Source organism: Schistocerca cancellata, chromosome 5 (assembly GCF_023864275.1).
Source record: "Schistocerca cancellata isolate TAMUIC-IGC-003103 chromosome 5, iqSchCanc2.1, whole genome shotgun sequence".
In the NCBI taxonomy this organism is placed as follows: Eukaryota; Metazoa; Arthropoda; class Insecta; order Orthoptera; family Acrididae; genus Schistocerca; species Schistocerca cancellata.
In genome coordinates, this window is record NC_064630.1 from 472,990,675 (window position 1) to 473,134,853 (window position 144,179).

The following is a 144,179-nucleotide window of genomic DNA, read 5'->3' on the forward strand; positions in this document are numbered from 1 at the left end:
TTTTTTACAATATACAAGGTCATTCAGCTGCCTCTACCGCTAGGGTTTATGCAACCTGCAATATTGTTATTTTCTCTTGTTCGCTACGTGGACTACTAACCTCTAGGAAAACCAAAAGGACTTTTTTGTGGGAAATGTAATGTACACTACTAGCCCTTAAAATTGTTACACCACGAAGATGACGTGCTACAGACGTGAAACTTAACCGACAGGAAGAAGATGCTGTGATATGCAAATGATCACCTTTTCAGAGCATTAACACAAGGTTGGCGCCGGTGGCGACACCTACAACATACTGTCGTGAGGAAAGTTTCCAACCGATTTCACATACACAAACAGCAGTTGACCGGCGTTGCCTAGTGAAACGTTATTGTGATGCCTCGTGTAAGGAGGAGAAATGCGTACCATAACGTTTCCGACTTTGATAAAGGTCGGATTGTAGCCTATGGCGATTGTGGTTTATCGTATCGCGACATTGCTGCTCGCGTTGATCGAGATCCAATTACTGTTAGCAGAATATGGAATCGGTGGATTCAGGAGGGTAATACGGAACGCCGTGCTGGATCCGAACAGCCTCATATCACTAGCAGTCGAGACGACAGGCATCTTATCCGCATGGCTGTAACGGATCGAGCAGTCACGTCTCGATTCCTGAGTCAACAGATGGAGACGTTAGCAAGACAACAACCATCTGCACGAACAGTACGACGACGTTTGCAGCAGCATGCACTATCAGCTCGGAGACCATGGTTGCGGTTACCCTTGACGCTGCATCACAGACAGGAGCGCCTGCGATGGTGTACTCAACGACGAACCTGGGTGCACGAATGGCAAAACGTGATAGTATGGGGTGCCATTGGTTACAAGTCTCGGTCACCTCTTGTTCGCATTGACGGCACTTTGAACAGTGTACGATACATTTCAGATGTGTTACGACCCGTGACTCTACCCTTCATTCGATCCCTGCGAAACCCTACATTTCAGCAGGATAATGCACGACCGCATGTTGCAGGTCCTGTACGGGCCTTTCTGGATACAGAAAATGTTCGACTGCTGCCCAGGCGAGCACATTCTCCAGATCTCTCACCAATTGAAAACGTCTGGTCAATGGCGGCCGAACAATTGGCTCGTCACAATACGCCAGTCACTACTCTTGATGAACTGTGGTGTCGTGTTGAAGCTGCACGGGCAGCTGTACCTGTACACGCCATCCAAGCTCTGTTTGACTGAATGCCCAGTCTTATCAAGGGCGTTATTACAGCCAGAGGTGGTTGTTCTGGGTACTGATTTCTCAGGATCTATGCACCCAAATTGGTTGAAAATGTAATCACATGTCCGTTCTAGTATAATATATTTGTCCAATGAATACCCGTTTATCATCTGTATTTCTTCTTCGTGTAGCAATTTTAATGGCCAGTGGTGTATTTAAATTTTTTAGAGGAATGCGTTTTCACTAGAGGCCTTACTATCCGAACTGTTCAAGAAAAATGTGCAAGAGTGACCTTCAAATGTGTTTTTCTTGAATAACTTGAAAACTGTGGCCTCCAGCGAAAACGTATCCCAGTACAAAATTTAACTAGTCTCTGCAGAATTACCATATCATCGGAAAACCTCAACGTTTTTATTTCTTCTCCCTGGATATTAATTCCTACTCCAAATTTTTCTTTGGTTTACTGTACTCCTTGTTCAATGTATACATTGAATGACATAGGAGATAGGCTACAATCTTGTCTCATTCCCTTCTCAACCAATGCTTCCCTTTCATGCCCCTCGACTCTTATAGCCCCCACCTGGTTTCTGTACAAATTGTAAACAGCCTTTCGCTGCCTGTATTTTACGTCTACCATCTTGAAAGAGAGTACTCCAGTAAACAATGTCAAAAGCTTCCTCTAAGTCTACAATTGTTATAAACGTAGGTTTGCCTTCCCTTAACTTGGCTTCTAAGATAAGTCTTAGGATCAGTACTGTCTCGCGCGATCCAACATTTCGATGGAGTCCAAACTGATCTTCCCCGAGGGTGGCTTCTACCAGTTTTACCATTGGTCTGTAAATAATCCTTGTCAGTAGTTTGTAATCGTGACTTATTGAACTGATGGTTCGGATGGTTAGGTAACTTTCATACCAGACGACAACTGTTTTCTTTGGAAGTGGGATTATGTTTGTGTGTAAATCAATTTTTTTTCCTCTAATTGATTACCAATTATTGAGCAGTTCCTTATTCTTATACCTCACATAAAAACAAAATTTTCAGTAGTCAAAAAAATTTTTAGAACTATAAATACAATGTTAAAATTGTAAAGGAAAATCTTACACATATTCATTGTAATATTAATTTAACGAAGATCTTAATTATAACAGTACACAATGTTTTTAGTATTTACTACAGGTGTAATAAAAAATAAATTCTTGCGTGAACTGACTATCGAGGATTTAACGTTAAGGTAACTGTAGCAGAAACATAAAGATCTGAAAGCTATATTTATTCCACAGTACACACTAGCGCCTACTCAACTTCAGGTGCTTCAATATTATCAGGACCATCAGCCCAGCAACCACAGAAGCAATGGAGCACTTGCTCGCGAAAGGCAAAGATCCCAAGTTCGAGTCTCGGTCCGGCATACAGTTTTAAGCTGCCAGGAAGTTTCATATCAGCGCACACTCCGCTGTAGACTGAAAATTTCATTCTAGAAACATCCCCCAGGCTGTGACTAGGCCATGTCTCCGCAATATCCTTTCTTCCAGGAGTGCTAGTTCTGCAAGGTTCGCAGGAGAGCTTCTGTGAAGTTTGGAAGGCAGGAGACGAGGTACTGGTGGAATTAAAGCTGTGAGGACGGGGCGTAAATCGTGCTTGGGTAGCTCAGTTGGTAGAGCACTTGCCTGCGAAAGGCAAAGGTCCCGAGTTCGAGTCTCGGTCCGACACACGGTTTTAATCTGCCAGTATTTCACTCAAGACATTGTTTTTTACGTGCTTGTTACTACTTTTGTACCCAAAAATGGTTTAAATGGCTCTGAGCACTATGGGACTTAATTTATGAGGTCATCAGTCCCCTAGAACTTAGAACTACTTAAACCTAACTAACCTAAAGACATGACACACATCCATGGCCGAGGCAGGATTCGAACCTGGGACCATAGCGGTCGCGCGGTTTCAGACTGTAGCGCCTAGAACCGCTCGGCCACCCCGACCGGCTTTTGTTTCCACGCCCATACAATTAGGGGTGGTAGAAGTATTTTACACCCACAGTAACTGCATGCTGGTACTAAGCTACGTGAGTACACACACACACACACACACACACACACACACACACACACACACACACACATTCCTCAATAAATAATCATAATTAAACAGCCATGCAGTGGACAGGAATTTTTATCGTATGTAGACACGATTGAAGACCTGTTGAGTGATGAAGTAACTTAGTGCTTCTATCTGGTATGACAGTTAATCAAGGGATGCTGCCGGTGAAATAGAGAGGACCCGAGGCCGCCTTGCGACACGACACGCATGCTGTCTAAGTTACGAGGCTGGTAACGTCCTGACATCAGAAGCGGACCAACACTGAGCAGAATGAGATAACCGGAGAAGCATGAACACGCACATTGTCTTGTTTGAATACCACGTTTTCCTGACATTGTGGGGCGATATGTTATAATAACTTGATTTAAGGGAAAGCTACAGTTGATAGGATACATCCTGTGGCATCAAAGAGTCATCTGTTTTGTAAGGAAGGAAGTGTGAGAGGTCAGAGTTGTTTAGGGAGATTAAGGCTCGACCATATGTGGTAAGCAATAATAGCTGTCGTAGTATAAAGGATAGGCGGATGCATACAATCAGGATGCTTTACACACTTACCCCGATCTTTATTGAACGCCGGAAGATCACTCTCATTAAATGGCTTCCTATACAGTGATGCCCCCAACTGTGACACAGTATGCCAGTCTTTGGCACACCTGTCTTTTGACAGACACTGCACTCGCAGACGAGAGCAGAAGAGACAATCTCTTCTCGTCATGAATCACAATTTACTTCCATCTATCAATCCAGTTTTCCCTATCGCTGTATTTCGAGATGGGTTGCATCATGATAAATAATAGAAAGATGGAATCACAAGGTGTATCGATGTTCACAGCCTAAGTTTCACCAAGGTTCTTAATAGTCCCAGCTAGTTCTCTGGGCACAAAATTGTTCCGATGTTTTGTAACTGGTGAGGAGTTATTCACGCAGAAAAGTGTGCCTCAGCTGACAGAAATTGGGATTCAAGTGCGACTTTTCTAAATGTCTATGAACTACCAGCAAATAGTGCCTTGAGATTTAAGTTCTAGGATTTCTTCGAGAGAAAAGATCTGAACAATGCGTTTCACATAACGGACCAGGAAATCAAGACCACTGACTTGCTTTATCATTGGAGACTAAATATATTGAAAACAATAGCAAGAAAGCCGTAAAAGTATTCACGATTATCAAGTGCGGGAAAACCAGATTGCAGATTTCCTGGAAGTCAATATGAAACTTACATCTCTACAGCAGAAAATACGGGCTATCACGGATTAACGTATGCACTCTAAGACAAAAAAAGCGACGCACCAAGAAAAATTTATCCGAATGGGACGGTAGATGAGATGCACATGTACAGACAAGCACTCGATTACAACTTCAGAAAAATTGGACGATTGTTCAAGAAAAAGAGCTTCACAAACTCAGCAAATCAGTAACGTGTTAGTCCACCTTCGCCGCTTGTTGTTAGATGTCCTCCTAGGGGATATCGTGCCAAATTCTGTCCGGTTGGAGCGCATGGTCGTCAAAATTGCGGAGCTGGTTGGAGGGCGCTGTCCTTATTGCAGCTGGGGAGAAAATCCGGCGACCTTGCTGGCCAAAGTAGGGTTTGACAAGGAAGACAAACAGAAGAAACCCGCACCGTGAGCGGCCGGGCAGTTTCTTCCTGAAACGTAAGTCCAGGATGGCTTACCATTAAGGGCAACAAAACGGGGCGCAGAACATCGATGACGTATCGTCGTGCTGTAGTGGTGCGGCATATCACAACTAAAGAGCCTCTGGTATGTGATGAAATGGCACCTCAGACAGTCACTCCTGCTTGTCGAGCAGTATGGCAGGCGACCAGTTGGTATCCAACGACCATCCGTGGCGTCTGAGGACACATCTTCGCTGGTCACGGGGGCTCGATTCGAAGCGGAACTCATCACAAGACAATTCCACTCCAGTCAGTGAGATTCCAGGCCGAAGACGTGACTGGAGATGCGCTTGACAACCTGACTGTCACCCGCCATAAGTTCCGACAACCAGTAGTGATGGTCTCGGGGTACCACTTCTTCTCAAAGCACGACTACTGTCGTTGTCCCCCGCTGCACGCTTACAACATAGCAATACGTCGACGATATTCTACACCCCATTTTGTTGCACTCCATGAAAAGCTTTCCCGGGTTTACATTTCAGCAAGATAATGCACGCCTGCACACGACGGGAGTTTCTGCTGCTTGTCTTCATGCCTGCAAAACTCTGACTTGGTCAGCTATGGTGCCAGCTCTCTCCCCAATTGAGAACTTTTGGAGCGTTGCGAGCAGGGCCATCCAAATAGCTCGGGATTTTGACAATCTGACGCGGAAATTGGACAGAATTTGGCACGATATCCCTCAGGGGGACATTCAACAACTTTATCACCCAAAGCCAAGCCAATAACTGCCTGCATAAGGGTTAAAGGTGGACCAACACGTTACTGACTTGCTCAATTTGTGAAGCTCTTTCCCTTGAATAAATATCCGCCCCCGGTAGCTGAATCGTCAGCTTGACGAATTGTCAATCCTTTGGGCCCGGGTTTGATTCCCGACTGGGTCGGGGAATTTTCTCCGCCCAGGGACTGCGTGTTGTGCTGCCCTCATCATTATCCTACCATCCTCATCGACTGCAGCTCGCCGAAGTGGCGTCAAATTGGAAGACCGGCACCCGGCGAACGGTCTGCCCGACGGAGGCCCTACCCATACGAATATATAAATAAAATCTTGAATAAATCATACAACTTTTCTGAAATTGTAATCGTTTGTTTGTGTGTATGTGCACATCACATCTACTGATTTCCGTCCCATTCAAATACTTCCTTCACGATGTGCCCTTTTTTTTGGCTTAGAGTGTGTATTTCGTTTCTGTCTTTGATACAGTGGCTGTTTTATTTATTTATTATACACTGTCCCCCTTTAATGAACTATTCTCCATTTAGGTTGCATGTGCATGTCAAAACGGTGGTCTGGAGCTGGACTCTGATCTTGATTCGTGTCTTTCGCGTGCTCCCGCTACAAATGACGCCATCCGAGTGAAATTTTGAACCCAGATGCGTACCCTATAGGAAATAATTGTAACATACTGAGCACAATAAAGCGATACCCTGGCCTCCAATTTGATTGAAATATATTCGGTTTCTGAGGAGAAGTTTTCGGATGAAAGGATGAATGACTCAGCTTAGATATTTCTGTTGCTCGATGTATAAGTTCGTAAGCCAAGTACTTATTTCGTGAGTCCAACTAGAGTCGAATATTGTAGATAGTAATATTAAAAACTAGCGTTGTTCGTATCAGCATTCTAATTGGTACCACCGCTTAAATGTTGTTCCTCGTAGTTAAGTCTGTGGGACAAGCTATGGTAAGCTGGTATAAGTACGGCTATGTGCATGGTTATTTGATCCTCTTAAGTCTAAATAAACGTTGTAGAGATTTTGAGTCCTAAAACTTGATTCCTCATTCTCTAAACATCGGAAGAGAACAATGCTTTTGTTTACCAAAACGATAAATGACACAAGCAAGAATAAAACATACAAAAGTGGAGAGAGGTAAGTGGTAAGAGCAGAAAAAAATCCTACGGGTGCCTACCGATTTGTTATTATCATGCTGAGGGAAAGCACGACCTTTGCACATCTTCGCCTCTACGCGAGTTTTACGAGTCACATTTCGTTGCAGTGTCACAATGTACTATGTACGAGTATCTGGCAAGAGATACAGTAATACTGAAAAGACAGAACGAACAGCAGATGTACAAGTAAGGAAGAAGACAGTGGAGAGAAACACTATGAGAAGCAAGGTGTTCTACGGATGAGAAGGACTGAGGCTGCTGTGAAAGCTTCTCGGAGAGGCAGCCAAATCGTGGAAACATTTAATAGCGGTCCCCACTCAACTGCCGAGGAAAGCAAAGCCAAGCGATTCCACGATCCGAAAGCGGCAGCTGGACATGCGAGGGTCAAAGTCCCTGCCGGTATGTGCTGCGTCTCTCAAGTATTCCACTCTGCTTCTCCTGCCTCCTGTTTTAGGTTGACTGGAGTCAGAAGGTAGACTTACGTTCCCGAAACCTGAGACTGCATTAGGGAGTCCTTCACAGACCGCGTTGGCATTCCCTGTAATACTACACGCGACATCCAGAAAATAACGCTTACATAAGTTTGGTGGCTTTATTGAGTGATCACTGATCACAATGAGTAATTTTATCTCGATGGAGGATGTTAATACGTACATACTATGCCCTCGTAGTCGATAATCAGTTGGACTGACGACATAATTCTGTACACTGGGTGACCAAATGTCAAGTATTTTTGATTGAATTTTGAATTCAGATTCGTCCAAGGACTCTCGCATTAATTTTTCCATGGAACATTTTTTTAATTGTATCTTTTTTGTGTGTGGGAGCTAAACTTACATCAAAAGTGCGTTTGCGATTTTTTTATCGGGAATATAAGTATAATATGCCCGTCGCTATCATCTTTTTGATGAATCAAATTTTCTGACTAGAGATTCAGATAAAGTTGTTAACTTCAGTCATGAAATCTAGTAGTATTGTTAAGCCCACATGTTTGAAATTTGATCGAATTGTTTTTAAGTCTTTGTGTTTCAAGGTTAATATTTGTTTTCGATTTACGTATTTGGGCACTAGCTTTCACAAACATCCACAAGTTAAGAAGAAATGGCAAATTGCGGTCTCCTTCGAAGCAAGTTGATGAAAATGGTGGCCTGCCACGTCTTTAATGAAGAATCTATTACTTTTAAACATCAGTCCATTGCATCTTGTTCAGAGCTCCACCACTGAAAAATTTCTAAAACGTAAATTGTTACCACGATCATCAACTTTGTGTTTGGTAGTGAGATCGGTAACACTCCTAAAGGTTCTGAAATCTGTCAATTTTTCAGGCTGGAATGCTGGAACAATGAAATGTGAGGTTATGATGGAGCGTTCCTTCAGGATCAACCAGTTTAGTCATTGAGAGTGCCTACGGCAATGAAAATCTGTGCTTTAAGCCTTTATGGAAGTGAATATCAAAATAATCGGAGAGATAGCTCTTCACAGAGTAAGACTCCGACACTGATAAAGCTCATTCACCATAATATCAAGAGATATCAGTAGCATGCATACACATTTCAATATCCAGATCGACCACAATGTGCTTTACGTCCTTATGGTTCTCAGCACCTCAGCTGGTTTTAGTCCAGATTCTGTCAATTTAGGGCTCTCCTTGACAAACCAGTTAAGCGTTTTTCTCTCCATAGTTCCTTCTAGGAGCTTGATGTACAAGGTGTAAGTAGGCTTTTTAGGTTTTTATGTTGGTAACGCCACGTTGCACTCTGTATGAAAATCACTGACTGTGCTGTGTGCAGTCTGTGGCTGGTTGGACTCATTGTTGGAATATTCGCTTGTGTAGTGTTGGGCAGTTGGATGTGAACAGCGCGTAGCGTTGCGCAGTTGGAGGTGAGCCGCCAGCAGTGGTGGATGTGGGGACAGAGATGCCAGAGTTTTGAGAGCGGACGATATGGACGTGTGTCCGTCACAAAGACGAAATTTGTAAGACTGGATATCATGAACTGATATATATATATATATATATATATATATATATATATATATATATATATATTTGAACACTGTTAAGGTAAATACATTGTTTGTTCTCTATCAAAATCTTTCATTTGCTAACTATGCCTATCAGTAGTTAGTGACTTCAGTAGTTAGAATCTTTTATTTAGCTGGCAGTATTGGCGCTCACTGTACTGCAGTAGTTCGAGTAACGAAGATTTTTGTGAGGTGAGTGATTCATGAAAGGTATAGGTTATTGTTAGTCAGGGCCATTCTTGTGTATGGATTATTGAAAGCCACATTGCGTTGCGCTAAAAGTATTGTGTATCAGTTTACTTATGATCACAATAAGTAAAGAGAGAAATATCTGAGTATGTTCAGTTTCACTCAGCTGTCTCTGTATCAAATAACGTAGAAGTTTACCAACACAGTAATTTATAATTTTTCTAATGGGACGTTACAAAGGTGTCTCATATTCTTTCATTCTTTATCCTGCCGATTTTCGTCTTACCCAGGATCCCACCCAGCAAGGGTATCTCTGCTGTCTGTATTCTGCTCAGATCTTTCCTTGTCTAAATCCAACATTCTGATCCACAGCTCAAAATTGGCAGATAATATGACTTGCACATCGTCATATTTGCTTTGGCAATAGCTCCCAATTTCTAATTATGTCCGACACACAGTAATAAAATTTCTAACAGTTTTCTGTTTTCTCCGAAATTTTATCCTTAATGTTTCCTTTCTAGACTAATTTACTTCCTAGATTCTTGATAGAATCTCTTTTTTTAATAATTTTTTTCCATTGCAACTTACATCCTTCTGGAGATTTTCATTATTTCAGTTTTTGTCAAGCTTATTTCCATTTTTCATTCTTCAATTAACAGCTGCCTGGTATTCAGTTGTTCCTCCAATTTCTGCTCGTTTTCTCCTAAATAATCACATCGTCAGCTTATCCTATGATTTTCATATAATCTACAGTCGACCTTCGGCGAACGTTCCTTATGATGTTGTCCATGACTCGATTATAGCATTATTCAGGCATTTTTTTTACATGTTCCAGATTCTCAGCTGGATTCCTTTTTACGTTTCAAGTCTGTTGAGACCTTGCCATATCTCATCCTTTCTAACTATGTCATAAGACATTTTTGTATATAAGAATGCACGAGTGTTTCGGAAGCTGTACGAATTACTGGACGTTCGAGGAGTGCTCTGGTGAGTGTCTTCAACACTTGGTGAAACCAAGATGAAACCACGTCTGAACGTGGATGTCGGACGTCATACGCTGGGCAGACTGGTAAAACAGCACAGGCTACGAACTGTGGCGGAACTAACATCAAACTTTAGTGTTTGGTGGAGTCTGAACACACAGTGCACCGAACACTCCTAACGATGGGCCTCCACAGTCGACGACCCATGCATGTACCAAAGTTAACACCACGACATCGGCAACCACGTCTGAAATGGAAACGTGAGCGCAGGCACAGGGCTTTGGCGCAGTAGCTGAGCATTGCACGGTCTGATGAATCCCGATACCTCCTTCACCATGACAGTGGGAGGAGGCGAATTCTTCGTCTTCCAAGGGAACAGCTCCTTGACACCTGCACTGAGGGACGGAAGAAGGTGATGATGGCTGCATCATGCTGTGGGAAAAATTCACGTGGGCGCCCATAGATCCAGTGGAGCTCGTGCAACGCACCATGATGGCCAAGGAGTATCGTACACTGGTTACAGACCACGTGCACTTCTTCATGTTGATCACGTTTCCCGACAATAGTAGCATTTTTCAGCAAGATAATGCACGATGTTATAAGGCCCAGAGTGTGACTAAGTGATTCGAGGAACACAGTGGCGAGTTTCAATTGATGGCTGCCCCCTCCCCCCCCCCCCCCCAACTTGCCAGATCTGAACACGATCGAACACATCGGGGATGTGATTGAACGTGGCATCAGAGGTCATCGCCTCACCATCCCCGGAACTTATGGGAATTAAGTGAGTTGTGTGTGCAGATGTGGTGTCAACTCCCTCCAGCGTCCTACCAAGGCCTCATTGCTTCCATGCAACGATGCATCACCGCTGTTATACTTGCGAAACTTGGACATATTGGGTAGGTGGTCATTATGTTCTGGCTGATCAGTATATAGTTGATCTTCCAGTTCGATATCCTCGCCGTTCTTCTCTTGTGGTTTTATCTTAGTCTTGGTTTTCCGTATCTTTTCATAAGTCTTCATGCAGTGGTACAGTAGTGCTGATTCTCTCTATTTCTCACAGAAGGCCTTGTTTCCCTTCTTAAAGACAACAATTGTCTATGTCTAGTCATCAGGCATCTTTCCTTGTGTCCATACTATCCTCTATGCAGCCAATGAATGTAATGATGCACGTAATTATAGCCACATATCGCTCACGTCAATCTCTTGTAGAATTTGAGAGGTTCCATACCCTCCTTTGCATGTCACCTCTCATTATCAACAATTATGTTAACGTTTTTAGTCATTTCACGGTGGTAACAGGCCGAATAAGGTCATTATAATGAGAGTATTTGTACTGAGAACTCATATACTTTTCACTTGAATCCCATGCATGTTGAGTTACTTCCCTGGGTGGCCTGTGCGAGGCGAACACCGGTTGGGGGCTGCACGTCTGCGAATGCTCAGACGGTCGTACGTCAGTGGGCTTAAGCGCCTGGTGGAACGACTGACGTCGGTCGATCTTCGCCTATTGTATGCAGGCGAAACGATCTGCGAAACGCAGTTTATGTTACGGTATATAAATAATTTTTACTTATGGACCGTCTGACAGCAACTGAATAAAACACAATTTTAGTGCCATACGCGTTTCGCCTTTATTTTCTGCAAGGCATCATCAGTGGCCTGGAATATGTACATATGTTAGCTACTTTATTTACATTTTTGTCATTGTGCCTATAGGTTATAAACAGTTCTGGTGGTTGGTATTTCCTATTAAGTAGAAGTATGTAATGTGTTGAACTGTACTTACAGGTTGCGTGGACAATTTCCTACATATTACGCTCCTGTTGCATTTTTGGTGTTGTTCTTCTTCTTATGACGCCAATTTGCGGTTTTTTTCCCCATTCCACAACATAATGCACTGAACGCTTGTTTTAAAGCAATGTTTTGGTTTCTGTTACCGACTGTCAAATGTTTTTGCCAAAGATCGAATGTTATTGCTAAACTTATGAGTGTAACTATTGAAGTATCTGTGGCCTGTTCGTGTATGCATTTGTGTGTGCGTTTGTGTATGTGTGTGTGTGTGTGCGTGTGTGTGTGTGTGTGTGTGTGTGTGTGTGTGTGTGTGTGTGTGTGTGTGAGTGTTTTTGGTGTCATATATATTTTTTTGTGCTGTGTGTATGTGTATTTTGGTGGGTTTTTTTCTGTGTGTGTGTGTGTGTGTGTGTGTGTGTGTGTGTGTGTGTGTGTGTCCAGATGATGTGGGTAAGAGTTTTCTTTTTTTTGTTTTTGTTTTGTTTTATGTTATCATTTCCTTTACTAAGTGTAGTAGGGAGCCTGTGCTGATGTGTGCTTGTTCAGTTACCAAATGTTTGTTTTCTGCTATGGCTTTCTGGATGTGGAAGTTTTCTTGCTTTGTATAATACACTCCTGGAAATGGAAAAAAGAACACATTGACACCGGTGTGTCAGACCCACCATACTTGCTCCGGACACTGTGAGAGGGCTGTACAAGCAATGATCACACGCACGGCACAGCGGACACACCAGGAACCGCGGTGTTGGCCGTCGAATGGCGCTAGCTGCGCAGCATTTGTGCACCGCCGCCGTCAGTGTCAGCCAGTTTGCCGTGGCATACGGAGCTCCATCGCAGTCTTTAACACTGGTAGCATGCCGCGACAGCGTGGACGGGAACCGTATGTGCAGTTGACGGACTTTGAGCGAGGGCATATAGTGGGCATGCGGGAGGCCGGGTGGACGTACCGCCGAATTGCTCAACACGTGGGGCGTGAGGTCTCCACAGTACATCGATGTTGTCGCCAGTGGTCGGCGGAAGGTGCACGTGCCCGTCGACCTGGGACCGGACCGCAGCGACGCACGGATGCACGCCAAGACCGTAGGATCCTACGCAGTGCCGTAGGGGACCGCACCGCCACTTCCCAGCAAATTAGGGACACTGTTGCTCCTGGGGTATCGGCGAGGACCATTCGCAACCGTCTCCATGAAGCTGGGCTACGGTCCCACACACCGTTAGGCCGTCTTCCGCTCACGCCCCAACATCGTGCAGCCCGCCTCCAGTGGTGTCGCGACAGGCGTGAATGGAGGGACGAATGGAGACGTGTCGTCTTCAGCGATGAGAGTCGCTTCTGCCTTGGTGCCAATGATGGTCGTATGCGTGTTTGGCGCCGTGCAGGTGAGCGCCACAATCAGGACTGCATACGACCGAGGCACACAGGGCCAACACCCGGCATCATGGTGTGGGGAGCGATCTCCTACACTGGCCGTACACCACTGGTGATCGTCGAGGGGACACTGAATAGTGCACGGTACATCCAAACCGTCATCGAACCCATCGTTCTACCATTCCTAGACCGGCAAGGGAACTTGCTGTTCCGACAGGACAATGCACGTCCGCATGTATCCCGTGCCACCCAACGTGCTCTAGAAGGTGTAAGTCAACTACCCTGGCCAGCAAGATCTCCGGATCTGTCCCCCATTGAGCATGTTTGGGACTGGATGAAGCGTCGTCTCACGCGGTCTGCACGTCCAGCACGAACGCTGGTCCAACTGAGGCGCCAGGTGGAAATGGCATGGCAAGCCATTCCACAGGACTACATCCAGCATCTCTACGATCGTCTCCATGGGAGAATAGCAGCCTGCGTTGCTGCGAAAGGTGGATATACACTGTACTAGTGCCGACATTGTGCATGCTCTGTTGCCTGTGTCTATGTGCCTGTGGTTCTGTCAGTGTGATCATGTGATATATCTGACCCCAGGAATGTGTCAATAAAGTTTCCCCTTCCTGGGACAATGAATTCACGGTGTTCTTATTTCAATTTCCAGGAGTGTATGTTTGTCATGGTTGCTTATTCTCATTATTTTCATTTCTCGTTCCATGTTTGTAGGATGATGGTTGTAGTGTTTTAAATGCTCTGCAAATGTGGAATGGTTCTTTTCATACTTCCAACATCTGATATGTTCTTTGTATCTTGTTTGAAAATTCCTGCATGTCATGCCTATGTATACTGCATCACAACTCCGACATTCAAGTTTATATATTCCTGATTGTTGGAATTTGTCTCTCTTGGTAGCTGGCTGGCTTAGGTGTGATTGAAGGGTTTGCCCAGGCTTATATGCTGTTTTGAAGCCCTGTCTCTTTAGGATGTTAGCAACTCTATGTGTTAGTTTATGTGTGTAGGTCATGGTGTACCATCTGGTTCTTTTCTGTGTGGTGTTGTCATTGTGTGTGTTTGTTGAGTGTGTTTGTAAGTTTTCAGCTTGTGAGTTCTTTTGTATTGTGGAGCTGTTGTGTTTGTTTTTTATTTGTGTTTTATTTTTTGATTGAGCTTGTGTACCACATGTGTGTCATACCCGTTGTTCCTAGCTATTTGTATGATTGTACTCATTTCTTGTTCATAGTTTCTCTTGCTGAGTGGGATTCTGTTTAATCTATGTAACATGTGTCTTAGTGTTGCAAGTTTCTGGCTGTGGGAGTGGTTGGATGTGGAATGTATTATTGTGTCTGTGGCTGTTGGTTTTCGAAAGATGTTAAATGTATGTTTACCATTTTCTTTTTTAATTGTAATGTCAAGAAAATTTATTTGTTTTTCTTTTTCTTTTTCCATAAGTAAAAATAAGTAAATAAGTAAAATAAAATAAGTAAATAAGTAAAAATTATTAATATACCGTAATATTACACGCAACTGAGGAAGACAGGACTATAAAAGTTGACGCAGTTTATGTGTTTACCGTTCCGGTGCTTCTGGAACGAAGACTGCTGGCGACGACTGACTGTGTTGTCCTCATGATTCTAAGAATACTTGTGGACTGTACCCTCCTGGGCGTGACTGTCTGGCGGCGGATGGCCGGTGGTCTAGGCATGTTGTTTTCGTAGCTGGTCAAACGGCAAGATCAGTGTCCTCAGCTGAATAGCAGAGGCATGATTGGTCAACTTAAACTGAGGCTAGTTGACGTCATAAAGCCCTACTCAAAATTGGAGGGAACGCTCGCTATTGGCGCGAATAATGTTCTGTGACAGTGGGGGGAGGGGGAATTTTGGAATCAGCACTGAATGCTGATTCGCGGTTTTCGAGAATAGTAGGGAGTTGAGCAACGCTGGCTTCGCTCTTGCGTTGCACGGGTGCAGGGCATTCTAGATCTAATCTTCGTCAGAGTCGGACGGTCTGGCGACTTAGTCGCACTTTTTCGGCAGAACTTAGAATTCTCGGACAGCCTTCGAGCAGAAGTCTGCGCCTACATCATCAGAACGCTGACTACCCACGACGTATTGCAGATTTCAGGACTGGTACAGTTTTTGCGGCTTAAGCATTGTAGGACGTATCATTTTGATACTGAATCACTCAGCAGCACGCGAGCTCGCTTTGCTACAAGTCCACTTTGCTTGTTTCTCCATGTGACCCCATTTGAGGTCCCACTGATAATCGCAATGCTGCATTACAGTCGGGGGAGTAATATTTGATTCATTAGGACCTCCAGTCATTATCGTCAATCTATTGCAACACAGAGAGTAGGAGCCCCTTGTTCTCGAGCCATCTTTTATTCTCATAATTGTTTAGTACACCTATCCTTTAACCTACAGTTTGTGTCGATAATCATGTGCTTTTACGTTCTGATGTATAATAAATTTCATTGTAATATTTAAGCCGCATATCATTTCATAGATATATGCAGAATCCCATTTCCTGCTGTATATTACGATAAAGTTCTCTTTTTCTTTTCTCTGAGTATATTACGATTTTCATTAAATTATAGTGAATGTTCATTCCTTATTTTACCAACTAGCAGGGTGAACCATAATTTCCTTTCGTTACGTTGTGCGCATAATTAATTAGGTAATAGTTAAGGAGTGCATGTCTCCTTCTCTTACAAAATTTGTCACAATTAAAGAGGTAAAAACTATTCTCCACCCTGGCACTTCGCAAATTATGAAACATGTTCTGGTGCTCACTCATTATTTTGTTCCTGGAGTACGAAAATATTCTCTACAAAAACCCATCATGGATTCCGTACATAGAAATTTTGCGAAACATAGTTCGCTCTGTTTCAAAATGTTCAAATGTGTGTGAATTCCTAATGGGCGAAACTGCTGAGGTCATCGGTCCCTAGACATACACACTACTTAAACTAATTTACGCTAAGGACAATACACACACCTAGGCCCGAGGGAGGACTCGAAACTCCGGCGGAAGAGTGCCCTGTTTATCCATGAAATAAAGAGCAACGTAGTCAAACGAATCCAGCTAGATACTGCGTTCCTTGAATTCCTGACGGCATTCGAGACAGTTTCACGCTGTTGTACAGTGGACAAAGTAGGACCTTCCAGAATGAGATTTTCACTCTGCAGCGGAGTGTGCACTGATATGCCTGCAAGGTTCGCAGGAGAGCTTCTGTAAGGTTTGGAAGGTAGGAGACGATATACTGGCAGAAGTAAAGCTGTGAGTACCGGGCGTGAGTCGTGCTTCGGTAGCTCAGATGGTAGAGCACTTGCCCGCGAAAGGCAAAGGTCCCTAGTTCGAGACACTGGACTCGCATTCGGGAGGACGACGGTTCAATCCCGCGTCCGGCCATCCTGATTTGGGTTTTCCGTGATTTCCCTAAATCGCTCCAGGCAAATGCCGGGATGGTTCCTTTCAAACGGCACGGCCGACTTCCTTCCCCGTCCTTCCCTAATCCGATGAGACCGATGACCTCGCTGTCTGGTCTCCTTCCCCAAAACAACCAACCATCCAACCAATCCCTAGTTCGAGTCTCGGTCGGGCACACAGTTTTAATCTGTCAGGATGTTTCAAAGTAGGACCTTGTCAACTATGGTGCCAAATTTGTGACTGGATTCAGGATTTTCTAAGAGTGGGCATTTATTACATTATTCATAACGGAATGAAATCGGCAGATGTCGAAAACTGATATTCTGAGAGCTGTGGCTGTTGCACTATAATGTTTATACTTTAAAAAGCAACCAACTACAAACATGGATTAAAAAATTTTATTTGAATCAAATCACGACTGGTGTCGGATTTCTAAGAAATCCAGCTTCACATGGTTGTTACAAGTTTCCCTGTTTTCTTGCTAGAGCCTTGTTTTGTAATACGTTAGTCTTGTGAAGCTGGCCCACCATTTGTAAATGTTTATCGTGTGTGCTGCAACTGAACATAGAACGGTGTGCTTCAAACCGTTTTGCAGTGAACTGAACATGCTGCATGTCCATAAAATTGTGTCAGTTTTAAAGTTCGTAAGACAAGCACAGCGCGTTTTCACTACACAGAAATATACAGTGATAACCTAAAACATTATGCCCACAGGAACATGGCCCCTGATAGCTGAGTGGCAAGCGTGACGGAATGTCATACCTAACGGCTCGGGTTCGATCCCCGGCTGGTCGGAGATTTTCTCCGTTCATAGACTAGGTGTTGTGTTGTCCTAATCATCATCATTTCATCCACATCGACACGCAAGTCGCCGAAGTGGCGTCAACTCGAAAGAGGGGACGGTCTACCCAACGGAAGGCCATAGTCACAGGGCATTTCCATTACCGGAACATCGGATGCCACTCGGCGGCGTTTCGGGCACGTGACGTGGTAACAAAAGTATGCAAACGGAGCAGATACGGACGGGAGGATCACCCTATTGAAGGTACGGGCTGAAAATTGGGGTATCTCGAAAACGACGAAACTGCTCGAATGCTCACTTGCTACAGTTGTGCGCGTCTGCGGAAAGAGGCATAAGGACAGAGACTATCATTAGGCGCTAAAGCGATGGACGTCCACGACTCTGCACAGAACACGGAGTTAGGCGGCTTGTCGGCTCTCTAAAGCCGAAAGACCACAATGCTGACGCATGCACAAGTGTTTCGGAACACACAGTTCAACGTGCGTTGTTGAACATGGTGCTCGGCAGCAGACCACCCCTACGTGTTCACATATTGGCCCAAAGATATAGTATATGACGTGATATATTACGATTACAGTGGTCACGGGACCATCGGGATTAGACCGTCTATTTATGTAAACGTGCCGGCTCTTCGAGTGAATCACATTTTTGCAACATTAAGTCATTGACCGTCTCCACAAACACCGTCATCAGGGTGAACGGCGGCTTATCTTGCAGCGCGTCACGGACTGGCAGGTGGGAGCAATATTATGCTATGGGAGACATTCTCCTGCGCTTGCATGGGACCTGCGATAGTGATCTAAAACACAATGAAAGCTGTGAACCACCGCATCCCTTCGTGCTGGATGTCTTCCACGACGGCCATATCATCTTTTAGCAGTATAATTGTCCGTGTCTCGGACCTAGAGTCGTGGTACAGTGGTTTGAGGAGCATTCTAGCGAACTCATGTTGATGTCTCGGCTACCAAATTCCTCTGATGCCCATCTGGGTAGCTATCGGGCGCCATCACTGCATACGCGTATCGGCGGTCCGTTATTTATTTATTTATTTATTCAACCTGATCAGATTAGGTCCATCAGACCCTCTCTTTACATCGGACCAGTGTTCCACACGTGCAGTATTTCACACAACAGAGTTACATCATGACCATAGTTTAAATGAGAAAATTAGCTTACTCTAGTGACAATATGAATAAAGAGTAGTGACTAAGACCTAATAAAGTAAATGCGGCAGTATTTTTACAACAGGTGCTATACGTACAGATTATCATAAAAGCAATAATAATAACAGTAAAAAATCAAATAATAATGATAAACATGACTAAGACCTAATAAAGTAAATGCTGGCAGTATTTTTACAACAGGGGCTATACACACAGATTATGATAAAAGCAATAATAATAACAGTAATAAAAATTAAATAATAATGACAAACATAAGAAAGATTGGCAATAGTAATGAAGGTTTGTGCAGATGTACATTAATATCTTGGTGTGTAAAGTAGATGTTTACTAGTATAGCGAGTTTTGGGGAAGGAAGATTTAAGGAGGGGGAAAGAGGGAAGTAATGAGGTGAAGTGCATTCATGTACAGAGGAAGGAATTACTGTTGCTTAAGTAGATACGTCATTAACTGTTTTTTGAAGCCGGACATGTTTTCAAGTTCTCTAACATAACGGGGGAGGTTATTCCAGAGTCGGGTTCCCGTTACTGTAAATGACTTGGAGAAGGTGACTGAGCGATGCACTGGAACGGAGAGGATTTTATTATAATGGTAACGTGTGTTTCTGTCATGTTGTTCCGACATGAGCGTTAGTGAGGAGGAGAGATATGAGGGACAGTGTACATTTATAAGGCAGTAGATGAGACAGAGTGTATGGAAATCTCTGCGTTTGTCTGCACGCAGCCAGGACAATTTTGCATATGCTGGTGAAATGTGATCAAAAAGTCGAACGTCACAGATATATCGGACGCAGGCATTCATGACCAGTTCTAGACGTCTGGAATTTTCATGAGAGAGGCCTTGTAGGATAATATCGCTGTAGCCAATGATTGGGAGTATAAGTGTTTTTACTAATTTTTTTTGCACACTGTAGTTACGTGCTCTGTCCAATTTAGATTTACGCGAATTACATGACCTGTCCGTAAACACCTAATGCCACAGACCTCCACAGACCTACCAACAAACTGTCATATCCCTGACACGCCGAACTAAAGATGTATTTCGTTCCAAAGACGGAAAAATACGCTACTAAACAGACGGTCATAATGTTTTGGCTTATCAGTGTACAGCACTGCAGCAAACCAATAATGAATACAAAAGGACACCCATCCAAGAAAGCAATGAAACCTGTAACTATCATCTGAAGATAGATTTTTAAGAAATCCGAAACGCTTCGTGGTCTGACTTAAATAAAACTTTTTCTAACCACACTTGTGACAGGTTGCTGCTCAAACTGTCAGTCTTACATGTAGAGGTATATTTGGGAGTACTCCAACGGTCATTAACGCTTACAGTATACATAAACGATCGAGTGAAGTGGAAATCAACTTGGTCCCCACTGCCCACTAGTGGGCGTTACAAGTTTCACTGTGGGCAGTTGGCCGTAAAAGTCTTGAAAACAGTTTCATTTGGTTTTCATAAAGTTCTGACAAAATGTATTTAGTAAGTAATTATTATTATATGCTTAAGTTCGTTGTAGTTCTGATTTCTAAATTTAATAAAGGGAAGCTACTTCCCTGCTTTATAAGGAACTACTACAGTGGAATCAGTGGGCGGTTAGACAGTTTTAGTAAAGAGGTACAGAAGTGGGTGGAATGTAAAAAAGGTTGACTACCCCTCATCGAGTGGACGACGTCTGAAGTTTGATTAGGCTTCTGCAGACGATGCTGTTGTCTGTGGGAAGGCTGCAAGACCAGGAAATTGTAACCAAATGCAGAAGATCTACAGAGACTCGATGACTGGTATACGGACTGGCACTTCACCCTGAACGTAAACAGATGTTGTTGCACTTAAGTAGGCGAAAAACCACCACTGTTCAATCAAGCTCTTGGTGACAGATCAATTCAGACAGTAACCACCATAAAATAACTAGCAGAAAGCATTCTGAGCGAGCGAAAGCTGAATGACGACACAAAACAAACTGTAGGAAAAGCTGATTCCAAGCTAAGATAAGTTGAAAGAATCTTAAGGAAATGTAATTCATTCATAAAGAAAGTGGTTTATTAAAGTCTTTTTCGATCGATTGTCGAGTATTGTTCATCAATCTGGAATCCTTACAAACTAGGATTGAATGAAGAGGTATAGAAGACGCAACGAAGAGAGGCAAGTTTCTTCACGTGATCGATTAGTATGCATTAGAGCGTTACGGAGATGCTCAACAAATTCCTGTGGCAGTCGCGTCTAGAGAAATGTTATGTACCACGGAGGAGCTTAGTGGCGAAATTAAGAGAGTGTTTCGTCTCTAATGACTTCGATGACGTCGGAACGTTCAACCCAATCTTCCTTTCTTCTTTCCTTCCGAGAGTGTACGTTCGGAGAGGAGTTGGGCAACATATTATTTAATCCCAAACATTTATCACGAATGATCACGAAGGAAAAAAAATCAGAGAAATTATAGCTCATGCGGAGGTTTATCGACAGTCATTACGCCACACACGATTCGCAAATGGCACAAAAAATGGAAAAAATTATGATTGTACCAGACAGCCTCCGCCAAACACCGGAAAGTGGCTTGCGGAGTGTAGATGTAAATGTAGCTCTTTAAAATCTGTTAGGAGGGTACTACACTTAAGGAATATTCGGTCTCCTGCCTGTGGCGTTGAAAAAGTAGTGATAGGAATCTCATGGCTGCCTGGAGGACTATATAATCCTCCACTACACCTAGCCTTATGCTGCTTTCTGCGTAAACCTGGTTCGGCTTCTTTGATGCTACACACGTATTCTTTCGTAGGATTTTGCGCTTAGGCAAGAAGCAGAGTGATCTGTATTTCTCGTTTAATAGTTTCGATGTGTTTTCTACTTGTTAGAAAACTCTGTTGCCACGTGCGCTATTAGCAACTATTAGTTTCAATCTGGTTGGCTGCTAGCTACTAAGACCACAACGAGAAAGCTGGAATCATGGTATCTTTCCACGTGATTCTGCGTGCTGTTACCAGAGCCAGTGCAGCACGTAGCCAATGGTATCCCTGACGTTTCAGATGAATCATCTGTATCCGCGTCACTGATCTGTATTTCGTTGGCACAATTTGCCGAGATAGGTATTTGATCATTAGGGGTACACCATGTAGAAATGTAATTGTCACTGTCTGAAACCTCTGCCATATCGTGTTATCAGTCCTGCGTTGGGTGGTTTAACCTGTTATTTGTACTACAGTCTCGCTCCAATTCATGACAGCATTTGAATCGTGGTAATATTTTGTCAGTATCTGACCTGATATTTCTATATTTTTCGCCGATGAACACCTTGATAGGCATGTCATCTGCAACATGTCTGAGACTTCGACAATTACTGATGCTATATGCACGATCGTTAATGTGTGCTGTGGCACCGATATTAACTCTTAAAACATCGATAGTTTTTTCATTCTAAATCAAACACCCATTTCCTTTGTATTCGGAGTCCTTACCGAAATACAGCAGCAGGGCTCTACTATTTATCCAATGGATTCTGTTACGTTTGAATATGCGTCGTGTGGATGACGGGCATTATTGATTCACTGATCGTGCAGTATATGTATTATTTATTTATTTACACGAATTGGCCAACTAAGTACCGCGTTACAAATTTTATTTCATGTTCACTTTTTTCTTTCTCTTCTCTTCTGCCTGCTGCCATTTTTTCCAGAAGTCCAGCTGTTAGTTTCCTGTCATCGGTTTTGGAGCCTCCTGAAAAACCTCGAATTCAGTTATTGCCTTTCTGTATTTGTCCCTATTCATTACGTCCATTTCTGTAAGTCCAAGTTCACCGAGGTTTTTTTTTATTCCTTGCAACCAAAAGTTGGGTGTTTTCCTCTGTTGAATTATATTGAAGATTTTCTTCGTTAATTTGCCATCGTCCATTCTCACCAGATGACCAAAGAACATCAGCCTTCTCTGTCTCATTTCCGTTGTGACTGGTTTAATAACTTGGTAGGTCTTTTCATTGCTCATCTTTACCCATTTTTCACCATTTTTTTGTGTCCACCAAGAATCTTCCTCAGAATTACTCTTTCCTTCTACTCGAGCTCACCGATTAGTCCTTTGTTCTTGAGGGAGAGTGTTTATGCTGCATAATGAACTTCTGATCTCGTCGTTGTATTGTAGTGTAATAACTTTGCATTTCAAGATAGGCAGTTTTTGTTGTACAGCTTATGTGTTAAAATGTGTGCCCTCCTAAGTTTAGCCACTCGACGTTTGACAGCTTCTTTTTCTATGCCAGTATCCGTTATTGTTTCTCCCAAATATTTAAAGTGTTTTACCCTTTCGATACATCCAATAACTGTGTGCAATTCTTTGATTTCCTTATATTTGTTAGACATGAATTTAGTTTTTTCTTGTGATATCTGTAAACCAGATTTAGCTGCATGCTTTGCTAAGATTTCTGTTGGTTTAATGGCATCTGCTATATTTGTGGATAGGAGAGCAATAACATCTGCAAAAGCTAGCGCATGTATCGTAAGGCCTTTTTGCCTGATCCTCTAAAAGAAATTCCCTTTACTTTTTGTTGTTTGCATTCCTCCAATGTCTACGTCATAACCTTTTCCAAAGTGATGTTGAACAGAATTGGGGAGAGTCCACCCCCTTATCTTAAACCCGTTTGGATTTTAAAAGGTTCGGAAATCTTGCCTTGAAATTTGACTTTGGACTTGGTATCTGTCAGTATTTGCTTTACTATCTCTTTAGTTTTTCTGCCGACTCCAAATTCCTCAAGAGTTCTAATGATGCTTTCTCTGTCTATGGAGTCATACGCTTTTCTAAAATCAATTAAAGCCGTAACATGTGGTTGACTAGCACGTGTCCTAATTACGTTTTTAGGGTTAATAATTTGCTCCAAACAGCTCCTCCCTTTTCTAAATCCACCTTGGAATTCTCCTATATGTTCATTGAGAACTGGTTCAATCTTATTTAGTAATATCGTGATATCTTGGAAATGATCTTGTATCGAACGAGTACAAGGGAAATACTCCTGTAATTGTATATATATACTTCACAAAAAGGGTCACAGATCAGATGTGAATATATATATATATATATATATATATATATATATATATATATATATATATATATATATATATAGGGTGGTCCATTGATAGTGACCGGGCCAAATATCTCACGAAATAAGCACCAAACGAAAAAACCACAAAGCACGGAACTCGTCTAGCTTGAAGGGGGAAACCAGATGGCGCTATGGTTGGCCCGCTAGATAGCGCTGCCATAGATCAAACGGATATCAACTGCGTTTTTTTAAAAAAGGAACCCCCATTTTTTATTACATATTTGTGTATTACGTAAATAAATATGAATGTTTTAGTAGGACCACTTTCTTTGCTTTGTGATAGTTGGCGCTGTAATAGTCACAAACATATAAGTACGTGGTATCACGTAACATTCCGCCAGTGCGGACGGTATTTGCTTCGTGATACATTACCCGTGTTAAAAGAGCCGTTTACCATTTGCGGATAAGGTCGATATCGTGTTGTGATCAAAATGCCCAACGGGCGTGTGCTATGTATGATGCTCGGTATCCTGGGCGACATCATCCAAGGTGGATTGGTCGTCGAAGCACCGTACCATGGGCCGCACGTTCACCGGATCTGATGTCTCCGGATTTCTTTCTGTGGGGAGAGTTGAAGGATATTTGCTATCGTGGTCCACCGTCCGACAACACGCGTCAGCGCGTTGTCAATGCATGTGCGAACATTTTCTTTCTGTGGGGAGAGTTGAAGGATATTTGCTATCGTGGTCCACCGTCCGACAACACGCGTCAGCGCGTTGTCAATGCATGTGCGAACATTACGGAAGCTAACTACTCTCTGTTGAGAGGAATGTCGTTACACGTATTGCCAAATGCAATGAGGTTGACGGACATCGTTTTGAGCATTTATTGCATTAATGTGGTATTTACAGGTAATCACGCTGTAACAGCATCCGTTCTCAGAAATGATAAGTTCACAAAGGTACATGTATCACATTGGAACAACCAAAATAAAATGTTCAGATGTACCTACGTTCTGTATTTTAATTTAAAAATACCTACCTGTTACCAACAGTTAGTCTAAAATTGTGGGCCATATGTTTGTGACTATCACAGCGCCATCTGTCACAAAGCAAAAAAGGTGGTCCAACTAAAACATTTATATTTCTTTACGTATACACGAATATGTAATAGAAAATGGGGGTTCATATTTAAAATAAAAAAAAAAACACAGTTGATATCCGTTTGACCTATGGTAGCGCCATCTAGCGGGCCAACCATAGCGCCATCTGGTTTCCCCCTTCAAGCTAGACACGTTTCGTTCTTTGTAGTTTTTTCGTTTGACGCTTATTTCCTGAGATATTTGGCCCGGTCACGATCAATGGACCACCCTGCATATATACTGATTGTTACAGAAATGAAATGAAGGCAGAGAAGAACAAATGGTGCTGCCACGACACAGCATACCCCATCCTTATCGAGCACTCGCATTCGGGAGGACGACGGTTCAATCTCGCGTCCGGCCATCCTGATTTAGGTTTTCCGTGATTTCCCTAAATCACTCCAGGCAAATGCCGGGATGGTTCCTCTGAAAGGGCACGGCCGACTTCCTTCCCAATCCTTCCCTAATCCGATGAGACCGATGACCACGCTGTCTGGTCTCCTTCCCCAAAACCAACCAACCTTATCGAGCACTTTAGCGACCTTACCAGACGGACATTCTGCCGCCAACAGTTTCATATGTTGTTCTCTGTGAGAGAAAGTGTCAGCCAGCACCTCCCCTGCGTTGCAAGTCAAATTCTGACGATGAAAGTTTCTTCCACCTTCACAATGCAAGTACGTTACTCTCGACGTCAACAGTTATCACTTATGGAGACGCTCGACCCGTCTGATGTGGCGATAGAAGTTAGTAAACACAAAGCCGAAGTTTTAAATTTAGCGTTTAAGAAATCGTTCACGAAGGAGGATCGTACAAACAGGCCATCACGTATGGAGAAGATAGCAGTAGGCTTCCCTGACCCAGAGAAGCAGATGAACGAGATTCAACAACTAAGTCACCAGATCCGAGTGGAACCCCAGATCGGTTTCAGAAAGAGTATTCCATGACTTTGGTCTCTTAATTAGTTTGCGAATCTCTTGCCCAGCGCAAAGTCCCAAGCGATTGGTAAAAATCGCAAGTGACTCTTATGTATAAGGAGGGTAAAAGAACGGACCCACAAAATTACAGACCAGTATTCTTAACATCGGTTTGCTGCAGATTTCCTCAACGTATTCTCAGATGGAACGTAATAAATTTCCTTGAGAGGGAAATGCTGTTGTCCACAAATAAGCAGCGATTTACAAAGCACCGTTAGTGCGAAATTCAGCTTGCCTTTTCGTCCTGCGAAGCATGGATGGAGGACAACAGGCTGATTCCATATTCTTAGATTACCGAAAATCGTTTGATGTGGTGCCCTACGGCAGACTGTTAACAAAGGTACGAGCATACGGAATAGGTTCCCAGATATGTGAGTGGTTGGGTGACTCCTTACATAATAGGACACATTACATTGTCGTCGACGACGGTCGTTCGTAAGACGCAACGGTATCCTCATGAGCGCCCCAGGGAACTGGGGTAGAATAGTTCTTATTCTCTGTATGCATAAATATCTGGTGGAGAGGGTGAGCAGGAATTTGTGGCAGTTTACTGTAATAGAGGTCAAGATGGTTTGGACAAAATTTCTAGTAGGTGTGATGAATGGAAGCTAGCTTTAAATGTAGAAAAATGTATATTAATTCGGACGAGCAGGAAGAACAATCTCTTTATGTGCGGATACAGCATTACCTCTTTTTCGCATGAAGTGTTGAGTGATTTCAACAGATTCCATATTTCTGTATGTCTGGAAGGCTTTTGACATTGTACCACACAAGCGGCTTGTAGTGAAATTGCATGCTTATGGAATATCGTCTCAGTTATGTGACTGGATATGCGATTTCCTGTCAGAGAGGTCACTGTTCGTAATAATTGAAAGAAAGTCATCGAATCAAACGGATGTGATTTCTGGCGTTCCCTAGCGTAGTGTTATAGGCCCTTTGCTGTTCCTTACCTATATAAACGATTTGGGAGACAATCTGAGCAGCCGTCTTAGGTTGCTTGCAGATGACGCTGTCGTTTATTTACTAACAAAGGCATCAGAAGAAGAAAAAAATTTGAACAACGACTTAAAAATGATGTCTGAATGATGCGAAAAATGGCAGTTGGCCCTAAATAACGAACTGTGTGAGGTCATCTACGTGAGTGCTAAAAGGAATTCGTTAAACTTCGGTTACACGATAAATCAGTCAAATCTAAAGGCCGTAAATTCAACTAAATACCTAGGAATTACAATTACGAACAACTTACATTGGAAGGAACACATAGAAAATGTTACGGTGAAGGCTAACCGAAGACTAGTTTTTATTGGCAGAACACTTAAAAATGTAACAGATCTACTAAGGAGACTGCCTACACTCCGCTTGTCCGTCCTCTTTTACAATACTGCTGCGCGGTGTGGGATCCTTATCAGATAGGACTGACGGAGTACATGGAAAAAGTTCAAAGAAGGGCAGCACGTTTTGTATTATCGCGAAATATGGGAGAGAGTGTAACTGAGAAGATAACAGGATTTGGGCTCGACATCATTAAAAGGAAAGCGTTTTAAGTTGCTACGGAATAATCTCGCGAAAGTCGAATCACCAACTTTTTCCTCCAAATGCGAAAATATTTTATTGACTCCGACCTACGTAGGAAGAAACGATCACCATGATAAAATACGGGAAATCAGAGCTCGTACGGAAAGATATAGGTGTTCGTCCTATCAGCGCGCTATACGAGATTGGAATAATAGAGAATTATGAAGGTGGTTCCATGAACCCTCTGCCAGGCACTTAAATATGATTTGCAGAGTATCCATGTAGATGTAGTAGTGTGATGCTTAATGCACGCCCATTAAATATCCGGGTTAACCTTGCAAAAGCGATACTAAATGGAACGAGCGTACATTGGCTGTAGTAGGGATGGCGAGTGGTCAACTTGCGTTTATTGGGAGAATTTTAGTGAAGTGTTGCTCATCTGTAGAGGAGACCGCATATGGAACACTAGTACGACCCATTCTCGACCAACGCTCAGTTGTTTGGGTTCCCAGCCACGTCGGAACAATTCAAAAGCGGGCTAATACATTTGTTACCGGTAGGTTCGATCAAGGCGTAAGTATTACGGATATGCTTCCGGAACTGAAATGGGAATCCCTGGAGATAAAGCGACATTTTTTTTCCGAGGAACACTGTTAAGAAAATCCAGAGAATTGGCGTTTGAGGCTGACTGCAGAAACATTCTACTGCCGCCAAAGTACATTTCGAGTAAGAGAAATTGTGGCTCATGCGGAGGCATGTAGATAGTCGTTCTTCCTTCGCTCTGTGATTGAAACAGGAAAGGAAATTTCGAACAGTCCACGGGTATACTGCCGGTTCATAGTCTCCAACGGGCACAATATTTTGGCGATCAGACATGTCGCCATCGTCAGGTGCGCTGACGAACTGAGCTCCTGAGGGCGGCCGGCCGATTTAAATCCCCCCCGCCGGGCTGCTCTCTTCGCCGTCCGCACCCGCGCGCCTGCGGTCACGAAGACGTGAGCGACGGAATCTGTCGTAGCGTCGATGTGCTTGCTACGTCCGCCCTGGTCGCCAGTTCGTACTTATTGCTGAGAGTCTTCTTAATTACATTCAATGCCGGGTCCCAAGCCTTGCTGAGATCGTAGCAGCAATCTCGGTTCATAAGATCTTCCCTGGTCCGAATTTCGCCGAAATATTGTGCCTGTTGGACACTGTGAACGGGCAGTATACCCGTGGACTGTTAGAGCAACAAATACGCCGGGAGAAACTGATGAATCACAGGAAAGGAAATGATTCGTATAGTACAACGTACACTCCTCCAGGCGCCGTATAGTGAGGATTTAGATGCAGGCCATGTTACTGAAATGCACGAAGTTTTTTTTGGCTTTCACTGTCAGCGGATACGCCAGGAAACTGGAGACAGCGTAACCAGTCAGGGGAAACAGTGCACCGGCGGCTCGTTTCACGGTGGTTGGACGAACACTGCGCCCGTTCCGCCACTCTCGGCCGACCTTGGCCGCTGACAGATGTTTCGCTGCACTCGGCGGCGGAGAAAGCCGGCGCGCCGCTTTTCTGAGGCGATCCGGCGCGTCCTGAGGTTTGCCGCGCCGCTTGGTCGCCACCGGCCGTGGAGCAACGGCCCACGCTGCGCTCGTCCACTTTCGCTGTCGAAGCGGCGTAAAGCATGGAGCTCAGAATTCCGCTGCGACACGAGATCTGGGTCGCACCCGGGACTGTAACACAGCGTAGAGTTTGATCGAAAGTTTGACCGGGGCGAAAAATAAGACTCCGATAATTACGGCACAGCTTACGTCGATCGTGGTAGGCCTTAACTACTGCTGCGCGGTACCAGAGGAAAACGCAACTAGCTCTTTATACTCACGAAGTAATAAGCGCTATCGACAGGGGATATGAAATTGATTCCATATTTTTAGATTTGCAGAAGGCTTTCGACACCGTTCCTCACAAGCGTCTTCTAACCAAACTGCGTGCCTACGGAGTAACGCCGCAGTTGTGCGCCTGAATTCGTGATTTCCTGTCAGAAACGTCACAGTTCGTAGCAATAGAGGGAACGACATCGAGTAAAACAGAAGTAATATCCGGCGTTCCCCGAAGAAGTTTTATAGGTCCTCTATTGTTCCTGATCTATATTAACGACGCCGTCTTAGATTGTTTGCAGATGATGCTGCCATTTACCGTCTTGTAAAGTCATCAGATCATCAATACGACTTGCAGAATGATTTAGATAAGATATCCGTATGGTGCGATAAGTGACAATTGACCCTGAGTACGGAAAAGTGTGAAGTTATTCACATGAGTGCTAAAAGAAATCAGCTAAATTTCGATTACGCGGTAAGTCACACAAATCTCACGGCTGTAAATTCAACTAAATACTTACGGATTACAATTACAAATAACCTAAATTGGAACGATCACGTACATGATATTGTGGGTAGAGCAAACCAAAGACTGCGATTCATTGGCAGAACACTTAGAAGGTGCAACAGGTCTACTAAAGAGACTGCTTACACCACACTTGTCCGCCCTACTCTGGAATACTGCTATACGGTGTGGGATCCGCATCAGGTGGGACTGACGGATGACATCGAAAAAGTACAAAGAAGGGCAGCTCATTTTGTATTAACGCGAAATGGGGAGATAGTGTCACAGACATGATACGTGAATTGGAGAGGCAATTATTAAAACAAAGGTGTTTTTCGTTGTGACATTCTTCTCATGAAATTTCAATCACAAGTTTTCTCCTCCGATTGCGAAAACATTCTGTTGGCACCCACCTACATAGGGAGAAATGATTATCACGATAAAATAAGAGAAATCGGGGCTCGCACAGAAAAATTTAAGCGCTCGTTTTTCCCGCGTGCCGTTCGAGAGTGGAACGGTAGAGAGACAGCTTGAAGGTGGTTCATTGAACCCTCTGCCAGGCACTTTATTGTGAATAGCAGAGTAATCACGTAGATGTAGATGTAGATTGTCATCTTTTCGAACTCTCAGTCTGCTCCTTAAATATTTTCAAATGGTTCAAATGGCTCTAAGCGCTATGGGACTTAACATCTGAGGTCATCAGTCCCCTAGAGTAGAACTACTTCAACCTAAGTAACCTAAGGACATTTACACAATCCATGCCCGAAGCGGGATTCGAACCTGCGACCGTAGCAGCCGCGTGGTTCCGGACTGTAGGGCCTAGAACCACTCGGCCACAGCGGCCGGCACTTGAGAAGTAAGCGATAATCTCAGGTGTAGAAGAATGTAAGCACGTTCCATCGGAGGATCTGTTACCGATTTACAGGAAATTTATTTGCGCTGAGTGGGACAAAGACTGGCAGTCTGTCCAGACAACTCAAGGAAAATACGATATTGCAGCGCCTGTGTTGTTAAGAACAACGGTGCTATGTTCCTTCGGACATGCCTGTGTATCCGAAGCAACAGGCACTCCGGCGAAATGTATTTGCAGTTCCACCAACGAACAACCGTGAGCTGTATAAGGGAATGACGACATCGAAAATCTGTGCCGGACTATGCCTCGAAAGCAGATTTCCCGTTTTATCCGGGTGCCTTAACCGCTTTGGCTATCCGTGCACGTCTCACCGCCAGACCCACATTTCTATACCTTGTCGTTCCTACGTCACAACCTGTAGTAATTCCCCATACAGGGGAAGATATTTTAAATGAAAGTCGTTGCCTGTTATCGGCGAATAAATCCATGGTGCCCAAAGAAACATTGCATCGTTCTCCTTGATATACCAGACACTGCAACATTATTATTATTATTATTATTATTATTATTATGTAGTATTCTGCGTAGTGGCAGGTCCATGTCTTCATACGGAGAATTTCTGATTTCACTGTTCCCTGTCTTCAGCTTCTTGCTTCAGTCAGTTGTATCTCCTTCCATCTTTCATGTCGTCCAGATGTTGCAACACTGTACTTTCAATTAAAATGTCCTCCACTGCACGGGAATTATATAATGAGTGTATAAGTGCAAGTCGCGACGCAGAAAGGACGAGTTATGGAATTTTGGGTCCGGCCGTGTTTAGTGCTCGAATAGCCGAAGCCGTTAAGGCGACCACTTGCGTAAAGTGAAAAATCATGGTTACAGTCCCAATCTGCCACAAATTATCATTGCTGTCATTCCTTTGTACAGCTGATGGTTGTTCGTATTCACAACTGTGAATACATTTCATGTAAAAGAAAATACTAGGAGCAAATAACTCTAGAGCTAACAATGAGGCTCTGGTACCGTGGTAGCACGTGCTAACGGAAATTCGCAATTACCATAGCGGGGCCGAAGTTTAACCACATTTGCTAAGAAATTTATGAGCAAGAAATACCAGTTGTCAAAGTCTGTGCCTACCATAGACTTTGCAGTGTGCAAAAACTTTACTCCTTTCTAACGAAAGCCAAAAGAGATGAACTAAATAACTTTGCGTGGTTTCAAATCAAATGGCTCAGAGCACTAGGGGACTTAACTTCTGAGGTCATCAGTCCCCTAGAACTTAGAACTACTTAAACCCATCTAACCTAAGGACATCACACACATCCATGCTCGAGGCAGGATTCGAACCTGCGACTGCAGCTGTCGCTCGGCTCCAGACTGTAGCGCCTAGAACCACTCGGCCACTCCGGCCGGCGCGTGATTTCAGCACGTTATTTCAAGTCGCTTTTGTCCTTGATTTATGTCATCAACATTAGTGTTTGTTTTTGTCTGTTTGCTACGCCAGTTGTATGTCATTATTATTTAGTTACGTAAATGGTTGTATGGGGAATACTCAAAGGTCGATAAAGAATAAGAAAAGGCTTTTTGGAATTAAACAATCGGTTTTCTTCCGAATTTTGGTAGCCAAACGAAGAGCAGGAAAAAGACAAATGGAATACAAAATGACCAGTATGAGATCCAGTTCAGCCACAAAAATGCTTGAAAGTCATCAGGATGATTAAAAAAGGTTAATTACTGGTCTGAGGGAATATTGAGCCATTTGACGAACAGCTACTGACGTTACATTGGTGTGATATGCAACAGTAAAAAAGCTTTTTGAAATCAAGTACTTAATTTAGGGCATTTCGACAACAGAAGACGCTAGGGAGGCAAATGAGGTTTCGAGCAGTTAATCTCTTCAAGGTGTACCTATTTTGCTTAAAACGAAGTTTCGCTGGTGTGTTATTTGATTATTAAGATGCCCTTTTCGAATCAAGTATTACATTTATGACATTTCTAGAATAGCAGCCGCTCGGAAGGTAAATAAGATGTCAAAAAATTTTCTCTTTTCAAGGTCAAACTGTTTTGACCGTAAAAAGTTACACGGATGTAATGTTTAAATATCAAACGGGTTCGCTTCAAATCAGGTAGTAAATTCAGGACAGTTCGAGAACAGAAGACGCCAGGAAAGCAAATGAGGTGTAAGCACTAATACAAACAGAAATTTTGAATGAAAACTCTGTCAAAGTTTTCGTGAAATTATTTGTGTTAAAGTAGTAAATAAAATAGGTTTGAGAAATATTTATGCGTCTTTGGATGATGCTTGAAATTGTATTGGTCTACAGCAAACAGGGTACGTCGAATGTTTCTCAAATCCAGTTTAATTTCCTACTTTTACACAAATCATCTTACGAAACTTTTGACCGATAATTTTTTCAATTTTTGTTAATGCTATCCCGAAGACAATGGCTGGAAGATAGCTATCATGTCTCAGTTATACGGATTGTCTAAATAATGAAAAATCAAATGAAAATAAGTTTACAAACAGTCCAAAATTTCGCAATGAACGCACGGCAAGCATAAAATAAGTAAGCCCGTAGCACACATCACGTATGTAATGCCGCCTCGTTCCTTGAAAACCCCTCAGTTCCGGGAGGAAGGCCCCACAAGTTGCTTCAGGTATTTACTTTATTTTGTCTGGTGGATGATCTTTAAGGCCCGCTGTCTAGATAGTTTCCATTAGTTACACAAGTAACTATCATAATTACAATACTGAAATCATATACAGTAGTTTAATAATTTTTTTTATAAATGCGGGGCCACAATCATAATTTATTTCTTTAAAGTCAGCACCGCCATTAGACTGTTGTTTATTTACACTGTTACATTTACACTTACACTTACACTGTAAATAAACAACAGTCTAATGGCGGTACTGAGTTTAAAGAAATAAGCAGTAGTCCAATTTAATTACAGTTTCTGCATACAATGTTGTTTGATAGTACAAAAATAATTAAAATAATTGAAAGAATGACAGTTCTGTCTGTGTTTTGTGCAGGCTATTACTACGTGATCTCAAAGAGAGGAACCCTACAGAAAAGCTGAACATACTTAAGTAAACGTGTAAGAGGAAAGAAAGAATCCACACATGTTATAAAACTGAATGTATGTACGCTCTAAGACAAAGAAAAGAACGACGCACACCGAAGTAATTATCCGAACGGGGCGGAAATCGGTGGATGTGATGTACATGTACAGGCGAACAAATGATTACAACTTCAAAAAATAAATAAAGAAGTAAATGATTTATTCAAGAGAAAGAGATTCACAAGTTAATAACGGGTTGATCTACCTCTGTCCCTTATGTAACCAGTTATTCGACTTGGCATTGGTAGAGATGATGACTACCCTCCTGACGGATATTGTGCCAAATTATGTCCAATTGGCGAGTTCAATAGTTCATCAAAATCCCGACTGGTTGGAGGGCCATAATGCTACAAGTGCCATAATGCTGCAAGAGAGATACCACGGCCTTCCTGCACAAGATATGTTTTGCATGAAGACAAGAAGCAGAAACTCTCGCCACGGGCGGGCTGACATCATCTTGCTGATATGCTAGCCCAGGATGCCTTGCCATGAAGAGAAAGAAGGCAGCGAAGAATGTCGTCGACTACCCGCCGGGCTGTAAGAGGGCCGTGATTGACAACCAAAGGGGTCCTACTATGAAGTGAAATGGCCCTCCAGCCCATCACTCCTGGTTGTCGGGCCGTATGGCCGGCGACAGTCAGGTTGGTATCCCACAGCTGTCCGGAGCGCCTCCGCTCAAGTCTCGGGTCTCAGTTCGAAGCGGGACGCATCGCTGAAGATAACTGTGACCCAAGCAGTGGGTTTCCAGGCCTAATGTGTCCGACGCAACTGCGAGAGACCTTGCTGGTGTAAAAATGTCAATGGTAGTCGGTGTAAGTGGCACTTTGAGCTCAATATTTCTTTGAGGAGCCGTCTATTAATGGCACTTCTGGTAACTGAAGCACCAGTTCCACATCGGATGGATGACGATGATGATGAATCTGGGGCTCTGAGAGCCTACGGTTCGCCGATTATTCCAACCGACTTCTCTGAGCTCACCTGCACGTTCTCTCTCGAACGCTGACATATGAGTGTATTGTTTACGCGCCTGTCTATGATGCATAGTGTCCGACTGAGTACATTGAACGAAATTCGAGATGACTTTACGCGTTGGTATCGACATATCTCCTTTTTACTAACCTTGCTAGCTGAACGGTGAAATTGTGCTGCAGCGTCACACATTATCCATTGGCCACCAAAGTTTATAGTTTTACATTCTCTGTCGACACCTGTATGAACATCAATTAGTCACCAATTTGTGTAATTCATTGATAGCGCGTCGTTGCTTTTTGTTTTTCTTAGACGTATGGTAGACAGAGGTATTGGGGAGGACTGATGGCGGCCTATGTAGCCGAGCGGCTCTAGGCGCTTCAGTCCGGAACCACGCGGCTGCTCACTCGCAGGTTCGAGTCCTGCCTCGGGCATGGATGTGTGTGATGTCCTTAGGTTAGTTAGGTTTAAGTAGTTCTAAGTCTAGGGGACTGAAGACCTCAGATGTTAAGTCCCATGGTGTTTAGAGCCATTTGAACCATTTTTGAGGACTGATGGACAGAGAGGTAGGGGAATAGAAAATGGACAGACAGAGCGGCGGGACAAGATAGACACTAAGTGGTGGGTGGACGAGGAAGAGGTGGAGGAAGAGGAGGAGGAGGACAGAGAAAGGGGAAAGGGAGAAGACAGAGAGCAGGCCGGAGGAGACGGAGAGAGGGAGGAAGGAGGATATGGTGTATAGAACTGGAAGAAATACACACCCAGGCAAGACCGAGTACTCAATTAATGGAAAATAGGAAGAGATATAGAAAAGTCCACATCGCAAAAGTCGGGGTTTGTGGCTACGAAATAAACTTGATGTCTACACCGTATAAGCTGGCTTGGTTGCGGAGTATCTTTGCGAGCGACTGCTTTGCGGAGTCAGGCGCGGGACACGGAGCTGCTATTTTGTGTTGAGGGTAGCTCTGCAAGGGAAAGGCATTATTATGGAAGTCCAAGTGTCTGCAAGTACTGTTATTGTGAAATAATGATATATGGAAGAGGATTCAGTGAAAAGTGCGTAAAGAAATAATTAAGTATGAGCAGTGCTACCGGTAACGTATTTGGGTATCCGCCGTTTACATGTCGTACCTTTCGGCCTCCCAGAATGAAACTAATGTGAATCAGTGCTGCTTACAAATTAAGGATAATTGCAGAATGCGGTGCCACACAACGTGGCACTACACAAAACTGGTGCTAATAATATAGGCACATAGGGAACACACACGACACAGATCAGTAAGTCCATGTTATTGGTGATAAGTTGAGAAAACCGTCCCGAAACACATTTGCTACAAAACGCCGCTGTTTCCTGCGCATGTACCCCGACATCAGTACGGGATACGATCACCATGCACAAGTACACAGGCCGCACAACGGGTTGACACTCTGGATCAGGTAGTCGAGCAGCTGCTGGGATATACCCTCCCATTCTTGCACCAGTGCCTGTCGGAGTTCCTCACGTGTCCTAGAGGTTTGAAGACGCGCAACGATACGGCGACCGAGAGCATTCCAGACGTGCTTGATGGGGTTTAGATCTGGAGAAGATGCAGGCCACTCCATTCGCCTCATGTCTTCTGTTTCAAGGTAATCCTCTACGATGGCAGCTCGGTGGGGCCGTGCGTTATCATCCATCAGGAGGAAGGTGGGACCCACTGCACCCCTGAAAAGGCGGACATACTGGTGAAAATGACGTCCCGATATACCTGACCTATTACAGTTCCTCTGTCAAAGACATGCAGGGGTGTGCGTGCACCAATCATAATCCCACCCCACACCATCAAATCACGACCTCCATACAGGCCTCTTTCAAGGACATTAAGGGGTTGGTATCTGGTTCCTGGTTCACGCCAGATGCAAACCCGGCGAGAATCACTGTTCAGACTAAACCTGGACTCCTCCCTGAACATAACCTGGAACCACTGTTCCAATGACCATGTACTGTGTTTTTGACACCCGGCTTTACGGGCTCTCCCGTGACCAGCGGTCATTGGAATGCACCTTGCAGGTCTCAGGGCGAATGAACCATGTCTGTTCAGTCGTCTGCAGGCTGTGTGTCTGGAGACAACTGCTCCAGTGGCTGCGGTACGGTCCCGTGCAAGGCTACCTGCTGTACTCCATGGCCGTCTGCGGGCACTGATGATGAGATATCGGTCTTCTTGTGGTGTTGTGCACTGTGGACGTCCCGTGCTGTAGCGCCTGGACACGTTTCCTGTCTGCTGGAATCGTTGCCATGATATTGAGATCACACTTTGTAGCACACGGGGAGCCCGTGCTACGAGCTGCTGTGTTTGACCAGCCTCCAGTCGCCCTAGTATTCTATCCCTCATAACGTCATCAATATGTGTTCTTTGAGCCATTTTCAACACACAGTCACCATTAACACGTCTGGAAACTTCTGCACAGTACTCTGACATGCACGAACACACCTCTGCGTATGTAGACTGTTGCCAGCGCCACCGTGCGACGACCGCAGATCAAATGCACCGCATGGTCATGCCCCGAGGTGATTTAAACCCGCAAACCGCCCACCAGAGCGTTGTTTCACCATGTATCAGCATTATCCTTAATTTATGAGCATGAGTGTTGTTTACTACAAAGGAGAGCAATCAAGTGCAAGTGCAAGTGCAAGCGCCAGTGCCTTGTAGCGAGCTTAAGGACGTGCGTTGAGCCATCGCGTATTCGTATCATCAACAATCAGCCGCGTCGAGATGGTTACGAGCACGCTTGTAAAAGTGAGTATTGTGAACTGTAAACTAACATTTACGAACAGTGTTATCACAAGTATCAAGAAGAACTGCTACCAGATATCTGTGTGTATGCGACGAGCGCAAGAACTTTTTTCGTTCAACCATTCAGCTTCTTAATCATCAACAATCGCAACGTCCAAGGGCTTCTCCGCGGTCATTTCTGGCGCGGTTCTCTTGCTACCTGCGACGGTCGTTCGCTGTAGCACGGGAACCCAGGATCCTTTTATCTTGAGGCTTTCTTCTTTCTTGTAGAAGCTTGTCTCGGGTTTGTTAATCTCTATAACCTCTCTGAGCAAGTCTGCAGCCGCAAGCTCGCCCCCATCCACCACCAGCAATGAGGGATGAAGCTTTGATAATGCCAGCCACTCCTGCTGGCGAAACGTCAGAATAATCATCAAACGAACTTCGGTCGAAGCACCCGAGACGATAGCCAACATTAATGGTGATATTTTTATATAATACTGTCAAAAAATATTACTCGACTCTGATCCCAAAACAGCGTTTTCTTTGGTTATCAGGTACCAGCTAAAATGCAAGTGTGCATTTCGAACCCTATTCACGTATTCGAATAACGTGTAAAAAAGTTAATCAGCTTGAAAACATGATAGATGCATTCAGATGAAACAAGGAAAAAATTAATTGGGAACTGGACGCTCAATAAACGGAGTAAATCATGATAAACTGATTGTAATTGACATTGTGTGAATAAATAACAACGGTAACATTCGTTGTGGAGATAATACCAAAGCACGTCACTGGTCGCAGGGCGAACTAAAGCTCGAGAGTTAGATTAAATCGAGATTGTGATAACTTATATATTTTTAGTGACTCTGTTTGCATGTGACTTACACTCTAATACCTAACGACTATTTTTATCATTAAAATCCACAATATATAAAATAGCTTAAATAATTCATAGTGATAGTACCGACACAAGCTGCTAGATCGTGTGGCGATCGAAATTCCGAGACTTCTCGAACTGGGACGTCAGTTTGTCTTAAAGTTAGAGTGATACGTAAGAACAGCACAAGTAAACATGTACTCGTCACAAACGACTCAGTCCGCAAGAACAGTATCAGTCATAAATAGAACTTGAGGCATTGTCTGTATTTTTTTCTACAAGAAATAAATATTTCAGCCGGATTATCGGTTCAAGAAACTATACGATCGCAGAGGCACGCCAGAAAGCATAGGGAATACTCGATACGCCTGGAAAACTTAAAGAAACACAGGACAGAGGCTTGTTTGACTCAGGGAAGAGCATCACGGAAATGATGAAAACTTTGAACTGGTACACGCTTGAAGACAGACGACAAGTATCCAGCGGACACCTACTTAAAGGATTTCTAGAACCAATACTAAGTTGGAAATCTGGGAATACAGCCCCTGTGTACCATTCCTGCACGAGAAATTAGACTAGACAAGATTAAACTAATTACAGTGGCACAAAGAAGTTTAAGTAGTCATTCTTCCCGCGCTCCGTACACGGATGAAAAGGGAATTAACCATAACATATGTTACAACGAGAAGTAGTCTGTGGCATATACGTCACAACCGTTTGCAGAGTTTAGAAGTAGTAGTAGGTGTTGTTGTTGCTGTTGTCTTCAATTCAAAGACTGGTTTGATGCATCTCTCCATGCTACTTTATGCTTTGGAAGCTTTTTCATCTCCGAATAACTACTACAACCTACATTCTTCTGAATCTGCTTACTGTATTCACCTCTCGTTCTCCTCCTACTATCTTTACACCCCGCACTTCCCTCCAGTACTAAACTGGTGACCAAGGATACGTCCTACCAACCGATCCCTTCTTCCAGTCAGGTTGCGTCACAAATTTTTTTCCTCCCCAATTCTGTTCAGTACCTCCTCACTAGTTACGTGATCTACCTATCAAACCTTCAGCATTCTTCTACAGCATCACATTTCAAAATCGTCTATTCTCTTCTTGTCTAAATTGTTTATCGTCCGTATTTCACTTTCGTATATGGCTACCCTCCAACAAATACTTTCAGAAAAGACTTCCTGACACTTAAATCTTTACTCGATGTTAACATATAAAGATAGGTATAAAGAACGTATTAAGAGAACAGAAAGCAGCACTTCAACATTTAGCAAGCACCTCAGAGACACTAATCACGAAGTAAAAGAAGTCAATCAAGATTTAAAAATTCCACACATAGTACCAAAAAGTAAGAAAATGGATATACTGGAAGAAATTGTAATATACATTGAAGTAATAAGAGCCCCCACAAGTTACTGAATGACCAACTAGAACGAGAAAATAAAAAAAAAAGTTAGGTAACTGCAGATCAATGCTGGCAGAAGTCTAATTCATCATTTTTATTCTAGACTACTCATAATGCATCTACTACAGTAGTTACCTCATACTAGAAGAGGATTATGGTTACTTCTGCATACTTGTGTAAATGATATTGCAGTATAGGTATCTATTGGATAGCGTTATGAACAATGTGTGCATTGATTTTCTCCTTCACACCTCCCCCTCCCCTTTTGTCTTCACCTACCTAATCAGACTATCCCACATTATGTACTCTCCCACTTCATCATTACCCTGCCACCCCTTATCTACTTTACTTAAAAAGTGAAGATTCTTCATTGTACTTTATTGTTCTTTTAATAATGGAACAACTGGTGTTTCGTTGTAGTTTACTATACCTGCAATGGAAAACTGTCCTGTACTTCTTATGTTTTTAATGTTCAGTAAAGTTACTACAGTGTATAGGTGACACTGGAAACAATATGAACATTGGCTGCCCCCCCCCCTGCTACGACCCCCCCCCCCAACTTCACCTACTTAATCTGACTACCCCATCTTTCTCCCTCTCATATCAGTAACTTGCTACCCCCTGTCCATTTAATACCTCTGATTCATTTCTCTAAAACCTAATGTGCACCATTTCCTGATTCTCTATGCACAAGCCCCCTCCCCACCCGTACCCCGCTTTTTTCCCCATTTTGTGCGATTGTACACAAGGTCTTTTATAACAATGATTGATGCTGTTATGTAAAGGGTTTATATTCCAACGATGCCTGTTCCCATTTATTTTACATAACTGATCAGTTTTAGACATAGTTATAATTGATAACAATGTGTAACTGCTTATTTTGTAATTCACCATGTATCAAATATATCACTCTCGCAGGATTGTACTTTTATGTATCTTTAATTACGATGGTGTAAGTCGCGATTGTACATGCAGTTTGGTAAGTTGGCTCTTCACGTCGTATTGTGTTAACACTGGCATCCTCTGCCCACTTCAAAGATAATGTAACTAGCTTGTATAATAAAGAGTCACACTACCCATTCCCATGACACCACAGACCACATGGTGCAAACTGGGATGCCTCTACGATGATCTTTGACGATCGTTTCACTTACGTTTATGTCAGTAGCTGCTTAGATACAGTGTAACAAAGTTTAAAACCTGTGATTTGCCCATCTATTTTTCCACAGCCACATCAACTGAGTCATGCTAATTGCCAGTAAATTAGCATACTACACAAATGTTCTCGCATTTATTCAGACAAAATTGGTTTATATAACCGAAGATACATGTTTTGATGGTAACTTGGGTTCTACTCAAGTCTAATGATTTATAATACGTAAGTAATCATGCAGCCGATACATTGATTTAAGTGTTTGCTCTGCTGTTTTTCTGCTGTTGTGTCTGATACTTGTACTTTCATTGTGCTAAAATCTGTTGGAGTTGGAACACTTGTTCATGGCCTAAGGTTAAAATCTAGATTGTGAAAGAGAACTTGTGCAATCAAATGGCGGTGATAGCTTTCAGAAAGTTTTGTATGATTGTGGCTCCATACAAATGTAAAATTATCAGTGAATAATTTCACGGCGATTTTGGCATATATGACGTCTATTCTGTTTTTGATAATATTTGTATTGTACTATGGTACTGTGGAGAACATGTGTAACTTTGTTAGTTATTTTTCAGGCTTATTTGTTGAATAATAACACGAAATCATTTCAAATTTTTCCTTAATTATTTCATTCTAAATTCATTTACAAAATTTTACGTTTTTCATGCTCATTGTCCACGTTCTCACTTATAGTTGTCTGTGTTCGTAGTTAATGCGGGCACAGTCCACTGAATATGTTCTGCCTTCAGCGGAGCTGATATCACGATAAACTGCCATTGGCAGTCAAAGTTTTTCTTTCTGTGCATGTTCACAAAGCTAACACATGGTACAGTCGCATTGTAGAGAACATCGAAACACGTTTTACGATCCTAAATATGTTGAGAGTCGCTTTCATCATTCACGCATCTCATAAATAGGTGTTAGGCCACACAAAGTGCAGTGTACATCTGCAAACCCGCGTGTTTTCTCCATAACTGGAAACACAATTTGTTTTTCAGATTGTGTTGGAGCGATTGGAACGTCTTGATCATAAGTTTGCATCACTTAAATGTGTAATATAGACCCCTTTGTATTTTGCGTTGTGTTCAATCATGGCGCAAAATTTTGTACAACAAGGTGGATATTTTCAGGGCGTTAATACCGAGGGCATACCAGTTGTGTTCTCAGGGTAAGGTCAAACAGGTGGTAAGCGGCTTTCAGTGTACAACCGGCTTCCGGGTCCTGGTCTCGCTTTGCACCAAAAGTGCGCGACCCAATGAGTTTCTCGAGTTGTCCACATCGCCCAACACATTGTCACCAGCATACGAGGGGCATTCAATAGGTAATTCACCTCATATTTTTCTAAAAGCAGTGTGGCCTTACTCAGGATTCCAATACATATATTATTCCTCGCTATTTTGGCTACAAAACCCTACTTTCCAACATAATCTTACTTCAGTGCGACAGCCTTACGCCACCTTAATGAGGCCTGCTGTATGTCCGCCCGGTACCGCTTTACTGTTCGACGTCGGAGCCATTGTCTTGCTGCACCAGTGACCTCCTCGTCATCCACATAAGTCCGTCCTTCATTGGACCAGACAGATAGAAGTCGAAAGGTACAAGATACAGGCTGTAGGGTGTTCCTCTGTGGTGCGCAGACTTGTGTGAGGCTTGCGTTGTCACGGAGAAGGACAAGTTCGTCTCTATTTTTGTCGCAACGAACACGCTGAAGTCATTTCTTCAGTTTCCTAACAGCAGCACAGTACCCTCCCACACTGATCTCAGCACTATGTAGTAGCATATCAAACAGGATAACGCCTTGAGAATCGGAGAAGACAGTCGCCCGACTTTATCGGCTGAAAGTGCTGCTTTAAACTTTTTCTGTGGAAGAGGAGTGATGTAGCGCCACTCCATGGATTGCCATTGTGTTTCCGGTTCGAAGTGATGAACCCTTGTTTTATCGCCTGTGACGATTTTCGACAAAAAAGTGCCACGATCAACCTCGTAACGCCCAAGTAATTCCGTACAGACGATTCTTCGATGCTCTTTACGGTCTTATGTCAGGCGGTGAAGAACCCAGCGGGCACACACTCCAACTGGTGGACGAGACCAACAGAAATGTCCAGTGGAGCAACGAGGTGTTTGATCGCGATCCGTTGATCACCTCAGATGACAGCGTCCGTATGTTCCATCGTTGCAGGTTCATAGCTGTGTGCGAATCGCCCGCACACATACACGTTTGCGCGACCTTGTTGCGAAGATGACAGACGCCTCGCCCAACGACGCATCGTGCTTTTGTTCGCTGACATGTCTCTGTAAACAGTCGCAAGCGCTAACGAATATTTGCGATGCTCTGATTTTCCACCAAACGAAACTCAGTCTCAGCTTTCTGCTTGCGACACACCTGCACTATAAAAACCATTTGAAGGCTACATACAGCGGCGCCAACAATAGTGACTTCAGGAAACTATAAGAGTTGAAGCGGGCATATTCCACAATGTCCCATAATAAATTCCACATTTTTCAACCGACATTGGTCGAGAGAAAAAATGTGTTTAATTACATATTGAATGCCCTCGTATTATCTGCGTGCGAACAACTTCAAATGTCGATGCAAACTCATGATCTGCCTTTCTCTTGGTCTGTTGCGTTGGTACAAGAATTACATGTTAGAGAAAGGTGTCTAGTGGATCGTAATAGCGAACATAATTGTAGAGCGTTTGGTGCTCCATATTTCTTTGCACCTCCGTGACCGAATACAATCAGGTTTCCGTAAACATCGAAGCACACCATCCGCACTGATAAAGGTGACAGGTGACCTGAAACTTGCCAATGACAGACGAGAAGCGACTATCAATTGCTTCTTAGATTTCAGCAAAGCATTTGATAATGTCGACTTCGACATTTTACTAGCCAAACTTAGCAGTCTAAATTTCTCACCAAGTGCAGTGCAATGGTTTGGCTCATACATGACGTCTCGTCAGCAACTCGTCCTGTGTGGCAATATAAAATCACAATGGCAGCAGGTAGTGTCAGGCGTTCCCCAAGGCTCAGTAATAGGTCCCATACTCTTCTCCCTGTATGTCAATGATGTGTCATCGGTTCTGACCTATTGCAAAAAACATCGTATGTATGCTGATGACCTTCAGTTGTATCTAAGTGCGAAACCAAGTAAACTGAAGAAAGGTATTGAAAATTTCAATACTGATCTCGATGCACTATCAAAATGGACATAGGACATAGGACTAAAACTAAACCAAGTAAAACCCAAGCGGTACCTGTTGGCCACTCTAAGCTCATTAGCCCAAAACATCGGGAATCCGTACCATCTCTTATCCTAAATGGAACAAATATCAACTTCTCTCCCTCAGCAAAGAGTTTGGGAGTAATAATAGATGAAAATCTAAATTGGACACAGCACGTAACTGCAGTGTGCAAAAAAGCGTCAGCATCCCTTCATGACCTACAAAAATATAAAAAACTCTTCCCTTTCGATCTGAAAAAGAAATTAGTACAAACGCTTATACTCCCAATCATTGACTACAGCGATATTATCCTACAAGGCTTCTCTCAGGAAAATTCCAGACGTCTAGAACTGGTCATTAATGCCTGCGTCCGATATATCTGTGACGTTCGACTTTTTGATCACATTTCACCAGCATATGCAAAATTGTCCTGGCTGCGTGCAGACAAACTCAGAGATTTCCATACACTCTGTCTCATCTACTGCCTTATAAATGTACACTGTCCCTCATATCTCTCCTCGTCCTTAAGGCTTATGTCGGAACAACATGACAGAAACACACGTTCGCATCATAATAAAATGCTCACTGTTCCACTGCATCGCTCATTCACCTTCTCAATGTCCTTTACAGTAGCGGGAACCCGACTCTGGAATAACCTCCCTCGTTATATTAGAGAACTTAAAAACATGTCCGGCTTCAAAAAACAGTTAATGGCGTATTTACTTAAGCAACAATAATGCCTTCCTCTGTACATGAATGCACTTCATCTCATTACTTCCCTCTTTCCCCCTTCTTAAAACTCCCTTCTCCAAAACTCGCTATACTAGTAAACATCTACTTTACACACCAAGATATTAATGTACATCTGCACAAATCTTCATTACTATTGCTAATTTTTCTCACGTTTATCATTATTATTTGATTATTTTGCTGTTACTATTATTGCTTTTATCATAATTTGTATGTACAGCACCTGTTGTAAAAATACTGCCAGCGCTTACGTTATTAGATCTTAGTCATTACTCTTTATTCATATTGTCACTAGAGTAATCTAATTTTCTTATTTAAACTATTGTCATAATGTAACTCTGATGAGTGAAATGCTGCATATGTGAAACACTGGTCCGATGTAAGAGAGGGCTCATGGCCCTAATCTGGTCAGGTTAAATAAATAAATAAATAAGAGCGGCAGCGAAGTCAGCAAGCAGACTGCACAGAGAACTCCCTGCTCTGGTTGCAGCGCAGACACTGTGCGAATCCCGTACAGCGGCACGACTTCTCCAGGACCCGAGGCTTCCAGCCGCGCCGGCGTGCCGGCCCCCTTGCATGTTGATGAGCTTTCGTCGGCCGAGGTCATTAAGCGACGCTGACGCCTGTCAGCGCTGACGCCTAAAGGTCGGCTGCCCCTGCTGTTGCTGCGGGTCCTGGACGGAGAAACCCGCACCACACGCGATATTTCGGTGGCACGGTCCAGCTCTGGCAGCTGCAGGAACACTTTCTCTCTCAGCGTCAGCCGCTGTAAAGCTCGTAACGTGACAGCTGTCCCGTAAAAATATTACATTGTGAGTGAATGCTCGTTAAATCGGAGTTTGCGCTGAAGGCAATTGGCCCATAAAGTTGGGGAGAGCTTTCTTTCTTAATGACCTTTCACTGCTTTAATACGCCTTGAATGCATTCGTAATATTCTCGATAATTCTTCCATCTGAGTCAAAAACAGCCCTCAGTGTTGAATGTCTTCGTACTATTCTCGATAATTCTTTTATCTGAGCCAATAACAGCCCTCAGTGTATTTCTATTTTATCTGCCTTTTGTAATTATAATCTTTATCGTCATCTCCTTTTCAGTTTCTTTAACTGTTTCCGTATTTAAACAAACAATCACTTATTTGCGCTTACGTTTACGATAAATCAAACTGGCTAGTTCATGATCAAGTTTCTTCACTACGCGATTGATTGTTCAAAACTAATTGATTGTTCAAAACTAAAACTATGTATTTGAGATGTACTAAAACATCCGCACATATAAACGAAGTGCTGACCACGTGAGCCGTCCGCCAAAGCCTTATGGACACCATGAAAATAGAACATTGAGTCTGATTCCTTTCTGTTCCTTCCAAACTCCACAAAGGCCACCCACACTAGGAAGACAGCAAAGGACGTACATGACACAAACCAGACCCTGAATACCAACATAAACAAACAAAAACCAGGAAAACAGACACTGTTGTGGATAAACCACAATTCATAGAAACAAGCTGAACTCATTCTTACACAGAGCACAGAAATTCCCACTTAGTGTAAAAAAAATTGTTCAAATGGCTCGGAGCACTATGGGACTTAACATCTGAGGTCATCAGTCTCCTAGAACTTAGAACTCCTTAAACCTAACTAACCTAAGGACATCACACACATCCATGCCCGAGGCAGGATTCCGTAGAGGTCGCGCGGTTCCAGACTGAAGCTCCTAGAACTGCTCGGCCTCAGCGGCCGGCTCTACTTAGTGTCGCCGACTATGAGACAGAAATAAAAACAGTCAGATGCATTACACATAGCAGTGGCTGCTTGAACATGAAATACGTGCACTTTCAAATCACGTAACGAAAAGCAAAAGCAAAGCAACACTCATCCATCACCAACAACAACATACGAAAGCATATGTAAGTAACTGTACCACGTTCAGGAATCATTTCAGACAAACTAGCTAAGCTGTTAAAAGAAAAAAAAAACAGACATACAGTTCATTTTCACCACCACCCACAACCTAAGAAAGAAATCTCACAGTAAGTTGACAAACGTAGCAAATCAGGAATTTGTAAAGTAACACGCAGTCATTGCGGACGATTTGTGTTATTATGAACACTGAATATATTTTCAACGCCAAATTCGCTAAAATCGTTTATTCATATACATTACCGGTTTCGGCAATTCTTTGTTGCCATCTTCGGATGTGTGTTGTCAAGTGGTGATGAAGGGCAACACCGGTATCCGGTGCAGTAATATGTATGTACACTGCTGTTATTTTAAAACGGTCATGCTGACTTCTAGCATACCTTACGATACCAATATGGGCATACATTGTATAGCACCACTTACTGTACTCAAGGAGAAGAATGTGTAATCATGTAAACATAGAAACCAGTAATCTATGTGAATAAATTATTTTAGCAATCTTGACAGCCGAAAATTCATTTAGTGCTCAAAATGCATCCTCAGTGCCAGAGTGTACCTTATGCTGGGTCCTCAGCACAAAACAATAAACACACAGTGGTCACAGAATAGAGAGTCACAGGAGGGCGTGACCGGCAACCTTTTCAAGCATTCAAGCCAGGCGCCACCAACTGCTTGTCGCGTCATGAGCAAATCCGCTTTGGGTGAACGTGCTCCGCAAAGCCGCTGATTCACTAACAATTCTTGGTTTGCACCTACTCGTCTAGTGTGCTGCGTTGTCTAATGACCCTTTTAACGTCACGCCATATCGTCCTCGACATATGGTAAGAGACAAACCTCTCTTTCTTTACCCCATTATCATATGGCAGGGGAGTCATAGAATTTGTCTCGCGATGATGATGGAGTCCGCAGCTCGTGGCCTCGCGGTAACGTTCTCGCTTCCCGAGCACGGGGGCCCGGGTTCGATTCCCGGCGGGGTCAAGGATTTTTCCTGCCTCGAGATGACTGGGTGTTGTTGTGTCGTCCTCATCATCATCATCATTCGTTCCCATTACGGTCGGAGGAAGGCAATGGCAAACCACCTCCACTAGGACCTTGCCTAGTAAGGCGGCGCGGGTCTCCCGTGTCGCTCCCCTACGCTCTGTAAAGAAGTATGGGACATCATCATCATCAACATGTTGGAAACGTGAAATTTTGGCAGATTTTGCTTTTTTTAGTTGCGATGAAGCTAATAACAGGAATTAGCTAAAATGTTGCAGGGCCGTTCGAGTTAACCCGATGGCTGTCGAGATGTTGTATTGTGTCGAGCGCTTTTCGATCGAATGTTGGCAACCATGGCTGCCATGAGGGACTCGTGAGCGATATAGGCCCGCAGATAGCCTTTTTCCGGCATCCAAGTTCAGTGGACGTTTGGTTTCGCTATATCAGTTTCCTCCCAAGCACCTGAATCCTTCAAGAAGCCTGACTCTTGACTGGTCATGCACCGCCTATCTACATCGAATTGGTCGGTGATTAACCTCCCAACGTGCCTGTGCTGATGAAGACACTCCAGAGCAAACTGTCTGGGGATGTCCACTGTACGCCAATATTGCAGATAACAAGCATCCGACTTTATGTAGAACAAGATAAACGTACATGGAAAACACAGAGATTCCAACAAGAAACAATGATAACTGGTCCAGTCACTAGAAAGGGAGTGATAATCAGAGAAATTGCGATGAGTTTTGGGAATCGAGAGTCGTGAAAGAAAGTAGTTAGCAATGATGAGTCGTGTAATATGAGCGCGTAGAATAGGGACAGCGCGACAAAGTTTCTTGCCTTAACACCAAAGGAATAATAACGCCGTTGCTTGTGGTTAAATTAGCATATTGGCATATTGATCACAGCCAAACTTCCTGAGAGCATTCTACCTCTAAACAACTTGGGTGAAATGGATTGAGTGGTGGCTTCCAAAGTGGTAGGAACCAACAAAGGTGGACGAAATGGCGGCAACTTCCTCACTCATGTTAATAATGAAGAGACGCCGACCTGGAAGTGCATCGAAATGGGGCTAGGAGAGCTATTCTCCGTCGTTTTGTGACCTCGGTTCCAACACAAATATTTGCATCCTCCGATAAAAAAAAAAGTACCTTGACTGGCGGTGCCAATGCAAACGGTTCCGTCTGCTTTCGGTCGATGGAGCAGCTGGGCCTCCCGGTGGTGGCGCCATTTCTTTTAATTCCCAAAATTATCGGGGAATGGAACTCAACCAGCCCAATGCAGAGAGACTGTCTTAATTAGCATGGTCTTCATCTTTCCTCTGCATAACTGTTCATGTCGAATCATACCATTAGTCGCAGAGCACTTCCGAACTCAATTGTTGTGGAATGTCTTTCTAAAAATACATTTTCTCATTTTAAAAATACACTTGCTTCAATATTTCAGCAAAATGAAACTCATATTTATTCAACATTTAACACACAATAAAGGATACACAAGACCAGACAATAAGAGCGTCGCTTTCGAAACGAGTAGCTATGTGTCAACAATGCTAAATTAACATCCAGTGCTTCGGATCCATAAGATATTTGAGTGAAACTCCTCTATCGTGCACAGTGACTACGTGCTATCGTCCGACTGTGTCGTTCTCTGCCTGAGGCACCACTGGTCTTCAATATAATAGGATCTTTGAGTAGCTTAACGACTGGAATCTGGATTCGCGGGACAGTGCGGATCAGGTTGTGGAAAAGGGCCAAAATCAGTTACTGTTTGTTACACAAGAACACAGAACTTTATTCCTCGAAAACAAAATTTTCTCTTTAAAACAACAAGGATCTATTTACGGCTGAGTGCCCAAGTAACTTTTCGCTAATGTTGTTGTTGTTGTGGTCTTCAGTCCTGAGACTGGTTTGATGCAGCTCTCCATGCTACTCTATCCTGTGCAAGCTTCTTCATCTCCCAGTACCTACTGCAACCTACATCCTTCTGAATCTGCTTAGTGTATTCATCTCTTGGTCTCCCCCTACGATTTTTACCCTCCACACTGCCCTCCAATGCTAAATTTGTGATCCCTTGATGCCTCAAAACATGTCCTACCAACCGATCCCTTCTTCTAGTCAAGTTGTGCCACAAACTTCTCTTCTCCCCAATCCTATTCAATACCTCCTCATTAGTTACATGATCTACCCACCTTATCTTCAGCATTCTTCTGTAGCACCACATTTCGAAAGCTTCTATTCTCTTCTTGTCCAAACTAGATATCGTCCATGTTTCACTTCCATACATGGCTACACTCCATACAAATACTTTCAGAAACGACTTCCTACACTTAAATCTATACTCGATGTTAACAAATTCCTCTTCTTGAGAAACGCTTTCCTTGCCATTGCCAGTCTACATTTTATATCCTCTCTACTTCGACCATCATCGGTTATTTTACTCCCTAAATAGCAAAACTCCTTTACTACTTTAAGTGTCTCATTTCCTAATCTAATTCCCTCAGCATCACCCGACTTAATTTTACTACATTCCATTATCCTCGTTTTGCTTTTATTGATGTTCATCTTATATCCTCCTTTCAAGACACTGTCCATTCCGTTCAACTGCTCTTCCAAGTCCTTTGCCGTCTCTGACAGAATTACAATGTCATCGGCAAACCTCAAAGTTTTTACTTCTTCTCCATGAATTTTAATACCTACTCCGAATTTTTCTTTTGTTTCCTTTACTGCTTGCTCAATATACAGATTGAATAACATCGGGGAGAGGCTACAACCCTGTCTTACTCCCTTCCCAACCACTGCTTCCCTTTCATGCCCCTCGATTCTTATAACTGCCATCTGGTTTCTGTACAAACTGTAAATAGCCTTTCGCTCCCTGTATTTTACCCCTGCCACCTTCAGAATTTGAAAGAGAGTATTCCAGTCAACATTGTCAAAAGCTTTCTCTAAGTCTACAAATGCTAGAAATATAGGTTTGCCTTTCCTTAATCTTTCTTCTAAGATAAGTCGTAAGGTCAGTATTGCCTCACGTGTTCCAACATTTCTACGGAATCCAAACTGATCTTCCCCGAGGTCGGCTTCTACCAGTTTTTCCATTCGTCTGTAAAGAATTCGCGTTAGTATTTTGCAGCTGTGACTTATTAAACTGATAGTTCGGTAATTTTCACATCTGTCAACACCTGCTTTTTGGGATTGGAATTATTATATTCTTCTTGCAGTCTGAGGGTATTTCGCCTGTCTCATACATCGTGCTCACCAGATGGTATAGTTTTGTCATGACTGGCTCTCCCGAGGCCATCAGTAGTTCAAATGGAATGTTGTCTACTCCCGGGGCCTTGTTTCGACTCAGGCCTTTCAGTGCTCTGTCAAACTCTTCACGCAGTATCTTATCTCCCATTTCGTCTTCATCTACATCCTCTTCCATTTCCATAATATTGTCCTCAAGTACATCGCCCTTGTATAAACCCTCTATATACTCCTTCCACCTTTCTGCCTTCCCTTCTTTGCTTAGAACTGGGTTGCCATCTGAGCTCTTGACATTCATACAAGTGGTTCTCTTCTCTCGAAAGGTCTCTTTAATTTTCCTTTAGGCAGTATCTATCTTACCCCTAGTGAGACAAGCCTCTACATCCTCACATTTGTCCTCTAGCCATCCCTGCTTAGCCATTTTGCACTTCCTGTCGATATCATTTTTGAGACGTTTGTATTCCTTTTTGCCTGCTTCATTTACTGCATTTTTATTTCTCCTTTCATCAGTTAAATTCAATATTTCTTCTGTTACCCAAGGATTTCTATTAGCCCTCGTCTTTTTACCTACTTGATCCTCTGCTGCCTTCACTACTTCATCCCTCAGAGCTACCCATTCTTCTTCTACTGTATTTCTTTCCCCCATTCCTGTCAATTGTTCCCTTATGCTCTCCCTGAAACTCTCTACAACCTCTGGTTCTTTCAGTTTATCCAGGTCCCATCTCCTTAAATTCCCACCTTTTTGCAGTTTCTTCAGTTTCAATCTGCAGTTCATAAGCAACAGATTGTGGTCAGAATCCACATCTGCCCCAGGAAATGTCTTACAGTTTAAAACCTGGTTCCTAAATCTCTGTCTTACCATTATATAATCTATCTGATACCTTTTAGTATCTCCAGGATTCTTCCAGGTATACAACCTTCTTTTGTGATTCTTGAACTTTTCGCTAATAACTTTTCGCTAATAAGGTTTAAATAATTCCTTTTAAAACACAAGTATTTAGAGAAACGGCTGAAGGCCTTGCTTAAGTAAAATTAAAATATCCTTAAGTAATTCCTTTTAAGGCACAAGAATTTAGGCAAACGGCTGAAGGCCTTACCTACAGTAAAATTAAAATATCTTCTCGGCTAAAGGCCTAAATAATATTTCAGATCAGCAAAGGAAATTCTTTAGAAGGCAAACATTTACCAATTTCAGCTAAAAGCCATATTAAGGAAAATTTAAATTAATTCCTCAGCTGAAAGCCCAATAATATTTCAACATAATAAAAGGCAACCTTAAAGACAAGCATTTACACAGTACAACAGAAAACCATCTTATCTTGACGGCTGAAGGCCCAAACAAATATTCAGAATAATTAAAGACAAACCTTAACATAAGCATTTACACAGTACGGCAGAAGGCCATTTTAAGAATTCAAGATAAGTTAAGAGAAACCTTACAGACAGGAATTTACACATTACAACTGAAAGCCACAAATTTTAAAACAAACGTGGCTGAAGGCCTAAATACAGAGCAAACCAGAATTTTAAACAAAAAACGGCTGAAGGCCTAATCTTAAAATACTTCACATATAATAAACATAGAACAGACAAAATTAATACACGGCTGAAGGCCTGCCACAGTACTTGCGACAAAAGAAAATCACGATCACAAACAACAGAACAGTGATGCTAAGAAGTGTTCCAAGAGTAGGCGTGGGGAGGAAACCCTAGCAACAGTTTAGGTGAGACAGGCAGCCAAGCGTCACACTCAATAATCGGGTGGCAGCACGGCCTAGGGACGGCTGACGGACCAAACAACAACCTAATCAATTTCCTTCCACGAGACCAACGGCACGACAACCGAAAATATCAGCGAGGACGAAGATCCGGCTCTGTCACAACCGACCGACTGGCTACACCAGTACGCAGACAGCATTCATCTGTTCAGCGGAAATCACAGAAGCTCCACACATTTCCACGCAAACACTTGCACCAAGAACTTCGACAATCCTAAAACCAATCACAGTGGAACAACAAGGAGAAATGACAAGTCACACACACAGAGAGTTTCCAAAAGCGGTCGGCGACCAAATACACGTCGTCCGTTGAGACGACAGACCGAACGACCAACCAAGGTCGTCCCCACTCAAGTTATGAGCGTCGACAACGGTCGGGCGCGTCTTGGCTTTCCGGAGATCACTGCAGTTCTAACCCGACTCAACTCGATGTCTGTTCGGAATTCGGAGACACGACAAGCCGGGCACACTGGCTCGGACCCATCCACGCACAGGTAACTCTTGCCCACCGGCGACGACATCTCTGCAGAAGGAAGAAACCGACCCACCATCGGCAAGATGGCCCAGAAACGGTCAAAAGACCAAATACACGTCGGCCGATGAGAGGACCGACCGAACGACCAGCCAATGGTCGTTCCCGCTCCAGTCTCCTTCTGTGGTACAGTTCATGTGTGTGTCGCCAGCGGTCGGCGAGTACTGACTATCCTTACCTCACTGGCCCTCCGTTCCCCAACTGAACTCCAGACACACGACGACCCGGAAATACTAGCGGTCGCTCCAGAGATAGTACGACAGTGCACTTATCGATAAGGACTGCTGCTGCCACTCACGGGCAAGCAAACGAGCAATCTAGTGACGCGAGTAAATCGAATTAAAAGAAAAACGAGGCGACGGAACCACCAAAACATGATGACGAGCAATAAACGGCATGACCGCTAGCCCCGCACGGCTCAACGACACTAACTATAGAGTCTCGTACCGCAAAAAAACAAGAGAGGGGATGTTGTTACGGGTTGTTATATCCTCTTTCTGCAACACAAATGTGTACATCATTAAGGGGCTCCGGAACGCCCTATACTTGCAATGTTAAAATAACGTTTATAAATTACATCTTTCCTCACAAAGTATTTGAGGTAGTAAGTTGAACTTTTTACAGATTATTTATTGGAATATGGGCTACAACTTAACACAGGGATTTTACAAAATTTTAGTTCAGTTATTAAAGATGATTTTTTTCAATTGTAAAGAAAATTCACAACATTTTTTTGCAATTTTTTATTTATATATTCAAAAATATACAGTTTTTTGGAAAAAGGCTGTGTTAAATTATGCAGAAAGTACTGTGTAACATTTACTGAAAGTTTTAAACAAATATGTTTGGAAGATCCTTAGAAAACATGTAATTAGTATGAGAAAATAAAAGTTTTGGGAATCGAGCGACAAAGATTGGATTAACTTTTTAGTGCATTCCAGGTCCATAGGATGGATTATCTTCATCCACTGCAAACTCCTCCTCCAGCTTCCTGTTGTTCCTCCTCCTGTTTACTCTTGCTTGTATTTCTAGACTCTTTACAGCCCTGTCTGCAGCCCGAAGGCGTTCCTTGTCTAAAGCAAGCATCGCTCGTACCATGTTAGAACCTATCTTCATTCCCATATTTCTAAATACCTTGCACCTTACAATGTTGCCATCATTGAAAGTCGCAACAGCATCATACACACCAAAGTGAAGTGTTTCTATTCCAACAAATACAGTCTTGGGGATTCTCGACCATATAACACTATTTACACTTTCAGTGGGGTTTTGAGTTTTTCCGTGAATACACTTTTTCAACAGTTCAGGTGCTGCTAAGTCTCTGAAAATAGGTTAGCCACAACACATACTCTATCTCACATCACTAAAATGTACCTGATGAACACGGACGTTAATAATAACACCATTTGACAGCAGTTTAACAGCGCCACAGTGGGTCACGCCCATGTAGAACACATTTCAAAAAAAAATTTAAAAATAGTTGTAGTTTTCGGAATTGAATAAATTCTATATCTATTAAAAGGTAATAGTCTGCAGATTCAGAAAACGCAAAAAAGTAAAAATTGAACTTTTCATGATTTTGAGCCTTTCCGGAGCCCCTTAATGTAGTTCTTTATTTACATGAACTGGAAACTGTACTTAACTTGAACAGAGTCCATGGGTTGTGGTACAAACTCATCAGTAACAGTTCCACTATAGTCACTAGTCTGGTCGCTATGTACTGTCTGTCGTAGACTGTGATGAACTAAACCTGGTCTGTGTGTAAACTGACAGACGGCAAGCTGAGTGACTGAGTGACTGAGTGAGGCTCTCCAGTCAGCAGTGGCGGTCTAAATACATGCTGTAGAGATGGCGTTGGCGGATTGTTGCTTGTGGATGTGTCTCTGGCCTCTTTCGTGATAGGGGCTCTTGATCCAGCGCCTACTAATCGATCTTGGCGCTTCATCTTTGCCGATTGGTGTGCTGGCGACAGGTTATGCCAGCACGCTAACGTCGGCCTTCGCCAATCTGCGCCGCTGCTTCTCCTTTGTAGCGCCTCATTTCGTCTCATGAAGCTCTATACATGCTACAAATACAAAATTCTCGACAATACTCAGGACTGTTCTCCGCAGTACAGTCACGCTTATCCATCATTTATGGCAACGGGCTACGTATTTCGGCATGTAACACTTATAAAAGTAACTATGAGCGTGAACAGCACCGAAAAATATTCATCTTCCTGTCTGCTATCATTTGGTTTTGCATTTTCACATTTTAAGACGTATTTGGAGCTTATAGCTTAGAAAAACTGATATTGTATGCCGGGACTTTAAAAAAGGTGTCACGTAGTTCTACGGGAGCTCATATCCATCAAAAGTAGACGAAAAGTTTCTATAATTAAATGGCGGAAAACCAATACCCAATGAGAAATGGACCGTTTTACTTGTCACGAGTAATGTGTCGTATTACTGCTGCAGCTCATTGCGTGTGTCTGAATGGTTGTAATTCGTATGACCGACATTGATGGAGGCACTGATACGAGCCGCAGCTCTGAAACTACCTGCTGCATCAGTCAGTTGAGGTAGTATTGCCCGTGCACTACGTTAGCCCACACAACGAATTACTAGCGCTATTTGAGAGCCTTACCCTTGCAGAGAGAAAACGACTGTTGGTTATGCACGACAGGGTGCCATCCCGTTTTCTACGGATCGTGTGAGAGAACCTCACCACAATGTTGCATGGGCGATGGATTGGTCAAGAAGGTCCATTAACATGGCCTCCCCATTCACTGGACCAGAATCCACTAACTTTCTGGCTATCGGCATTAGCGTATCCCCAACCCATCGACAATGTGCAGGCGTTACAGGAGAATGGGGCAAATGCTTACGATCAGTCTGAATGGAGCCAAATATACTTGAAAGAGTACGTGATTTGCTGCGAAGAAGGGCTGAACAATGTGTCAGGATGCGTTATAACCACTGGCAGGACTGTTTATAGTGCCTACTGCTCTGTAACAGTCAGGTCGGAATGAGAGGACAGATCGGGTGGTATCTCTGAAGTTATTGGATTCCTGCCGTATCATTATAGGAACTTTCCTTTTAGTTTCGACCAATTAATACCTATTGTACGAATATGTGAGACGTTTTAGAATTCTCTGTATAGACGAGTCATAGCAAAAAAATGGTTCAAATGGCTCTGAGCACTATGGGACTTAACTGCTGAGGTCATCATTCCCCTAGAACTTAGAACTACTTAAACCTAACTAACCTAAGGAAGTCACACACATCCATGCCCGAGGCAGGATTCGAACCTGCGACCGTAGCGGTAGCGCGGTTCCAGACTGTAGCGTCTAGAACCGCTCGGCCACCCCGGCCGGCCGAGTCATAGCACCGATGTCAGAAGCATACTTAGTCATCGTGATGAAGAGCGTTTGCAATAGTAGTAGGAACGTTGGAACAACTTACATCATGAAGCGGTCATATACACACTTAAGAGGCTATTACAGAAACATTCTCAAGTATGACATTGGCATGGAGTGGGAAGGCCTCATTACGTCCGATGAGGTAACAAGTCTGCGAGGACGGGTGGAAGCGCTCGAGCCCTCAGCCACCGTGCCCAGCAGAGCGGAGCAGCGGCTCGCTGTCTTACGCAACACGCACGCCATGCTTGACGACCTACATGAAGCTCCCGTCAGCGAGACGGAAATCCCAGCAGGTGCAGTATCGCTGCAGTTGTGTTGCGCACGCGCGCCAAACGACCTGTGGAAATACGGGTTCTCGCACACAGCGCTCGAGTTCATTGACACTCTGCCATTAGTTCTGCTTACTTACGAAATGGCCAAGAACGGATGATTTCAACACCGCCACCAGTAATGCACCACCTATTCGGAAACAACTGAACTATTCTGGATTGGTGCCTCTTTTGTCCACACCATTGACCGAGCGTTGCAATAAATAAAATTTTGACGCAATAGCCAAGTACCAAACTTCAATATCTCATGGTCTCGTTCGAAATGAACGCTGATCAGGTGGAACAAATCAGCTGCAGACGCATTCTAACGTGGAAACTGATCCTGGCACACATTGGTACGCGGCCCAGGATTCGATTCCACGCAGCATTTACACCTCTCGTCATCTCCTTTCTTTGGCGCCGGAATTATTGCACTCTTCCTGAAGTTTGAGAGCATTTCCCTTTTTTTTAGTATCTCTTGTACACCTGTTCTGTAATGGATACCTGTCCCATAGATCTCAGTAACTCTGTATAAACGTCGTCCATTCCAGGGCCCTTGTATGTACTGGGTCATCAAAAAGTCAGTATAAATTTGAAAACTGAGTGAATCACGGAATAATGTAGATAGAGAGGTACAAATTGACACACATGCTTGGAATGACATGGGGTTTTATTAGAACCAAAAAAATACAAAAGTTCAAAAAATGTCCGACAGATCGCGCTTCATCTGATCAGAATAGCAATAATTAGCATAACAAAGTAAGACAAAGCAGATATGATGTTCTTTACAGGAAATTCTCAATATCTCCACCATCATTCCTAAACAATAGCTGTAGTCGAGGAATAATGTTGTGAACGGCACTGTAAAGCATGTCCGGAGTTATGGTGAGGCACTGGCGTCGGATGTTGTCTTTCAGCATCCCTAGAGATGTCGGTCGATCACGATACACTTGCAACTTAGGTAACCCCAAAGCCAATAATCGCACGGACTGAGGTCTGGGGACCTGGGAGGCCAAGCATGACGAAAGTGGCGGCTGAGCACACGATCATCACCAAACGACGCGTGCAAGAGATCTTTCACGCGTGTAGCAATATGGGGTGGAGCGCCATCCTGCATAAACATCGTACGTTCCAGCAGGTGTTTATCAGCCAGGCTGGGGATGATGCGATTCTCTAACATATCAGCGTACCTCTCACCCGTCACGGTAGCAGTTACAAAACCAGAGTCACGCATTTCCTCGAAGAAAAAAGGCCCGATAACGGTAGATGTGGTAACTCCAACCCATACTGTGACTTTCTCGTCGTGCAGTGGAGTTTCCACGACAGTTCTAGGACTTTCGGAAGCCCAAATTCTGCAGTTGTGGGCTCTGACAGACCCTCGTAGCGTGAAATGAGCTTCGTCGGTCCACAACATGTTCTTTTGAAACGCCCACGCTGCAAATGCCTTCTGCTTCACTAAATCGCCAGGTAACAGTTCATGATGCTGATGGATTTTGTACGGATAGCATCGGAGGGTACGCCTCAGTGCCAACTAAACAGTAGTGTATGGAATGCCGGTGCGACGTGCGACTGCACGAGCGCTGACTTTCCCGTGCACAGACGAACCCGCCACAGTCTCCATTTCTTCTTGAACTGTCTTAGCTGCATTAAGCCTTGTGCTCGGTCGGCCACTACGGGGTCTATCGTCTAAACAACCCGTGGCTTCGAACTTCGAAATCATTCTCGTAATACCTGCATTTGTCAACGGACCTTTACCCGTTCGAATCCCCTTCCTATGGCGGTAGGATCGTAACGCTGAACTAGCACATTCCCCATTCTGATAATACAGCTTCACTAAAAGCGCATTTTCAGGTAACGTCAACATGCTGCGACTGCTGGAGCATCTGATTCTCTCCCTCATTACAGCTCCTTTTATACACGATTGTAATGCGCAGTCACTGACGTTTTGCTGTCCATCGCCATCTGTCGGACATTTTGTGAACTTTGTTTTTTTTTGTTTTAATAAAACCCCATGTCATTCCAAGCATGTGTGTCAATTTTTACCTCTCTATCTACATTATTCCGTGGTTTATTAAGTTTTCAAATTTATACTGACTGTTTGATCACCCGGTACTTCGGTCTTTCAGTGTTTTGTCAAATTCTATCCCTCAGTATGACATCCCCTACCTAATTTTCACCTACTTCCTCTTCTCTTTGTAGAATACAGTCCACAAATTTGTTTCCCTTATAGAGACACTCCATGTATTCTTTCCACATTTCTTGTTTCCCTCCCTTGCTTAGTGCTGGCTTGCCATTTGAGCTCTTGATGTTCATACTGCAGCTCCTCTTTTCTCCAAAGGCTCTCCAGTTTTCCTATGGGCGGCATCTCTCTGTTTCGTAGTCATACATTTTTCTGTAACCTTGCATTGGCCCTCTAGCCATTCCTATTTAGCCATTTTGCATGTTCTGCCAATGACATTCTTTAGACGTCTATGTTCTCTGTCGCCTGTCCATTTGTTGCACTTTTACATTTTCTCCTCTCGCCAAATAAATTATCTCCTGTGTTATCGAAGGCTTTATTCTAGCCCTCGTCTTTGTAAATATTTGTTCCTCCGCTGCCCCCACTATTTCATCTGTCACTCCTACCCGCTCATCTGCTTCTGGATTCCTTTCCCCTACTTCAATCCAACGTTACCTAATGCTCAGTCTCAAACTACCATCAACCTCTGGTTCTTTCAGTTATTCCAGGCCCCGTAGCCATAAATTCATACCGTCTCCCATTACTATTAATTTTAATCTGCTGTTCATAACCAAAAAATCATGGTCGGATTCCGCATCTGGCCCTCGAAATCTCTTGAAAGTTTACAATCTCATTCCGAAATCTCTGTTACCATTACACAATCAACCTCAAACCTTCCAGTATCCCCAAGTCTCTGCCGCGTATACAGTTTTCTGACATGACCCTTAAACCAAATGTCTGCTATGATTAGATCATGGTCTGTGAAAAATTCTGTCACGCAGCTTTCGTTATCATTTCTTTCCCTCACTTCATGTTATTATTACCCTTCTCTTTCTGTTCCTACTATAGGCATGCAGTTACCAATCAGAATTAATTTTTACTCTCCCATAACTACATGCATAATTTCTTTCATCTCATCATATTTTTTTGAATCCCTTCATAACCTGCAGAACTAGTTGGCATATAAACTTGTACTACTATACTGGTTGTTTTGCTTCGTGTCCGTTTTGGCTTTAATAGTGCATTCACTATGTTGATATGTTGATAGTGGTAGTTTACCCGCATACTTATTTTCTTATTCATTAGTAGGCTTACTAACGCATTACCCTTCATTGATTTTGTGTTGATAGTCCTGTGCCGGTCTGACTACAAGTCCTACTCACTCTGCCACCCCATTTCACTCTTTCTCATTATATCTAAATTTAAAATCTCTAACCTACCTATCCGTTTCGTGGATCTAACAATCCACTTTCCGCCCCATAAAATGACAGTCTTGTTCCTCCTGATGACGACATCCTCCGGAGATCCAAACAGTGCCCCTGAAATACGAAAGAAAGCTTATTAATCAGTAGAAACATTTTTCTCGCTTGTGTAAGATCGAAAGTATATGGCTATTGTGTGAATTATCCAAAAAACGTTATGATAACTTTTATTTCGTTGAGATGACACTCCGATAAACTACATCTCCCGAGTTAATGCAGCAACCACAATACATGTTGTGGCAGATTTACTGCAGACGACAGAGCTATGAAGCGGATGTCCAGATTTCAAAATAATATTTTGTGTAGGCGCTAGTTGATGGCTGTGAGATATTTGAGGAATTTCATTGTACGTAAACTGCTGCACTTTAATTTATTATTCATCAACCGATTTCGGTCAATGTCGAACAGGTTTAGTATGATGCTCATGCTATCTTGTTTTATGTAGGCTGAAAATGATCTTATTTATTGCAGAATAATAATTTAAGATCAAGTGCAGTTGTTCCAGAACCCATGAAATTCCTAAAATTTCAAAATACTGGTACAATAAATGGTCAGTCTCACGTACTAATGACTCGTTTTAGTCATCGACGGGGTAAAGTCGAAAGTATGGATCGACAAAAGCACGGGGAGGTGTCAGAGAACGTAAACAGACAACGCATAAGTAGCAGTTCCATTCAGAAAACTATGGGGAAATAAGAAAAAAAATACAACCATCTAAACTGGAAGTTAATCTGAGCTGCATTAAGCAGGTTTTTATGCGTGCATTGAGTACACACCATTTAACTGGCAATGTTTCTCCCATGCAGTATTATAATTCTACATTGTTTTCTGTAACATGTCTCAAACTTTGTCCTTGGATAGGCAAGGGTGTTTCCAAGCAACGTTTAAGCTCTCATAGGCAGCGATATTCTGTTGTTTTTGGAGAAAAGTATCTGAATAATGGACATTTCTAGCGGATACCGGGCAAGTTACATGAGCATCGTTTGCCGGTTTAGCAGTTTCTTTCGATTTTGTGGCGCTCTTTTATGTTGTGCAACGGAAACTGCTTATAAACGAAAAGAGGAAGTACAGAAGGTGAGTTAGTACACAGCTCTTACCTGGAACACTGGAAACGGTTTTATCTTTTCTGGGAAGAGGGAGTCGGGCTTTGACATTGAATGGACGAGAAGTCCAGAAGAACGAGAAAACAGCAGTTCCTGAGCCAGTGAATGTATCATATGCTAGGTTTGGTAGGCTTTGCCCTCAAGCGCATTCGAGTAAAAAAATGTAGAAAATACGGAACTATTCTTTTCTGTATACCAAAACGAAATTGTTTTATACCATGTCACATGAAACAGTGAAAACTGAAACCGTTTTTATCAGCCACAGGAACAACATTGAAGTAGTTACATTTTACCAATAATTCTATTTATGTGGGCAATGATACTCACAGGGGTAACTTCCAAGAATGATTGCCTGTCGAAGTCGCTGGGTCCAGCCGATACATATCGAACGTGCGATCGGAAATCGATCATACGACTCCGGTGGCGGGCGTTATGAGTATGTTTACGTTGGTCGCTACAGCAACGACAAAAGAAGAGCGTTACAAAAATACTTATAATTGCGGAGGAGACGACTTACCTTACTCATCGTCGGTGTTGTCGTCATGTGAAAGTCCATTACAGTGGTCTGGATGGATAATTTGGAAGAGTCGAACAATGTATTCTTCCTGATACTCGTTCGTTTTCCGCACTTGCAGCAGTGAAATTGTAACGGCATTTCAGCGTCAGAACTGTTCTTACGAAGTTTTACACGCTTCGCGCCACCACAGTCTACACAGTCCCTTCTTTCCTCGACCGGTAGTATTCCTTATTTGCGACAAAAAGTCGAACAATTTTCTACGCTAGATAAATATGGAATTAGATTCTTCCATGTGAGAGAATACGCCGAAGAAACGTCAATAACACAAGACATCCCACTCACTAACGATATAAATCGTCTGGGTTTCCCTAGCAACTCACAATAATTCGCGAAGTATGTAATTTAGAGCAAATAAGTGAAGGACGGACAACAAATATAAATGACGATCATAAATAAATGATAACAACGCCCGCCACCGGAGTCTATTTCCGATCGCACGTTCGATATGCATCGTTTGGACCCAGCGACTTCGATAGGCAATCATTCTTGGAAATTACCACAGGGGTAACATATAATATTCCGAAAAAATGCCAGTAAAATTGTTCCCATGACCATATACACTTAATCGAAGCAACGTAGTAATCGTTTTCCACAATATTTCCGTATGTGACAAATGAAGGATTAAGCTTAAAAGCATTTTTTCACCTCCTGCTCCTTGAATTAAACTAAATGAATCTTTACTTCACCACTTGCCTGTACACTGTCAGTTTATTTCGACGCGTGGCCATTATCAAATAAATCAAAAATCAAAACTCCTACTGCACTTTACAGCCAATGGATTAACATTGGAATATAAACTAATTTTTTTGAGAAGTGGCACCGAAATCGGCTGATAGTAGAAAAGTGAATGAAGAAATAAAGCGAAATTCATTTTAAAACGTCAGACGAAGGTGGAAGAACGATTTTTAATCTCCAAAGAGTCTTTAATGCCTGTGGAGGTATGCTCAAAGAAATTCCTGACGGAATATGTGGCGGAAGAACTACGTTACATGACCTCCAAATGGCCATCATTTTCCAGCCAGATGGTGCACCGCTACACTGCGGACTGCATTTTCGTGAGTTCCTAAAGGAGACTTGCCATACCATTGAATCGCAGGGAGTAGCTCGGTTGCCTGGCCAACTCATTCAGCAAATCTCACTCCCTTCTGCGTATTTTTATGGGGTTGTGTTAAGGTTATCGGGTATCGAACAAAAGTACGGGACTTCGATGACTTGAAGTAGAGGATTGTTTGCGCCACTGGCACCAGTGACGAGGGTGCGTTACACCAAATTCGCTTGAAATAGAGCACCGTCTTGATCTGCTTCGTGTAACTAATTACTACCATACAACGGCGTACTGATTTGGTCAAAAAAAGCTAAATACGTTTGTCCCATTGGATATTAAATTTAATACATCTGCCGGATGGTTATAAAAAGTGCAGCTACTCACGCGGGTCCAATGTGGGCTGTAATTATCGTATGGCAGCGAAAGTTGGTAAATATGCCAATAAATTAATGTGGAACGGATTTGCGATGGAAGACAAATTAGTTCCAATTGTAGCAAGCAGCTGCAAATCTAGCGCTGCACACTGTTTCTATGGCGGTATGACGACCACGCTGTCATCTCACAACGCATGACTTGAGTTAACAGTGTGGCTATCGAGAAGAGAGACCATGCACTGTTAGTGAAACTGTTGTATGTGGACTGCAGCAGTTACAGTGCTGCAACGAGACAGTAACGCTGACGGAAAAGTCTGAAGAGAGGCCCAATGACACTAAATGGTTTAAAAGAAGACGATATGTCAATTCGAAAACAGGGATGAGCCTCTTGTGGCACCTCGAAGAGGAAGGCTTCCTATCCCGATGGAAGTTGTTGACGAGGTTGCCGGTGGTGTAACTGACCATGCAGCATGTTTCCCATGTAGTGCTGGTGCTCTTGCAGTGTTCCGACAGTTCTCTATCCCATGGTCAATACTACGGAAAGTTTTCCCTCTGTGTTACATAGAAACGTTCTGACACGGGCCGAAGTTGATGCCATGGGGCTGGGCAATATTCTATGGAGAGAGGAGGCACATTTTACATTACATGCTATAAGATGTGCCGCATCACACAGGATGTCGTTAATGCACAAACCAGCCTAATTTGGGGGTAATTAACGGTGTGTTGTGAACGAATAGCTACTGCACCGCCGTATGTGATATGTAGTGCGGATTCAGAAGCACATAATTCTTGGTCCATTCTTCTTTGAAGAAAATACAACCAAAGAGCCTGTCAGGCGTACAGTGACGTCTGCACGTTATCAAGATTTCCTTGTACAGCATATGATTCTTTCTTTGGTAGAACGCAGCTGTGTGGAAACCAGTGTTTCCAGGCAAGATGGGGCAACACCTCATGTCGTTCGCCCAGTGGAAGATTTGTTTAATGCAACCTTCCACGAATGTGTTAGCTGCAGAGGTTTTCCAGATGTATCACTTGCAAAGTCACCAGATCTGAAACCATGTGACTTCTGGCTCGGGGGATATAAAAAAAGAATGCTTCTAGCAGGGATACGTCCGATCTCTACCTGATCTGAAGGCCCATGTACAGGAACATATTGCTCATATTCCACAGGAACCGCTACGAGCAACTGTTTATCACGTTATTTTACGGGTGCAGAATCTCGTCGACTTCTCCGGTGCCCATACTGAACAAACTGTTTAAGCAGCAGGTAAGAAATCAGTGTTACGACTTTCTCACTAGTTTGGCCTTTTCCGTCCACGTCCCGTTCCTAATGCATTACATGTGGAAACATTTCAATACGTCTGTCTTGCGTTCACAGCGCCAGACTTGCATCTGGTGGCCAAAATTGGAACTAACTTTTTTCACCAGGTTACCTTCCATTAGGAAAGTGGGTGCACTCAGCGACTGTTACGCGATTTATAAATTATAGAGCGCAGCAATCAGTCGTGCTTTCTTTGCAGGTTTTATTACGCAAATCCAGACATCGGCTAGTGCCTAGCCATTATCAATGGACTATTTTCTAGTCTCTATGCATGTCACTTCGGGCCCGAACAACAGTGAAACTGACATGCATAAAGACTAGAAAATAGTGCACTGATAATGGCTAGGCATTAGCTGAAATCTGGATTTGCGTAATAAAACCTGCACAAAACAGCACTACTGATTGCTCCGCTCTATAATTCCTGACTTTTTTTAGCAGCGTTAATTGGTTCCGCATTAAAGCATTAGAATATCTACCAAGTTTCGTTGCCATACGATAATTACAGACCGCAGTGGACCTCTGTGAGCAGCTGCACCTCAAATGTTAAAAAATGTATCGGCTCAACCACTTGGTTATAGTGTAAAACACTAAAATTGACGCGTTTCGGAAGTCAAGCTTCCATCATCAGAGTAATAAAAAGTAAAAGAACCTGTTAAAATTCGCTGAAATGGAACATGCACCGGTCACAATAAAATTGATAATAATTTTATTATGAATTTTATTGTGACTGGTGCCTGTTCCATTTTAGCGAGTTTTAACAGGTTCTTTTACTTTTTATTATTCTGATGATGGAAGCTTGACTTCCGAAACGCGTCAGTTTTAGTGTTTTACACTATAACCAAGTGGTTGAGCCGATATGTTTCTTAACATTGATATTCACAACCACGACCTCTCATCCAGTATTGATAAAATCAAAATGCACCTCAAATATAACTACCCAGTATGTTTTCATTTGCCTATTACATACATTTCTGAATATGCAAAGATACTTTATGGACGCCGTAATTTCACAAATGCAGAGACCGAAATGATCCTCTTTACACATTAGAATTATTTCTTACTTGAACACATTTTTTTTCACACGTACGGTTATTTCCAAGCCGTCGTGTAGCATCATCCCTGGCATACGTAATGTATTACCATCGCTGCACTGGATGATCCGCGCCCGAAACTATTTAAGGGGCAGCGGACAGCGCGCAGCAGCACTGCACGACTCTGACACAAATGGCTTCAAGAACGCAAGGAATGTTGGCAAAGTGGTTCTCGGAGAGGGGCACCGCAACAGGTGGTGCAGGCAGGCCTATGCGGACGCGTAAGGCAGCCCTGCTGCTGAGGCTGGGCGGAGCGACGGCCCGTAACCGGAGCCGGAGGCTGCGCGAGAAAGCTCCTGGCAGCTTCTGCCGGCAGGCAGCAGGAAAGTCTCGACTCCTCCCGCGCTCTGGGGAAACCGGACTGGGCGGCTCCGAGCCGCGGTCCGGGCCACTGTTCCAAGGGCGCAGCTCCACATCGCGGGCACCAGCTGCTACCGGTCACTGCTGCCCCGCGGCAGGTCCTAATTATACTCTGCTGACTGATGAAAACATCCTTTGAGAGACGTCGGGCAGGTTGTAACGTAACAACACAACTATATACAACCAGTGAACACAGGCTATACAAATAAAAATCGTAAACCTACGAAAGCTGTACACCGATTATTTTTAAATTTTGACACAACATTTCACTCGAATAAAAGTGTGGTTTTACATACATACCGGAACGCCATATGACATGGAATATATGTACAGAGTGAGCCATTGGTAGTGACCGGGCCAAATATCTCACGAAATAAGCATCAAACGAAAAAACTACAAAGCATGAAACTCGTCTAGCTTGAAGGGGGAAATCAGATGCCGCTATAGTTGGCCTGCTAGATGGCGCTGCCATAGGTCAAACGGATATCAACTGCGTTTTTTTTTTAAATAGGAACCCCCACTTTTATTACATATTAGTGTAGTAAGTAAAAAAATATGAATGTTTTACTTGCACCACATTTTTCGCTTTGTGATAGATGGCGCTGTAATAGTCACAAACGTATAAGTAGGTCGTTTCACGTAACATTCCGCCAGTGCGGACGGTTATTTGCTTCGTGATACATTACCTGTGTTAAAATGGACCGTTTACCAATAACCGAAAGGTCGATATCGTGTTGATGTATGGCTATTGTGATCAAAAACCCCAACCGGCTTGTGCTATGTATGCTACTCGGTATCCTGGACGATATCATCCAAGTGTCCGGACCGTTCGCCGGATAGTTACGTTATTTAAGGAAACAGGAAGTGTTCAGCCACATGTGAAACGTCAACCACGACCTGCAACAAATGATGATGCCCAATTAGGTGTTTTAGCTGCTGTCGCGGCTAATCCGCACATCAGTAGCAGACAAATTGCGCGAGAATCGGGAATCTCAAAAACGTTGGTGTTGAGAATGCTACATCAAAATCGATTGCACCCGTACCATATTTCTATGCACCAGGAATTGCATGGCGACGACTTTGAATGTCGTGTACAGTTCTGCCACTGGGCACAAGAGAAATTACGGGACGATGACAGATTTTTTGCACGCAATCTACACTCCTGGAAATGGAAAAAAGAACACATTGACACCGGTGTGTCAGACCCACCATACTTGCTCCGGACACTGCGAGAGGGCTGTACAAGCAATGATCACACGCACGGCACAGCGGACACACCAGGAACCGCGGTGTTGGCCGTCGAATGGCGCTAGCTGCGCAGCATTTGTGCACCGCCGCCGTCAGTGTCAGCCAGTTTGCCGTGGCATACGTAGCTCCATCGCAGTCTTTAACACTGGTAGCATGCCGCGACAGCGTGGACGTGAACCGTATGTGCAGTTGACGGACTTTGAGCGAGGGTGTATAGTGGGCATGCGGGAGGCCGGGTGGACGTACCGCCGAATTGCTCAACACGTGGGGCGTGAGGTCTCCACAGTACATCGATGTTGTCGCCAGTGGTCGGCGGAAGGTGCACGTGCCCGTCGACCTGGGACCGGACCGCAGCGACGCACGGATGCACGCCAAGACCGTAGGATCCTACGCAGTGCCGTAGGGGACCGCACCGCCACTTCCCAGCAAATTAGGGACACTGTTGCTCCTGGGGTATCGGCGAGGACCATTCGCAACCGTCTCCATGAAGCTGGGCTACGGTCCCGCACACCGTTAGGCCGTCTTCCGCTCACGCCCCAACATCGTGCAGCCCGCCTCCAGTGGTGTCGCGACAGGCGTGAATGGAGGGACGAATGGAGACGTGTCGTCTTCAGCGATGAGAGTCGCTTCTGCCTTGGTGCCAATGATGGTCGTATGCGTGTTTGGCGCCGTGCAGGTGAGCGCCACAATCAGGACTGCATACGACCGAGGCACACAGGGCCAACACCCGGCATCATGGTGTGGGGAGCGATCTCCTACACTGGCCGTACACCACTGGTGATCGTCGAGGGGACACTGAATAGTGCACGGTACATCCAAACCGTCATCGAACCCATCGTTCTACCATTCCTAGACTGGCAAGGGAACTTGCTGTTCCGACAGAACAATGCACGTCCGCATGTATCCCGTGCCACCCAACGTGCTCTAGAAGGTGTAAGTCAACTACCCTGGCCAGCAAGATCTCCGGATCTGTCCCCCATTGAGCATGTTTGGGACTGGATGAAGCGTCGTCTCACGCGGTCTGCACGTCCAGCACGAACGCTGGTCCAACTGAGGCGCCAGGTGGAAATGGCATGGCAAGCCGTTCCACAGGACTACATCCAGCATCTCTACGATCGTCTCCATGGGAGAATAGCAGCCTGCATTGCTGCGAAAGGTGGATATACACTGTACTAGTGCCGACATTGTGCATGCTCTGTTGCCTGTGTCTATGTGCCTGTGGTTCTGTCAGTGTGATCATGTGATGTATCTGACCCCAGGAATGTGTCAATAAAGTTTCCCCTTCCTGGGACAATGAATTCACGGTGTTCTTATTTCAATTTCCAGGAGTGTAATTAGCGACGAAGCGTCATTCACCAACAGCGGTAACGTAAACCGGCATAATATGCACTACTGGGCAACGGAAAATCCACGATGGCTGCGACAAGTGGAACTTCAGCGACCTTGGCGGGTTACTGTATGGTGCGGCATTATGGGAGGAAGGATACTTGGCCCCCATTTTTTCGATGGCAATCTAAATGGTGCAATGTATGCCGATTTCCTACGTAATGTTCTACCGATGTCACTACAAGATGTTTCACTGCGTCACAGAATGGCGATGTACTTTCAACATGATGGATGTCCGGCACATAGCTCGCGCGCGGTTGAAGCGGTATTCAATAGCATATTTCATGACAGGTGGATTGGTCGTCGAAGCACCACACCATGGCCCGCACTTTCACCGGATCTGACGTCCCCGGATTTCTTTCTGTTGAAAGTTGAAGGATATTTGCTATCGTGGTCCACCGACAACGCCTGACATTATCCGTCAGCGCATTGTCAATGCATGTGCCAACATTACGGAAGGCGAACTCTAATCAAGTACACACCCACCAATGATGTGTGAACATAGGAAGTTACACTGATACCCGACTGGTCTTGTGAGTGCTCCAACATTTTTTTTTTTTTTTTTTGTCAGGCAGTGTATTAGTACTATCAGCTTCAAATCTGTGGAGATACAAAAGGTAAGATAACTGACCCTCATATAATTAAAATACAGAATATAGCTATTAAGTTTATGTTGTAACCGCAACCGGAACGGTCGCTGGGTTGCCGAGAACAAAGCGCGGCGGGACCAGCGGGAGCGGCCCGCGAACAAACAAACGAACGGGAAAGAACGGACACGAACATCGACGGACGACCGAGCGAGTCCTTACGACGGGCAACACGCAAGAAGCACGGGGTGACAAGAGAGAACCAAACGAATCCACAATGTCCACTCGCAAACAAAACAAGGTACTGTAAACCAGCTGTCTGTAGCCGAGATGTCGATAGACTCCACGAATTTTAGACTGCTCAGCTGAGCGAGAGGCAGGCGCTTATATACAGGATAGGGAACGTTGCTGCTGGCTGCTGGGACCACGTGCTCCACCACGGCGCTCTCACGCAATACACGGGCCCGGAACGCGCGTAGCCACGGTTTACGGCGCAATGGCTGTAGGGACCCCTAGTGGTAATCGAGGTCCATGCCGTCTGGCGCGGATTCAAAACCCACGGCGCTCGGTACCAGAGTTTATGCAAAACCCAAATGGACGAGGTAGCCAGTAGTTTCATATTGACGAAGCGAACGTTGCCTTATTGCTGTATTATTCTACGACGTAGTATGCATACTGGTTTTGGAAATTGATGGGTCATACTTTTAGTCGACATACTCAGGTAAATTTGGTTTTATATGTTCTGTAATAGATTTAGTGTGTGTCTCGTTTTATACAATGGTGTCCAAAACCATGGCAACAAACTGAAATTTTTCAAGGTTGCGTTTATTTTGATACAAAACAGAACAATCAGGTGATAGTAAAGTAGGAACAATATAAAGAATACAGAACGTAAATAACTGCAACATACATAACGGTAGACAAAAATGTTTTTCGCTTTCTTCCAACTTAACGCATTTACACACAGATGCTGATAACTGGTTAGTGCCCTCAGTATGAAGTGTTCAAAAATGGTTCAAATGGCTCTTAGAACTATGGGACTTAACTTCTAAGGTCATCAGTCTACTAGACTTAGAACTACTTAAACCTAAGTGACCTAAGGACATCACACACATCCATGCCCAAGGCAGGATTCGAGCAGCGCGATTCCTGACTGAAGCGCCTAGAACCACTCGGCCACAGTAGCCGGCAGTGTGGGGTGTGACCATCTATAGCAGCAATACAGAATTGACAAACGACGGGTCGTGCTGTGAACGATGTTATCAATCTCACGTTGAGGCAATAACACCCATTCTCCCTGCCGCTCGCAAATCTTGCTTGGTGGAGACTGACATGATACAACCCGTGTAGCTAGTGTATCTCAGACGTGCTGTATGGGATTCAAATCCGGAAAGCGGTCAGACCACTCCATACGTGCACTATCTTCCGCTTCCAGAAAAAACATCAACCATTCGTCCTCTATGAGGTCGAGCATTATCGTCCAGCAGTACGAAGTCTGGGCCTACAGCACCTCACAACAACCGCACATGAGGTCCCACGACCTCCTCACGATACCTGACAGCAATTAGATATTGATCATTTTACTGTACAGTTTCATGAAGAGGTGTTAGAGTGGTCGACGTAATCCCTGCTCATACTGTAAGGAATCATCCAGGATATCGGTCTCTTTCCATAACGTTTGGGTTCCAAAACCGTCTTACACGTTCCCTCCAGATGGGAATCCGTTGAGAATCACTCTCCAGATCAAATCGGGACTCATCCGTGAAAATAACATTGGGCGACTGTTCGACCGTCCTGGGTGACGGCTCCACTCCAGACTTTTCCTTCCGTGAACACGCCTCAGAGGTACACATAAAGCAAGTCTCCGAAAATAAAGGCCACCCTGCCGAAGCCATCTGTACACCGTTTTCCTCGGTACAAAACGTCCAGTGGATACAGTGAGGTCAGATGCCAGTTACCGTTCAGTATTAAGGCGATACGGTTGTGCTCTTACATCCAAATAACGGTTATCTCTTCCTGATGTTACACGTGGTCGGCCCCGCCCTGGTCTTCGGGATAGTTTCGATCTCTATAAACCGTCGCCTCATCCGAAAAACAACAGAACGCTTCACATTTCACCATCGGGCCACATGAGTCTGCGACTGTCCTGCTTCCATTCTTCCCACGGCCCGCACCGTAGAGAGTCTGACAGGCGTCTTTTACGTGCCATACTGCACCGTCAGTGACTCTGTACACATCGATTGTGGATGTGGGACTACCCGGCAAGCACTATCCCGTTTGATAGGTGCCCATACTTCATCGCTGGCGTGGTTGTCCGATGACCAGAATGCTATCTTCCATGTAGAACACGATCGTACGGACATCTGTTGACAGTTTGTATGATTATATCGTGAATTAGACACAGGACGGGAAACAAAGGCTTGTTGCTTTAATTTTGGACACTAGTGTATACTGATCATTTATTTTATTCCTCTCATCTCTGCAGTTCTGAACATGGTTCAATGAAACAGAAACTGGTCATAACAGGCACTGACAGCGGATTTTTATTAAAAAGGCCAACAAGTCAGTTTTTCCCAAAACTGAGAAACTGCGTGTTTCCCTGAAAAAACCGTTTTATTTTCATATTGACAGAAGAGAAGCGAAGATACAAATTTCTTCCCTCCCTTACTCACGTACTTCCCACCTCCCTCCCCCTACACATACACACACACCCACACACACACACACACACACACAAGTGCGCGCGCGCGCGCGCGCATGCACACACACACTTCACTTGTTGATTACTTAAATCAGTGATATCACTCAAAGATTTCTTTAATTTTTCTTTCTCATAGTTCTGCTCTTCGCATTCTGAGAGTCCAAGTGGTTTAAAACCAAACTTTGTGATGGTGTTAAAGGTCTGAAACGTAGTTAGCATGCTGCGCGGGGCAGCCGCGCGGTCTTGGCCGCGTTGTTATGGTCCGCGCGGCTACCCACGTCGGAGATTCGAGTCCTCCCTCGAGCATGGGTATGTTTGTTGTCCTTAGCGTAAGTTACTTTAAGTTAGATTAAGCAGTGCGTAAGCTTAGGGACCGATGACCTCATCAGTTTGGTCCCATAAGACCTTACCACAAATTTTCCATAGTTAGCATCTTGAAAGTCTGTTATGTAGGAAAGACACTTACGGCGAATAGTAATGGGACAGGGTCACGCAATGTGACTAGGCAACCTACTCGGTGATTGCCAGTACAGACGTACACAGTTTCAACCTGCCGTAAATAGTACTCTCAAAAGTTCCGATATAAATCGTGTGGAACACCTTTGCGATGAGTCAGATCGTCGACTTCGCTCCGTATCCCAGCGTCAATCACTGCCTCCCCCAGTTTCGGCTCTTTAGGGAGAATGGGCTGCCATTCCTCCACAGTCGCTCAGGCGCCACGCTTAAAGCGTTTAGAGCTCCGACCGTATAGAGATGTAGGGCCTCTGTGATCACACAGTGTATAATAACTCTCCCTTCGGAGTTCCTTCCTTACTGGTCAGCACAGCATATCTATGACGTAATTACAGAGCACTGACTGGCCTCACTTGCAATAAGGCTGCATCGATTCTAACGAGCGGTCACGCCTCGGAAGACAACTGGACCGTCTCAGCCCCACGTGCTCCGACTGGTTCTGACCACCGGCTCGCTCGCCCCCTATTACTACAGATGTTTATTTCTAAGGCGGCCAGTGACCACGAAAACTGGTACTCGCGCAGCTGCCTCCTGAACAGGAGTGACGTATCGCGTAAGTGATGTAAGGTGCTCTAGTTCACAGCTGCCCACAATATCGTCCCGTTACAGCACGCGAGAGGAGGACGCAAACAACGCAAATTATGTGAACGGGAACGTGTTATCAAGCCTGATAAACCACCTACCAGTCCGTATGCTAGTCAGTTTGGGACCTTCGCCAGGCAGGATTAATAGAAAACATCGAGAAACTCCAGAGCAGCAAGTTTCGTTATGGCTTCATTTAGTGAGAGCGAGAACGTCACAGAAGCGTTAAATCCTGTTCCGGGCACTACAAAAGAGGCACCATGGGTCCTGACGGGGTTTTTCTGTTACATTTCGGAGATTGTACGCTTGAAGAAAAATCAGGCGACGCGCTAGTTTCCGCAACAGCTGAGTATCTGTGGTACGCGTAGGGAAGCGTTCAGGAGATACAAGCTGGAGGAGACATTTTCAAATTCTGCCAGTGTTTTCAGTTCTTACAAAATGGCACGTCGGTGGCGATGAGCGGTTCCTACAGTCCGAACAACTACCTATAGACACTGTACAAAAAATATATTGCCATTTGCCCATCGTCTTAGTGTATTAAATTTTGTTTACGGTGCTTAAAATTAACCATGCTTCGATCAAGGAAGGATTCATTTTTTTAGTGCTATAATAGCAAGTGCTATGTGAAGTAATGCCACAAGTAATGTTGTTTTTCAAACATAACTTTCGTTCACTACCCTTGAAGGTAGAGCATTCTGTTCGAATAGCGACCCACTGGAGAATCACGGATTGTGCAGCCAAATGCTAGGCGAGCTAGTAGTGGGGAAGGAGTCACAGTAGGAAGTATTTGTTAGGAGAGGGAATTTCCAGTTGCTACCATATAACTAACAACCAAGAGACATCTCCAGGAAACCTTGGTCGAAGACTGGAGATATAACAACTTTTGATTTATCAAATGAGAATGAAAACACCTGCAGCCACCACTTTTGCATTTAATTTATTTATTTCAGCCGATTTCGGCGTTCCGTTCCACCATCTTCAGGTTCTATATAAAAAACAACAACAACAACATTCTAAAGTTAACATACACACTGTTTAAGGACACAATTTTAGTACGATAACATCCATGGAAATTTGCATTAAATACATCGAAGAATGCCGGACGGAGTGGCCGAGCGGTCCTAGGCGCTTCAGTCTGGAACCGCGCTACCGTACGGTAGCAGGTTCGAATCCTGCCTCGGGCATGGATGTGTGTGATGTCCTTAGGTTAGGTAGGTTTAAGTAGTTCTAAGTTCTAGGGGACTGATGACCTCAGAAGTTAAGTCCCATAGTGCTCTGAACCATTTGAACCATCGAACAAACCGTACAGGATGTTACAAGAACGTTAGTGAACTATTCAAAAGTAAAAAGAGAACAGTTATAAAATTTTACGACTGTTAACTGGAAAGCATATGTACACCGACGGAAAAATACGCAATAGCAAAACATAATTAATGTAGAGTAACGAAATTTCAAGAAAACATTTGTCTAGATTTTTGTTCTTTGGGGCCCGCAGTGCAAAATATGTCATTTAATGACATGATTATTTATGAATAATATCCAGCTACACTCTTATGTAAGTTGTTTATGTTTTACCTCATTCACCATGAGCCCATTTCGGCAAATTGTCATCGCCAGGTGCTCTGTAAATACACAGATAAGCGATGGTCTTAATGTAATGGTTTTGCAACTATGATCTCAAAATTTATAATATATCATTAGGTGTTTTGCCTTACACGTAACATCTTTGCTGTCGTGTCTTGTCTGTTTTGGAATCATTACTTTCTTCCAGTGGAGATGTATATCAGATGTTGTTTTTCAAATACGCCACTTGTCTGACAGTTGGAATACAGTAGGTCAGCGATGTTCCATTTTTACATAGTTACCATTATAAATAAGTGATGTGTGAAATTCAGTTGTTTATTATTATTTTTTCATATAGGTTTGTTTCTAATTATGTTTTTGCCTAAAGTTAGTTTTAGTTTTATTTTAGGACTTTAATTTTTCGTAATAATTGTTGTTGTCTGTGATTTATGTTGGTGTTCTGTCTCTGTTTTACACTACTGATTTCATCGCTGTTATTATGGATATGTGTTGCTTAGACTCATTGATATTATTTTACCCGTTTTCCCGATTAATAATGTGAATAAAGTTTTCTATGTACTTTTTGTGCTTTAGGTCGGTCTGTTCGTTCAGTAAATTTGTTGGGTTGCTGTATGCTTGTGAATATATTTCTATTTTCTCAAGGATGTTCAACAATGTTCCCTTTTGGATAATTTGGAGGAGTTCTAGTGTTTCGTTTATGGGTTTTATATGGTGTTTGTCTGTTTGTAAATGTTGAAACTATGTAGATGGGTTGTTTTCACTTTCTCTGGTGTGCTCTTTATATCTAATTTTGAAGTTTCTACCAGTTTTCCCTATGTAGAATTTTTGACACGTGTTACACGAAATTTTGTACACCCAGCTCGAAAATTACCATACACGACAATTTTGGCGTTTACAAAATTTCGTGTAACACATGCCAATACAAGGACGGTTATTGTTGTTTTTGGATGGCGCTGGAGTTGTTGTCTGAAGCGTCGCATTTGTGCTCGATAGGAGACATTTCTGGTGATCGAGCGGGCCAAGGCAACATGTCGACACTCTTTAGAGCAAGTTGGGTTACATGGGTGGTATGTGGGCGAGCGTTATCCTGTTGGAAAGCACCCCCTGGAATAGTGTTCATGAATGGCAGCATAACAGGTCGAATCACCAGACTGACGTACAGATTTGCAGCCAGGGTGTATGGGATAACCATGAAAGTACTCCTGTTGTCATACGAAATCGTACAATAACTCCAGGTGTAGGTCCAGCGTGTCTACAATGCAGACGTGGTTGCAAGTCCTTAACTGGTCTCCCCCTAACCAACACACGGCCATCACTGGCACCGAGACAGAGACAGCTTTAATCAGAAAATACAACGGACTTCCACCCTGCTCTCCAGTGGTCTCTCCTTTGACACCTCTGAGGTCGCAAATGGCGGATGTTTGCGGGAAGCGGAATGCACTCTACAGGCAGTCTGTCTCGGAGCTGCGCTTGAAGCACCAGTTCGCTGTGTCACTGTGGTGCCAATTGCTGCTCAGATTGCTGCTGCAGAGTCATTACGGTACGCCAGAGTCAAACGCCAAACACGATTGTCTTCCCTCTAGGTAGTGCCACGGGCCGCCGGAGCCCGGGCTTCCTGCCACCCCACGTTCTCGTGACCACCGCTGCCTGCAGTCACCTACAATGGCTCCATTCCTGCCACGTATTTTCTCAGTGAGTTGTTGATAATGGCTTCTTTGTCGCCTTAAAGGCATTCTCGAGTAACATCAACTCACCACGTCCCATCCCAAAGGTAACTAAAGTTCGCGACTGTTACAACGCGTATTTAAAGCAAACCAGATTTGTAATCTGACCGTGGAACTACTAGCGGAAGTCTTATGCAACTGGAGTGAAATCATCTTTCAGACGTAGAAGCACACCTACCAAGTTTCCTTTATGTCGCTCTACTCCTGCTTAATGTTATGTGTATTTTATGGTGTCTCATAATAAAAAAACTAAAACTTAAAATTAATACAACCCACCGTAACGAACTATCACTATGCGTAAGTATTAAAATATAATACGAGCAACAGGTATAACGAAAACCAGATCAATACGTGGATAATATATGAGTAAATAGATGGATAGCTAAGTAACACGGTTGATTGCACGTTCCTGATTTAAGTCTACAAAAGCGTACGGAAATATCTGTAGATCATGATAGCTATAGGAAACCCTTGTTACTACTCATAAATTTGTATATCTGTTCTCTTTTACTTCTGAATGGTTCACTACCATCGGTGTAACACCTATTGCTGCTTGGCTGATGCTAGATATTTACTGTAAATTTCCTTGGATATTACTGACGTCTGAGTTTGTATACTCACCTTTTCACTGATATGTTTGTTAATTTTAGAATGTTGTCATTCTTCTTTTTTACACAGGGACCGGAAGATGATTTAAAGGAACACCGAAACTTGTTGCACAAATAAGTTAAATGCAAAAGTGACTGTTGCAGGTGCTTGAGTTTTCGTGACATACTGAGCAGCCGAAGTCCTAGCCGAAGTCCTACGCATCCATTACATATATGGACATATACAGATTTTTGATTCCATACATGGTCGATATATCCCAGGCAAAAGATAAAAACGCCTAGTGTATGCGAAAATGTATTTATTTACGTGTATAGAGTACGATATGTACGCCATGTGAAGTGCAACTCTATCGCAGCTGTTGCATGGGGGCTTAATAAACTGAAATGCAAATACTTTTTTTATTTCCTGTCGCTGTATGTCCGATTACGCAAGTCTCGTAAACGGCTGGCCCTGACAACTAATTGTTACGCTATCTGACTGCATAGAATGACAACAAAGAATGAAATGAAAATTTTCGTTAACACAATTAATTAATTAAGTCCCCAGCAACTATAAAACCTACGAAACCAAAGCACAAGTATAACTGTTCTGTGTGTGGGAGTGTGACTCAACGCACATCTGGCACGGTTCTTCTTCAACAAGACAAGAATTTTTAAATATCATTTATACTGACGTGATAAAAGAAAATTGGAAATACTATAATTGTGCAAGAAACCCAGAATTACACTCTAATACAAGAACACACGCCAGATGCTTTGTTGACTGAACCTGTAATGAAGCATTATTCAGGACACACAAATAATAAGAAAATAAAGAACAGTAGTTAGTTACCTTAATTTATATTGACGGAAAGCACTCAGGTCATTATAATATCTCCATTGGAACAACATCTACTATCTCTCCCATCACATAGCTGCATAAAACATCGAATAAACACTCACTACTACCCCATCTCATTCCAACTTCAGATACAAGCAGTGTCCACCACAACTGCTCGGCAAGGACTGCCTGCCGCCACCTCTCAATGAGCACTGCCAGTGGAGGCGGCGGAACAATACTCTCTCTGGCGCGATTTTTGGCGCTGTGGCTCAGTGTAGCCACCTTTCATACAGTGTAGCCACCTTTCATATGCCCTTCCTCCAGGGGCCAGAATTTGATGGTATTTTTGCCAGCATTGGTGGTGAAAATACCACCAAATTCGTCAAAAAAATACAGACAAAAATAAAAGATAATAGTAATACGTAAATATCATATAACTAGATAAAATTTTGGCTTTGCACTGACCTTTCAATAGCCTAATATATAAAATACACTAAGCAATACAAATTCTTTCATACATGTGACTTTACATAATAGTTTACAGAAATATCATGTGGTTAAACAATTCAATCGATAACGTCAGCAATGACGAATATGAGCAGGTAAGAGTCTTATAACTTTTCACAAACAGTAATACACAAAAAATCAGTTAATACAAATATTCACAACAAGTAGTTCACAGTTCCAGCAGTAGCACCCAGCACTGTTGAATAGGTGCTGACAGCAATAAGTGACATCATCTCAGTAGAAGCAGTCCATCAGTGGCACCCAGCATTGTGGAACAGGTGCAGACTCCAACAGGTGACATCATTTCATTAGAAGCAGTCCATCAGTGGCACCCAGCAATGTTGAGTAGGTGCAGACACCATCAGGTGACATCATTTCAGTAGAAGCAGTCCATCAGTGGCACCCAGCAATGTTGAGTAGGTGCAGACTCCAACAGGTGACATCATTTCAGTAGAAGCAGTCCATCAATGGCACCCAGCAATGTTGAGTAGGTGCAGACACCATCAAGTGACATTATGTCAGTAGAAGCAGTTCATCAGTGGCACCCAGCATTGTGGAGTAGGTTCAGACTTCAACAGGTGACATCATTTCAGTAGAAGCAGTCCATCAATGGCACCCAGCATTGTGGAACAGGTGCAGACTCCAACAGGTGACATCATTTCAGTAGAAGCAGTTCATCAGTGGCACCCAGCAATGTTGAGTAGGTGCAGACACCAAGAAGTGACTTCATTTCAGTAGAAGCAGTCCATCAGTGGCACCCAGCAATGTTGAACAGATGCTACAGCAACAAGTGACACCAGTTCAGTAGAAGCAGTTCCATCAGTGGCACCCAGCAATGTTGAACAGGTGCAGACACCAACAAGTGACATTATTTCAATAGATGCAGTCCATCAGTGGCACCCAGCAAAGTTGAGTAGGTGCAGACAGCAAGAAGTAACATCATTGCAGTAGAAGCAGTCCATCAGTGGCACCCAGCAATGTTAAGTAGGTGCAGACACCGACAAATGACATTAAACAACTATCACTGATCACACTGTTCCTCAGCACAAATTAAACATGTCCTAGTGGCACCAATCATGTAGAAAAAGTACAAGTAACAGTCCATAATTTCATCATCACTAATTAGACAGTTCAAGCATGAACAATAGTTTGAATGCACATACAAATGCTTTTACAATGTTCTTACACTAAACATACAAAACATAACAAACACACAAATGATATCAGATAATTGTCATATTACTATTACAAATACACAAACATCAGTAAACCTATAATATTTATGGGTGTCAGTGCAAGCCACTACAAACAAATAAAATAATATTTAGGAGATAGGTGGGTAGGATTAGGAAAGGAAAACACACAAAACACACTCACTCATCTTTCATCCACATTAAGTACTACTGTGTAATTGAATTGTGTTAACTGTGTGAATCCACTTCTGTCAAAATTTCATGTTCATCATGTGTATCAAGTAGTAGTGACAGCAATGTATAACAGTCAATAATAGTTAAGTCAACATCATAGTCATCATGTCAAGACCAATGTTTGCCAAGCCAGATCAGAATGTACTGTTACTGAACAACTGTCAGTGTGCCAAGATATGCAACATCCTCTCTCCAAAAAAAAAATTACCTACTGCTTAGTGATTTAACAAAGTGTGTGTAGACAATCTTCCTTCCATTTTAGTGTTCTAGTCTGCTATCTTCATCCTCCTTGTTCCATATAGACCAACAACAAAAAAAAAAAAAATGCACCTCACTTACTTTACCTCTTATACACCATACTCCAATCAACTTCATACAATCTCAATACCTCCATAATACCTTTTCAATACGACGATACATATAAACCTTATTGCCAGTATCATTTACCTTACCTCTTGTCCACAAAAACTCCAATATTACCAATATCATTTCACTTCCATAACAACCCTTTCCTCAAGTCAGTTTCGTCGAACAAGTACAGATAAAATCCTAATGCAAACCTCCTCATCCCATACAATCCGAAGACACACTGTCAACACACAACCTCTGTGTAATCCATCTGACCAAAATCTTCTACTCATTATGAATTATAAACAAAGAATACATACATGACCTCTAACAGACTTAGTTCGAATAACTCTCAGTAATTAAGTACGATTACGGAGTGTGAATGATGCTAATATTTCACAGTGTGTACACCACTTCAAGAATTATGGCAAACAGAAGCAAACATGTGGAGTATTTCTTGTATCAAGTGTCACTTCCTATTTCAATTGCTCACGAAAAATGCAGTGTAATAACTGTGTTGGTATGTCATGTCGTTAGCTTCCTTCCTATTGGCATACATTTATACAGCTTTCATAAAACCTCCAGCTCATGTGACTTCTATGATGTTTCTTGTACTAATGTCGTTCGTCGAATTATTGCAGTTCATTTTCTTATGTTAAAATATAAAGCACTGAGCGTAAGCAAAACAAGCAACAGCGAGTAAATATACCAGTAGAGAACAGAATGTCAACAAGTGGATGCAGCACAAATCTTACAACGAGGCTCTGCCAAGCGAACAATCTGTAAATAGTACCATAGTGTAACCTAAACTCTATGTTCATACACAGTATAATAGCATTTCTATATACAAAATTAAAGAGTAGTTGTGACAACAAACAGAAATGTGTAAATGTGCAATCCATACGCATAGCAGTAAACATATATCTTACGTACTAAACAGGTCATCAGCATCGTATAACCGTAAGCAAATAAATGTTCATATGTAATCTAATAAATAAACATGAAGGCGCAAGCAATTAAATCACAAAGTATAACTTACATACCTAACCACATCAGCACAATTTATCAGGTGACAATTATAATTTAAATCAATAGGCACAGCAGGCACATAATTAAAAATATGACATCAGTGAAAAAGCAGTGCAGCCAAGCGATGCATAATATACACAAGTTACAACTCAATTCATGGATAATCATTGTCAAAATCAGTTAACGTACGCAAGCACGTCGCTTCACCAGCAAATTCATAGAACATGTAATTAGCACAAAGTATGAATCACGTAATCGCGAGCAGCAAATTACGTCTAAAGTACGTACCTAAGTGGAAATATGTTACCTGAAAAATAAACTCAATTAATAATTACCTTTTTAGTTTATTACTTTCTTCTTCGAAATGACATTTTTCCTGAAATTTTCTCGATAGCAAGTCGTCTTAACGTTGGACACGCACAGAATTTACCTGAAGTTCTTAAATATTTTACAGAAACGTATCCTGAAAAATACTGAATGTTAATAACAGAATTCATCAAGTCACTATAGCTTTATACTGATTTTAATCGGAGAAATTAGACTTGTATTTATTTACGGCTGTCAGTGCATTAGCACTGAGCGCTCGATCAGCTGTAGGCGCGTGACGTAGGAAGTGATTGTTTGCGGTCAACGACTGCCCTGTGCGGCGCGCAGACTTGACTGTTGCTTTGAGTATGTGCCGCCGCCAAAACACAGCGCGGTATCCTTGTACTCTCCGCATGTTTACATGTAGCTGTTAGTTCCTCAAAAGTATGTCATTCTACAAAAAAATTTTCAAAAGTATATCATTCCACAAAAATTTTAACGTTAGATATATGATGTATTCCCTTAGAGCGTCGTGATTTAAGAGTTTCTACTTCGACAGTGTTGTCATGAATAATTTTGCGAATTCTATATGGACCGTTATAAAGCAGAAAAAATTTGCGACACAAGCCTTTTCCTTTGTGAGACAATCGATGAGACTTAATTAACACCTTCTGACCAACTGACAAGATTTTTAAACGACGAGGACGCTTTGCTGATTTCACTCTTCTAGCAGCCGCAGATGCAATATTTTGTAGAGCCAGATTGACAACTTCAGACTGCCGCAGTTTCCGTGAAGGCGGAAAAGGAACGATTTCAGAAATGCGATTTGTCGGTGCTTTATTTTTTAATATCAGTATAGGTGGTAAAGAAGTTGAGTCGTTAGGAAGTTCATTCAGAATGTTTTGAAAAGTATGAAGATACTGATCCCACGTTCTGTGATTCTGATGACAATAAAGACGACACAATTTATTGATTTCCTTCATCCATCTCTCTGAAGCGTTAGATTGAGGGTGAAAAAGTGAAATAAAAATTGGTTTCATTTTACGACGCTGTAGAGTACGAAGCCAAATTTTAGAACGAAACTGTGATCCATTATCTGATATAACCTTATCAACATGACCCACTTCTTTAAGAAAATGGTTAATGAAAACATTAGATACTGAACGAGCTGTTGCTTTGCGTAACGGTGTAAAACACACATATTTTGATGTCAACTCCACTGCTACGAAAATGTACGCAAAACCATTAGTAGATCGAACCACTGGACCGAACAAATCAACTGCAGCCATGTCCTTTAATTTTGCTGGAATGATAGGAAACAACGGTGCTCTGTGAGAAACTGTCGGCGGTTTAGCCTTTTGACATAATTTGCATTTGGCAAGAACAAATCGAATACGTTTTTCCATATTATTGAAGTAGCAATTTTCTCGTAATTTATGAAAGCATTTTCTGGAACCAAAGTGCGCATAACTGAAATGCGTATACCAAATCAGCTTATTAACCCACTCATCAGGAATACAAACTAACCAAACAGAGTTGTCGACCGATTTTCGTTTAAAAAGAATGTCATTGCGAACTAAATAATGCTGTCTAATCGCTACGCTTTCCTTTCTCTTCCACTTCTCCTTAATGTCCTTCCAGATTGGATCCTTATTTTGCTCCTTAGCGATGTCCTGAAGCGAAGACGAAATAAAGTTCTCAAACGCAACACCTTGAATATACATCAAACAATAATTGTTTTCCTTGCAGTCCTCTTCAGCACTTTGTTTCAAGCCCATAGGTGCACGTGATAAAGCATCAGCAACAATATTTGAAGAACCCTGTATGTAAACAATACTAAAATCAAACTCCTGTAGGTACAACGCCCATCGTGACAATCTGCCGTGAGTTAATTTTGTTGACATAAGAAATTCCAGAGCTCGATGATCGGTGTAAACCTTAGTATGTCTGCCAAACAAAAATGTGCGAAATTTTGTAAAAGCCCAAACAACAGCCAAAGCTTCAAGTTCCGTAATCGAATAATTCTTTTCTGATTTCGAGAGAACACGACTTCCAAATGCAATAGTCTTTTGTACTACAACGCCGTTTTCTTCTATCTCTTGAAATAAATGTGCACCTAGGCCTTTGTATGATGAGTCCGCCGCCAAACAAAAATCTTTAGATAAATCTGGATGTGAAAGAAGTGGAGCAGCAACTAAAGCATCACGGAGTTGTTCAAATTCTGACTGAGCTTCGTCATCCCAACACCAATTAGATTTCTTTCCAGATAGTTCACATAAACGAGGTGTGGCCAAATTGTCCAATTTAACAAAGCGTCTAAGAAAATTACAGACACCAAGGAAACTACGAACATCACGTTTTGTGGTAGGAACAGCATAATTACGAATAGCGTCAAGTTTTTCTGGATCAGGAAGAATACCTTCTGTAGAAATAATGTGACCGAGAAATTTCACCTGAGAACGACCGAATTCAGATTTTTCTAAGTTCACTGTAATGCCAACTCTTGCAAAGATACGTAACAATGAATCCAAAATTTTGTTGTGCTCACTCCAAGAATGTTTAGCAATAATAATGTCGTCAACATATGAAGTAATATTGTCACGAAGATAAACAGGTAAAATTTCATTTAAGCTACGAATGAATGCTGCCGAAGATACAGTAAGTCCAAACGGTAATTTCCAAAGTCACTTTTGGGTAAAATAGTCATATCCGGTTATTTTTTAGCGTCTCTCTAGATAGATAGATAGTTGAAGAGTTGTTTCGATAGATGCAAAGAATAGTAAAAGAGTAGGCAGCGGTACAGAAAACTAAAAGAGAAATAGCACCACTACAGCTCGGGGCCCTATGCTCGCTACGGCACATATTCACTTAGAGTAGTGAATCCCCTGAGGACTTTAATAGCTGCACATAAATTTCAGTTTGTGACTTAGTGGCAAATTTGGCGGAAGTGCGTACAGAAATTGAGCTAACCATGAACATGGATATATGTCATTCTTAGATTTGCGGAAGATCTTAAATTTCCGAACAGTCAAAAAGTGTTTACAGTCAAAGTTTTCGCCTCGTGGCGACAAAGACCTACCGCGTCTGTCCCAGTCCGAATGTCGATTATTGTCAAGTTCGCGCGCCTGTCGCTCTCTTGTTGCATCTCGTAAATGAAACAAATTACTTTCTTCAAACCCTTCTGCTATCTGTGATTCTAAATTCCTTCTGCTGTCCTTTCCTACGATTTCGCCTTCAATTTGTTTGACTTGCTTTCGTAATGCCTCCACTTCCCTTTTAACGCATTCATTAAATTTTCCCTGATTTTCAACATGTTTATTTATGCTCTGGTACTCTTCGGTTTCTGAAAATGGCAATGGAGCTGTGTCATCTGAATCTCTGTCCCCATTCAAACTAAGATTTGTCAATTTATCTGAAATCTCCTCCACTCTTTCCGATAAGTCACCTATTTGTTCTTTCTGTTTATTTACGTCTTCCGTAAGTGTCGCGACTCGGGTTTCAGTATTAACACATTTAGTAGTTAACTGTTCATACTGTTGTGTTAGGTTATTTAATCTGTCATCTGGTACGGATTCCTCGATTCTCTCAAATATTTCTTTCTTATCTTTTGCACATTGTAAATTTAACTCTGAAAATTTCTGTACTATCACGCGATCTCTTTCCTCCTGTTCTCTATCCTGTTCCCTTTGTCTAATCTCTACTGCAATTAATCTATTATTGTGAGAATTCAAAATCGGTTGTACTTCTTCTCGAATTTCTTTCTTTAATTCATCTTTCATATTTTTGAAACATGTCCCTATTCGTGAATCTAACCGTGTTTCCATTGTTTCCATCTCTGTTTCTAGCCGTGTTGCCACCGTTTTCAATTCAGATCCTAACTGTGATCCCAATGAGTCTAACCGTGTTTCCATTGTTCCCATTTGTGATCCCAGTGAGTCTAACCGTGCTTCCATTGTTCCCATCTGTGTTTTTAATTCAGATCTAAACTGTGTTTCCATTCGTGCTCCCAAATTTAATATAGCACCCATCAACTGCTCCATATCAGCCGGTTCGAAATTCTTTTCGCCCCTAACATTTCCCACAAAACCAGTTTCCCTCGTCATAGCTGTAAAGCTATCTGTGTTCGATACTGTTCCAGAATCTTCTATCGTTACTCTCGTATTCTGTGAATTTTCTGATTGAGAAAAACCTTGAACTGGTTCCGGACTATTTTCCCGACTTATTACAGTGTTTTCCACTTCATTATCCATCATACTGTTGTCCTGTGTTGGCGAGTTCGCCATGTCAACAATTTCGTCATTCTCACTATTCATCATTTTTGCCTTTTTCATTGATCGCGTAATCATTTACAAAATATCCAAAACTCGTCACTATATGAAAATTACACACAATGACACTTTATCATCAACAATATCATTCACACGAAATGTTTCCCTCAAACACGATTAACGAACAATTGAAATAATTGCACTAAATTGTCAAACGCGTATACAAGACAACAAAGAAAAAATTATGAGAAAAAAAAATACCATTAGAAGAATGACAATTACCAAATCTACACATGCAAAATAGACTACAATTACTAAACTACAAATTACTACAACAATACTACTGTCTACTATTTTTACAATCAGAAGAATTCCAAGGGACGATCCGAAGCAGCGGTCGCCACGTGCATGGGGGCTTAATAAAATGAAATGCAAATACTTTTTTAATTTCCTGTCGCTGTATGTCCGATTACGCAAGTCTCGTAAACGGCTGGCCCTGACAACTAATTGTTACGCTATCTGACTGCATAGAATGACAACAAAGAATGAAATGAAAATTTTCGTTAACACAATTAATTAATTAAGTCCCCAGCAACTATAAAACCTACGAAACCAAAGCACAAGTATAACTGTTCTGTGTGTGGGAGTGTGACTCAACGCACATCTGGCACGGTTCTTCTTCAACAAGACAAGAATTTTTAAATATCATTTATACTGACGTGATAAAAGAAAATTGGAAATACTATAATTGTGCAAGAAACCCAGAATTACACTCTAATACAAGAACACACGCCAGATGCTTTGTTGACTGAACCTGTAATGAAGCATTATTCAGGACACACAAATAATAAGAAAATAAAGAACAGTAGTTAGTTACCTTAATTTATATTGACGGAAAGCACTCAGGTCATTACAATATCTCCATTGGAACAACATCTACTATCTCTCCCATCACATAGCTGCATAAAACATCGAATAAACACTCACTACTACCCCATCTCATTCCAACTTCAGATACAAGCAGTGTCCACCACAACTGCTCGGCAAGGACTGCCTGCCGCTACCTCTCAATGAGCACTGCCAGTGGAGGCGGCGGAACAATACTCTCTCTGGCGCGATTTTTGGCGCTGTGGCTCAGTGTAGCCACCTTTCATACAGTGTAGCCACCTTTCACTGTGTATGAACAGATAGACAGAGGTGACAAAAGTCATGCTATTCCTCCCAATATCGTGTAGGAACTCCTTTCAACCCGCGTAGTGCAGCAACTCATGGCATGGGCTCAACAAATCGTAGGACGTCCTCTGCTGAAATACTGAGCTATGCTGCCTCTACAGCAGTCAACAATACCGATATTGTTGTCTACGCAGGATTTTGTGCACGAAATGATCTCTCGATTTTGTCCCATAAATTTTCAGTGGCTAATTTGAGCGCCCAAATAATTCACTGGAATGGTCCATAATGTTCTTCAACCAAGCATCCTGGTGCAGCTCTAAAGTGCACTGGTTGCCATGGTTTCACATCCATGTCGGTACTTCCAGAACATCATTGGCTCTTTTTCTGGACATCCTGCAGTAGTCTGCACTGCAATACGTGGTTATTCAGGCTTTTGACAAGTGGTCACGTTAATGTGACCGGAGACTGTGTGCGTTCCATCAGTTTCGTGTCAGCGTAATTTGGTTGCCAAGACATCGATATGAGTTCGCAGTCATACTCCTAAAATCTCCTATTGCACGATTCTCGCCTAGTGGCATGGACGTTTCCGTGCTAGAAGATACCATCGCCGTCGGAGAAGTCATTGAGCATCAAAGGCGTCCGCAATAATCTTCACTTAATCCAGAGTTCTCACGGTGCCTTTGCTTAATGCCACAGGTCCCTTGGAAGCGCAGGTGCATGCCTCCCATATTCCTTTAAGCCAGGAGGTCTCGAGCTGAAGGTAGGCACTTTCGAGGGGAATTTCCTATTCCTACTTGCACACTGTCATCACGGGAAAGTCGGTAGCCAGCATAGTAGGCCCCGTCCAGAACCCACTCAGGATTATGGAATAACTGATCCATAATCCCCAGGCTGGGCAAAGTCTCCTTCCACTGGGTATCGGAAGCCGACCTTGTTCACAACAGTGAATCATTTGTGATGTGTACGACATTTTAAACACATTCGTCGCTTAATTCTAGTAAGATTGGTAATAAATCTGATACAAACACCGTCAGCAACACACACACAAACCACATAGTTCCAAATCCAGTATCCGAACAACGTTTTGCTCGGTTGTAAGCAACTGCCAGAATAGTAAATCCACTTCCCAACGTTCCTAATTGTGAATCTCACTTTTGCCAGTCCAAATTCCTTGGGATATGACTTTAAAAAATTGAATTAGCTTGCCAAAATTGCTCCACTAGGAGTGCAAGACATACTGCAGAAAAGTTACACAAATAACCCACAACACAGCCATGCCAACCTAATGTACACTATGTGATCAAGAGTATCCGGATACCCCCAAAGACACACGTTTTTCATGTTAGGTGCATTGTGGTGCCACCTACTGCCAGGTACTCCATATCAGCGGCTTCAGTAGTCGTTAGACATCGTGAGAGAGCAGAATCGGTTGCTCCGCGAAACTCACTGACTTCGGACGTGGTCTGGTGATTGGGTGTCACTTGCGTCATAAGTCTGTAAGCGAGATTTCCACATTCCTAAACATCCCTAGGTCCACTGTTTCCGATGTGACAGTGAAGCGGAAACGTGAAGGGACACGTACAGCACAAAAGCGTACAGGCCGACCTCGTCTGTTACCCTGACGCAGACCACCGACAGTTGAAGAGGGGCACAATGTCTAATAGGTAGGCATCTCTCCAGACCATCACATAGGAATTCCAAACTGCATCAGGATCCATTGCAAGCACTATGACAGGTAGGCGGCAGGTGAGAAAACTTGGATTTCATGGTCGAACGGCTGCTCATAAGCCACACATCACGCAGATAAATGCCAAACGACGCCTCGCTTGTGTGAGGAGCGTAAACAATGGACGATAGAATAGAGGAAAACCGTTGTGTGGAGTGACGAATCACGGTACGCAATGCGGCGATCCGATGGCAAGGCGTGCGTATGGCGAATGCCCAGTGAACGTCATCTGCCACAGTGTATAGTGCCAACAGTAAAATTCGGAGGCGGTGTTGTTATGGTGTGGTCGTGTTTTTCATGTAGGGAGCTTGCACCCCTTGTTGATTTGCGTGGCACCATAATAGCACAGGACTATATTGATGTTTTAAGCACCTTCTTGCTTCCCACTGTTGAAGAGTACTTCGTGGATGGCGATTGCATCTTACAACACAATGGTGCACGTGTTCATAATGCACAGCCTGTGGCGGAGTAGCTATATGACAATAACATCCCTGTAATGGACTGACCTGCACAGAGTCCTGACCTGAATCCTAGAGATGGGATGTTTTGGAACGCCGACTTCGTGCCAAGCGTCACCGACCGACATAGATACCTGTCCTCAGTGCAGCACTCCGTGAAGAATGGGCGCGGCACAGAGTGGCCGTGCGGTTAGAGGCGCCGTGTCACGGATTGCACGGCCCCTCCCGCCGGAGGTTCGAGTCCTCCCTCGGGCATGGGTGTGTGTGTTGCTCTTAGCATAAGTTAGTTTAAATTACTTTTAAGTAGTGTGCAAGTCTAGGGACGGACGACCTTTGCAGTTTGGTTCCTTAGAAATCACACACATTTGAACATTTTGAAGAATGGGCCGCCATTCCCCAAGAAACCTTCCAGCAACTGATTGAACATAAGCCTGCGAGAGTGCAAGCTGTCATCAAGGCTAAGTGTGGGCCAACACCATACTGAATCCCAGTATTACCGATGGAGGGTGCCACGAACTTGTAAGTCATTTTTGATCACATAGTGTATGACGTAATTGCTCCAGAAGGGAATAATAAATAGATCCATTGTTTTTAATTTGATTATATAATTACTTACTGTCAAGCACATACTGCGATTCTGCTGAAAAGAACCTAGAGTTCTACAATGGCCTACGCTGTCCACTCGGATAGACTGAAAGATAGAAAAAACAAACCCACTTCCAAATAAGTCGCTTCAATAAACCTACATATTATTTTGTGAAAGTTTATCATTCATAGAATGCAGCAAAATTCATACCCAGTTTTAGCAGATTTCATTCACTTTTCTTTATGTATCAGTCTTTCAGGAACGTTTGCACATTGGTTATAACCAGTCCCAACCTAGTGCTGTAAGCAGGGCACATAGAAGGTTGTTTACCTGTACTGGTGATTATTTCAGGCCATCAGTGTTCGAGTATAGTGGTAGTTGCTCTATGCAGAACATGTGCGTGCACTGCAAGCTTTAGAATCGATGTTATTTTCATTCACTGATAGTGTTTAGATAAAAGTGATAGAGTGCTATTTGCACATGAATTTCTCAGTAACAACTTCAGACACATTTTGTCGAAACAACACTGATTCATTCAACAGTGAAAATACGCAGCTTAGCGACTGTAGGTTTACTGTATTTACTATTACGTCTAGGTAGATTGAATTCTACGTGATTTTATTAACAGTCCTGAGCAGTAACAACTTACCTTCACCATCGTCTCGAGAATTATCTTTGACATAGACTGTAACATAATTTGCGTTCCTGTACTTTACTGCGACATTTTTCATGTAATGTACTAAGACACCTCGTTTTAAATTATTACTAGTGGTGATTGCAAGGCAACTGCGAATTTTTCCCCTTTTGTTCTCCACTTGAGCTGACACTTCGTGTCTAATGATCTCCATATCGACAAGGTACTTAATTCTTTTTTCCGTCATTACTTTTCGTTAGCGGTAGCAATATCCTGCATGACCTTAAAATTTCGCTTCGCTGGCAAGGTATTCTATGGAATCTCAGTGGTTAGTCCATTAGCGTCAATAGACAGCCATCGAGCCTGTTCACCCAGTTTACGAACGGCTACTGGTTCTGCGAGAGAACGAGGCGTGCACGAGTAAGCAACGCGTGGAAAGTTGAGCAGACAGGACAGGTTTAATCCTTGACATCGTGTCTCGCGAGCGCTGCGACGCTACGCAGGACAGCAGCACATTTGTTGGGAATAGTGAAAGAAAACTGTATCGAATTTCACCTACATGGAAAAGAAACGTAGGTGTTTATTTATAAATACAGACAAGAAAAATTAGTCAGTGTACGGTAGAAATATAATTATGTATTCACACAGTTCACCCATTCCGGGAATTCGGAATGTCAACGATTTTTTCCTGTTATCAACATTGATTCTGAAGATACCGGCCCCAGAGATTCCAAGCGAATGTTTTAAGTTCAAGTTTGACGTCTGATGACAAACGACAAAAAATATTTTTTTCGTAACAATAACATATAATTACGAATAAATAAATTTGTGATTTTTTTTTCCTTTGCTTCTGTGAAACCAAGCACTTCTTCAAATTTCATGACCAAGCGGAAGTACCCTATAGGTTTAATGCGTAAGTTTTCTACGATCAAAATATGTGCCATAAATGGCTGTGTCTTTTGGTTGAATTGACGTAAGACAACATCTGTTACACAAGCAATGGACTATTGATCTTAGTATATAACATAAATTTCAACTTGATTCTTCTACCCGCTCCTGAGAAAGAGAGATCATAACAAATGAACGAACAGACAGACAGTCTGATATCAAATTACAAAATTTTTTTTCGACCGGTGTAATTACAAATTAACAATTTTAGTATTTTTTCCTTCGGTTGTACTGTAAAACCTTGCTTCTTGTCAAGTTCCATGATTGGCCAGCGGGAAGTACGCTATAGGTACTGAGTTTCCGAGCGTCAAAATATGTGACACCAGTGGCCTTACTTTTCATTACTTTGCTTTGAAGCTTCAGTTTTTATATCGTCAAGGGACTATAACCTTAGTGTGACATAAATATCAACTTGACACGTCTACCCTGAAAAAAAGGGTTTCCAGGAATCGGACCGACAGACAGACAGACCGACAACAAACAGATCCTATACGTAAGGGTTCCGTTGTTACTGACTGAGGTACAGAAACTTCAAAATTACGTGTCTTGGCAGAGATTACATTGAATTTCTGATGTACGAGTAAATTATTAATGAGATACGGTGAGAAAGGTAATAAGGGTCGCATCAACCTAGATGAGAGGCTACGTTTTACGCAAGTGTGATCCACGGAACATGGAACTAATCAAGTAACAGAAATTTAGCCTGACCATTAAAATTGCAGCACCATGAAAGCTACATGAAACAAACGACAGATTGGTGTGAAGTTCACTAAATGCTTGAATAAGCAAATGGTTAGCATTTGAGACCAACCGCATGAAGTGTACAACCTCCTTCAGTGAGCAGATGATAGCATTTCAGTACAGTTGCACATTGTAGGTACGAGTGAAACCATCTTAATTCTGTATATGAGGTCCTATGCCAAAGCGAAACTACTTTTGACAGGCCATAATTGTCCTCTTGGATTGCTCTTGGAGAAGAGTCATCAAAGTAGAACCGATGAAATATTAGTTCATATTATTGCATAAATGAATAAAAGATTTGCTTTGCATTGACACACTTATTTGCCACAGGACTGCTTGACAATTTACTGTTGTGACTGACAATGAAAGCGTCACTTGATACACAGATAAACAAGGTGTTCTCTTGCAGTATAAAATGCAACATTTGCGAAGGTAGGAGGATCATTCCATAATTCATGGCATCTATGGTACACTTTTCGATAATACTACAAAATGAGAATTCCACGATGTGCGCTGAACCAGTACGGCAGTTTGTATCTGAACGCCAACATAAAATACAGGGTGAGCACAAACTCTTGTATTGGTTATAAAAATTTATAACAGAATAACCGTTTCACCGAATAAGTTACAATTGATGCCGTTACACAGGTTAGTGTTACTAGTTTCTTTTTAAGACCACTTACGTTAGTAAACCTTAACGTGTGCTCCCTTGGTAGCTCGGAGAATGTCGAGACGGTATTCCAGTTCCCGCCAGGTGTTTCGTAACATGTATTCTGTCACAGTACCCACAGCAGCTTGTATCCTAGCCTTCAGTTCGTCGACGTCAGCAACTGGTGTGGCTAAGACTCTGTCCTTGACATAGCCCCAGAAAAAAAGTCAAGGGGCATAAAGTCTGGAGAGCGGGGAGGCCAGGGTGTTGGACCATTCCTTCCAATCCACCGATCCGCTCTCCAGACATTAAGCCGCTTGACTTTTTTTTCTGGGGCTATATCAAGGACAGCGTCTTCGTCACACTACTTGCTGACATCGACGAACTAAAAGCTAGAATACAAGCTGCTGTGGGTACTGTGACAGAACACATGTTACAAAACACCTGGCGGGAACTGGAATACCGTCTCGACATTCTCCGAGCTACCAATGGAGCACACGTTAAGGTTTACTAACGTAAGTGATCTTAAAAAAACTAGTAACACTAACCTGTGTAACGGCATCAATTGTAACTTATTATGTCAAACGGTAATTCTGTTATAAAATTTTATAACCAAGGCTCACCCTGTAGGGTTCCAGAACAGGAAGTCACGGTAAAGGTTGAAATGAAACACGCTCTCTGGATTTCTGTGTAAATTTATTGTGCACGAGTACAAAAGGAACAAAATTGAATGAAAATCAACTGCTGTGCTTCAAAATAACGTTGCCAGCAACAGAGAAGGCGTTGAATGCCATTGGCATTGCCGTCAGTATGTGTCACCTGACACAGAAATGCCAGGAAGACAGCGCCATATGTGCGAAGAGCCTCCCACGCAGTTTTTTCCTCAGTTGAAGAATGAGATCGAAGTCACATGGTCTGAGGTCTAGTAGGTAGGGTGGGTGGGGAAGGATCAATCTTGTAACGAGGCCAATCTCACACTGAATGTTACAGGCGCTGGTACGGGGCCATCCTCTCATGCGCTTGCTGTCTGTAGGTTATTTTGATACGTTTGTCGCGGGTTTTCGAGTGTATTTACTGCGATTACGGTGACGCTACACGTTCGCACGATGCACCATAGTTGCCATGACTTGCTGAATGACCCTTATACATTTCATAAGTTATTTTGTCATTGTCGTGCGCGATGGTGTTGACTGCTGTAGCCGATGTCTTGAACTGGGCAGAGTTCTTGAATGCTCGACACTATATTGACCTCAGCGTGAGGACTCTGCTGTTGCTGAGAGCAAGGCGCGGTCTCCTGCAGCGACTCCCATACGTCACTCCGGATTGCAGCACGCCCTCGCTAATGCCTGTGGTATCAATTCGTGTTGCTGACTTTGGTGTAGCACCTCCACCTCTGGACGATACCACACGAGGAAAAATTACGCAGTGGTCTCCTCATTCAGAAGTCACATTTTAATGTTTCTTTCTGTAAGAAAATTATGTTATGTCTCGGTGTGAAAGGGAGACGTCTATCACCGCGTTCGAAATTCAACAGTGGCAGAATCGTGGCCTATCGAGGGTTCAGATTACCGCTGCGCGATTGTTAGTATACCTTGGCTGAAACAGCAATATGGTATAGATCGCGTCAGGGGCGCCGTACTCCCGAGAAGACGGGCATATCGTTCCCTCTGCCGTGCAAGATCCCACAGCCACGTCACATAACGTGAATCATAGGATGGTGTAGTTTTCATCAAGTATTCACAATGGCAATGTGACGTTGGCTGGAACACCATGGCGACCACTGTTGCTGCTTCCTTTGATGCAGACCAGAGAAAGTCTCGTTGGCAGATGTGATCCTAACGGCAACACTGGACGGGGGAGTGCCACCACACCGTCTTCTCACACGATTGCCAGTTTTGTGTACAGCTTCATGTTGTACACATCCGTGAATGAATGTTGCTCGATGGCATTCCTGATCGTCATACGGCCCCCTTACCTAGTGTGATAGTGCAAGTTGCCGTAGGGTACACAGGACGATTATCTGCGGTCCACACTGTCGGTGATTTGGACAACAGACGCGTCATTTCTGACGTATTAAGGCCGGTGACTTTGAGGTCTCCATGACGTTACATGTCTACAAAACAGCACCTGTTACGTACGCTGTCCTAACCTACCTTGATACAGAGCGTGTTCGACTATTGCTCTGGCCCACAGGTTCTCTACATCACTTACCCATTTAAAACATCTGATCAGGGGTTGCTAAGAGACTGGTAAGCTTTCACTCGCCAGCTACTGTATTTGATTAACTTAGGCGTGGAGTTGGGTTGGGTTGGGTTGTTTGGAGGAGGAGACAAGAGAGCAAGGTCATCGATCTCATCGGATTAAGGAAGGACGGGGTAGAAGGTCGGCCGTGCCCTTTGAAAGGAACCATCCAGGCATTTGCCCCGAGCGATTTAGGTAAATCACGGAAAATCAAAATCTGGATGGCCGGACGCGGGACTGAACCGTCGTCCTCCCGAATGCGAGTCCAGTGTGCTAGCCACTGCGCCACCTCGCTCGGTGGGCGGGGAGTTGAAGCAGCACGGAATGATGTATCTGTCGTCCAAGTTCAGCTCGTCTCGAAGCCTAGCCGAACTGAAGCCGTTGTTGTGCCCAAGTCGTGAGCTCTTGTACTAATTCTCGTACTCTGTACAATCTCAAATCGCATGCTTTTATAGCTTTGTACTTCTCGTCTAGCTATTCCTGCTTTTCTATTTTGCACTTGCTGTCAATTAATTTCTTAGGCATCACTTTTGCCTGCATCATTTTCACATTTTCTCCTTCCGCCAGTTCTATTCAAAAATTCGTACGTTGCAAAAATATTTCTATTGTGTCTTTTCCGTTAGAGTACTAGATCTTCTGCTGCCTTTACTGTTTTATCTCTCGAAACTATCCATTAGACTTACATTGTATCCATGCTCCTGTTACAGCCAATCGTTGCCTTGTGCTACTTTTGAAACTTTCAACACCCTATGTTAATTTCAATTTATGCTCGTCCCATCTCTTATTTTCTACCTATCTACAATTTCTACAGTTTTATTTTGAATTTGCTAATCAGTGCATTATTGTCAGTGTCCACATCCATATCTGGAAATGTTTTGCAACTTAAAATCAATATTCTACGCAATTTAGTCCACTAAATTTGTGAGCTAAACATAAGAAATACACGATAGACACGGTACACATCAATAGCAGACGACAAATGAAACGTAGCGCACACACGTGGCCAACATTACTTCTACAGTGATTTGTTTTAGCTAGATTCGAGCAACAGTTGCAATGATATAACAGGATATTACAAGTGTTAAACACTCATGCCTTTGCATATAAATTAGTCTTCTCCTTTCTTTGCGTATCATTTCAGGAAGCATTTGGGGAACAGCGTTTTCCAAGAGAGAACATTTCTTTGTGGTTTTTCCATTCTGGTGCTTAATAACCAAAGGAAAGCTCCTGAAATTCTTGGTCGGAACTGAGGATATTGGGGTTCTTTTTAATTTTTGCTTTTATCGTAACCAGTGTTGTCTAGTGAACCAGACAAAACTGAAAGATATGTGTATGTATGTGTGTGTGTGTGTGTGTGTGTGTGTGTGTGTGTGTGCGTACTGCAGTCATTGTTTAACACTGATAATAATACAGTGCCTGAAAGTAACTGTGTTGACTGTATTTACAGGGCATTTTATTTTCGGAAACTGACCTCGTATGACTTGAGCCGTTAACTGAGTAATACTGGTGTGCAACCCAAGTTTTGGGTTCTGCACATTAACTGATTGTTTACATTGTTCTTATATCGCTCTAAATCTCTTCACGAATCTTTGCAGTTCCCAAAACCATTCCTTCCTACCTCTTTGCTTGATGGCGTTGTATAACGGAATACAGAACACCTCAAACTGCAATCATTGTGATCGCCTTGATATACTTAATAAAGTTATGTAATATCTGAATCTTGCGTGCGACGTAACAGCTGTACAAAAAATACTAGAGGAAAGCACTCTGTACATTTACAATGCAATAGCAATGGTGAACGAGAACCCGCATAAACTGACTACACGTATAAAAACTCGCTCATGAAGTCCTATTTACTGGACCATCATTCCGTTCCATCCCACTGTCTGTTTTGAATAGATCGGTGTTAATCTTAGCAGAATTGTTTTAGGGCCTACGATACTTCAGTGTCGCGTGTCTTCGTCTTGAGGTGACACTACGTGACCGACTGATCCTTAGAGAAGTCGAGAACATCCTGTTATCTTGTTTCTTTAGCAAAAGGAAATGGGTCAAATGGCTCTAAGCACTACGGGACTTAACATCTGAGGTCATCAGTCCCTAATTAACCTAAGGACATCACACACATCCATGCCCGAAGCAGGATTCTAACCTGCGACCGTAGCAGCAGCGCAGTTCCGGACTGAAGCGCCTAGAACCGCTCGGCCACAGCGGCCAGCTTTCTTTAGCAGACATCAGCACAACAGTGATTAATTTTCTGTATATTTGGCGTTCCATTTAACAGTTATTGAAGGGACATTGCTAAATATGTGTTCCTATAAATACAAGATGAAAACATGAGCTACAATGAGAGCTAAAAATTTTATTCTGTATACCAAACTAAACGTTTGCCTATTTAACCTTCGGCACACATTGCTCATTCCATATCCCTCAATGCTTTCCTCCTTGATGGGGTCTACGAAAGACTATGAAGGAAGGAATGAATAAATGAATGAATGAAATGAATAACTATATTTTACAAGACAGAATGACACGAATCCTTAGAAAACCTTGGACTTCGAATGGCGAATGCACTCAACTTTCTATTAACTACATCGCGATGTTCCGGTAGGTTCACTTTTCGGCGTTACCTGTTTTCTTACCTATTAAATCACGCTTTTATCACGTCATATCCGGCACTGTAACAGAATACTTAACTCAGTAAACGACAAGACATAAAAATTTATACGAATAATATCGTTTGATAATGCAGAAACACTAATGTTACTGTGAGGATGCACGAAAAAGACGTCCCTCTGTCAATCGATGTTAGTGGTTATGAAAAACCTATTATACATTAATATTCAGTGTTACGAGTGATGAGCGCTTCTCACTAAGATAGCAGTACCTAACTGCAGTGCACTACTCATCAAGGCAATGGTAAGGAGGCTTTTATTGGAGGAAGAAAACGAAGATTAGGATTTAACGACTGTTCAATGACGAAATCAGTCTCTGACTGTGGAATCATGAGGCATGTACGTTTGTCTTACCAGTACACCATTTCACTCAGTTTGTGTCGTAAGAATACACACGCTTGTGTCACGCTGTAGTAAAGATAAACATCAATCATCTCTACTTAAAGAGAAACTACCGTTCTGAAGAGTTCCTTTAAATGATTCGCACGAAGAGAAATAAAGGTTTGGTGGCTACTCATGAGGGAATGAATGTCCATGAAATAGGGAGGGTACTCGGATGTCATCAAGTTACAGTAGAAGCAGTGAGTTAGGTTTGGCACCACAGAGCGCTGCAATCAACCAAAACCACTTTCGCCACAGCGAAGGTGGTCGCCGCTTTACGTCGTGTGAGTCAGCAGTGAAAAGCCTTCGCCGGATCTCAGTGCTTCTCCGCCCGCGCAGACAACCCGACCTTTGCGGAAGACAGCAACAAGTTGAGAGCGGCACCAGTGCCGGAAGCCGGATGTCGCCACTGGCTTGAGAACCTCAATGGACAGCCCCGGTTGTGCACCGCCATGAACACCGCACTGAAGCGATACAATGCTTCTCCCGTTGGAGTAAGGGCTCCTGACTCACGTTAAGGGCAACCAACTCTAAATATCCTAAAGAAACTGTAAGCAGCAAGGTTCGATGTCCTTCCAAAGATGCTCATTCATACGATTTGGGATGGCCAAGTGACCTACCCATATGTATGTCATTCTTGTAGTCGACTATTTGGGGGGGGGGGGTAGGGAGGGGGAGGGAAGGCTATTCGAAAGGTGGTAGAGTTAGCTAGTAGTGGGGCAGAGGGAGTCCCAGTCGGATATGTCTTAGGATTTCCAGTTCCTGCACATCCAGCGGAACTATTTTTCATTTACATCTCAGGCAAAGTGTATTTGTGTGCCGGTATGTGTAGATGTAGTGAGGCTGATGACCGATGAACCTTTGCAGCTCTTAGGTGAGCCGGTAGACGGGTTTATAATTAGGAATAAATGGAAGATTACCAGTTCCGCATTCACCCGACAACCAAGGGAAATCTCCAAAAATACTTGGTTGAAACCAGGGGACTGAAACAATTTTAATTTCTTTATTGCTGGAACCATGTTGTCCGATGTCTCAGACAAAATGTAAAATTATGTATGTGTCTAAGCATGTATTTATGTACGGACTTGTGTACGTTTAACATGTATTTTTTTCTTGTACTTTCCTTTCTCTGCTGTAGTTAGTAGATCGGGCTACTACAAATCCTGCCCTTGACAGAGTCGCAGTTCCTTTCAACCAATTACCAGGCGAGCTGGCACTGAGATACAAGGATACTCAATTGGGAGTAGATAGCAGTATTTATCTAAAAACCAAGAAAAATATGCTAAAAACCTGGGTCGTAACGACGGAATTAAAACCATTCTAATTTGTTACCGACGAAATTCGCCAACCGCCGTGCAGTTAAGGTGTCATTTTATTTTATTTTGACTACACCTCGACTACGCGGCTGTTGGTGAATTTCATTCATGGTTACATTACCACCTGATATCTCCTGTCCATGATGGATCAACAGAGACTATTCTAATTTGTTTCGCAGTCAGTGTTTCCTGTTGTTCCACGCAAATATTAAAAGTGTGTGAAGACGAATGTTGAGTGTATGTATTTGTGTGTGTGTGTGTGTGATAGGTATTGTCCATTTGTTATTAATTTTCATTCACCGATTCTTAATGTGCAGTGGGCTGTTAAAGTAATGACCCACTGATATCAGCAACTTTTCCGCCAAATACTAGGCGGGCTGGTAGTGGGGCACAGAGCGTCCCAACAGGAAACATGTGGGAGGTGACTTGGAGTTCCGGCATTTGCGTTAGAATCAAGTGGAACAAACTTCCATAAAACTTTGGACAGAGCTCAATAATGTATGGAGCCTGCTAGAACGATCAAGCGCACTAGTGCAACCGATACGCGAGAAGATATGTACTAATCACAACAGGGAGCAATAGCTTTGCTTAAAAGTTTGTGAAATGCAGGAGCATTAAATCCTAAGACCGTACTAACTCTTGTTTCGTGTTGTATCTGAATAAATTTCCAGTAAGTTTTCTCATACAGCATTTTTGGATACATACAAATTTATGGTAATTTCTCAGAAAAACTAGCATTCAAAAGTGAAAATGTTGTCATTTTAAAAACATGTCTTGATTCTGAAAGCAGTACAGTATGCTGCTTGTTTCTTGGAGAGTATGCTGATTAATCAAGTGGGTCGCAAATGACGATTTCAGTCCCAGATCATATGTTGTATGTAAAACTTAGCAGCTTCTAATCAGCTTGAAAATAAGACGGTAACTGTCTGATGAAACAAGGAAGAAAAGTAATCAAGATTTAAATGCCTAATACTTGAATCAGATCATATTAAACTGACTGTAATTCCGATGAAGAGAATAAATTAACAGCGGCTAGACCCCATCTTGGAAATAGTACCAACGGACGGTATTAGATGGCGAGACGAACGACAACTCAAGAACTGGACTGAACCCGTATTTTGAGCTTATATTTATTTATTAGTGATGCTTTTAGCACATGGTCTGCGCCCTGAAGCTGTTCGCTGCGTCGTGAATTTCACTCAATGAGTGAATATACAGGGCTTTTACAAATGATTGAAGCGATTTCATAAATTCACTGTAGCTCCATTCATTGACACATGGTCACAACACACTACAGAAAAACTCATAAAGTTTTGTTCGGCTGAAGCCGCACTTCAGGTTTCTGCCGCCAGAGCGCTCGAGAGCGCAGTGAGACAAAATGGCGACAGGAGCCGAGAAAGCGTGTGTCGTGCTTGAAATGCATTCACACCAGTCAGTCATAACAGTGCAACGACACTTCAGGATGAAGTTCAACAAAGATCCACCAAATGCTAACTCCATTCGGCGATGGTATGCGCAGTTTAAAGCTTCTGGATGCCTCTGTAAGGGGAAATCAACGGGTCGGCCTGCAGTGAGCGAAGAAACGGTTGAACGCGTGCGGGCAAGTTTCACGCGTAGCCCGCGGAAGTCGACGAATAAAGCAAGCAGGGAGCTAAACGTACCACAGCCGACGGTTTGGAAAATCTTACGGAAAAGGCTAAAGCAGAAGCCTTACCGTTTACAATTGCTACAAGCCCTGACACCCGATGACAAAGTCAAACGCTTTGAATTTTCGGCGCAGTTACAACAGCTCATGGAAGAGGATGGTTCAAATGGCTCTGAGCACTATGGGACTCAACATCTTAGGTCATAAGTCCCCTAGAACTTAGAACTACTTAAACCTAACTAACATAAGGACATCACACACACCCATGCCCGAGGCAGGATTCGAACCTGCGACCGTAGCAGTCCCGCGGTTCCGGACTGCAGCGCCAGAACCGCTAGACCACCGCGGCCGGCGGAAGAGGATGCGTTCAGTGCGAAACTTCTTTTCAGTGATGAAGCAACATTTTTTCTTAATGGTGAAGTGAACAGACACAATGTGCGAATCTGGGCGGTAGAGAATCCTCACGCATTCGTGCAGCAAATTCGCAATTCACCAAAAGTTAACGTGTTTTGTGCAATCCCACGTTTTAAAGTTTACGGCCCCTTTTTCTTCTGCGAAAAAAACGTTACAGGACACGTATATCTGGACATGCTGGAAAATTGGCTCATGCCACAACTGAAGACCGACAGCGCCGACTTCATCTTTCAACAGGATGGTGCTCCACCGCACTTCCATCATGATGTTCGGCATTTCTTAAACAGGAGATTGGAAAACCGATGGATCGGTCGTGGTGGAGATCATGATCAGCAATTCATGTCATTGCCTCCACGCTCTCCCGACTTAACCCCATGCGATTTTTTTCTGTGGGGTTATGTGAAAGATTCAGTGTTTAAACCTCCTCTACCAAGAAACGTGCCAGAACTGCGAGCTCGCATCAACGATGCTTTCGAATTCATTGATGGGGACATGCTGCGCCGAGTGTGGGAGGAACTTGATTATCGGCTTGATGTCTGCCGAATCACTAAAGGGGCACATATCGAACATTTGTGAATGCCTAAAAGAACTTTTTGAGTTTTTGTATGTGTGTGCAAAGCATTGTGAAAATATCTCAAATAATAAAGTTATTGTAGAGTTGTGAAATCGCAGCCGGCCGGTGTGGCCGTGCGGTTAAAGGCGCTTCAGTCTGGAACCGCGTGACCGCTCCGGTCGCAGGTTCGAATCCTGCCTCGGGCATGGATGTGTGTGATGTCCTTAGGTTAGTTAGGTTTAATTAGTTCTAAGTTCTAGGCGACTGATGACCTCAGCAGTTAAGTCGCATAGTGCTCAGAGCCATTTGAACCATTTTGTGAAATCGCTTCAATCATTTGTAATAACTCTGTATATATACATAGTGATTTAACGGGCCCTACCCCGGTGCTTCGCGACCCGTAACTCCTCCAAAAACTACGCGGAAGATTTTCATATTCCGTCGCTCGCTATGCACAAATTATTGGTTCTACAGAAAGAAATGAACAGGACCTTCTTGTAGGAAATACACTGAAGAGTCAAAGAAACTGGTAAACCTGCGTAATATCGTGTAGGACTCCCGCCAGCACGCAGAAGTGTTAACAACACGAAGTGGCATGGACTCGACTAATGTATGAAGTAGTGCTGGAACGAACTGACACTATGAATCCTGCAGGACTGTGCATAAATCCGTAAGAGTACGAGGGGGTTAGACCTCTTCTGAACAGCACGTTTCAAGGCATCCCACATATGCTCAACAATGTTCATGTCTGGGGAGTTGGTGGCCAGCAGAAGTGTTTAAACACAAAAGAGTGATCCTGGAGGCACTCTGCAGCAATTCTGGACGTATGGAGTGTCGCATTATCCTGCTGGAATTACCCAAGTCCGTGGGAATGCACAGTGGAGTTGAATGGATGCAGGTGATAAGACAGGATGCTTACGTACGTGTTACCTGTCAGAGTCGTATCTAGACGTATGAGGTGTCCCATATCATTCCAACTGAATACGCCCCACGCCATTGCAGAGCCTCCACCAGCTTGAACAGTCCCCTGCTTGTAAACTCCCCCTTCGCCATCGGCCAACTGGATTGCGATATAACTGACCGTGATCAAGAGAAATTTTAAGTCCATCGTTAATTGCAGGAAAGTGTGCATCAGACTCTTCTGAAGGAAAAATATGTTCTAAACTTTAGCTAAATAGTGATGATAATTTTGAAATGGGTAGAGTATAGTGCAATCGCTCACGAACTGCACAGGGGGGAAAAGTGTTCCACATTGTATTTACAGCAAAAATTACTAATAATACAAAGAAAACACTGATTAGCTTAAAAGGGTATAATTAAACGGTCGCCAGCTCCTAGGGCAGTGAATCTCCAGAATCTTAAGAAAAGTAATGGAAAAGAAATTTCAGCAAATAAGCACTGGCTTGGCAACAGAAGTTTGTCACGCTTTTGCACACCACAACAGCTCACGAGAAAATAAATGAATCAGAAAGCATTGAGTTTGCAGTTACTTATTCTGTAATTCTAGATTTTTAAAATAAAGTTAAATGGAGTTTCTGGTTACATGAATGATTGACTTAATTTAAACTCTGTTATGTAAAAAAATGACTTTCAGTAACCTCAGTACAACGTAATGCAAATTTAGAAAAAGCAAAGCAATTTACCTTTGATTGTTGAAAGACTGAATTGAATTTACCTTAGCAAATGAACAACTTATTTTACTTTTAAAATAACATACAATAAAATACACACCAAGCCAGCAGATGTCACTCGCTAAGCTAAATACAGAATAAATGAAATTGCACACTCTTAATTTGTGCTGTATGTTTAGTTATTAGTTTTTGCCAATGAAATTTTACTTTCCTCTAAGTAGCCTCTGTCATGCAATACCAGAAAGAACAGTTACTGAGCCAGAAAATTTAGACTGAAACTGGTCATTAGCAAACACACAAAACTGGTCGTAAATAGTCAATCAACTTTCATTTTCTTACCACACTCGGTTTCTTGGTTGGAAAGGAAAGGGACGCTGCTGGTTAATAATATCTGACGACAATGACAACACAGGTACCCTGCAATTTTTAACTATTGCAGGTTATTATTCACTTAGTCATACTTTGTGAAAGAAATGTTGCTTGGTAATGCCTATGTAAGTTTATAATTTTACACTTAACATTCTTACGATGTTGTAGCTGTGCGGACGACGAAGAATGTAGTCGACGACAATGCTGAGCTGCCGTTTTTGCTGCTATCGTTGTTCGATGAGAACCCCGAGATGTCTCCAGAGTCACGGATAATTATGGGACAGGCAATAGAGGGAACTGAAGCTTCCTCCGCCTGTCCACTCCTACCGTGCCCTCAATACTCGTGGTTCAAAAATGGCTCTGAGCACTATGGGACTTAACTTCTGAGGCATCAGTCCCCTAGAACTTAGAACTACTTAAACCTAACTAACCTAAGGACATGGCACACATCCATGCCCGAAGCAGGATTCGAACCTGCGACAGTAGCGGTCGCGCGGCAATACTCGTGGGTTAACAAATCAGGCGCGTCTACATCGGCGCGAGTATAGCTGCACACCGAGTCTACGGGAGCGACCAACAAACACTTCCGCACTCTTTCATGATTCAAGCTGCTCTGCCTCCTCTCTGTTCCGACGCGATAGAGAATCTCCATACATGTAAACAACGGCACAGCTACTGTCATTTCGTCTTTACTATCGATAAATTTAAATAAAGTTCCCTTGGCTATTACCCAGGAATTTACAATATCTTCATTACAATTACAATAGATTATATACAGTCAGAAATAAATACACTATTACATCGATTACGTATTAAATATAGTTTCTGTAACAAAGCTTACAGCTTCAAAAACATAAATACAGTACAAGTTATCAACGAACATTCTGGATGGTGTACAAGGTACTCGTATTTTATCTGCATTTTCAGTGTTACGTGCTGACATGCATGGTCCATGGATTCATGAATTTGTCTCCATACCCGTACACATCCATCTTCCTGATACAATTTGAAACGAGACTCGTCCGACCGACATGTTTCTGGTCATCAACAATCCAATGTCGGTGTTGATGGGCCTAGGCGAGGCGTAAAGCTTTGTGTCATGCAGTCATGAAGGGTACACAAGTGGGCCTTCAGCTCCGAAGCCCACATCGATGGTGTTTCATTGAATGGTTCGCACGCTGACACTTGTTGATGACCCAGCACTGAAATCTGCAGCAATTTGAGGAAGGGTTGCACTTTGGCACTTTAAAAGATTCTCTTCAGTCGTCGTTGGTCCCGTTCTTGCAAGATCTTTTTTCCGGCCGCAATAGATTTGATGTTTTACCGGATTCCTGATATTCACGGTACACTCGTGGAATGGTCCTACGGAGAATCCCCACTCTAGCTCTACCTGCCGGCCGGAGTGGCCGTGCGGTTCTAGGTGCTACAAAATGGTTCAAATGGCTCTGAGCAATATGCGACTTAACTTCTGAGGTCATTAGTCGCCTAGAACTGAGAATTAATTAAACCTAACTAACCTAAGGACATCACACACATCCATGCCCGAGGCAGGATTCGAACCTGCGACCGTAGCGGTCGCTCGACTCCAGACTATAGCGCCTAGAACCGCACGGCCACTCCGGCCGGCCTAGGCGCTACAGGTTCGAATCCTGCCTCGGGCATGGATGTGTGTGATGTCCTTAGGTTAGTTAGGTTCATGTAGTTCTAAGTTCTAGGCGACTGATGACCTCAGAAGTTAAGTCACCTAGTGCTCCGAGCCATTTGAACTATTTTTCTATCGCTACCTCGGAGATGCTGTGTGCCGTCGCTCGTGCGCCAACTATAACACCACGTCCAAACTCACTTAAATCTTTATAACCTGCCATTGTAGCAGCACTAACCTATGTAACAACTGCGCCAGACACTCGGTGTCTTATATAGGCGTTGCAGACCGCAGCGCCATTTTATGCCTGTTTACATATCTCTGTGTTTGAATACGCGTGCCTATACCAGTTTGTTTAGCGCTTCAATGTATGATACAGTTACATTATGTAGTGGGATGATTTTTCCCTAGAGGGTGTAGTTTTTTTAATTATTCAAGAAAAACGCGTTTTCCTTTAAAAACTCTAAAACCGTGGTTTCCAGTGAAAACGTATCCTGGAGCAAAAGTGAACTACATTAATTTTCCTAGAAAAATTAGCCGTTCATTTTTTATGTAGGAGTAATACAATGACGGCAAAAATCACAACAGAAAATAATTAGTATAGAGTATGGAAAGTTTGGGAATACATTTGTTTACGTGACATATTTGATTAACACTGCAAGATGACAGCTTATTGTAAGCGCGAGATAAACCACTGAAAATGTGAAATGCTGGCACAATAGTATCTGTGTAACCGCCAGAACTATGAATGCAAGCATGCAAACGTGCATGCATTATGTTGCACAGGGGTTGGATGCCAGTTCGTGGGATGGAGTTCCGTGCCTGTTGCTCTTGGTCGGTTAACGGGGACGGTTAATGCCGTTTGTGGATTACGCTGGAATTGTCGCCCGATGATCTCCCATATGTGCTCGACTGGATACGTATCTGGTGATCGAGCAAATGGCTCTGAGCACTATGGGACTTAACATCTTAGGTCATCAGTCCCCTAGAACTTAGAACTACTTAAACCTAACTAACCTAAGGACATCACACACATTCATGCCCGAGGCAGGATTCGAACCTGCGACCGTAGCGGTCGTGCGGTTCCAGACTGTAGCGCCTTTAACCGCTCGGCCACTCCTGCCGGCGTGATCGAGCAGGACAAGGCATTACGTCGAAATTCTGTAGAGCATGTTGGGTTACAGCAGCCGTATGTCGATAAGCATTTTCCTGCAATACTGTCCATGATTCGCAGCACTACAAGTCCAATCACCAGATTGATTTATAAGTTTACAGTCAAGGTGCGTAGCTCAACAACGAGAGTGCTCCTGCTATCATACGAAATCGCTTCCCAGACCATAATTCCAGGTTACGCACCAGTGTGTTAAATACGCAGACAGGTGCATTGTAGACCGTAGCGGTCGCGCGGTTCCAAACTGAAGCGCCAAGAACCGCTTGGCCACACCGGCCGGCGCCTCCTCCTAACCAACACACGGCCGTCACTGCCACAGAGGCAGAACCGGCTTTCATCAGAAAACACAGCAGACCTCCACCCTGCCTTCCAATGAGCCGTCGCTTGACACCACTGAAGACGCGAACGGCGATGTTTTGGGGTCAATTGAGTGCACGGTACGGGGAGTCGATTTGTAACAGTTCCTTGTGCCATTACGGTGTCAACTGCTGCTCAGATTGCTGCCGCAGGTGCAGTACGATGTGCCAGAGCCGTACACCGAATACGATGGTCTTCCCTCTCGGTGGTGCCAAGTGGCCGTCCGGAGCCCGGTCTTCTTGCGACAGTACATTCTCTTGACCACTGCTACCAACAATCACGTACAGTTGCTACATTCTCGCCAATTCTTTCTGCAGTAACGCAGAAGGAATATTCAGCTTCTCGTAGCCCCCTTATACGAACTCGTACAAACTCAGTGAGGTGTTGATAATGACGTCTTTGTCTCCTAAAGGCATTCTTCACTAACATAAACTCACCACGTCCAGTCTCAATGGTAACTGACGCTCACGACCCATTACAACGTTTATTTAAAGCAAACCTTATTTGCATCTTAATGGTAGAGCTACTAGCGTTACTCTCATGCGACTGGCGCGAAATTTGAATAAACATCATCTATCAGATGTAGAACCACGCTTACTGATTCCAGCTGATGTCGCACAACTCCTTCTAGATGCCGCGATTTTTTCCCGTCAGTGCGTAGCGAGCGAGATCATACGAAAATCTTGCAAATGGTTTTTGAAGGAGTTGAATGTTACATAAAACCTGGCAGTAGGGGCTGCCGTATCACACTATGTACACTACTGGCCATTAAAATTGCTACACCAAGAAGAAATGCAGATGATAAACGGGTATTCATTTCGCAAATATATTATACTAGAACTGACATGTGATTACATTTTCACGCAATTTGGGTGCATAGGTTCTGAGAAATCAGTACCCAGAACAACCACCTCTGGCCGTAATAACGGCCCTGATACGCCTGGGCATTGAGTCAAACAGGGCTTGGATGACGTGTACAGGTACAGCTGCCCATGCAGCTTCAACACGATACCACAAGATTAGTGACTGGCGTATTGTGACGAGCCAGTTGCTCGGCCACCATTGACCACACGTTTTCAGTTGGTGAGAGATCTGGCGAATGTGCTGGCCAGGGCAGCAGTCGAACATTTTCTGTATCCAGAAAGGCCCGTACAGGACCTGCATCATGCGGTCGTGCATTATCCTGCTCAAATGTAGGCTTTCGCAGGGATCGAATGAAGGGTAGAGCCACGGGTAGTAACACATCTGAAATGTAACGTCCAGTGTTCACAAGTGACCCAGACGTGTAACCAATGGCACCCCATACCATCACGCCCCGTGATACGCCAGTATGGCGATGACGAATACACGTTTCCAATGTGCGTTCACCGCGATGTCGCCAAACACGGATGCGACCATCATGATGCTGTAAACAGAACCTGGATTCATCCCAAAAAACGACGTTTTGCCATTCGTGCACCCAGGTTCGTCGTTGAGTACACTATCGCAGGCGCTCCTGTCTGTGATGCAGCGTCAAGGATAACCGCAGCCATGGTCTCCGAGCTGATAGTCCACGCTGCTACAAAAGTCGTCCAATTGTGCTTGCAGATGGTTGTCTTGCAAACGTCCCCATCTGTTGACTCAGGGATCGAGACGTGGTTGCACGATCCGTTACAGCCATGCGGATAAGATGCCTGTCATCTCGACCGCTTGTGATACCAGGCCGTTGGGATCGAGCACGGCGTTCCGTATTACCCTCCTGGACCCACCGATTCCATATTCTGATAACAGTCATTGGATCTCGACCAACGCGAGCAGCAATGTCGCGATACTGTAAACCGCAATCGTGATAGGCTACAATCCGACCTTTATCAAAGTCGGAAACTTGATGGTACGCATTTCTCCTCCTTATACGATGCATCACACCAACGTTTCACCAAGCAACGCCGGTCAACTACTGTTTGTGTATGAGAAATTGGTTGGAAACTTTCCTCATGTCAGTACGTTGTAGGTGTCGCCACCGGCGCCAACCTTGTGTGAGTGCTCTGAAAAGCTAATCATTTGCATATCACAGCATCTTCTTCCTATCGGTTAAATTCCGCGTCTGTAGCACGTCATCTTCGTGGTGTAGCAATTTTAATGGGCAGTAGTGTAATTATGTAGAATGGATCCACAAGTGGGGCACTTGTCCCCATCACCCCCACCTGGAATCTGAAATACAGTTCTCTGATTCGCTTAAGGGGCGGATAACCATCAGTTACTTGGCATATAATTAGTTTTTAGCGCCACATATGTAATTTACAACTGATATAATTTAATTGCTGTAGTATGACATGTCTCGAACTGACCAACTCATTTATATCAAATATGGCAATAGCGTAGTATCGTACATGCTGTCCCAAGCCTCTGCGATCCAAACGAATTACTTTGAGATACGAGACTGGTGGCTGGTAATGGGTTTTTCATTCCGTTATGAACGTAAACGACATAATGCTTATGGAAAGAACTTGAGCTCATACTATCTGTTTAAACTGACGACTGCCTGTCCCAATGTACGCGGCACATAAGAGTCTGCCACACTCTCTCTAACAGCCTTGTACTGCACTCTGCGGCACACGGGTACCATCGTTTCCTATTCTGTCTCTACTGCGGTTTCATACACCAGCGACCTCAAGTAACCCCACTGGAGAAAATCACTAGGAGTGAGATCCACTGATTGCGTTGACCGCGGAACATAATCTCCCCTTCCATTCCAATGACGAGGGTGTGTGTTGTTAAGAAGCTCAAGTAAATTGTTATCGAACTGGGACGATGCACCTCCATGGACGAAGCACAGCACTCACGAACAACAGGTATACTTTCAAACTGTTGCTGCTGGTCTCGAACGAAAACTAAGTTACTTGTACCCTTAAAAGGTACGAGTATGACAGCAAATCGGGTCCTTCCCTTGATATTGTATAATTTCTGTTCATACGTTAATAGAGAGTCCTTGTCGCTAATCTCAGACGAGAATGCTTTACCCCTGAATAAAATAAATGGCAGATATTTAGTCACTTAATTTAGTACATACTGTATAACCCGTTGACCGAAATGATGTTTGTATTTGAAAGCATTTCGCTCCATTGCGTGCACACGTTAATAGCGGAGCTAAACTGTTCCACTACACGTATTCTCTATACTGTATTATTTGACACACACAGCCCGCATCTCGTGGTCGTGCGGTAGCGTTCTCGCTTCCCACGCCCGGGTTCCCGGGTTCGATTCCCGGCGGGGTCAGGGATTTTCTCTGCCTCGTGATGGCTGGGTGTTGTGTGCTGTCCTTAGGTTAGTTAGGTTTAAGTAGTTCTAAGTTCTAGGGGACTTATGACCACAGCAGTTGAGTCCCATAGTGCTCAGAGCCATTTGAACCTTTTTTTTTTTTTTTTACACACATATTTAACGAGCAAGTTGATGGCCATTTCCGATAAATCTTCTCCCACACGATCCAGTGCCATCTCGGCAAATTTCGCAGTTTGAATAATTTTTCTTAGAAAAATCTGTGGCTTTATGTATCGGTTTTCTCGTAAGTTTCTATCCGTAACAAAGTATTTCCTTCGACTAGGACGGCGCTTGTTGCACAATATTTTTTTCCATTCGTTTCGCTTTTTGAGTCCTATATCCGACTACACTTTACGATAGACGCATGTCTCGAAGTTCTTCTAATGAGAACTGTAAGAACATCGCAGACAAACAAGCGCCGCGCAGTTGTTTACTATGAAACATAACCGGGTCACGTCCTTCCAACGCATTCTCCAGTCAAAACCTAGTATAGCCTGAAACACCATTCCCAGCCGCTGCTTTCGTGTCTCGTAATACTCACGGTAGGATTCTCTGTTGATCGTTTTTTTTTTCTTCGGAAAAGTATTCAGACGTTGAAATTGTCAAATGCAGTTATCACAGATTTTATATCGTTGTTAGGTATATGGTGGCATTCATACTGAAAATGGAGTTAAGGGATGAACCGCCATGCACAATGTCAGAGATGCTCCGTATAATGGCAGATACCCGTTTTCAGCAAAGCGGTAGGGTGATGATGATGATGTTTGGTTTGTGGGGCGCTCAACTGCGTGGTTATCAGCGCCCGTACAATTTCCCAACCTTTGCTCAGTCCAATTTCGCCACTTTCCTGGATGATGATGAAATGATGAGGACAACACAAACACCCAGTCATCTCGAGGCAGGTGAAAATCCCTGACCCCGCCGGGAATCGAACCCGGGACCCCGTGCTCGGGAAGCGAGAACGCTACCGCGAGACCACGAGCGGCGGACAAAGCGGTAGGGAGTCTGAGCCTTTGGACATTCTACGCATTACAAAGAGATCTACGTTAGCATGAGAATATTAAATGCTTAGACTGATATTATATCCTGTTGAGTAATTAAAATTTGAATTAAGCTACTTTAAATCAATGAACAGTCCAACTGTTAGAGTAGAAGGTATCCGTAAATACACGGTCTAGTCACATTAATGTGACCAACGTATATGTTAGGCGTCAAAGCGCAACTCACAGACGGCAGATGGCAGCACTAGCAGCATGTTGGAGGGACACGAAAAACAGTGCAGTCGCTGACGAATTGCGGAAATGGAGCGATTTTTTCTGACGTCCACAACATCACCATTTTCTTTCGGGCTAAGGCTGTAAACTGTTCGGATGCAGCCTGATTAAAGTATACCACGCATGGCAAAATGCTGCTATCCATACCCAGCGCCGAGAAAACTCTGGTGCACCACAGGCCATAGACGACTGTGGTGAAAGATGGCTGTGGAGACGTGTAGGGCGAATATACGTGCAACTGTTGAACAGCTGACCGCCCTAATGAACCAAGGGGATACCAACAGCGTCTCTTCAACGGCCATTCAGCAAATGTTGATGCGTATGGGCCTCAACAACAGGCGCCTGGTTCCCGCACTCATGCTCTCTGCTGTTACTGGCGATGAAGGTTGGAATTTGGATTCCAATACCGCAACTAAACGTCCAATGTGTGGTGGCAGGTGGCCTTTTCAGATGAATCACGTTTCATGCTCTATCGGACCACGCTGCAACAATCTTCGGATGGGCCCAGGCCAGAGAGGGAGCGTTACGGTCAGGGGATTTATTCGCTGCATTTCCTACGTGATCTCGTCATTCTTGAAAGAACAGTGTATTAAAACTAGTATGCATCTATCCTTGGGGACCATGTCCACTCAAATACCCAGTTTGTTTTTCCTCAGCACTATGGCATCTGCCAGCAGAACAATGCAACGTATCACACAGCTTGCAAGGTTCGAAGACCACCAGGATGAATTGGCCACACCCCCCTTGGTCACCATGCTCTCTCGATTTAAGAGCATCAGGATGAATTTACCATAACCCCCCCCCCCTCCCTGGCAGCCATGCTCTCTTGATTTAAACATAATCGGTAATCTGTGGGATCACCTCGATCGGGCTCTTCCCACTATGGATCTAGCGCTGCTAACCACGACACTGGAGTAGGTGTGGTTCCACATCCCTGTTGGTACCTTACAGAGCCTCGCTGAGCCCCTTCCTGCACGGCTCACGGTGGTCCGCACTGCAAAAGGTTGTTATGAAGGCTTTCGACAGGTGGTCACAATAATGTGACTATGGCTAAAATTATTGCATTTCGAATATTTTTCTCTCGCAGCTGTTTTTATTCTTTGGATTATTAATAGACTGACTAGTAGCGAATAACATGTAATTTGTAAATCCAATTATTAGACTAAATTTGCACAGAGAAGCACAATCGTTTATGGGTATTGAGGCTGACATATCCAGTTAGTACAATAAATCATAGAGAGTTTGTAAGAGCACATCGGAGTGTGTCAATCAGCATTTGAATGGAATGCAACTATAATGTCTTCTATGAATAAGTTACAATTGCAGAAACTTACAAATACGAATGCCAGGAACAACGAAAGTTACCACAAATACATAAACCATTCTAACACATAAGAAGTCCTTTCACACTAAAATTTATTATTCGATCCTGGGACGTATTTAAACTTTGCAAAATGGATGTGTCAGTTTGGTTCGTTGTTGTTGTAGTCTTCAGTCCAGAGACTGGTTTGATGCAGCTCTCCATGCTACACTATCCTCTGTAAGTTTCTTCATCTTCCAGTACCTACTGAAATCTACATCCTTCTGAATCTGATTCGTATATTCATCTCTTGGTCTCCCTCTACGGTTTTTACCCTGCAATACTAAATTGGTGATCCCTTGATGCCTCAGAACATGTCCTACCAACCGATCCCTTCTTCTAGTCAAGTTGTGCCACAAATTTCTCTTCTCCCCAATTCTATTCAGTGCCTCCTCATTAGTTATGTGATCTACCAATCTAATCTTCAGCATTCTTCTGCAGCACCACATTTCGAAAGCGTCTATTCCCTTTTTGTCTAAACTATTTATCGTCCACGTTTCACTTCCATATAAGGCTACACCCAATACATATACTTTCAGAAACGACTTCCTGACACTTAAATCTATACTCGATGTTAACAAATTTCTCTTCTTCAATAACGCTTTCCTTGCCATTGCCAGTCAACATTTTATATCCTCTAAACATCGACCATCATGAGTAATTTTGCTCCTCAAATAGCAAAACTCATTTACTACTTTAAGCGAGTCTCTCTCCTAATCTAATACCATCAGCATCACCCAATTTAATTCAACTGCATTCCATTATCCTCGTTTTGCTTTTGTTATTGTTCATCTTATATCCAACTTTCAAGACACTGTCAATTCCGTTCAACTGCTCTTCCAGGTCTTTTGCTGTCTCTGACAGAATTACAGTGTCATCGGCGAATCTCAAAGTTTTTATTTCTTCTCCATCGATTTTTAATTCCTACTCCGAATTTTTCTTTTGTTTCCTTTACTGCTTGCTCAATATACAGATTGCATAACATCGGGGATAGGCTAAAACCCTGTCTCACTCCCTTCCCAACCAGTACTTCCCTTTCATGCCCCTCCACTGTTACAACTGCCATCTGGTCTCTGTACAAATTGTAAATAACCTTTCGCTCCCTGCATTTTACCCCTGCCACCTTCATAATTTGAAAGAGAGTATTCCAGTCAACAGTGTCAAAAGCTTTTTCTAAGTCTACAAATGCTAGAAACGTAGGTTTGCCTTTCCTTAATCTAGCTTCAAAGATAAGTCGTAGGGTCAGTATTGCCTCACGTGTTCCAACATTTCTACGGAATCCAAAATGATCTCCCACTTCTACCAGTTTTTCCTTTCATCTGTAAAGAATTCGTATTAGTATTTTGCGGCCGTGGCTTATTAAACATAGTTTTCACGTCTGTCAACACTGGCTTACTTTGGGATTGGAATTATTATATTCTTCTTGAAGTCTGAGGATATTTCGCCTGTTTCATATATCTTGATCGCCAGATGGTAGAGTTTTGTCAGGGCTGGCTCTCCCAAGCCTATCAGTAGATATAATGGAATGTTGTCTACTCCCAGGGCCTTGTTTCGACTTAGGTCATTTAGTGCTCCGTCAAACTCTTCACGCAGTACCATATCTCCCATTTCATCTTCATCTCCATCCTCTTCCATTTCCATAATATTGTCCTCACGAACATCGCCCTTGTATATACCCTCATATACACCTTCCACCTTTCTGCTTTCCCTTCTTTGCTTAGAACTGGGTTTCCATCTGAGCTCCTGATATTCATGCAAGTGATTCTCTTTTCTCCAAAGGCCTCTTTAATTTTCCTGTAGTCAGTATCTATTTTACCCCTAGTGATATACGCTCCTACATCCTTACATTTATCCTGTAGCCATCCCTGCTTAGCCATTTTGCACTTTCTGTCGATCTCAATTTTCAGACGTTTGTATTCCTTTTTGCCTGCTTCATTTACGGCATTTTTGTATTTTCTCCTTTCATCGATTAAATGCAGTATCTTTTCTGGTTCCCAAGGATTTCTATTAGCCCTCTTCTTTTTACCTACTTGATCCTCTGCTACCTTCACTATTTCATCTCTCAAAGCTACCCATTCTTCTTCTACTGTATTTCTTTTCCCCATTCTTGTCAATCGTTCCCTAATGCTTTCCCTGAAACTCTGTACAACCTCTGGTTCTGTCAGTGTATCCAGGTCTCATCTCCTTAAATTCCCACCTTTTTGCAGTTTCTTCAGTTTTAATGTACAGTTCATAACCAATAGATTGTGGCCAGAGTCCACATCTGCCCCTGGAAATGTCTTACAATTTAAAACATGCTTCGTAAATCTGTGTCTTACTATTATATAATCTACCTGAAACCTTTCTGTATCTCCAGGCTTCTTCCATGTATACAACCTTCTTTTATGATTCTTGAACCAAGCTATGATTAAGTTGTGCTCTGTGCAAACTTCTACCAGACGGCTTCCTCTTTCATTCCTTACCCCCATTCCATATTCACCTACCACGTTTCCATCTCTTCCTTTTCCTACTTTCGAATTGCAGTTACCCATGACTATTAAAGTTTCGTCTCGCTTCACTATCTGAATAATTTCTTTTATCTCATCATACATTTCATCAATTTCTGCATCTGCGGAGCTAGTCGGCATATAAACTTGTACTACTGTGGTAGGCGTAGGCTTCGTGTCTATCTTAGCCAAAATAATGCTTTCACTATGCTGTTTGTAGTAGCTTACCCGCATTCCTTTTTTTTATTCATTCTTAAACCTAGTCCTACATTACCCCTATTTGATTCTGTATTTATAATCCTGTATTCACCTGACCAGATGTCTTGTTCCTCCTGCCACCGATCTTCACGAATTCCCACTATATCGAACTTTAACCTATCCATTTCTCTTTTTAAATTTTCTAACCTAACTGCCCGACTAAGGGATCTGACATTGCACGCTCCGATCTGTAGAACGCCAGTTTTCTTTCTCCTGATAACAACGTCCTCCTGAGAAGTCCCCGCCCAGAGATCAGAAGGGGGGGGGGGGGGGGGGCTATTTTACCTGCGGAATATTTTACCCAAGAGGAGTCAATCTGGTATACCACAAGTAACTCCTTTATTATGTGTGATTAGTAGAGTAACAATACCTGCACATATCATCTGCGATTTACGGAAGCAAGATACTCCCATACTTTTTGCAAAGCTTCTCTCATTGCGGCGAGGTTACAGAAGGAAGACATCTGTGGTGTCACAGCCAGACACCACACTTGCTAGGTGGTAGCTTTTAAATCGGCCGCGGTCCGCTAGTATACGACGGACCCGCGGGTCGCCACTGTCAGTAATTGCAGACCGAGCGCCACCACAAGGCAGGTCTAAAGAGACGTACTAGCACTCGCCCCAGTTGTACAGCCGACCTAGCAAGGCGCCGTATTCAATTGCTATAATACTTCTGTATCATCAAGAGCAATGTTCTACAAATGTGAAGTATTCCAAAAGCTACGTACTTTTCTTTATAGCATTCATTACGTATCCTGTTTCAGACCTCACGCCAGACTGCTTGAGTTTAACGCGTGCGTTTCGGCCTTCTCTAGCTATACAACAACATCTACCTACCAAGAGTATCTCATACATCAATTAGGACGTTGGAAGGATAAAAAGGTCATTCAGTTTTTAGATGCTCTTTAAAGAAGACTTTGTGTGTCAAGTTTCATATGTTATTTTCGCATTTTTCAGCTACCCTTGTTGAAAATTGAGGACAACGTCTTTGCTGTCAGGGTTTCTGTGCTACTTCTGTGTTCTATTGTTGATAAAAAGTTATCTTTATCACAATACCCAAGAGATTTACTGGCATAAGGAACTGAATTTCTGGTATCCTCTTAGTTGCAAATGTGGGGGGGATGGTGGATAACAACTTCTCTGGTTTTGGAAAAATTCGATGGCGTATCAGGCGTACAGATTATAACACACACTTCAGTCACGGTTATTTATGGTCTGACAGCAACAATGGTAAAATTTCATGGAAGTTGTGACTTGTGCTTTTTAACACGACTTTCTGTCTCTTATGAAAGCCTATCGCTGACAAGAAATTAATGAAGACCACAGTTTTCGAACGTACAAGGCGTCAAAAGCATCTTCCTCCAGAGCTGAATCGTTAGCGACAGTTATGGTCAGCAACTCTATAAATGAAAAGGTTATATGAATCGTTATTAGGCGCAGAAAGACTTAACGCAGTCTATAGCAGTAGTCGTCAAATGGCGGCTTGCGGTCTCAGCTGTACTTTGTGATGATATGCATCTACACTCCTGGAAATGGAAAAAAGAACACATTGACACCGGTGTGTCAGACCCACCATACTTGCTCCGGACACTGCGAGAGGGCTGTACAAGCAATGATCACACGCACGGCACAGCGGACACACCAGGAACCGCGGTGTTGGCCGTCGAATGGCGCTAGCTGCGCAGCATTTGTGCACCGCCGCCGTCGGTGTCAGCCAGTTTGCCGTGGCATACGGAGCTCCATCGCAGTCTTTAACACTGGTAGCATGCCGCGACAGCGTGGACGTGAACCGTATGTGCAGTTGACGGACTTTGAGCGAGGGCGTATAGTGGGCATGCGGGAGGCCGGGTGGACGTACCGCCGAATTGCTCAACACGTGGGGCGTGAGGTCTCCACAGTACATCGATGTTGTCGCCAGTGGTCGGCGGAAGGTGCACGTGCCCGTCGACCTGGGACCGGACCGCAGCGACGCACGGATGCACGCCAAGACCGTAGGATCCTACGCAGTGCCGTAGGGGACCGCACCGCCACTTCCCAGCAAATTAGGGACACTGTTGCTCCTGGGGTATCGGCGAGGACCATTCGCAACCGTCTCCATGAAGCTGGGCTACGGTCCCGCACACCGTTAGGCCGTCTTCCGCTCACGCCCCAACATCGTGCAGCCCGCCTCCAGTGGTGTCGCGACAGGCGTGAATGGAGGGACGAATGGAGACGTGTCGTCTTCAGCGATGAGAGTCGCTTCTGCCTTGGTGCCAATGATGGTCGTATGCGTGTTTGGCGCCGTGCAGGTGAGCGCCACAATCAGGACTGCATACGACCGAGGCACACAGGGCCAACACCCGGCATCATGGTGTGGGGAGCGATCTCCTACACTGGCCGTACACCACTGGTGATCGTCGAGGGGACACTGAATAGTGCACGGTACATCCAAACCGTCATCGAACCCATCGTTCTACCATTCCTAGACCGGCAAGGGAACTTGCTGTTCCAACAGGACAATGCACGTCCACATGTATCCCGTGCCACCCAACGTGCTCTAGAAGGTGTAAGTCAACTACCCTGGCCAGCAAGATCTCCGGATCTGTCCCCCATTGAGCATGTTTGGGACTGGATGAAGCGTCGTCTCACGCGGTCTGCACGTCCAGCACGAACGCTGGTCCAACTGAGGCGCCAGGTGGAAATGGCATGGCAAGCCGTTCCACAGGACTACATCCAGCATCTCTACGATCGTCTCCATGGGAGAATAGCAGCCTGCATTGCTGCGAAAGGTGGATATACACTGTACTAGTGCCGACATTGTGCATGCTCTGTTGCCTGTGTCTATGTGCCTGTGGTTCTGTCAGTGTGATCATGTGATGTATCTGACCCCAGGAATGTGTCAATAAAGTTTCCCCTTCCTGGGACAATGAATTCACGGTGTTCTTATTTCAATTTTTAGGAGTGTAGCTACCAACAGCCACATTCAAGAACGTCAACTAACATAAAGAGCTCATTAAGGTTGTTTTCCCGCTCAGCGACTAACAATAATTACAAAGGCAGTAATCTTTTAAGATGTGATTAATTTTAACTGACGTTGGTGAATTCCGTCTAGCTAAGTACAAGTGGCCGCTTACCACATGGGAAGAGGGATAAGTAGCGCTCGCAATGCGGGGTTAGAGGACGTGAGGAGGGAAATGTTTTATTGTTTGTCTTCCGGTACTGACAACTCACGGGCGTGCACGACACGTACCGATCAACAGCTGTGGCACAATTTTTGAGACGGATGTAACACGGATTTATAAATACGTGTTTCTGAGACAGTTATCTTCAAATGCGGTAGATATTTTTAGCAACAAATATGAAATTGAATTAAGGCTGTCGTAATACAACGAAATGAGTAGAAGAAAAATAAAATTCAAAACCTTTAGTAAACTTCTGTGATCGTGTTGCATAATGCACAATGCGTTTGAATATAACTGTTATTGATCAGTTAATGATCCGCTCACGCAGACAATACAGCAACTCTTCGACAATCAGTTACAGCGTCACAACTTAGGGGTCGCTGAGGGTGGCAGCAATCTGAAACAGAAAAAGTCGACACTAATTGTTGTGAATAATGCCGAATTTTAGCGATAAGTAGTTGGGGACGAGGGGGGGGGGGGGGTGTTGCAGCTAACTTAGTACGTCCTTCTAGTCTCCTGGGGCTTGTAGTATACTATAGTTGCAGTCACGAACGATGGCGGCAGGGTTTAGGCTTGTACTGCCCCCTTCGCCACGAATTCTACGACAGCATTTGAGCGTTCAGTAGTGTTCTGAGCAATTTTGCCAATTTAGTTGTTTTTCAACTAGATCTAGTTTCTTAGACAGGCCATGTGGTTGGAAAATTTAAGATCTGGTTGCTAGTGGAAAATTTAGTCTTTTAAAAATATTATCTGATTGACTTCTAGTTTTTTGATATTATGTTCTTCGAAAAGTTTATTTTGTTCATTCTAGTTCATTTCAGTATGCTCAATAGGTTATAGAAGAAATTACTTTCTTGCAGCTGATTATACTATAACATCTGTTTAGAAACATAAAACGTTCGTTCGAAATGCTGCTTTCTGGGTACCGCGCTTGCGCAGAGCGGAAGTCGCGTTCGAGGCGCGTCTGGTCCCAAATCTGACTGCTTGAAATGGGGCGCCAGCTGTTTGATGAGCGATTAGCAATTGACATCAAGTAGCCAGATGCTACCTGAGCGCTGTTAAGCTGCCAGTTTCGACAGTGGCTTGTAAAGAGGGTACGTGGCCGCGTTTTTTCGATCGTCTTTCAATAGCCGATCGCGTTAGTTCACTGTTTGTGGATCTTCGATAGTTGTAAAGTAAGCTCTTTAATTGTTATTAAGTTTTATTTTTATTTATTCTTATAAAATCACCTGTAAAATCTATTGCAATGTAATTAAAAAGAAATACACCAGACGCGTTTCGCTTTTATTTACAAAGCATCTTCTGTGTTATTCTGTAAATTGGATGCATACTTTTGTACATTTATTTTTCGATTCTTTTAGGATAAAAACAGTTTTTTTTATAAAGTTAGTCTGAAAGCTACTTACGGTGTTTCTTTACATAGTCTGCACCTTCCCCTCTTTCTAGCAGTGGTTGATGTCGACAGGCTTCATTTCACATCTGCAGCTTTTGGCATTTTGCGTTATTTCCTGCGCTGCACTACTTATAATTGACTTTCTTAACTGTTTTTCATTCATCACTGCTGCAGTGTTTATGCCTATTCGTTTATTTTCACAAACAAACGTATCACCTGTAGAAGTTCAGCTGTTCCCCGCTCGGTGACAATCGATCAGTAAAATGCGTTTGAAGAGCCCAGACACCAAGCACGGGCTGTTGACGTCAACATTGACGCGCATGTGCAGTAGCGCCTGTTTGCTGGTTCTTCAAGTAGCTTCCTGGCAGCTCTTCGAACGAACCTAAGGTTAATCAAAATATCCACGGGTGTACTGCCGGTCTGCAGTGTCCAACGGGCACAATATTTCGGCGATCATACATGTCGCCATCAGCAGATGAACTGACGGACTGAGCTCCTATCAAAGAAGCCGGGAGAAAATCAAGAATCGAACCTAAGGTTAGTTGCTACTGGTACTCAACAATGTAAATCAAGGGTGCAAGAAGCACTTAAGTACGGAACTCTCACACTTTATTTTGTAAAATTATTTTAAATGTATGAAAAATTGAAATGGTAATTTAACTAACTTCAATAATGCATGATGCGGTATAATATTTCTGCTGTATGTCTCCATTGTCGAGGACCGAGCAGCTGAACGAAACGAAAACTGCTTGTTATTATTCAGTTATTGTCGAGTTCGTGTCAGAAGTGCTGTGCTTAGTGCTTGTTCTTCTCGTCAAAGCGATTGTTTAAAGTTCTGTTGAAATGAGTAAATACACCCAAAATCTTGGGGAAGAATGGCTAAAAATTCGAAATTTGCCCAGTGATTGTCACAAGCTGTAGGAGCTAACACAAAGGCATTCTATAAAGTATGTCACTGTACTGTAAGAGCTCGGTTAGCGGATATAGAAAATCAGGCAGAAACAGAAAAACATAAATCTGCAGTTTCTTCCTTTCCCTCCCAAATACATGCAAAAATTAATTTTAAACCAGTTCAGGATTCCGTAGGACGTTACGAAGTTGATGGGTCACTCGCCCTCTCTATGTCCGCACATTGTGCTATAATTTCGTGTGGTCACTTAGGAGAAATAGGTAAAAACGGGTTCAAAGACAGTCTTATTGCAAGCCAGATTAAGTTACATCGTACAAAGAATTTTCTTGGGCCCTATTTTGCGAACTATCTGAGAAGTGATGTTGATGATGGTATGTACAGTATTTTAATTGACGAATCAACTGATATTAGTGTCACTAAACTTCTAGCAATTGCTATAATTTTTCATGGTAAAACATCTCACAAGATTGTTTCGACATTTTTTACACTAGTCGAACTTAAAAATGCAACGCTGAGTCTATTGTATCAGCTATTAAAGCGGCGTTGAAAGAAGTTAATTTAGATTTAAAGAAACTGCAGGGATAGGAATAGATAATGCTATTGAGATGGTCGGTATTAATAACGGAGTGTATGAAGTACTTAAAAGGGAGACTCCGCATTTGGTACGTATAATGTGTGTCTGTCATTCCATTCAGTTGGCAACCTCTGCAGCAATTGCAGAATGTCTTCCAAGAAATTTCGACTTTTTGATTAGGGAAACTTACAACTGGTTTTCTAGATCTTCTTCACGACAGCTCTTTTACTGCCAGATCTTCTCAGTCCTAAGTGATGAGAAGGAGCCACTGAAAATCTCACATGCTTGTGACACAAGATGGTTACCTATTGAACCTGCGGTATGTAGAATAATTGATCAATGGCTCGAGTTAAAATCTCATTCTGAAATTGTTAGGCAAAGCAAAAAATTCTACACAGCTGGACAGCTCTATTCGATGTTCAGTGACGAACTTAATTTAATATATTTGCTATTTTTGAAACGTATCCTTTCAAGTCTTCAGAGAATCAATAAGAAATTTGAGTCAAATGGTGTCGACCAATGCAAGTTATTAGATGACCTGGTAATTCTTATTCAATCTCTTCTTAAGCAAGTTGTCATGAACGTCTATCCAGTTCAGAGAAAATATCTTGACACTGATATCGAAATTCAGCTAGATCCAAAGCCGTTTCTTAGACACTTGCTTGAAAAAAAAAAATTCAGAAATTAGAAACAAAATAACCGCACATGAAGAATAAAATATTAGAGGAAGATGTGTAAAATTTATTTCTTCACTTGTCAAACAATTACAGCAAAGATTGTCTGATAATATTGAAGTATTGAGGAAATTATCTCTTCTTGCAGCTTCAAAGGTGCTTGTAGTGGTAAAAGAACCTTTAATTCCCCTGATAGAAAGCTCTCACTTGGATAATGATACAATTACAATAATTGAATTACAGTGACAAAAATGACCGTCGTCCAATGGGATAACGTTAACAGTTCTGTCGATTTCTGGCGTGATGTTTTCAGTTACCATGACGCTAGCGGTGAAAATTCTTTTAAAGAACTTGCAGAATTTGGATTGTCTAGGCTCGTACTTCCTTTGTCCAACGGCGAGGTAGAAAGAATATTCAGCCAGTTGAATCTCGTCAAAACGAAGATAACGAATCGATTGCGTACAGACAATGTAAACGTCATATTAGGGATTCGTGCAGGTCTTCGCAGAAAGAATAATTACGTATTTCCTGAGTCAGTTCTCAGAACAGTTGGGACAACTGAAGCATATAAATCGAGAGCATCAACTTCTACTGCAGCTTCTCTTTCCCTTGAGGACGATGGCGATAATTATAAAGACGACATTCTTATCCAGTTTTAGGTACGTATAATAAAATATTTTATTTATGAAATCTGTATCTCGATTGAGTGGTGTTTCATTGTCATTTCTATGCTTCTGAATAAAAGTTTAGAATTTAGTTCTTTTAAGGCATTTTTCAGTCTTTTTTACTCTGTCTGGTTGGAAAAAGTTGTATATTGTTGGCAACACTGGTTTGAGTGCTCTCCTGGGAATGCTTAGCTAATGCGACCATTAAACGTGATCATGGCGAGTTGTTTAGCGAATTACGATTCCATTTGTTGCGAACTGGTGTTGCTGATTGTGGTGGTTAAGTGATAAATTCTGCGTAAGCAAGCGAGAGACATAATTTGCAGGATATATGCTAAGCACGCGCATGCGCGTTAGCGCAACTGCCGCTTGGAATCGTCAACAATGCAGTCCCCGTCGGTGCCTCGGACTATAATTCATGTAGGTTGTTGTTGTTGTGGTCTTCAGTCCAGAGACTGGTTTGAAGCAGCTCTCTATGCTACCCTATCCTGTGCAAGCTTCTTCATCTCCCAGTACTTACTGCTACCTGCATCCTTCTGAATCTGCGTAGTGTATTCATCTCTTGGTCTCCATCTACGATTTTTAACCTCCACGCTGCCCTCCAGTGCTAAATTTGCGATCCCTTGATACCTCAGAACATGTCCTACCAGCCGGTCCCTTCTTCTTGTCAAGTTCTCTTCTCCCCAATTCTATTCAATACCTCCTCATTAGTTATGTGATCTACCCATCGAATCTTCAGCATTCTGTAGCAACACATTTCGAAAGCTTCTACTCTCTTCTCGTCCAAACTATTTATCGTCCATGTTTCACTTCCATACATGGCCACACTCCATAAAAATACTTTCAGAAACGACTTCCTGACACTTAAATCTCTACTCGATGTTAACAAATTTCTCTTCTTCAGAAACGCTTTCCTTGCCATTGCCAGACCACATTTTATATCTTCTCTACTTCGACCATCACCAGTTATTTTGCTCCCCAAATAGCAAAACTCCTTTACTACATTAAGTGTCTCATTTCCTAATCTAATTCCCTCAGCATCACCCGTCTTAATTCGACTGCATTCCATTATCCTCGTTTTGCTCTTCTTGATGTTCATCTTATATCCTCCTTTCAAGACATTGTCCATTCCGTTCAACTGCTCTTCCAAGTCCTTTGCTGTCTCTGACAGAATTACAATGTCATCGGCGAACCACAAAGTTTTTATTTCTTCTCCATGGATTTTAATACCTACTCCGAATTTTTCTTTTGTTTGCTTTACTGCTTGCTCAATACACAGATTGAATAACATCGGGGAGAGGCTACAACCCTGTCTCACTCCCTTCCCAACCACTGCTTCCCTTTTATGCCCCTCGACTCTTATAACTGCCACCTGGTTTCTGTACAAATTGTAAATAGCCTTTCGCTCCCTGTATTTTATCTCTGCCACCTTTAAAATTTGAAAGAGAGTATTCCATTCAACATTGTCAAAAGCTTTCTCTAAGTCTACAAATGTTTGAAATGTAGATTTGCCTTTCCTTAATCTTTCTTCTAAGCTAAGTCGTAAGGTCAGTATTGTCTCACGTGTTCCAATATTTCTACGGAATCCAAACTGTTCTTCCCCGAGGTCGGCTTCTACCAGTTCTTCCATTCGTCTGTAAAGAATTCTTGTTAGTATATGAAGTCTTCACGGGTTGTCAGCCGAGTAGCATCGTCGTCTCGTAGCAACGTTTCGATGGAATGCGTCTCCATCATCTTCAGGCGAAGTGTCGGGATATCGTCGGTCGCGATCTTATATCTCTGCTGGACCACTCTCCGCTTCCCGCGGCCGGCCAATCACGCGCCCGCGGAATCGCCCGATGCGCCTGGATCGGCCGGTGGTGGGGAAGACGCGTGCGCGGGGTTCGAGTCCCGGCGTCCGTCTCTGTCTGCTCCGTCCGCGGCCCTTGGTGGAACGGAACGTTCTTCTCTGATTTTCCTCATTGCAGGCACCCAGGCTGTGCTGGGATGGTAGCCACTGTCGCGGTTGATTAGGTTGTCGTGTAACCGTATTTTTATGGACTCTTTGATTACTGAGTCCCAAAAACCGTTTGTACTGCATATTTTCTTTGTGTCCTCGAAATTGTGTTCTAACCACCACCTATTTCAAGTGTGGTGGGAAGTTCTACGGGCAGATAGATGGTGTAGCTATGGGCTCCCCCCTAGCATCAGGCATAGCCGACCTATACATGGAGCACTTCGAAAAGCTAGCACTGGACACTGCTAAACACAAGGCCTTCTACAGGTACGTTGACGATACCTTTGTAGTTTGGCCACATGGCAGGGACAAACTGCTCGAGTTCCATCAACACCTCAACCGCATACATGGAAATATCAGATTTACCATGGAGATAGAAGAGAGCAGAAGCTTACCCTTTCTGGATATCCTCATAACAAGAAACATGGACGGCACGCTGGGACACGCAGTGTATAGAAAGAAAACACACACGGACCTCTATCTTAACGCCAATAGCTGCCACCACCCTGCGCAACGCAATGCTGTACTCAACACCTTAATGTACAGGGCCAGGTGCATCTGCGATAAGGAAAGTTTGCCAGGAGAATTGCAACACCTAAAGGACACCTTCAAGAAAAATGGATACAGTGAGACACAAATAAGGAGAGCTCTGAAGACCGCTCACAAGAAGAGAGAGACCGGATGAAGACGAAACAATGGGCTGTGCGTTCTTGCCATACGCGGGTCCTCCGACGTCCAAGGTCGGGAGAATTCTCAAGAAACATAAAGTGAAGACCGTTTTCCGCGCAGCAGGAAATATCAAACACCTTCTCGGTTCAACCAAGGATCCACTAGGTCTGACGGCACCAGGTGTGTACAAGATCGGATGCGAATGTGGGATGCAATTATAGGACAGACGCAGCGTTGCATCTCACAGCGCCGCACTGAACACATTAGGCATGTACGCTTGGGTCAGACCAACAAATCTGCTGTGGCGGAACATAGAATTGACGAGAAGCACACCTTCGATTTCGAGGACACAAAGAAAATATCCAATACAAACGGTTTTTGGGAATCAGTAGTCAAAGAGTCCACAGAAATACGATGAAAGGTGGCTACACTGAGTCACAGCGCCAGAGATTGCGGCAAAGAGTTTTATTCCGCCGCCTCCACTGGCAGTGCTTGTCGTGAAGTCGTCGTGAAGAGTGCTTATTGAGAAGTAGCAGTAGGCAGTGCTTGTTGAGATGTAGCAATGGTGAGTCGTTGTTGAGAAGTTACCATGGAGAGTGCTTGTTCAGATGTTGTCATATTGTTTTGATGGGCTAGACACCAGATATTGTTGGATTGGGGATGCTATAATGATCAGTGTGTGCTTTTCGTCAATATATATGAAGGTAAAAAATTACTTTTTTTTATTATTTCAATGTCTTAAACAATAATGCCTCTTGGTCACAGGTTTAGTCAACAAAGCATCTGGCTCGTGTTCTTGTATTAGACTGTATTTCTGGTTTCTATGTGCAATTATAGTATTTCTGGTTTTTTTAATTACTTCAGTATAAATGGTGTTTAAAATATCTGGTCTTATTGAGGAAGAACCGTGCCAGATGTGTACGTTGACTCACACTTCCACACACAGAAAAGCTACACTTGTGTTTTGTTGTTTCCTAGGTTTATAGTTGCTGGGGACTTAATTAATTAATTGTGTTAACGGATATTTTCTTTCATTCTTTGTTGTTATTCTATGCAGTCAGATTGCGGAGTAATACTAGTCAGGGCCAACCGGTTACGAGACTGCGTAACCGGACAGACAGCGACCAAAAATTAAAATTATTCGCATAATATTTAAATAAGCCCCCATGCACGTGGCGACCGCTGCTTCGGATCGTCCCTTGGAATCTTCTGATAGTAAAAATAGTAGACAGTAGTATTGTTGTAGTAATTTGTAGTTTAGTAATTGTAGTCTATATTGCATGTGTAGATTTTGTAATTTAACATTTTCAGTTGTGTTGTCATTCTTCTAATGGTATTTTTGCAGAATTTAATTTTTGATGACTCGTATACGGGTTTCACAATTCGTGCAAATATGAAGATTTCAATTGTTCATTAATAGTGTTTGTCGGGAAGCATTTCGTGAGAATGGTATTGTTGGAGATAAAGTGTCATTGTGTGTAATTTTCGTATAGTGACGAGTTTTGTATGTTTTGTAAATGATTACGCGATCGATGAAAAAGGCAAAAATGATGGGTAATGAGAATGACCAAATTGTTAACATGGTGAACTCGCCAACACAGGACAACAGTATGATGAATAATGAAGTAGACAACAATTTAATAAGTCAGGAAAGTAGTCCGGAACAAGTTCAAAATTTTTCACAATCAAAAAATTTTCAGAATATGAGATTAACGACAGAAGATTCTGGAATAGTATCGAACACAGATAGCTTTACAGCTATGACGAAGGAAGCTGCAGGGTGTATACGGCCCGGGACATCCGGGAGATCCGGGAAAAACCCGGGAATTTTTTCATCCGGGACAAATCCGGGAAAAACCCGGGAATTTTTTTATAATTCCGGGATTTTTCGTTGTTTTAGATTTCAGTTAAAGTTTTGTAGGTTTGACGTTAAGATCTGATACGCTGACAAAGAACTTTAGTCCACTACTGCCGAATAATACTGCAGCAATGAAACATAGATCAGAGAATAACACCAAAATAAAAGTTTAGTTGTATAGAAATGGGTAATATACACAATGCACAGACCAGTTTGCCGACACCGAAAAGCGTCAAAGCCTTTAGGTCGAAGATTATGCAGTACGTCCGTAACAACTAATGTGCATTCGATGTGCGTCACGTCACAATTGTTTACATTTCTCACAGATCACCAGAAAATATTACGAATAGGGGCTTGAGATGCGTTACTTACAAAGTAAATTTCCACGCAAGATGATTTATGTTACGTGTGAGAATGTGCAGTGAATTTCTTAAATCACAGGGCGTTATAACTCTCATTCAAAACGTAACACTTTGAGGATCAGCCATTTGAAAAATGTCGGGGCCAGAAGATAAGTCATTTATGCCACTATTTAAAATTTTACTGGCACATTTGTATTTGATATGACTTAACGTGTAACACACACTAAAAAAAGACCGAGCTTCAAGTTAGTTTTCATATTTAATGTTGTTCTTTCATATATAAAAAATTATGCAATCGATGGCAAAAAGTGTAATTGACGTTCAAAAAAATGTGCAAAATGTGTTACTGAGCAATGTCACAAGTCTCTTCATGCCAGAACACTTCGACTTTTCTACGCAACTGATAATCATTTTGGCACGATTTTAATTGCCAAATTAGAGCATGTATCATTGTAGGACTAATAACAGTGGATGCCAATAGACGATGCAGTTCTCGTTCGTACATACACTTCTACTTACGAGTTAACCGCTGTAGAAACGCACTTTGCTGAGTTGAGCGAGCTCGGCCTATCTTCGTAACGTACGCGCCGCGGCCTGTCTTTCTCGTAGGCCTCGTGCTCTGAATAACTGCCGTCATTCGCTAGCGAGATCACGTGATGTGAGCTATGACTGGCTGACAAAAGTGCATCGCTCAACGCAATCTCTATTTTAGAGTTTCGGAAGCTACCGTGCTGTAATTTGTGGAATTTGTGTATATACTTTCGCAATACGCAGATAAACTTTGTGCATATTGTCTCGCATCAAACAACTTTCCAAACGCATTGTTTTTCCTGGATTTCGTTTTCTAAAGTGCTGGGACGTCCTCCGCGGGTATAAGACCTTTACGATTCAAAGGACTGATAGGTTTTACAGCTCCGAGGGAAAGCATTATTGTTACTTAACACGGATGTATTTTCACCCGCTTTATACGTAATTTCATCCGGGAGAAATTGTGTTTTTAACCGGGAAATCCGGGAAAAATCCGGGAATTTTTTTTTTCTTGTCCACGTAGACACCCTGAAGCTGGTATTGCGGGAAATGTTAGGGGCGAAAAGAATTTCGAACCAGTTAATATGGAGCAGTTGATGGGTGCTATATTAAATTTGGGATCACGGATGGGAACAATGAAAACACGGTTAGACTCACTGGGATCACAGTCAGGATCTGAATTAAAAACAGTGGCAACACGGTTAGAAACTGAAATGGGAACAATGGAAACACGGTTAGACTCACGAATAGGGACATGTTTCAAAAACATGAAAGATGAATTAAAGAAAGAAATTAGAGAAGAAGTACAACCAATTTTGAATGCTCACAATAACAGATTAATGTCAATAGAAATAAGACAAAAAGAACAGGATAGAGAACAGGAAGAAAGAGATCGCGTGATAGTACAAAAATTTTCGGAGTTAAATTTACAACGTGCACACGATAAGGAAGAAATATTTGAAAGAATCGAGGAATCCGTACCAAATGACAGAATAAATAACCTAACACAACAATACGAACAGTTAACTACTAAATGTGTTAAAACTGAAACCCGAGTCGCGACACTTACGGAAGACGTAAATAAACAGAAAGAACAAATAGGTGACTTATCGGAAAGAGTTGAGGAGATTTCAGATAAATTGACAGGTCTTAGTTTAAATGGGGACAGAGATTCAGATGATACAGCTCCATTGCAATTTGCAGAAACCGAAGAGTACCAGAGCATAAATAAACATGTTGAAAATCAGGGAAAATTTAATGAACGCGTTAAAAGGGAATTTGAGGCGTTACGAATGCAAGTCAAACAAATAGAAAGCGAAATCGTAGGAAAGGACAGTAGAAGAAATTTAGAATCACGGATAGCAGCTGGTTTTGAAGAAAATAATTTGCTTCATTTACGAGATGCAACAAGAGAGCGCCAGGCGCGCGAACTTGACAATAATCGACATTCGGACTGGGACAGATTCGGTAGGTCTTTGTCGCCACGAGGCGAAAACTTTGACTATAAACACTTTTTAACTGTTCGGAAATTTAATATCTTTCGCAATTCTAAGAACGACATACATCCATGTTCATGGTTAGATCAATTTATGTACGCACTTCCACCAAATTGGCCACTAAGTCACAACTGGAATTTATGTGTGGACATTTAGAAAACGAACCGGCGACGCGGATGCGCGCACTTATTAGAGATTGTAATAATCTAAATGATTTTTATCATGCATTTCTATCGGCATATTGGTCCGAAAACACGCAAGACAGAGTCAAACATAGTCAATCAAAATTTGAACAACTTCGTGATGCTTTAGTTGCTGCTCCACTTCTTTCACATCCGGATTTATCTAAAGATTTTTGTTTGGCGACGGACTCATCATACAAAGGCCTAGGTGCACATTTATTTCAAGAGATAGAAGAAAACGGCGTTGTAGTACAGAAAACTATTGCATTTGGAAGTCGTGTTCTCTCTAAAACAGAAAAGAATTATTCGATTATGGAACTTGAAGCTTTGGCTGTTGTATGGGCTTTCACAAAATTTCGCATATTTTTGTAAGGCAGACATACTAAGGTTTACACCGATCACCGAGCTCTGGAATTTCTTATGTCAAAAAAATTAACACATGGAAGATTGTCACGATGGGCGCTGTATCTACAGGAATTTGACTTTAGTATTGTTTACATACAGGGATCTTCAAATATTATTGCTGATGCTTTATCACGTGCACCTATGGGTTTGAAACAAAGTGCTGAAGAGGACTGCAAAGAAAACAATTATTGTTTGATGTATATTCAAGGTGTTGCGTTTGAGAATTTTATTTCGTCTTCGCTCCAGGACATCGCTAAGGAGCAAAACAAGGATCCAATCTGGAAGGACATTAAGGAGAAATGGAGGAGAAAGGAAAGCGTAGCGATTAGACAGTATTATTTAGTTCGCAATGATATTCTTTTTAAACGAAAATAGGTCGACAACTCTGTTTGGTTAGTTTGTATTCCTGATGAGTGGGTCAATAAATTGATTTGGTACACACACTTCAGTTATGCACACTTTGGTCCCAGAAAATGCTTCCATAAATTACGAGAAAATTGCTACTTCAGTAATATGGAAAAACGTATTCGATCTGTTCTTGCCAAAAGCAAATTATGTCAAAAGGCTAAGCCGCCAACTATTTCTCACAGAGCACCGTTGTTTCCTATCATTCCAGCGAAATTAAAAGACATGGCTGCAGTCGATTTGTTCGTTCTACTAATGGTTTTGCGTACATTTTGGTAGCAGTGGAACTGACATCAAAATATGTGTGTTTTACACCTTTACGCAAAGCAACAGCTCGTTCAGTATCTAACGCTTTCATCAAACATTTTCTTAAAGAAGTGGGTCATGTTTATAAGGTTATATCAGATAATGGATCACAGTTTCGTTCTAAAATTTGGCTTCGTACACTACGGCGTCGTAAGATTAAACCAATTTTCATTTCACTTTTTCACCCTCAATCTAACGCTTCAGAGAGATGGATGAAGGAAATCAATAAATTGTGTCGATTTTATTGTCATCAGAATCACAGAACTTGGGATCAGTATCTTCATATTTTTCAAAACATTCTGAATGAACTCCCTAATGATTCAATTTCTTTACCGCCTATATTGATATTAAAAAATAAAGCACCGACAAATCGCATTTCTGAAATCGTTCCTTTTCCACCTACACTGAAACTGCGGCATACTGAAGTTGTCAACCTGGCTCTACGAAATATTGCATCTGCGGCTGCTAGAAGAGAGAAATCAGCTAAACGTCCTGGTAGTTTAAAAACCTTGTCAGTTGGTCAAAAGGTGTTAATTAAGTCTCACCGTTTGTCTCACAAAGGAAAGGGCTTGTGTCGCTAATTTTTTCTGCTTTATAACGGTCCATATAGAATTCGCAAAATTATTCATGATAACACTGTTGAAGTAGAAACTCTTAAATCTCGACGCTCTAAGGGAATACATCATATATCTAACGTTAAAATTTTGGTGGAATGACATACTTTAGAGAAACTAACAGTTATACGTAAAACACACCGAGAGTACAAGGATACCGCGCCGTGTTCTGGCGGCGCACATACTCAAAGCAACAGTCAAGTCTGCGCGAACTAATGCTTCTGTCCATCAGCTGTGTTGTCTTCTGCTGCCACTACCAATTTATGACTAACAGTTACACGTAAACACACGGAGAATGCAAGGATACCGCGCCGTGTTCTGGCGGCGGCACATACTCAAAGCAACAGTCAAGTCTGCGCGCCGCACAAGGCAGTCGTTGACTGCAAACAATCACTTCCTATGTCACGCGCCTACAGCTGATCGAGCGCTCAGTGCGAATGCACTGACAGCCGTAAACAAATACACAGTCTAATTTCTCTGATTAAATTCGGTATAAAGCTATAGTGACTTGATAAATTATGTTATCAACGTTCAGTATTTTTCAGGATACGGTTGTATAAAATATTTAAGACCTTCAGGTAAATTCTGTGTGTGTCCGACGTTAAGAGGACTTGCTATCGAGAAAATTTTCTGGAAGAATGTAATTTCTAAGAAGAAACTAATAAATTATAAAGGTAACTATTAATTGAGTTTATTTTTCAGGAGACATATTTCCACTTAGGTACGTACTTTAGACGTAATTTGCTGCTCGCGATTACGTGATTTATACTTTGTGTTATCTGATTTTGACAATGATTGATTAATGAACAGGGTTGTTACTTATGTATATTATACATCGCTCGGCTGCTATGCTTTTTCACTGATGTCACTTTTTTTTATTATGTGCCTGCTGTGCTTATTTATTTAAATTATAATTGTCACCTGATTAGTTGTGCTGATATGGTTATTTATGTAAGTTATACTTTGTGATTTATCTGCTTGCGCCTTCATGTTTATTTATTAAGATTACATATGAACATTTATTTGCTTATGCTGTTATGATGCTAATGACCTGTTTATTATGTAAGATATATATTTGCTGCTTTGCGTGTGGATTGCACATTTATACATTTCTGTTTGTTGTCATAACTACTCTTTAATTTGGTATATAGAAATGCTGATATACGGTGTACGAACATAGAGTTTAGGTCACACTATGGTATTAATTATAGATTGTTCGCTTGGCAGAGCCTCGTTGTAGGGATTGTGCTACATCCATTTGTTGACATTGTGTTATCTACTGGTATATTTACTCGCTATTGCATGTTTTGCTTACGCTCAGTGCCTTATATTTTTAAGATAAGAGAATGAACTGCTACAGTTCTACGAACGACGTTGGTACAAGAAACTTCATTGAAGTCACATGAGCTGAAGGTTTTATGGAAGCTATATAAATTAATGCTGATAGGAAGGAAGCTAACGACATGACATACCAACACTAGGTTTAGACTGTTGACAGTTATTACACTGCTTTCTTCGTGAGCAATTGAAATAGTAAGTGACACTTGACACAAGAACTACTCCACATGTTTGCTTCTGTTTTGCCATGATTCTTGAAGTAGTGTACACACTGTGAAATATTACTATCATTCACACTTCGTACTCGTACTTACTTACTGAAAGTTATTCGAACTAAAGGCTGTTAGAGGTCATGTACGCATCTCTTTTATTTTATGACGGACAAGGTAACCAAAATGTATTTTATAATTCATAATGAGTAAAAGATTTGGCTCAGGTGGACTACACAGAGGTTGTGTGTGCACATTGTATCTTCGGATTGTATGGGATGATGAATTGACGTTTGCACTAGAATTTTGTCTGCACTTGTTCGGGAAGACTAACTAGAGGAAAGAGTTGTTATGGATGTGAAATAATATTGATAATAAGGTTTATATGTATCGACGTATTGAAGAGGTATTATTGAAGTATTGAGATTGTGTGAAGTTGAAGTTTATTGGAGTTTTGGTGGACAAGAGGTAAGGTAAATGATATTGGTGATAAGGTTTATATGTATCGACGTAAGAGGTATTATTGAAGTATTAAGATTATGTGATGCTGATGATTATTGGAGTTTTGGTGGACAAGAGATAAGGTAAATGATATTGATGATAAGGTTTATATGTAGAGGTATTATTGAAGTATTAAGATTATGTGATGATGATGATTATTGGAGTTTTGGTGGATAAGAGGTGAAGTAATTGAGGAGCATTTTTTTTGTTGGTCTATATGGAACAAGGAGGATAAAGATGGCAGACTAGAACACTCAACTGGAAAGAAGATTGTCTACACACACACTTTGTTACATCAACAAGCAATATATATATATATATATATATATATATATATATATATATATATATATATATATATATATATATATATATATATATATACTCTTTGCCTTTACAAATGTCTGCTTGTGTCTGTGTATATGCGGATGGATATGTGTGTGTGTGTGCGAGTGTATACCTGTCCATTTTCCCCCCTAAGGTAAGTCTTTCCGCTCCCGGGATTGGAATGACTCCTTACCCTCTCCCTTAAAACCCATATCCTTTTGTCTTCCCTTCTCCTTCCCTCTTTCCTGACGAGGCAACCGTTGGTTGCGAAAGCTAGATTTTTGTGTGTATGTTTGTGTTTGTTTGTGTGTCTATCGATCTGCCAGCGCTTTTGTTTGGTAAGTCTCATCATCTTTCTTTTTAACTATATATATATATTTTTTTTTTTTTTTTTTTTTTTTTTTTTTTGAAGAGAGGAAGCAGGAAGCATTTGCATATCTTGGCACACTGACAGTTGTTCAGCAACTGTACATTTTGATTTGGCTTGGAAAACATTGGTCTTGACATGACGATTACGACGTTGACTAACTATTATTGACTGTTATAGATTGCTGCCACTACTACTTGATACACAAGTTGAACATAAAATTTTGGACAGAATTGCATTTACACAGTTAACACTATTCAATTAAACAGTAGTACTTAATGTGGATGAAAGATGAGTGAGTGTGTTTTGTGTGTTTTCCTTTCCTAATCCCAAATAATTGGTACCGACCTATCTCCTAAATATTATTTTACTTGTTTGTTGTGGCTTGCACTGACACCCATAAATATTATAGGTTTACTGTTATTTGTGTATTGTAATAGTTAATATGACAATTATCTGATATCATTTGTGTGTTCAGTACAATTTGTATGTTTAGTGTAAGAACATTAATAATGATTTTGTAAAAGCAATTGTGTGTGCCTTCAAACTGTTGCTGTCTGCACCTGTTCAACATTGCTAGGTGCCACTAATGGACTGCTTCTACTGAACTAATGTCACTTGTTGGTGTCTGCTCCTGTTCAACATTGCTGGGAGCCACTGGTGGAACTGTTTCTACTGACATAATGTACTTATTGGTGTCTGCACCTGCTCAACATTACTGTGTGCCACTGATGGAACTGCTTCTATTGAAATGTCACTTGGTGGTGTCTGTACCTGTTCAACAATGCTGGGTGCCACTGATGGAACTGCTTCTACTGAAATGATGTCTCTTGTTGGTGTCTGCACCTGCTCAACATTGCTGGGTGCCACTGATGGACTGCTTCTACTGAAATAATGCACTTGTTGGTGTCTGCACCTGTTCAACATTACTGGGTGCCACTGATGGACTGCTTCTGCTGAAATGATGTCACTTGTTGGTGTCTGCGCCTGTTCAACAATGCTGGGTGCCACTGATGAACTGCTTCTACTAAATGAGGTCACTTGTTGCTGTCTGCACCTGTTTAACATTGCTGGGTGCCACTGATGGAACTGCTTCTACTGAAATAATGTCACTTGTTGGTGTCTGCACCTGCACAATATTACTGGGTGCCACTGATGGACTGCTTATACTGAAATAATGTCACTTGTTGCTGTCTGCACCTGTTCAACATTACTGGGTGCCACTGATGGACTGCTTCTATTGAAATAATGTCACTTGTTGGTGTCTGCACCTGCTCAACATTACTGGGTGCCACTGATGGACTGCTTCTGCTGAAATGATGTCACTTGTTGGTGTCTGCACCTGCTGAACATTACTGGGTGCCACTGGTGGAACTGCTTCTACTGAAATGATGTCACTTGTTGGTGCCTGCACCTGCTCAACATTACTGGGTGCCACTGATGGACTGCTTCTACTGAAATGATGTCACTTGTTGGTGTCTGCACCTGTTCAACAATGCTGGGTGCCACTGATGAACTGCTTCTACTGAAATGATGTCACTTGTTGGTGTCTGCACGTGTTCAACAATGCTGGGTGCCACTGATGGACTGCTTCTACTGAAGTGATGTCACTTGTTGGTGTCTGCACCTGTTCAACATTACTGGGTGCCACTAATGGACTGCTTCTACTGAGATAATGTCACTTGTTGGTGTCTGCGCCTGCTCGCCATTTTTGGGTGCCACTGTTGAAGCTGTTTAAGTACTGCTGATGAAATGTTATGAGACTGCTATTTGCACCTGTTGATCATTGCTGGGTGCTACTGTTGGAACTTTCAACTACTCTGAGGAGTCCTACTTGTTTATTGAACTATTGAAAGGATTTTATGTGAATATTTGTATAAACTGACTTTTGTGTGTTTACTGTTTATGAGATGTTATGAGACTATTACCTGCACCTATTCGTCATTGCTGACGCTATTGATTGAATTGTTTAACCACATGATACTTGTGTAAACTATTATGTAAAATCATATGTATGCAAGCATTTCTATTCCTTACTGGATTTTATATATTAGGTTATTGAAGGGTCAGTGCAAAGCCAAAATTTATCTAGTTATGTGACATTTACTTATTAATATTATCTTTTATTTTGTCTGTAATTTTTTTCTTTTGACGAATTTGGTGGTATTTTCACCACCAATGCTGGCAAAAATACCATCAAATTCTAGCCCGTGGAGGAGGGGCATATGAAAGGTGGCTACACTGAGTCACAGCGCCACAGATTGCGCCAAAGAGTTTTATTCCGCCGCCTCCACTGGCAGTGCTTGTCGTGAAGTCGTCGTGGAGAGTGCTTATTGAGAAGTAGCAGTAGGCAGTGCTTGTTGAGATGTAGCAATGGTGAGTCGTTGTTGAGAAGTTACCATGGAGAGTGCTTGTTCAGATGTTGTCATATTGTTTTGATGGGCTAGACACAAGATATTGTTGGATTGTGGATGCTATAATGATCAGAGTGTGCTTTTCGTCAATATATATGAAGGTAAATAATTCCTTTTTTTATTATTTCAATGTCTTAAACAATAATGCCTCTTGGTCACAGGTTTAGTCAACAAAGCATCTGGCTCGTGTTCTTGTATTTGACTGTATTTCTGGTTTCTATGTGCATTTATAGTATTTCTGTTTTTTTTTAATTACTTCAGTATAAATGGTGTTTAAAATATCTGGTCTTATTGAGGAAGAACCGTGCCAGATGTGTACGTTGACTCACACTTCCACCCACAGAACAGCTACACTTGTGTTTTGTTGTTTCCTAGGTTTTATAGTTGCTGGGGACTTAATTAATTAATTGTGTTAACGGAAATTTTCTTTCATTCTTTGTTGTTATTCTATGCAGTCAGATTGCGGAGTAATATTAGTCAGGGCCAGCCGGTTACGAGACTGCGCAACCGGACAGACAGCGACCAAAAATTAAAATTATTTGCATAATATTTAAATAAGCCCCCATGCAACGGTTACATGACAACCTAATCAACCGCGACAGTGGCTACCATCCCAGCACAGCCTGGGTGCCTGCAATGAGGAAAATCAGAGAAGAACGTTCCGTTCCACCAAGGGCCGCGGACAGAGCAGACAGAGAGGGACGCCGGGACTCGAACCCCGCGCACGCGTTCCCCCCACCTCCGGCCGATCCAGGCGTATCGGGCGATTCCGTGGGCGCGTGATTGGCCGGCCGCGGGAAGACGAGAGTGGTCCAGCTGAGATATAAGAGTGTCCTGTCTGGGGATTGCGTGACAAGACGTTCGCGCATCACAATACCCCGTACCCTTTTACCCCCTCCAGTGTTCCTAAACCACCTCTACCCCATAAGCCTTATGATTTCGGCTGGGCAATTGCAAATCTGTCCGCCGTCATTCCTAAGAGGGACTTGGACCTTATAAACCGCTTCCCTATTTTTACTGATTATGACTGGCAGCGTATAATCGCTGCTATTCTGAGAGTTAAGCAGAAGAAGAACAAACATTCTTCTTCCTCTCGCCGCTAGTTTCCTAGCACTCTTCGTATTTTATCCTGTCGAGCTCAGACAAGTTTTAGCAAACCCTTTTTTATCCCAGTCAATTTTATCCTTTATACTTGTGGAGTAAATGTCAAATGACAACAGACTCCGATATTGTAGACCACCTCAGAGGAGGTTGTCCATACTAGAGAGCGGCAAGGCAAGGGGATACGCGGTTGCTGATGAGCCAGCGACCCACCACCAGGTATTCCTACCAGCTACCAATAAAATCGAAGCAGTGGCGGTGGGAGTAACCACTGCCACTGGACCCCTGACAATTGTTGCAGTTGACCGACCCCCACATGACCAGATAGATGAGGGAGACATAGCTGCTCTAGGGCAAATTGAAGGCAAACTCGTAACAGGGGGAGACTTCAATGCCAAACACCCTGACTGGAATTCTAGAGTAACCTCCAGAGCAGGCGCCAAACTGCAACAACTAGCGCACACCCACCACTTCGAAACATGGGGTCCAGTCGAGCCCACACATTTTCCGAAAAACGGAAGCAGGCCCGATGTGTTAGATATAGCTCTCACTAGGAGGGTCGCAGGATTTGTGACCGCAAGGACAATCAACAGAATGTCCTCCGACCACAACCCAGTGATTCTAGAAGTCGATGTGGGAGAATGGGTAGCCCTCCCACGGTACCAGACGTCTTACAAACGCACAGACTGGGAGCGATACCAAGAAACTGTCGCCTCTGATATCGCTCGCGCTCCGCCACCTACTGCCGAAACAGTAGAACAAGCGCTACAAGACTTGACAGGCACCATCTTGCAGGCAGCGGAAGAGGCCACCCCACCACAAAGGGATGGCCCTCCACCGCAAATACAGCTCCCGGAACCCTTGCTAGCACAAATCCGACACAAGAACAGAGTGGCGAAAGTGTGCAAGATCACCAGAAATCAGGCCACCAGGAGGCTGCTCAATCGTCTACAGAGAGAACTGAAGGTAGCACTCAATGAGCACAGAAACCAGCAATGGCAAAACCGCCTCACAGCTCTCAAAGTAGATGATCACACACTATGGCAAGCGACCAAACAGTTTACAAAAAGACGCGCTAGGATGCCACCACTGCACGGCGAGCAGGGGTTGGTCTACAGCCATGCTGGAAATGCCAACGCCCTCGCCGACTCCTTCGAGAAGCAGTTCCAAGCGGCAGAACCCGAGGATGACGAGCATGAAAGAGTGGTCCGCCGTCAGCTGGCTGTCTTCCTCAATGCCGAGGAAGACCCAGAGGACGAACCCATACATTTTGCCCCCGAGGACGTGGCAAGAGTAATCAGGTCCCTCCCTACAAAAAAGGCACCAGGGCACGATAGTGTCACCAATCAGTTAGTCAAAAAACTCCCACCCACAGCAATCACACACCTCGCGAACGTCCTCAACGAGATTACTCGATCCCGTGTTTTCCCAGCTTGCAGGAAACATGCAGAAGTGGTCGCGATACACAAACCAGGGAAAGACCCTCTATTCCCGCAGCACTATAGGCCGATTAGCCTCTTGCCAACTCTCAGCAAGATCTATGAGCGCCTCCTGCTAAGACCCATACAAGAACATATTACCAGAGAGCAAATTCTGCCGGATTTCCAATTTGGATTCCGGCAGAACCACTCTGCCCCGCAGCAGGTCATGAGAATGGTTGAAGCAGCCACAGAGGGCTTCAACCACAGAGGCTACTGCGGGATAGTGCTACTAGACGTAGCCAAAGCCTTCGATTCAGTATGGCATAGAGGGCTACTCTACAAGTTGTACACACAAGGGTTTCCCGGGAGAATAGTTCAGCTAATCAAGAGCTACCTCTCGAATAGAACTTTCTCCGTCAAAGTAGAAACTGCCACCTCCAACAGAAGGCGTATTCGTGCCGGGGTGCCGCAGGGATCGGTCCTGGGGCCCGTATTGTACAGTTTGTACACTGCGGACACTCCAACGGCCCCCCTGGTGCACACCGCTCAGTACGCGGACGACACAGCCTTCTACACAAGAAATGCGAACAAGGACCTGGTCATTCGTAGGCTACAAAGGGTTTTAGACGACACAGAAACCTGGGCCCGTCGCTGGCGCATCACCATCAATTCTGAAAAGACGCAGGCAATGCTGATTACCCGAAGGCTCGGAAGGCGCGAACCTCCTCAACGTCCCCCCCTCCACCTCCACCTAAATGGAACCCGACTCCCCTGGCGCAGAACCGTCAAGTACCTTGGCGTAACCTTGGACTCTCGTCTTACGTGGAAACCCCACATAGACGAGGTCCACAGGAAGGTCTGCGCCAGAATGTCCACCCTATACCCAATCCTGAACACAACCAGCTCCCTTCCCTGCCCAGTAGCAGTAAATGTATACCTGGCCCTGATCCGGCCGGTAATGGAGTATGCGTGCCCTGTCTGGGGATACGCGGCAAAGCAGCACCTGGACAAACTCCAGAGGCTGCAGAACCGCGCCCTCAGAAGGGCACTACATCTACCACTTGGATTCCCCACAGACGACCTGCACGCCGCAGCCGAAATCCCACTCCTGAGAGAGCGTTTCCAGGATCTGGCAAGGGCCTTCTATGAAGGTTCCTCCAGATCCGGAAATGCACTCATCCACTCCCTAGGTCGGTATGACATGTCCCGCGATAAGCACAAGCGCCCTATGACGATCTTCGACGATTAGGTCGAAGAGAAAATCCCAACACCCAATCCCTAATCCAGTTCCTTCCCATATAACACCAATCATCTCGCCTACCCCAGGCAAGCACCAGACACATTCACAACAATTCATCACATATCACAGACACCGAAAATATATAGAAAAAACACACACACACGTACACAGGGGAGTAAAAGCCAAAAGGCTACAAACTCACCCTCACACTTCCCCAAAGAGGGGAATGTATTAGATGAGAGCAGCAGTGAGATATTAGACCGCGGCCAACGATATCCCGACACTTCGCCTGAAGATGATGGAGACGCATTCCATCGAAACGTTGCTACGAAACGACGATGCTACTCGGCTGACAACCCGTCAAGACTTCATATATGAAATTCGCCGAGAAAGCCTGCACTCGCATATAATTCGTGTTAGTATTTTCCAACTGTGACTTATTAAACTGATAGTTCGGTAATTTTCACATATGTCAACACCTGCTTTCTTTAGGATTGGAATTATTATATTCTTCTTGAAGTCTGAGGTTATTTCGCCTGTCTCATGCATCTTGCTCACCACATGGTAGAGTTTTGTCAGGACTGGCTCTCCCGAGGCAATCAGTAGTTCTAATGGAATGTTGTCTACTCCTGGGGGCTTGTTTCGACTTAGGTCTTTCAGTGCTCTGTCAAACTCTTCACGCAGTATCGTATCTCCCATTTCATCTTCATCTACATCCTCTTCCATATTAATTGTATAATACTGTCCTCAAGAACATCGCCCTTGTATAGACCCTCTATATACTCCTTCCACTTTTCTGCTTTCCCTTCTTTGCTTAGAACTGTGTTTCCATCTGAGCTCTTGATGTTCATACAAGTAGTTCTCTTCTCTCCAAAGGTCTCTTTAATTTTCCTGTAGGCAGTATTTATCTTACCCATAGTGAGATAAACCACTACATGCTTACATTTGTCCTCTAGCCATCCCTGCCTAGTCATCTTGCACTTCCTGTCGATCTCAATTTTGAGACGTTTGTATTCCTTTTTACCTGCTTCATTTACTAAATTTTTATATTTTCTCCTTTCATCAATTAAATTCAATATTTCTTCTGTTACCCAAGGATTTCTATTAGACCTCGTCTTTTCACCTACTTGATCCTCTTCTGCCTTCACTACTTCATCCCTCAGAGCACCCCTTTCTTCTTCTACTGTATTTCTTTCCCCCATTCCTGTCAATTGTTCCCTTATGTTCTCCCTGAAGCTCTGCACAACCTCTGGTTTAATCAGTTTATCCAGGTCCCATCTCCTTAAATTCTCACCTTTTTGCAGTTTCTTCAGTTTTAATCTACAGTTCACAACCAATAGATTGTGGTCAGAGTCCACATCTGCCCCTGGAAATGTCTTACAATTTAAAACCTGGTTCCTAAATATCTGTCTTACCATTATATAATCTACTGTATCTGATACATTCTAGTATCTCCAGGATTCTTCCATGTATACAACGTTCTTTTATGATTCTTGAACCAAGTGTTAGCTATGATTAAGTTATGCTCTGTGAAAAATTCTACCAGACAGCTTCCTCTTTCATTTCTTACCTCCAATCCATATTCACCTACTATGTTTCCATCTCTCCCTTTTCCTATTCTCGAATTCCAGTCTCCCAAGACTATTAAATTTTCGTCTCCCTTCACTACCTGAATAATTTCTTTTATCTCATCATACATTTCATCAATTTCTTCATCATCTGCAGAGCTAGTTGGCATATGAACTTGTACTACTGTTTGTAGTAGCTTACCCGCACTCTTACTTTTTTATTCATTGTTAAACCTACTCCTGCATTACCCCTGTTTGATTTTGTATTTATAACCCTTTATTCACCTGACCAAAAGTCTTGTTCCTTCTGCTACCGACAGTTTTCTTTCTCCTGATAAAGACGTCCTCTTGAGTAGTCCCCTCCCGGAGATCCGAATGGGGGACTATTTTACCTCCGGAATATTTTACCCAAGAGGACACCATCATCATTTAACCATACTGTATAGCTGCATGCCCTCGGGAAGACTTACGGTTGTAGTTTCCCCTTGCTTTCAGCCGTTCACAGTACCAGCACAGCAAGGCCGTTTTGGTTGATGTTACAAGGCCAGTTCAGTCAATCATCCAGACTGTTGCCCTGCAACTACTGAAAAGGCTGCTGCCCCTCTTCAGGAACCACACGTTTGTCTGGCCTCCCAACAGATACCCGTCCATTGTGGTTGCACCTACGGTACGGTTATCTGTATCGCTGAGGCACGCAAGCCTCCCACCAACGGCAAGGTCCATGGTTCATGGGGGGGCATGTAGGTTATCAATTAATAATAAGGTTATCAATTAATAATACGTTCAACACATATGCAGCCCAAGGTACTGCTCCACCATGTCGGTATTGGCTCTTCAGCAAAAAATCTGGCGACTACTACATTTCAAGATCATGTCAAGTACAGAAACGCAGGCAGATTGTACTTACACATAGATACGAAACATCAATGACGTAGCGTCTTCTAAACGACTGTACAGCAACACTCCTTAAAACCATGAAATAGTCAGCCCCCTGATGGTCAGAATGTGAAGGAGAGCATAGTAAAATCGAAGTCATCTGATTCGCTTAGAGGCCGTATGATCTCACGAGAGAGCGAGAAAATGATGACTTCATCGAGGAGTAGAAAAATGCGTAGCGATAGGCGATTACGCTCTTGGTTGTCACCAGCAAGGCGACTGGCTCCATTCGGACGGCATCTCGAGCTGGTCAGTTGTCTTAATATGTGTCGCGAATGTCTGTGAGACTCTATTTCCCTAATCGCATGATTCGCAATGGGATACAAGGCAACTTTAACAACCACAAGATAGTGTCAAACAGAGTTATCTTTAACCAGCATCGCGTAACAGTTCTAAAGATCGGATATGAATTGAGCTGGGGACTGAGGCTCATCGCATAAAACGGCAACAGTGGTAGGGTCTGTGAGATGGGGAGGGGGGGGGGGGAGGGAGACAGAGGCTCTCAACGCACGCCGAATGTAGTCTAAATAGCTTCAAATATTCTATATTGCTAACCTGCTCAGGTGGTGGGCATAAAATGTTTTCCCTTGGGAGTCATTGGACTGATAGGGTGGGAAAACTTTAACCTATGTTTCTTCATTGTGTACCACTCACCGTGCCGAAACGTCTCTCGGTATCCGTCCGCAAAAACAACAAGA